The sequence below is a fragment of the Gadus morhua genome, chromosome 3 (assembly GCF_902167405.1).
Source record: "Gadus morhua chromosome 3, gadMor3.0, whole genome shotgun sequence".
Classification (NCBI taxonomy): Eukaryota; Metazoa; Chordata; class Actinopteri; order Gadiformes; family Gadidae; genus Gadus; species Gadus morhua.
In genome coordinates, this window is record NC_044050.1 from 26,571,219 (window position 1) to 26,696,760 (window position 125,542).

A 125,542-nucleotide genomic window follows, 5' to 3' on the forward strand; every position below is an offset into this window, starting at 1 on the left:
GGCACCCACAGGGGGCAGTATTTCAAACCAAATGAGGGCGGGAGTTGCGCTTGCTCAGGACGATAGTATTTATCACCCTTGAGCGTTTCCACATTTTGTTGTGTAACCATTTAATTATCTTCCATTTAATGGCCATGTAAATGTTAATGATTTATTTATAACAATAAAACATTGAATCTGATGGCGGAGATTGTGTGTGGATGAGGGCTGGTTCAAGCAGCTTCACCTGGCCGAGTCTGATTGGACTCTAGGCTTGGTGGGGCAGCACACCTGTTGCGCATTGAGTAATCAATGTGCACAAGTTAAACCAGCCATTTGTGGCTGTTATCAGCATCTACAAACCATACTCTAAACCGGCTTTCAACACCACCTATTCCTGTGTGTGGAGGAGTCGATCTCTCCCTGAGTGTGTGTGGTGAAGGCTGGTTTAACCTGTGCACACTGATTACTCAATGCCCACCAGGAGTGCAGCCTCACCCAAGCCCCAGAGTCCAATCAGAATCGGCCAGGTGAGGCTGATTAAACCAACCAGCAATCACACACTCCATACTAATCTAATCTTAAAAATAATTTCCATAAAAGTATCCCCCCTAGTCAGAACAACCGTTGGCTGTAATTATAGCTGTGCATTTTTTCAGACAAGTCACTACCAGTATTTGCATTTAAATGTAATTTTTTCTTTCCTGAGGAATGAAGTCGGGTTGGATGCTGTCTACGGCTATTTTGAAGTGTTGCCACATACTCTCAATTTTATTGAGGTCCAGGCCTGAGCTGGGCCATTCCACAGCATTCAGGTTTTTAAACTACTCCAGTGAAGCATTGGCTGTACGTGAAGGGATCAGTTGACATGCTATCCCTACCACAACGCCATGCTCCCATCAATATTGTCTCATTATCCATGATGCTGTTTGCAGCCTTTTAGAAAAAGGTGTATTTGTTTTGTGATTATTTCAGGAAAATTGGCTTCTTTATTAACCTCAACAGTGAGTTGCACAAGGGCGGGTACGTTTATTTTAATTACGTAGGATATTGAACTGCAATTGCTACACAATGCAAATTCAATCCATTTGAATCCATGCCAAATGTTGTAATCAACCACCACATGTTTGCAAATATTTACAAAGGTTATGGCAGTTTAACCTTGGGTCATTCTGTGTAGCTTTGCATGTGTTTGTTCAATGTTTATAAACATTAATGTTCAATGTTAATTAACATTTACCTTCAATGGTAATTAACATTGAACAAACATATCAAGTAAACGTGCAACACATGCAAAGTAACATACACACATACAAGTAAATTAAGTTGATTTCAGGAGAATTTCACTTATTTTTCTGCAAAGCAGAATGACCGGTGAAATGAGCACACAGGTTTAACAACACCTTAAGCCTAATGGCTCAGAGTTGTTTGAGGGGGTGTGTGGTCCCTTTCATTGTGGCTGAGAGACAATAGTACCAGCATTTGCTAAATCAAAGCATGTAATCTTTTCAGCTTACCCTGACTTGACCCTTTGGGTCAAGTCAAGAACATGCACATCCTGGTTGAGACTTTACTTCAGTAGTTCTCAGACAGAGAGGCTGTTTGGGGTACTCGGTGTGGATGCACACCGAGAACACACAGGGGACTAAGCGTAGTCCCGACACGTCAGCCTAAGACTTTGTGACCAAGTAGATGCAGACTAGCAGGTTTGAAAGCGCGATGATGTGGCACTTATCAACTGGCTTATCGCAGTGGTCCGTGTGCACACACACAAATGAGTCAACACACCTTGCACAACTTGAAACGTGATTCAGAGACTGATATGATTGTAACGAAAGAAATTGATATCCTAAAGATCCTCAAAGCACCACACTTACTGAGCGTGAAAGTGCTTCAAGGTCTACTGAACATTCATGTTGAATTCAGCTTTTGAACCAATTCATTATGTTGACAATGCAGGAGACGTATTGTTTTTAGCGTATTGTTTTTAAACGGAGAACACCCACTCATTATTACTCAGTGCTTGATATAGAGAGCATGGACAGAGAACATGTGCCGTTCTGCCATTGGCAGATGAATCTGTTCTCTTTATTAACCTCAAGTACTGCACAGGTCCCTGCTTCACAGTTGGCATGGCAACAGCATGTGGAACCTATTTGACCAATTTAAATGGACAAGAAGGATGTACATAATTCTCTTTCTCACACACACACACACACACACACACACACACACACACACACACGCACACACACACACACACACACACACACACACACACACACACACACACCCCCTCACTCTTAAATACAAATTTGTCTAATAACCAGATTGACCATAACCGGATGAGAGCAGCAAATTAAATTTGTCTTGTTGCCAAGGCGTTTAGGCTACGTGTAACTAAAGGACTCTGCCATCTCAAACGAGATAGGAACTAGTTCCTCGTGACCGCTGAGCGTCAGCGCTAAGGGTAGCATTCTTGAAATGTACATTTAGAACATGCCCAGCATTAGTGTTGCTGTCACTGTTTTAATGGCAAGAGAACTGGCAGTTGGCTCTATGGCTAATTTAAACATTCCTCTCCTTAAAGGTCAGTTGGAAGAAGGTTGTGTTGGTAAGGCAGTATATACATAAGTATACACTGGGTGTGATAAATAGTACCATTTACTTGGGCATCAACCCAACAAATGGCAGTTTCAATAAAGGGCAATGTCATGCATGCATGACATTGCCCTTTATTGAAACTGCCATGTGTTGCGTTGATGCCCAAGTTCTCCTTTTCTTCTTCCCTTTCTTGGTATTTTATTATCTTCTCTCGGTTCATGACCACCAACTCCAACTGATAATGGGTTTGGACCATTAGATGGACATCAACCTCAAAAAAATAAATAGATAAATGTATTGAATTATAAAAATTATAATTTAACAAGAAGAAAATAGTATGCAAAATGTACCTATACGTACGTAGAGTGTGATTGAGTCCTGCATGGGCTTTTCTTAACCAGGTTGTAATAATTTATTCATTTAGATTCATTCATTCGTTCCAGTACAACATAGTCCGACATTCTTTAAAGATGTTGGTCCCATTTACTCTTGCCAGAGATTCTTATTATATCATATTTTACAAGATTTGATGTAAATCAAAGGCGTACCTTTTAAATGTTTTGCTTTATTTTAATCTATAAATCTATGCTCTGGGTGATCCCACTTTCCTTGGAAGGAAAGCCAATCCCAATTATTGCACATATTAAATAATACATTTCGTTGATGTCGTATCAAAGTACGTTTTTTTGTCAAATTATTATCTTTTGCAAGACCCAGCTCAATCCTGGGTAAAATCCGACATGGATATGAAGGAAAAACAAAAGAAGAGAGCGTCACTGATTCACTTCCAGGTACACTTCGCCGCGATCCAGTCACATTTCAACACGAACAGCTTGCGACCTGATAAATGCGCATGCGCACCACAGCTGACCCCTCCGGTTCATGCGCGTAATGCCACGTTAGTAGCGGCAGACACAAGACACTAGCTTCACTTGTAACTAAAAGAAGGGGAAAACACCGACCAAGTGGAATTCCAAGTCCAAGCACTCGCTGTCTTTTGTTCATTTTTTCCTACTATAGCTTCTCGCCAGCAACTATGTTCAAGCTTTTTCTACTGTGCGCCCTGGCTGTGGCCGTCAGATCCGAAGTCCCCGAGGAAGATGACGTCCTGGTGCTAAAGAAAAGTAACTTCGAGGAGGCATTGCAAGCGCACCCCAACATCCTCGTTGAATTCTGTAAGTGATGCATATACATATACATTCATTGTTTACCCAGTGCTTAGTCGATGGATCTACTGCTTGGCTGAACGTGCGTAAATGGGTTAGTGGGTGCTGAGAACTTGGAGTGTGACAAGTTGCAGCCGTCGCAACGCCGAGTGACGCGTTGTTCATTGAGCCACAAAGTTGCCTCAGGATGTTTTGGGCACAATATGTTGAGATGTAGGGGCTGATCCTTCAAGCTAACGGCTGATCTTCCCGGAACACGGCGGGTAGGACCCTCGCTGGTTCAGCATAGCCGGCTAGCGGTAGCCTTCACATAGGCGCAGCTCCCCGCTGGAGGCGATGCTTTTTACGGCCTGTGAAGCTGCTCATTTTTGAGTCTTTTCATGTGTCGCTTCGTTGTGCATAAAATTGAACTCTTTGCGCATCATTGCGAGAACGCAAAACCAAACAGGCTATCGGTTCACCATCCGTAATGCTTGGAGGATTTTGCGCGAATGTTAATACGACATTATTCCATTGGGGAGTTTCGTTTCACTGCTGACTGGTACAGGCAGTGTGTTTTGTTGCGATTCAGAGTGTGTGAGCGCTGCCACTTGTATTTTTTTCCACGACGTGAAGTGTCGAGTGTTCAATGCTTCTTAACTGTGACGTTGTCTCAATATAAAATTTATGTTAACGGTTTACTGTCGAACTGCACTTTAACTCTAGCGTCTGTGTACAGCTTTCACTCATGGAATGCGCGTTTGCGGGAGGCCCGATCCATAGCACGACAGTGTAGTGTCACTGTTGACCAGCTCTTCCAGGCCTTGCGCCGATACTGACCATTTGAACTTTAGGGGAGGGGTGCACTTTGGATCCGACTCTGTGTTGCACAGGCGGGCGGGCCCTCGGGAAGGGGGTGGGGTGGTTGCGAACTAAGATGACGTGTACTTTGCAAAACTTCCCATGTTGATTGCATTTCAAGCAGGTTTAGTTGCTGACGTGTTGCAAACAATTTGAAGTTCTCCCGGGCATGTAGGCCCTAAAATACCGTGTACAGAAATTCCTGTTCATGTGTGTGAAAAACATTGTGTTTTGACTTGACATGGCTCTTAGTGTCGTTTCACTGAATAAGCATGCAGTGTGCATTATTTCACTTCATCAGAGCATTACCATTCACTGTGTTGCATTTTGAATCACTTTTGATTAGGCCTATATGAAGGAGAATGTTAATCGCCTCAGATTGCAGTAATGCATTTTCTATACTTGGAAATATAGTTGTCAGGGTGATAGTAATTTCTGAGCTGGAAAGACATACTACCTCTTTATAAGAAAAACATTTAATCTATTACACGGCTGGTACTAAAATAAAGTAGAACTATTATACCGTCATTAAACAAAAACAAATTTGAATAAATAAAACATAAATGCATTTATCCTGTTCTTCTACGTTTAAATTGAGATACCATCACCCTCTAGACCTCAACGTCGGGCCTAAAGATGCCATGACGCCCTACATCGTGCCCGGTGCTGAAGCGGCCCTTTCTCTGGTGCTCTGTGACTGACTCCTCTTGTCCCCCGTCCCCCCAGACGCCCCATGGTGCGGCCACTGCAAGGCCCTGGTGCCGGAGTACGCCAAGGCCGCCGGCATGCTGAAGGCCGAGGGCTCGGCCATCCGCCTGGGGAAGGTGGACGCCACGGAGGAGACGGAGCTCGCCCAGGAGTACGGAGTGCGGGGGTACCCCACCATCAAGTTCTTCAAGGGCGGGGACAAGGAGGCGCCAAAGGAGTACTCAGGTAGGCCCTCACCCCAACCCTTGAATTATATCCGGTACATTTAGAGCATTTAGCAGACGCTTTTATCCAAAGCGACTTCCAATAAGTACATTTGTCAGAAGAAAGCAGAGCAACAATATATATAACTGTCGGTACAGTAAGGATGTTCATAGAACCGAGTGGCCAGCACTAACAACCGCTAGCTTAACCCATCCACCGAATCCACCATCCAACAAAGATAGCTAGGATAAGATGCTACACAATGCTAAATAAAAAATTGTGAAAGGACGTGCAGCATACAATAAGTGAGTATATTAAGTGCCAGGACCTACAACGCACAATAAGTGCGTACATTAAGTGACAGGACGTACAACATACAATAAGTGCGTACTTTAAGTGCGAGGACGTAGAACATATATTAAGTGCGTACACTAAGTGCCAGGACGTAGAACATATAATAAATGCGTAAGGGGAGGTTGCAGGGTTGCGGGGGGGAAGCTATACAGAGTCCAAGTGAACGGGTGAGCTACACTTAGGACAGCTGTGACTGTCATCTCTGCGGACAGATGTGATTTGGATATCTCCCAGTTTATGCTTATGTGGGACAAGCACTGCAAAGCGTGACTAGGGACACCTCTGCAGGTTTATTCTCGGATGCGATTTATTTTATTATGGTCTTGTAGCTCACGCGAAAGAGTGATGCATGTGTCGGCCAATCTCTGGAGGAGCCCCGCCAGTCAGGAATGCAGCTAGAGCCCCTCCCCCCTCCCCACCCATGCGCGGGGCTTGCCCTACGATGAGATGTGCAGTTCCTCACGTCGTCGCCTCTCCACTCGCCCACATGGCTCAGGGATTGTGGTTTAAGGGGCGGGAGGGGAATACTCTGGGAACGCTGGGCTGTGGAGGACTTCCCTGACTCCCAGCCCGCCTCTAGCACTTTCTACACGTTTTGCTGAGTTGGCCCCCCCCCCTAGACGAGTGGCCACCATGTGGTTCGGTTTTTATTTTTGGGAGCAGCTCTGTGTCAAACCGTCATGGCTACATTACAGTCACGCGTTAATTTGTTTATTTTTATCTGTAGTGCGATTTGTTGTTTTGCCTCCAAAGCCCATTTGGGGCTCGCCCCTTCTGCAATAAAACTTTAGTTTGTATATACCTACATTTGCTTTGATTTATTCTCCCTGGGTTATTTGTTTAGGTGCTCACTTTTTTTTTTTTTTTTTTCTTCTATTATAAGTTTGCTATAATCTGTATCCAACTGTTTCCGATGACTGACTTTCTTTTGTGTTTCTTTGTTGGCGTGCAGCGGGCAGGCAGGCCGACGACATCGTCAACTGGCTGAAGAAGCGCACAGGTCCAGCCGTGACCTCCCTGACCGAGGTCACAGAGGCCGAGGCCATGATCGCCAACAACGAGGTCGCCATCATCGGCTTCTTCAAGGTAAGCCCCCTCAGAGTTGCTGTCACCCTACCGGTTTTGTAAACAGGTAGGGTTAGATGTTGTGGGCGGAATGTGGCTCAGGAGGTAGAGCGGATTGGCTGGTAACCGGAAGGTTGCTAGTTCGATCCCCGGCTCCTCCAAGCGGAGTGTCGAGGTGTCCCTGAGCAAGACGCCTCACCCTGACTGCTCCCGGCGAGCTGGCTGTCGCCTTGCAGGGTTGACGACGCCGTCGGTGGGTGAATGTGTGCGTGAAAGGGTGAATGTTCGGCAATATTGGGACGCGCTTTGAGTGGCCATGTGTTAAAAAAGCGCTATATAAATGCAGGCAATTTATCATTTGTGCTTTGTTCAGTTTAAATGCAAATTTTCTATCTCTCTGAAAGCTTTTGCGATGTTTTGATGGCTACCTGCATGCATTAGATGTTCTGTCCTTGGAGTGAAAAATAAATGTATTCTTTGAAAAGCAGCATTGTGTTTATCAGCTGCCTCTGTGTTGTAGGAAGCCGAGTCTGAGGACGCCAAGGCCTTTGAGCGGGCTGCAGAGTCCATTGATGAAATCCCCTTCGCTGTGACCTCTGATGAAGCCATCTTCTCCAAGTTCGAGGTGTCCAAGGACGGGATTGTTCTCTTCAAGAAGGTAGGTCATTAAAGAAAATGTCTGCGTTATACCAATTGTAGATCAACTAATGTTTATCTACAGACCAAAGAATTACCAGTTTCATTTTTATGTAGTATACAATTTTGACATCCACTTGTCCATTGCATACCTCAAACCCAAGAGGCTCTTTGACACCTCATAAAACGCCTTCCCTATCTGAAGCAGGGGGCTCTCCCTTAAAAGGAAATGCAGTTCCTTTCCTGGTTGACTGTGAATCGCATTCCCCACATTGATTACCAACGACGTGATTCAGTCAAATGATCCACCGGTCAAACAAGAAGCATGGCTTTTAATATCTTGACGTATGGTCTTCCTCTGTAGACGGCATTTTGTTTTATGGCTTTTGGACTTGTTGTCAAGGCTGGTCATGCGATCCTGTTGACCTCGTATCGGTGACCACTACATCCCACTGGTGCTAATCTGAGCAGCCACTTCTCTTGTGGGCTCTGCCACTTATGTATTGACTTGCCGGTAACATGATTAATTGCACTTTCACAAGTGTCAACATGTTTGGCCATTTTAGTTATGAATTACAATGTTGTTTATAGATCTCTACTCAATGTTGGTGTCTCCTGGCCAGGAAATAGTTAACTGATGATGTACTGCTTGTATAATTTGTTTTTGCCTTGCATCAGGCTCACCCACGATGGCAGAAGAAAAATGGCCTTCCCCTAATTTATGTTTAGTGAGTAGGTCGCAGAGGTTCTGTATTAAGGGTCCGAAGAGTCAATCTAGACCGTCATCACAAGTTCCCCATTGAAAGTCAATCTTATTTGACTTTCCTGTAATGTGTTTTATATAAACCACCCAGGACCAAGGCCTGTCTGTTAATTTGCATTTGTTCCAGCCAGGTCTAGTGATGGCCTTGCCACGGATACAATTATTCATCCCAGTTACCTAGTGACCACTTTGTGTTTAGCTTTTCGGTAATTCTATGTTGGGTTCTGGAAACTGCTGACATAATTGACACAAGCTTAAAGCTGGCTTAAAGTTGTTTATTTTTGATTAATATTTTTTTGTATTTATTGCAGTACTCTTCCTACATCCCAAGAGCAACCAATTAATCAAATGCTCTGACAAAAATAGGAGAAAATCTGATCTGTGGCGCTTACAGGCCCTGCAATAAGCTTGTCCAATCATTCCATTCGGCCTGAATGAAATGATGGCTTACATGTCAGTCTACGCTTGTCTGGCTACCTTCGCACACTGCTCTCATTGCGAATGCCCCTAGTCTTCAACAAGGCTAGGCAGACATATTGCTAAAACCAAGATTTGGGGAAGTGGACTGATATTTCTTTGGTTGAATTATTAAAAAACCTAGTTTACTTAAAAAACTGAACTTTCTCTTTGGAGGCGGGTTCCTCCAAACGACCAACCCTAACTTTAATGTATCATTTAATAATTTTGGTTTCTAACCTAAAGTGTCCCACTGTGTTTCTCCAGTTCGACGAGGGCCGCAACACCTTTGACGGAGAGATGACCAAGGAGAACATCCTGGCCTTCATCAAGACCAACCAGCTGCCCCTGGTCATCGAGTTCACCGAGCAGGTAACGGTTTGGTCCAGCCCTGAAAATGAACTGCAAAAAAATAAACACTTCTTAAAAAAAAAAGTCTTTTGTTGAGTCCATTTAGGATTAAAGATGGGTCCATGCGTCTGCCTAATGGCCAGGGGGAGTGTTGAATTAAGGTTTATTTTGTTTCTTTGTTGCAGACCGCCCCCAAAATCTTCGGAGGAGAAATCAAGTCCCACATCCTGATGTTTGTGCCCAAGACGGCTGCTGACTTCGAGGACAAAATGACCGAGTTCAAGAAGGCCGCAGAGGGCTTCAAGGGCAAGGTAATGAGCCTTACAATTACATTACATTTGCATCGGAACACAATGCCTCTTCTCATTGCTGGGCTATTGGTCTAGACTTTTTTTTAATTCCAGTTCTCGCTCAAGTCTCTGCTCCACCATCTTTGCTGTTTTATAGTGGGAGCGGTCAATGAAAATTCTTCTTCTTCAAAAATAATTCTTTGAATACTGCTTTTCCGTGTTCGGTTGACTGTCTCTTCATGGACACGTTAGAATGCAAACTGTTACTAGTGACCGAATCTTTGATTGTCGTGCGCAAGTGAGGTCGACAGAATGAATCTCTCCCAACCTTAATCTCGCTCTCTACCTCAACTCCAAAAACAAACGGGTGAAGGCAGTAACACATGACCTATGACCCTAAACCCGGTGAACACGCCCCCCCACCCAAAGCGCAGCGAGCAGTGTACAAAAAAAAACTAAGACCCACCTCCCGGCTCTCTCTCCCCCCCCCCCCCCCCACCCCCCCCCCCCAGATCCTGTTCATCTTCATCGACAGCGAGGTGGAGGACAACCAGCGCATCCTGGAGTTCTTCGGGCTGAAGAAGGAGGAGTGCCCGGCCATCCGCCTCATCACCCTGGAGGACGAGATGACCAAGTTCAAGCCCGACAGCGAGCTCATCAACGCCGAGAGCATCACCGCCTTCTGCACGCGCTTCACCGAGGGAAAGCTCCGGGTGAGACCACGTTCCCTCTCCACCCACCCTCCCCGTCCGTCCGCCTCGCTCGTAGATCTCTGAACGCCCCTGGCCAAACCTCCCTGTGGTGTTCGCTGGGCGTAAGTCGAAGGAAAGGTGTACCGGTAGTTCTTCCCATAAGACGTAATATTTTATTTATTTATATCTACCACTGGCACTGATTTCAGTTATGTGCACTATTGCTCACATTTTATTTGCTTATTTGGTTGACTTTTACTGTCTGTCCATTTTGTTTGTCAATTTTACCATCTGTTGACTTTGTGAGCTACTGGATACCTGAATATCTCCCAAGGGGATGAAAAAAGTATCCATTTATCGATGCAAGACGTCCTATTCCCGGGAGACAGGCGACTCAAACGTGGGCTTCTGAAAGGGTTGTTAATTGTATAGTAATTGATAATTGTTCTTGTACTAACGGTTCTGTACCGCTCTCTCTCCCCCCCCCCCCCCCCTCAGCCCCACCTCATGAGCCAGGACATCCCCGAAGACTGGAACAAAACCCCCGTCAGCGTGCTGGTGGGCAAGAACTTCGAGGAGGTCGTCTTCGACCCCACCAAGAACGTCTTCGTGGAGTTCTGTAAGTAGTGGTGCAATTTAGTCTTTGTGAATGTTTAAATAGGCAGCCGATATAGATAGATGGATGGATAGATAAAAATAACCCTGACCTTCTTCTCGAGTCTAGCCTATGACAGACCAGTAGTTCCTGGAGCACTCGGGTTGATCACCGGTTATAAGGTGGCCCGTAGCGGGGAAATCTTAGCCTTGATTATGCAACCGGTACCTCATAGACCCGTCTCCAACAACACCCACACACAAATATGTAATGCGACACTGCAAAACAAAGGTTTGCTTGTGTTGTCAGTGCTATACTTGTATATTTTCTTCATTGAAAGAACTATTAAAAGCCTTTTTATACGGCTGTTTAGTGCTTACCGTCAGACGGGCATGGCGGGGGCTGGCTGTATAGCCTGGCCAATAAGGGGGGGGAACTCTTAGTCCTCCCCCCCTTATTGTCCATGCTATACAGCCAGCTAAAGGATAAGGTGGGTGTTAGGCAGAGGGCATGTGCCAGGGGTGTGCATGTGGCCATCGGCAGAAAGGGGCATGATATGGCATCTCATTTGAATTTTTGAATTCTTAATCTCCTGTTGCATTGTTGCATCGCTCGATATCGAATTAAAGATTTGAGTGATTTTGCCTAACTGGGTTACTACCCTTTTCTTGGGATGAAATTCTTAAAAGGTATAAGGATTGTGAACGTCAATTAACTCATAGCATGGTTTGATTTTGTTCCTCCTGTTAAACCCGTTTTCCATGTACAATTACAACATTTTCATTGTTCTCGCGTCATGCAGTCTCGCGTCATTACAACATTTTCCATGTCATGGTACCTTGGGCGTGGCCGTGTTGATTCTGTTGGATGCGTGCGGCTTTGGATTGACTCTCTTTCTCCTCCCTGGGTCTTCAGACGCGCCATGGTGCGGACACTGCAAACAGCTGGCCCCCATCTGGGACCAACTTGGAGAGAAGTACCCCGAGGGCTCCGACACCATCATCGCCAAGATGGACTCCACGGCCAACGAGATCGAGAGCGTCAAAGTGCATAGCTTCCCAACACTCAAGTACTTCCCTGCGGGAGACGAGCGCAAGGTCAGTGCTTCCACCCCGCCTCGGGGACGGGCCTCTGCCTTCACTCAATTTTCACACAATTAAAAAAAAAATACATTTTGGAGTTTTCATAGTTGAGGAATTGGACACGGGGACAATTTCCAAAACGTCCATATTCCAGGTCCTTCAATAATGAGCCAGAGGCATCAAATGAAATCCATTCTGACAATTTGAAGTCTTTCTGGAGGCTGTTCCGAGCAGAGTGGGCAGCGTTTCGAAAGATATACTGCTAGACACCCTGATAATCGCGTCTATAGTTCCCCTCTCCAGAGCACTGTAATTCGGAGCGTGAATATCTGTTGAGTAGCCAATATCTTTCCACCTTAAATAGTATACACAACCTCACAGCATCATTATATCGCTGTAAGTTTCACTTTCAGTTCCGACCTCGTTCCCGTCTAGCGGTAAACATTGTTAAACCGGTCGAACAAAGGGTAGGCTCCCATCCAGGCCAGCCGGTAAACCATGGCGAGCTAACCTATCCTAGTTTCAACCACAATGGAACTGGGAAGACGATCACAACAATGAAAGCCCACATTTATCAGAACCGCCAAAACACGACTACCTTACTGCTGCAAACCTCGGCCTGCTAGGAGCTCTGTCGTTAATTAGTGGACTATGAGGGGTCAGCTCTAGTCCTTAAGCGGAACCCCTTCAGGGGCGACTCCTAACACGTGTTAACAGCTGAGCTCCCCGGCCTCGTGGTGTAACTCTGTACGTCGAGATGCCCGAGCCGTGACATCCCTCTCATAGGGCCGTTCATTTGGTACCCCCCCGCGTCGCGGCGTGTCTCGGTGCTCCGAGTCGACGCAGTCTCCCGTCTGCCCCTTTCCTTCTGTCTCGCTGCAGTGCTTATTAACACTGGACCCTGAGTGTGGGGGTGGAGCGGGCCACACGGCCTCAGACATGCAGAGGGAACTGGGTGAGGGCCAGGCCTGAATCTGGGGACTCTGCAGTCCACGGATGGGACTTGCAGACCCACTGTTTGGGGTCCGGTTCGCTGAGGACGATTGAATGCAATCGAAGGGCGAGTGGACCCAAAAATGAACGTATTCTATGATCTTCAACATGGTGGTCACTAGGGCTGTAACGATACACAAACTCACGATTCGGTTTGTATCACGATTTTTGACCCACGGTTCGATACATCCCACGATTTTTTGAAATTTAAAAAGCATTTTATTTAAACAACACTTATATACCAATTAACTTAATGTAACATTTAATAACAAATAATTTGGAACACTGAACAGATTTGAACAGAAAGAATACTATTAAAGTATAGCTAAATGAATAAAGAAATAACGTGTGGGAGGATGCTTTTTTCAACTGTTTGGTTGGTTTAGTCAAATATCCTTATTATCACTTCTTATTAGGCTATGTAGCTTAAATAATGACATAATCAGGCAGTATAGAATGCAACATGCTTAATAGCCTAACTTTCAATAAATGGAGAAAAACCTGAATGTCATGAACGTCGCAATAACGAGGCGTTACGAGTAGCATATGTGTAGTAGCATCTGTTGATGAAATGAATGGTGTCATTCAGAAAAAACCGAGTGTACCATCCTTGGTTTTTCAATGGCAACGGCAACCAGTTTGTGAACGTCCACAGGGCAGTTCTCTCACTGCAACGCTCATATTTAACGATTTATAGTACAAAGGCTTAACAATTCATAGCTATATTTAGAAGGGTTGTGGTGCGTTGGATACACCTGCTTTAAGTTCCCATCCCGTGGCTGATTCATAAACGTGTATTATAGCTTTAAGTTTCACTTATTGTATTACACTTTACCTGGAAATGCACTCCAATGCGACCAGAAATAGAACGATGCCCCCACACTGCCCAAAAACAACCAACTATAGAACGTTGCCCCAACACCGGCCTAAGTCCCGTCAACAGTCTTGTTTGCCATAAACAGATCTGCCAAACACCAACGGGAACCACCCACTAGCCCCATGCTCAAGCGGTGCAGTGGGCGAGTCGTAACGGGGGATTCGCTTACACTCGAGGTCTCTGATTAAATCTTTTAACTGCACAAACAGAATAACCCCAAGTAACAGAATACGATTAACCTTCCTGTCTGCCAGAGATTCTCTTGATCTCCTCGATATAAAAAAAAAGAATGACCCTGTTTGAGTGATTAGCGTGCCGTTTGTGGAGTCTGACCCATGTTCGCCGCGTCGTCCCCCCCCCACAGGTGATCGACTACAACGGGGAGCGGACGATGGAGGGCTTCACCAAGTTCTTGGAGAGCGGAGGCAAGGATGGCGGTGCGCCAGCGGGAGAGGAGGAGGAGGAGGAGGGGGACTTGGATTTGGACGTAAGTGAATCTCCAGCGTCTATGTTTGGAGTTGGGCGCCGGTGCTGGCTGACCGGCACAGATGGTCGTAGTAGTCATAGTAGTCATGGTAGTGAATTCCAAAACATCAGAAATTGTATCATAGCAATAAAGCCATCGTACAAATATCCAGAACTCGACGGCCCCATCGTAAACGTCTACCCCGCCCACTGCGGTGAGCTGATTGGCTGACTGAGTGTCGCTCGGAGCCTGGCTGCCCGGTTCCACCGGTTCCCCGCTTATATCCCGAGGCCGAACCGGAGACGGCCCTGTCACGAGGTTTAAGCTGCCGTCGCCCGGTTCGCGAGGGTAGGACGAACCCTCAAAAGAATGCAGCTGGAGCGCTTTACATGGACCAAACAATAGTTCGTTCCCTCCTTGCTGAAAAAACCAAGATCATTTTATTTTTTTAATTGGAGGTCTTCGTCTCGTGGTGGCTTAGCCGAAAGCATACTCTCGGGCAGGGTGAAGTCTCCTAGCTTTACGCTCGCCCACCATTACTTCTCACCATTCCCAACACCAGCCCCCCCCTCCCGCTCCTTCCCAGAGGTCTAATTGGGGACCGGCAGACGGATGCTGGTCCCCCCCCCCCCCCCCCACCAACAACAGCTGCACTACTGCAGCTGTCGCTGGCGGTGGAGTGTGAGCCATCTCCGCAGACTGGGGGACTTTAGGGTAGAGGCACAGCCCGCCTTCACACTAGCTTTGTAATAAACATGACTACGACCTAGTCCCCCACCTGTCTGTCTGTCTGTCTGTCAGTCCGCGGTTCAGCGTCCTCGTTGCTCAGGCCATGCAGACATGAGTGACAGGTGGCCATGATGGAGCGTGGTGTTGTCTCGTTACGTCATGTTATGATGGTGGTGCAGAATTGGTTCTCCATTAACGGCTTAGCGCTACACACGTTTATCACAGCTGTCCATAGAAGGGGTTGTGGCTTAATGGTTCCACCTACTTAAGTTTCGCAGCACGCGGGTGTATTTGTAAGGCGTACGTTCGAAACCCCCCCCCCCCCCAAAAAAAAACGTAAGAATTGTTTTTCAACTGACGTTTGTATTTTGCCGCCTTTTCTAGGAGGAAGGCGAGCAGGAGGAGGACTCGGATGGCGAGGGCGGTCACGACCACGACGAGTTTTAAGCGGTGGCCTGAGGAGAGACGAGTCCTGTGCCCCCCCCCCACCCACCCCCCCCTCACCCCTCCGCCCGATCAACACCACCAACCTCACCTCCCCGTGGGACTCCCCCCGTCCCGTCCCGTCCCGTCCCGGGAACTCTGAAACACTTGCCCCCCCCCCCCCCTTCAAACTTCCCCCTCGCCAGCCCTCACATCTGTTCACCAGCTGCGTGGGAGGGCCTGCGCTCAACCCCCCCCCCCCCCACCCCCACCCACCACGACCACCACCACCACCTCCACCCCTAACTACTGGACGGGATGGTCCAGTCCTGCTACGGTGGGGGCCCCCACCCCGAGACCTCGATGTCTTCTGTACCGAGTTATATGTTAGCAGTTTGCCGTGTATATTTTGAATCAAATGTAAAGAGAAAAACTGGCATTGTGTTCCAACTGCAGAGGGTTTAGTGTCACTTTCTGTCCCTCCATTTCCTCATCCCTCTGAAAGACGCCGCCATCACCCGTCATCAGTCCATTTTAAGCATGGGAGGGGCTGCCAATGTTCTCTCGCCTCTGGTGTAGACGAGGACCGGGGTTTGTGGAATGGGTCTCCAGAAGACCTGTCTCTGGAGACCCAGACTTGTCTCTGGAGACCCAGACTTGTCTCTGGAGGGGGGGGGGGGGGGGGGGGGGGGTGAGGCCCCCTCCTTTTTGTACGTGTAAACCTTTTTATTTGTAAAGCGATCACTACGATGAAAGCAAACCGTTTAGCACAACGATTCCCCTCCAAAGCAATACTGGGCCCCTGTAGTCCTGGCCTGTGAGGATTTTGTTTTCATCCATTCCTTCGACGTGCTTTTTTTTTATTATTATTATTATTTGGTTTGTTTTAATGATTTCAGCACGGCTATCTTTTTAAAGCGGGGAGCGAGGCTTAGCTCAGAAGGGGGAGGGAGGGGGAAGAGGGGTGGGGCAACAACAACAACAACAACAACAACATATTTTTATTTAATTATATTTTCTTAAATTTGTATTTTTTTTGGCTCATCATTGATTGCTTTGTGGCCAACGGGCCCCAGAGGAGCCCCCATTGGCCCCGCTGGGCGGCAGGGCTGGCCTGACCTGAGGGGGTACAGAGGCCCTTGAGGACCACACCCTCAGAACCTCACCGGGGTGGAGGCCCAACCCCTAAGCAGCCCGGGTTAGGTAGCACTGAGTTACCGCCAGTCAGAGATTCATTACGGTTACTGAAAGGGTCTCTGCTTTAGGAGGACCGCGGCCGGCGGGGGGGGGGGGGGGGGGGGGATAGGCCGGTCCGAGGGGGGGGGCGTCCACGGGGGCAGCCTCTGGCCAGGGAACAGTTGAACAGCCCCGATCCACACCCTTACTGAACCCAAACCCATCCCTCTTGACTCTAACACCCCATTCTCTACTGAGGCGTGTGACTGTGTGTGTGCGTGTGCGTGTGCGTGTGGTATGAAGCCTGCCTTGCGGTCATGTGTATCCATGAGATGACTTGAATGACAACTCTTGTAATGTCTTTTCTGGTCGGCCAGGCTTATTAAGAATGTTTTCTGTTTGTCTTATTTTCTGTTTGTCAGTGTGGGATGGGCTGAGTGGAGTAGGGTGGTGGGTTTTTGAACGCTATACAGGGGTGGGGATAAGTTTGACAAAGCATTCCAACTTGTTCAGTTTATGTGGAAAATTGAAAATGGTGGCCAAATAAAAAAAGTTGAACTTACCCGTGTCTTGAGGCTTTAGTTGATCTACTCTTTTTTTTTTTTTCTCCCATTGAAAGCAAAATATCATAAAATTGAGTAAATCAAGAAAAAAGTAAGCATATTTTAAAAGTTCACCTTGAACTTATGGTGCAACAAACTTCCTTCATTTATTTTACGTTAAATATGTGCAAATGTAGGAAACCAAGGACATCATGAAACCATTTTTCAGAACCCTAATTCAGTGTTCCAGGTCACGGTGCAATACTTTCGATATGCTTAAAATGGCAATTTTGAAAACAATTTAAATTGGTAATATTAGTATCCAATGCGGGGGTAAAGCTAAATTAAACCATTTCCAACATTTGTGATTAGTCATATTTCTCGGAGATGGGACATGACTAAAGGCAACATGTGGTTGTTGCTCACATGGCTACGTGCGCTCTGGCATGGACAACATCTGGGGGTGGGAGTTGCCATGTGGGTTTTGTGTTGTCATGAATCCAGATTTGATCTGTGTCGGGTTCAGTCAGAAGGGCCAATAAAAGTGCCCGCTCCTCTTTCAACCCCAGACACTCAATCAGTGGCATGCCAGGGTTTAAAAATAGCCCAGAAACGGTATATAGGGGTCTAGACAACGACCTTGGTCTTCAGACGGCTTCAGTGGATGTACAGAGCGCACACTGACCAGCAACAGAACTAAAGGAGTTGGATATCAGGAGGGAAAAGCAGAAAAAAAGGCTTCTGCAGTTCATTCAATAGGATACAAAGCTGACTACAAAAACGGCAAGGATACTTCCGCCGGGTACAAAGGACCTCCCGACGAGGAAGTACCACCAACGTCCGTCTTTATCTCAAACCATGGGGATTAAGAGTTGTTCCAAGGAGTGTGCGGTACCAAAGACCAGCCCGGCGGAGGAGTCCCTCAAATCCGCCCCCCGCAATGTGCACTTCCCCAACGACGTGGTGTTCCAGGACTGTGTGAGGCACGGGGAGCTGGAGAGAATCGGCCCCTTCATCCGAGGCAGGAGGGTCAGCCTGGACACCATCTACCACTCTGGTAGGGCTCAAATGCAGCTGTTAAAATATAATAATTATCATAAAAAATGCATACATTACCCTGTCTTTACATTTGTAACAAATACATTTTAATCAATTGAGCCTTTCTGCTGATAAGCGAGAATAATCACCAAAAATTTTAAAGTTCTTTTGGTATTAAGCGGGTCAACGGACTTAGTTCCCATTTTTACCCATTCCTAGGCATGGCCGCCATCCATGAGGCAGTGCTGTCCGGTAACCTGGACTGTGTGATGCTTCTGATGAAGCACGGAGCAGACCTTCATCACAGGGACGAGGAGGGTTGGACCCCGCTCCACATGGCCTGCAGCGACGGCTTCCCTGAAATCGCCCGGTAAGCATTTTACAATTATGGAATTTAGCAGATCACACTTTTATCCGGAGCGACTCACATCGGTTAATACACACAGACATACCGACGGCAGAGTCAACCATGCAAGGCGACCAGGCAACACTCAGCTAGGAGGAGCTGGGGAACGAACTAGCAACCTTTCGGTTACAAGGCAACTGCTCTACCTCCTGAGCTAAGCCGACCCTCGTTTTCTCCAATTATGCACAAGAAAAAGAGAAAGGCAGGCCAAAGGAATTCAAAAACACAGACAGAGATATTACTTGTATTGCCTGTGTTGTCAAAGAACCTGTTAGTGCTCTGAGATTGAGGCCCATACTGGCATGTGTGTCCCTTGAGAAGGCACGTATATGGTGAATGCATGGGAAGGGGACACACCATTGGTTGGTACAGCCTCTTACGCCAGAGGTGAGCGAAGCTGAAATATCAGCTGCATTCTTGCATTCTGTTGACCTGCCCTGGGGTTTAAAGTAGGCCGTGTCACAAACCTAGACAACCGTCGTCGCTGCGGCGTGTAGAACCCGATCTCACCGTCCTCTTTTGCTTAGTGACGTCGCTCCTGTTCCCTTCTAGGTATCTCCTCTCGCTGGGTGCTGACCGGGAGATTCTGAACGAAAGTGGAGAGAAACCGGCGGACCTTATCGACGCAGCAAACAAGGAGTTGCTGGAGCTGTTTGGGTTGGTAGCGGGGGACTAAACCCCTGCTTTCATATGTACACCCAAGTCCTCGAATCAAGAGAAGACTGCTTCTATGTTCTGTTGACAGCCCTGCTTCAATAGACAGAGGTGGTGGGGCCCGGAGTGCCTTCATGCCTGCTGCTTCAGGCCTTCAGCCCTGATGGGCGTAGATTCAGCGATGTCATCGTATGAAAATAAAACCAGCATGACTTGGAACCCTAAGTGGTGGGAACTTTTGCTGGTACAAACATCAACCATTACCAGGTCCATCTAGTTACGTCTATTTGACAGATTTTTAACGTTTGAAACAGGAGAAGCCCCTTTTAGCTGGACTGCGTGTAATGACACGACACCTTTTGAACACTAAGGCTAGCAGAGGAATGGAATGCAAGGTCCTATTACAGCAAAGCATGTTACTGGTTTCGATGTAATGAATAAGTATCCTAATCCTCAAAACCTGCAGAGTGCTCTTGGTAAAAGGCGATGTTTAGCTGTTCTTATTCACAAAGCTTTGTTTACTGAATTTTTTTTAAACTTTTTTTAATAAAGTTGCCTGAAAACAAGTGAATACTGTATGATTATCTTCTACTTAAAATACACCATTTATTAAGCAACTTCATAACTGTAAATATACAACAAAAAACGACTCAAATTGTTCAAGTACTAATTTATGGGAGAGTTGCACCCAGACAATCTGACCCACCGACAGTAAGACTGGTGATGACCATGGAGACCTGACTTCTTCATATCCTCCAGGACCAAGACAACTATGGAGGCAAGGAGCCGTGGTCCCCAGTATACTAGACGTCCACCCGGCACATCACTTTACACCCCAACAGCTCCACCTAGAGTCAGGATTCTTTCATTTGCAGAGGACACCATGTTCCGAACTGCATTGAATTTGTTGGCAGCCTAACCAACTCATTTTACTTCATAGGACTTGGGTGGACTTCAGCTAAGTGAGTTTACTACAGTATATCTATTTAATCTGAGATATTAAATCCACCATCATTGAATTTTACAGATTATTTAATAGCACTTGCAGATGTTTTGTTTTACTGCAGTGCTCACTATTAATAGTTGGTTTAGTATTTTATCGTATTGAATTTGAGTAACATTATTTCCAAACCATTCTCAAAGTCTGCCGTTTATAAATGTTACATTATAAATGTACGTTGTATATAGGGGAGTCAGAGAACTGGAACCTGGCTTTTAAAACTGAGATGGGTTCTTCTGAGTTTTGTTCCAACTTTGTTTGGGTAATGTTGACAAACGCCTAAATGCGGCATTTCTACTTTTATTTTAGTTGCTATTGTGCAGGCTTGCATAATATATATACCAAAAGGATGATATGGGCCATTTATTTAAACATTTTTATTAAATCTATTTTCACCTTCAGTTTGCTTGCAGATGTTTTGTTTTACTGCAGTGCTCACTGTTAATAGTTGGTTTAGTATTTTATCGTATTGAATTTGAGTAACATTATTTCCAAACCATTCTCAAAGTCTGCCGTTTATAAATGTTACATTATAAATATACGTTGTATATAGGGGAGTCATAATTTCCAGTTGAGGTTAATGAAAACGTCAAAATCGAATTGTGAATCAGGATAACTCAAGGGCTGGAATGTCACGGACCACCGGTTAGGAGCCTTGAGCCGGATGCCTTTCCCCCCTACCTGCTCCTTAATTTAAGGCCCATTGGAAAACCTGGCTGCTAAATACTGTAGCTAGTGTGAGACAAACCCCTTATGTAAACATGTAAATCATGGCACAAGCATTTCATAGAAAATAAAGTATTTAATAACCAATTCAATTGGCCAGCATGATGCAAAGGCATGACCAATGCAAACCACAGGGATATAAAAACATACACATTTCTTTATACAATTCACTTGCAAAAGTGTCACACTTCAGCTGAAGGCATCCTGTTCTCGGCAAGGCACTGCCACAGTGATGCTTGGGCACAGTCATTCCTTAAACTTCCATTCTTGCCGGCACATTGGACACTGTTGTTGGACCTGCTGAGAGTTGAGCCATTTGAGGATGCAATGCATATGGAAACAGTGGGAGCACTGGCCCCAGACCAGTGGACAATCGTCCCCAGGAACCTTACCTGCAACATATTAGAACCAGCATTTTATATACATTTTACAGCGCTATAGTGGAGCCTTTATGGACAATAATACGATTCAATAGGCTGTTTTAGAGTGCGAATGTTCAATTCATACAATACACAAACATGTGCATTTCATCCAACGTTACGCAGATCGACACAAAGATAACTGTTACTCCTTAAAACGGCTAGATATGTGCTGAACAATTCAATATGTGTGAAATTTAAAAAGGAGTAATGTTCACTTACAGTCTGGACAGCATCCATTGAATGACATCCTGCAGATCCCACAGTTCTCGTCGTTGGCCACCCACAACCAGGACGCCACGCCGTTCCACTGCTTGACTTTCACCTTCATCTCCCGTTTTGCTGACAAGATAAGGCGAACGGTAGCAGAAGAAAAACACAACTTGAGATATTCCCCAAGCTAGCATGCTAAGCCATGTAAACTGCTAACGTTATTGTCACTCTCATGAAGCACAATGATCCGGAAAGTGACTGGAATCTACCATGAGGTAGTCAGATGTATTACCTTATAATGGCAGCCACTGTTAGAACCGATACCTTTGTTAACAGTCAAACCTTCATGACGATTTTTTTAATTTTTTTAATGAAACATAACATGCAGTTTGGAGAACCGTAGAAGAAGAACCGAGCGCTGGCAGTGAACCGGTGAGGCTGGCCCGACGCCTAGCGGTGACTCCGGGAAGTGAACCCGACGGTTACAACTGAAAATACTTCAGTGAAATAACTCTGATTCAGATTGTTAAAATCACTTTTTATCAAACAACGACCGTTTTTTCTCATATTCGTCTTGTTTTATACCGTTTGTCATTCACTTTGTTTTTGATTCACTTCAACGGACGCTTACACCGGAAGTAGTCGCACATATTTGTTTCGTCAATTCCGCGCCCTATTTAATACACTTCCGCTTCCATCACCGTCGCCGGATCCCGCCTTCATAACCCCTAGCTTCCCCACAGTTTGTCTAGAACCATGACAGACAACAGCAAGATGGACATGTCCCTTGATGAAATCATCAAGCTGAACAAGAAGGGAGGTGGCGGTGGCGGTCGAGAGGGCCGAGGCCGTGGCGGCGGTGGAGGCAGAGGATCGGGTCGCAGCACTAACTCAGGCCGAGGCGGATCGGGGCCTACCCGTAGCCGAGGCAGCTTCAACCGCGACAAAAACAGACCGGCGCCCTACACACGGGTATGATAACGATGAGAAAGAAGCCCTAGGAGTTGATTTAACCTGTTGCATTGCCGGCGAGTCGAGGAACGTGGTCGTTTTACGTTGAGGTTTGTTTGAAAATGGAGTAGGGTTGGGGGTGGAAGTGTGGCGAGTCCCTCCGCTGTGGCACGACGAGTTGCTCTCAAACGAGCGGGCCCGGGAGTCGTAAATGTTATGGGATTATTGTTTGACCCCAAAGTCTGTGCCTCGGTGGTCGGCCCTAAATATACAAGGCTACCTCAAGTATCGACGTCTGGCTGAATTGTGTGGATGGACAACAGAAGATTGGTCTCCCACAGAGTGCACGTTTTCTTTGTCAACACGCCGCCGGAACGAGTTTCCCGAGGCGGACATGCCGCTGGATAATTCGTTCCCTGGGTCGATGGTTCCATGACGTTTTCTTCGTGATTTCTGAGCTGTCGTGTGTTGAAAATCATCGAAACGTATCTTTTATTTTCGTTGAACTTCGTACAAAATGCTAAAATTGGGAGCTGTTACGCAACTTTTCGGAAACAAAATGGCGATTCGTTAAATGAGCGCATGGGCCTTTTGTCCCTTTCGGTTTTCACCCCTGAACTGGTTCAAACCTGGTCCTGCTTCAACGTACGGACAATCCATAAACATGTTTTAACAGAAGAGAAATTTGGTGTCTGCGACAGAAGAAGCCCCCCCCCCCAGAGAACTGGAACCTGGCTTTTAAAACTGAGATGGGTTCTTCTGAGTTTTGTTCCAACTTTGTTTGGGTAATGTTGACAAACGCCTAAATGCGGCATTTCTACTTTTATTTAGTTGCTATTGTGCAGGCTTGCATAATGTATATACCAAAAGGATGATATGGGCCATTTATTTAAACATTTTTATTAAATCTATTTTCACCTTCAGTTTGCTGCCCCAGTATGTATCATGTATGACTACTTGAATATATACTAACTTACGCCACGTTTTCCTCTTTCTGTCCAGCCCAGAGAATTACCCGACAAATGGCAGCATGACATGTTTGAGGATGGTTCCGCCTCAGCTTCCCGCACATCGAGAAGTACAGGAACAGCGAGGAGCGGGGCCGAAGACGGCGGAAAACTGCTGGTGTCAAACCTTGAATTTGGCGTGTCCGACAAAGACATCAAGGTAGAGGCCCCACTTCAAAACAGCACTCCGTGCCTTCGCTTTGCCTGGACCTCAGACACTGATTTTAGTTGTGTTGTTGCGTTTCAGGAGCTTTTCGCAGACTTTGGAGCGTTGAAGAAAGCGGCGGTGCACTACGACCGCTCCGGGCGCAGTCAGGGAACGGCAGACGTCCATTTTGAGACTTCAGCCGATGCACTTAAAGCCATGAAGCAGTACAACGGCGTGCCCCTCGATGGTGAGGCTCTTCACGCAGCTTTTTCTTTTCTTGTTTTCTTCTCTTGGATTCAGGCCAAACATTTAGTTTAGTTTTATTAGTACAAGTTAATGGATCAGGATGTGATCAGGTATTCCTTCCTATGATAAACCCTCACCCATTCGTTCCTTTGTGTACGTGTGGCTTTTTCTACTTACAATTGTAGTTCATCTTTTAATGTCATTTTTTCTTTTCTAGGTCGCCCAATGAAAATCCAGCAAGTTACCTCAGACCGTGAAGCGACAAGAAAGCCATCCCCACAAAGGTGATTAATGGTGCTTTCAGGGTTTTTGTGTGCCGCCTGGACAGTTTACATCCACTGTGGCAATAACAATGCCCTCCATTTTGCAATTCTCATCCGTTTTCCTCTCCTGCCTCCTACAGTCCAAGCGGTGGTTTTGACAAGGAGAGACTCGGCCGGCCCGCCAAGTACGAAGAGAGGGAACCTAGGGAACCCAGACAAGGTGGTCGCCGTGGAAGTTTCAAAGGTGGCCGCGGCCGTGGTGGCGGCGGTGGTGGAGGGGGCGGGCGTGGCGGTGGAAACCGGCCGCAGCTGTCAGCGGAGGAGCTCGACGCACAGTTGGACGCCTACAATGCCAAGGTATGGACATGATGCGGGCCATGCCACGGTGTGTTAATGATGCATGCATACACTAGTCTATATGACTAGTGGGACTAGGACTAGAGCTGGAAATTAGCCAAATAGGCTAAAGCTGCTCCTTCTCAAAAAAACTAGCAACAAATAAACTAAAACTACTGTATGCCTTAGTACGTTGGTTTCATATAATCGCTCAACTGGCTAATTGTTCAACCTGTTTCTTAAAAATATCAATGTGCTGAATGTCTCAGTCCATCGACTGGGGCATGGTTTCAAATGCCCCAGTACCATTGTTTCAAATAATGTGTTGACTAATTGTGTTTAAAGAAATGGTTTCTTCTCAAATGCATTATTAACGGTGGTCCTGACCTTCTTCTTTCAGATGGAAACAAGTTGAATGGACTTTACAACGTGAAGATGGGGCGATCATGATCCCTTCAGTGGAAAATGTCAAATCAAATGGAACCCAAATTCTCCAGATATTACGAAGCCATTTTAGTTTTTGGATCTTATTCCTTTTTGTACTATTTAAAAACTTGTTCGTAGTTTAGTTGTATGATCTTCATCTTTATATTTTTATCCCCTGCTCCATCTTCCCATAGGCTCTTTATTTGAAGAGACGACTGTAATGAACTATGTGCTGCTTTTCAACTCTGTAATAAGGGCCGGACGGCGAAATACAGCGACGCATACCGTTTTATGTAAATTGAATCGTGCGTGTCAGTTTTTTTATGAGGGGCATTGTACAGTTAGCTGTTGTGCACATTCCTTGATCTGTATAAAATTCTTTGTTTTATTACAACGCATTTGAGTCTCTTTTAATATGCTTCTCATGTAGCATGTCTTGTATACTCACATTTCACCTATAAGGCCTTAAAGACAGGTCATGTGTAATACAAATTATTAATAAGTCAACCATTTACAGAAGTTATGCAATAATGATTCTCTTAATAGAATCAGCACCAGAAGTTAACTTTTGATTTTTACTAGTTATCTTGCCACTGCATTCCAAAACGATTGCTGAAGTCTTGCATGTGTCTACTCGACTAATGATGCTTCACATGGAACACTGGGAACAAACGGTGTACATCGCTTGGTATTAAAGCATCAGGCACTTCAGCGATGAATGTCACGGGCATTAATGTGTAGGGAGCCCTAGGCGTTGAGGTGTGGAACAGAGCAAAGGCTGTCAAATCAAGCTTGCGCAGCCCCGCCTCGCGTCATTCGCCGGCGGCGCGCGCAGAGCAGACCCGGAAGCTTGAAGCGCGGGCGTCGCCTATCTGCTCTTCGCCATACTCGCAGAGTGCAGCGCAACTCAAGCACTTACCGCTCACAGCCACCGAAAGCTATCCCCATCATAAGGTAGGTCGGTGCTCCTTTGACGAAGATCAAACTTGGATTACTTACTGGGTGTAGTTGTGTAATAGTTGACGATTAAACCGATATATTTGCTGCTTGTCTGCCCGGAATGTGAAGGAATAAAGCTAGCGGTGCAGAGCTGGCTGTTAGCTCGGTGGATGCTAACGTGTTCCTGTCCCACCCCTCTCGGTAGAATTTACAAGTTGCTCGCAAAAATAACGAATAGGTATTTGGGTCTGGAATTAAAAACTACCATCCTTCGGTACATTTGTCGACTCGGTAGAACCGGTTTTTCGGGGACGGTCGCGTCGTTTAAGCGTAGTCTGGTCGCTGTCTGCTGAACGTCTAGGAAGGTGCTCGACGTCTGGCGTCTCCAGACCAGGTCTTCACGTTACATGTAACGTTAGTGCTTCTAGAACCGTGGAGGTAACGTTACATATAACGGTACCACTTCGGTTCTAGATGCACCAACGTTACATATAAACCTACCTCTTCGGTTCTAGATGCACTAATCAAAAAACAAAGGGGTAACGTTAACCCCCTCGGTCTTTTGGATGCCCTAACGTTACATGTCACGTTGGTGCATTTCATAGTGCATTACATGGAACGTTCGTGCATCTTGAACCGAAGAGGTAAGCGGGTTCATCCACCTCGCTTCCTATGGAGACATCGATGCAGTTTCACAAACCCTTTAATGAGCTGATGTCAACCTAACGTTTCACTCTGAGATTTATTTTGCGCATGATCATTATTCAATTTAAGATATGTGTAATTCGCATAAAGATGTCTGATTCCTATCTGGATCTTGGATTGGAAGTTTGCGTCTCTTCTGGGTCTACTACATGTCTTTTTAAATCATTGTCTGCGTCAATGTACAACTAATCGTGCGCATTGGTTTACATGCTCTGGGGATATGATATCGATTGGAACATTCTCGTGACTTTCAATCTGGCTTTTTCAGTCCAATTGTGTCGTACTTCCTCTTTGAATCTGAAGTCACTGGTTTCCTGTCATGCCCGTCGGGCGGCAGGCCTGCTGAATGTCTTCCCCGCGAGATGGGTGGGGTAGCGCTTACAAACGGTAACCTTTCGAAATCTATTTGACGCAGATCCTGCCTACTTGACCCTATTGCTAAATCATATTCATTTGGGAAATAGTTTACTTTAAAAGTGTATATATGGTGTAATCCGACCATTGTGTAATCACACACTTCGAATACTTTTCGAAGCGGTATTTGGCTACAGTACCGTTGTGGAGAAAGTAGTATTTGTCGTTGGCATGGAAAGAGGAACTCTTGATCAGATGCAGAGGTTCATAGCCGCTTGTGACCTATACATATGTCTCCTGCAGCATATTAAATTTATTCAGCCCCCCCCCCTAGAAAATATTAAACTCGGACAAATATTATCAAATGATCATGGTACCTGATCAGTAAATCCATCAATGATAATTACCCTATATTAAACCGTTGCCTATACCACTGGGTCTATACTGCCTGATGGCATAAAATCGTGCCATTTACAGGAGAGTTGAGCATGGTTGACCGTTTAGATTAATTATTAATCATTAACAGTAAATTGCCTTAGATTCCAACAGATAACGATCATGCAGATGGTTTCTTACTCTACATGGAGCTTGAGATCTCTATGGGCCTCACAGTAAATTGGTTACATTCTTCAAGACGATTCTGTGTTTAGGGCTTCAGTGCAAATAGCCAAATCTCCCTGTTTAGGCATGCTAATGACTGCTGACCACTGTGTGCAGGTCTGCAGAGAGTGCAATCCTTACAGCGAGCTGGAATTCCACCAGCGCTAGTGCTAGTTCGGGCAGGTCACAAGAGCAGCTCAACAGGAAGAATGCTAAGAAAAGCTTGTGTTTTTCTCAAGGAAGAGGAAGCCCATTATTCTCCTTATTGTTTATTATCATTGTTACTTTCCTGTGTCCTCCAACACAAATCTCTGCGTATGGTTGGCATGAAATGTTCCACTGCCAAGGTTCTGGCGCAGCTCCCGTTGAGGGAGAGAGATGTATATAATTGTTTATTATCGTTACAACCTCTGTTAGTACGGTAAATTGAACAGCAGTTGTGTGTTGGTTTGGCCCACTTCCTGCTTTTGTTACACTGCTTTTGAAACTATTATATTTTTTCTTGATGCTTTGACTCATTTGGAACCGAAAGGCTTATCTGGTTTGTAACCAACATAAGAATTAAGCATTTGAATCACAGATCAAACAAAGAGCTGGTGATACATACTCCTTTTATAGATCATATAGTCTATGTGGCCATGCCCTGTTTAAAGTCATGCCAGGATGTGATCTTGAGGGGTTTTCAATCTGAAAAACCCGGTGGTAGCTTTTTGCTGTTTGTGGTCTAACGTGACATCCTGTCTGCTGCGGGCGTTCAGGTATTTTAGTCCAAACAAAAGGCCTTCATTACATTACCCCCAGAGGCATACGTTTTGACATGGTCTCAGGAAATCGTTCCCGAGGCCATGTGGTACGTTAATGATTTGCATCTCTCTCCTCTAGCATACGTGGGGCGTGGGCTTGTGCATAAGGGGGGGGTCAAGCCCTAGCTTAGACGGCAGGGCCTCGTGTGTGTTTCCATGACATCATGGCTTCAAGTGTGTGTGTGTGTGTGTGTAGCGGTAGTATGTTGGCTTCCAGGAAGCCGGGGTTGATGATGTCACAACCACTGCTCCCAGAAGATCTGAACGGTGTGTAAGCTCAGCAGTTGGCCTTTACAGGAATAACGCGCTGTCATCTGTTCAGCCTCGACTGTCTTCTAGCACGGCGTTGGAGAACAGATGCTTCACCTGACCTGTCCAGGTTTGCAATAGTCATAACACAGCTGTTGTCGCTGCCGCTGTGTTATTCTGTCGTCCCCTGGACTGAATCAGGACGTTTATTTTACTCCTGCCTCCGCCAGAACTTTCCAGAGTGGCGGAGGCTGTTAGGTTATCGGCTAAGCATCACTCTTTATCTGGTTGTGGTTCAGTACAGATGTGATACAAAACCCAATTTACAAAAAAAAAAAAAAAAAACATTTCTGGGGATTTTGCCGACGCTTTTATCCAAAGAGACTTACAAGCGTTCATTCACATATTCACACACTGTCGGCGGTGTCAAGCACGCAGGGCGACCGCCAGCTCGTCAGGAGCAGTTAGGGTTAGGTGTCTTGCTCAGGGACACCTCGACACTCGAGCCAGGGATCGAACTAGCAACCTTCCGGTGACTAGTCTACCCCCTCCTCTACCTCCCTGAGTCACTGCCGCCCAAAACTCTTTTCATTGGCCTTGTTCCCGCCGGCCTACGTATTCACATTTGCTCAAATTACGAGTAGGTTGAACTGATGCTAAGACGACCCAGCCTCGGGTGTGCCGCTCATAAATTTGTGTTTGTGTCCCCCCCCCCCCCCCTCCATTGTGTCTCCTGTGTCCTCTTCGCCCCCCCCCGTCGCCCCCAGACATGGCTGAGGACAACGTGACTCCGGAGCAGCTCGCTGCCATCGCGGCGGAAAACGAGGAGGGCGAGAAGGTCAACTACAAGGCTCCGGCGCAGAAGTCCCTCCAGGAGATCACCGAGCTGGACAAGGATGACGAGAGCCTGCGCAAGTACAAGGAGACCCTGCTGGGGCCCGGTGCTGCTGTCGTGGGTAAGACCGGGGTTTCATCACGTGGACCTTTTTAGTCGTTAAGCAGCGCAACGCTCTCACCCTGAGACGCGTTCTAAAAAAGTGGACAAAGTGAGAAGCAGAAGAAGATGATGGCATTCAGGCGAAGTTAGTACCTAAAGAAAATAATCATATTGGTGCATAAAGGGTGACGGAGATGGTCCTTAAGAATTGTATTTGTAAGCGCTATATACTCCTTCAACACGAGTCAGGCGATCAGATGCTGCCGGAGGAACTGGGTCCCCAGCTTTGGTTTGATGCATGGTTCCTTTTTATGTTTCGTGATGATAAAGAGGCGATAGGGAGAGAGAGGGCAGGGAAAGTAGCCATGTAGCGTCCGTTCTCTCTGATGGGCGTTCAACCTGCAACCTGCATAAGTCCTACCTTCAGTGGCGGTGCGTTGGTTGACACAACAAGGAAGTCGGGGAAAGGACTGAGAATGAGGGGTAGGCACTCATCCAACCACTTGTATAAATGGGATGCGGTAAGCGTACTCCATGGACCGGCCGTTGTCTCCTGTCATGGGGAGGAGGGCTGGGCATGCATGGACTACAAAGCGGGCATTGGTCCCCTGTGCAAATCCGGGCTTTCACTGTGTTTAGTTAAAGCTACACGGCATTAGCCAGCCGACAATGCAGCCATCTTAAGATACTAATCTGGGTGCATTGTGGGAGCTTTACTTTCTCTTGAAGTGTCACCCGGGATAAATGTGTTTACACATTCAGACCACGTTGTTGCGCGTGCGCCGTGTCTGTTTGGTGCACGTACAGACAGACCATGTGACTGAAGTCTGGCATGTAAGCCAACACTCGCTGGATTCCATCTGAGGGAGGGCGCGACTTCCCTCTGCAAAATGTCTAAATGATATAGAGTGGGTCCGAGTGTAAGCTGCTCTTCCTGTTTCCCCTCGTGAAGAAAAGCGGTTACACCGCATCTGCTGTTGGCTGTCTTGCGCATGACCTTTTCAGTGTAGTTAATTTGTGGGTGTGTTTTGATTAGGGCTGCGAGATATATCGTTTTCGGAATGAAATCCTGGGAGGAATAGTGTTTTTAAATAACCTTCTAATTTTCCATGATTAATCTACAAGAAAGTAATCTGTCTGATATAATATAATTAACTCAGATTTAAGGGTTCTCTGATACAGTTTGTTGCTAGGGAGTGACATGCAGGCTCCGCATGAACAACAAACCACCAACCACTGATCATGTTGATCAGCTTAATGATCAGGAAACCGAAGCCGTCGCAGACAGGCCCTGCTAGTCATCGAACAAATCTTCAAAATTAAAGTTCCAAAGAGAACAACCACAACTTCAGTTGTTTGGAATTATTTTGGTTACAGAATAGACCAAAAACCGGTACTTTGGCCTTGCAATTGTTGCCACAACAAAAGACAATGTGTCTTATTTATTTCCCCATTTAATTTGACACCATAAAGCTCTGTGTAAGACCGCAGAGCCGAAGCAGAAAACAAGTCTCCTGCACCATGCGAGAGGGGTTCTTAACTGATCTATGCAGAGGCACTCCGCTACAAAATCGTCCAAATCATCAGACGATGATAAAAAAAAAAAAGCCAGTGCCCTTGACCAAGACACTAGTAGCCCTTTAGTTAGTCCCCGGGCGTTGCACTGGGGCTGCCCAGTGCTCCCAGTGATGGGTTAAATGCTCCCAGTGCGACTAGTGATGGTTAAATGCTCCCAGTGCGACTAGTGATGGTTAAATGCTCCCAGTGTGGCTAGTGATGGGTTAAGTGCTCCCATTGCGACTAGTGATGGTTAAGTGCTCCCAGTGCGACTAGTGATGGGTTAAGTGCTCCCATTGCGGCTGGTGCTGCCATCGACGGGTTGAATGCGTAGTCCTCAATTTCCTTCAGGATTAAAATAAAGTATTTAAAACAAAATGTAATAATGGTGCGCTACAGCGAAAGTAAACGTGCAGTTAATCTAGCGTCCCGAGGTTGATCCAGTACATTGCCATCGAGGCGTGCCATTGGTCCAACCAGAAGGGGGATTTTGTTAAACAACTGCTCCACAATGTCCTATCTTGTGGTGCACTCTCTGTAAAAATGCTGATCGTCTTGACAGCATTCCAGCGACGCTGTGTCTGTACACGTCGACTCTCTGCCTGTTTGAGCGGCGGTCTGGTTGGGAGGAAGTCAGTGGCTCACCTGCCTTTCAATTTCATGGCTTCAGGGTTCGAGGTTGTGTTTGTGGGGGAGGCGGTTGTGATTGTGGGGAAGGCGCTTGTGATTGTGGGGGAGGGGTTTCTGATTGTGCGGGAGGGTGTTGTGATTGTGGGGGAGGGGTTTGGGATTGTTGTGCAGTACATTGAAGACAGTGGTGCAATAATAAAACATCCCAGATTGATTCCCAGATGGATCAAACTTTAACCAAGTTAAACAACGCCTTCGTACCAGCAGTCGCTGGTACGAAGGCGTTCCTTGGTTAAAGTTTGATCAATTCCCAGGCCTGTTATTGGTCGCCATAAGCCCACACTAGCTCAAACCATTGGACTTTGGGTTTCATTGAGCTCCTCGACCAAGTACCGCTGTGTTAGATTTAGCTTTTCGTTTAATCGTTTTATGTTGTCCCGAAATAAAACCATTGCGTCACGCTTCATCCTATTCTCAAGACTCGAGTCCAGTCTGTTAAACAATAATAAATCCTTTTTGATCCGACGTGTGGCTGGTTTCTGTTCCCCTTTCAGATCCTAAGGCCCCCAACGTGGTGGTTACCCGCCTGACTCTGATGTGCGAGACCGCCCCTGAACCCCTCACCCTGGACCTGACAGGTGGGTCCCGCAGAGCCGGCTCAGGCTCGCCGTGCACCTCCACAGAGACGCCAGGGGAGAGGGGACTGGTAACCTGAAGGTTGCTAGTTTGATCCCCGGCTCCTAGCTCGATTGTCGAGGTGTCCCTGAGCAAGGCACCTCGCCCTGACGAGCTGGCTGTCGCCCTGCGTGGTCGACACCGCCGTCGGTGTGTGAATGTGTGAATGAAGGGTTGTACGTCGCTTTGGATAAAGGCATCGGGAAAATCCCCTGAATGTAGTTGAGCGGTGGAAGACACGCATGTGGATCGGTTATGGGTTCACTCCCAGTGTAGGGCTGGGCGATTAATCTGATTTTGACCTCGATTTCAGCGTCAAACGATCACAAAACTAATATCTATTTATTTTATTTTTTTTATAAATTAAATATTTGATAGAAATTTTATAGAACAGCTGGATACATATCTGTACATTATTTTAGATATGAAGATTTTCTTTTTGACCATTTTGTGTATTTTTTTTTTTTAAGGCGAAATTTCAAAGTTTTCAGTTACAAAGTGTTTTTGGGAGAGACATGCAGAATAAATACATCATGTTTTCAAACTCAAAGATAATCGTTGGAATAACCGTGATCTCAACATTGACCAAATGAATCGTGATTAGGATTTTTTCTTTTCATAATCGAGCAGCCCAATCCCAGAGTGGGACTGGATTGCGACTCAGTTCTGTTGAGGGCCTCTAACCCTTCACTTGATATGTTTAGCTGCACAAGGGGGCCCATGAAGAAAGATTAATGCTTGGGCTCTATAAGGGTCTATAAGAGTCCCAACCATTATTGTAACAAGACGCCCATCTTAGTAATTGATAAATTCATTCTTCAATTAGTTCGACTCTGTGTATGGGTTCCGTCTTGAGGCTTATCAGCAGGCCTGTGGCCCCGTGTTATGTTGATTATCCCCAGGCTCTGTTTGGAGTCGTAAATCAATGCTATTCCATGTATGAATACATTTGTGTAGTGCGATGGACTCACAGAAAGACATTATCATTGCCCACGACGTTTGCCATCTCCTAAAATATCTTGGTGCTCGTGGTGAAGATGCGTTCCTGTCACCGGATGTGTGTGTTTACTCAAGCGTAGCGAAGCAAGCCTGAGAAAATAAACACATTCTTTAAAGAACCATCAGGGAATTAAAGAGAGCGGTTCATTTGAGGCGTCATTACTATGTTTGACTAATGGCGTTTAAGAGCAACAGGGTGTGAAATGGCTTGGGCTAACCGATGCCAAGGTGTGTGTGTGTGTGTGTGTGTGTGTGTGTGTGTGTGTGTGTGTGTGTGTGTGTGTGTGTGTGTGTGTGTGTGTGTGTGTGTGTGTGTGTGTGTGTGTGTGTGTGTGTGTGTGTGTGTGTCCCCGTCCGTTCCCAGGGTTGTGGGACAAAGAGTCACAGCTCTGACACCAACTCATTCACTGTGTGGCAGTCTGCCGGTGCCACTGCTAATTGGACCGCTGCAGTATGGCTCTGAGGGAATGTGTAACGTTTCTCGTTGTGTTCCCCCCCCCCCTCCCAACAGGTGACCTGGAGGCCTTCAAGAAACAGTCCTTCATCCTGAAGGAGGGAGTGGAGTACAAAATCAAGATCAGCTTCAAGGTACGCAGGTTAAAAAGCAGGAACTAGTGCGCGCGTGGTTCTCTCGGATACCACTTTGACTCGGCCTGTGAGGCCCTCGTTTCATCTAGGTTTGTTTTCATGATTTAGTAGTGGCCGACTCCCACTGGATTTAGCCGCAGGTATGGATATTAGCCGTAAAAGAGTAAAGAATGGCAGATATCGGATGATATTCATAATAAAGATGTTATAAGAAATATAAATGGTGTTATCCTGGGGGTGGAGACCGCTGCTTGGGATTGGCTGCTCACCCTCCAGCAATGCTTCGGGCCCCAGCAACATCCAATTAAAACCTAGAGCTAAAGCAACCAATTAACTGTAGGGGGAGGAGCTACCAACCGTCACACAGAACAGGATGTGAAACTGTAGGTGTTGGGAGTGTTTGTGTAGATGAACTGTGGTTCACAGGCCTGATAGAGTTCAGGCGTGGTGCCTGAATTCAGGCTTGAGCTTGGCCATTTTGTATGTTTGCACTGAGGATGGTCTGAATGGGACTGAAAACGTTTTGCATGCACTTTGGGTAGCACTTTACACTTTTATGCAATAAAAACGTATTGTTGCATCGGCTACATGGTGTTCGAGTTCCGCTCCTTTTATTGTTGTCAAGAAAGGCAATTCTCTATGGTGTCTTCGAATGTATTTGATAATTTCAGGCACAGATAACTTCACTTCCTATCAGCCCTGGGTTCAATAAACATGAATTGAATTGCATAAATGTATCGACGCTAAGTTGAGTTTTCTTATCGGCAAACGTAAACGCTGATTTGCAATATATTTGATCGGCCGGCAAAATATCCGATGTATATCGGTCGGGCTTGGCTTGTGTCCAATAATCCTTTTTAAGCCGTAAAACATTTACATTACATTTAGGGCATTTAGCAGACCCTTTTATCTTTTTGCGACTTACAAACAGTACATTTGTCAGAAGAAAGAGAAATAACAATACGCCGCTGTCGGTAGAGTAGCCATGTTCACAGACCCAAGTGCTGAGCAATAACAATCGCTAGGATAACCTATTCCCTGTACAGCTAGGATAAGAAGCTACACAGCCAAGTACTATAACTAAGTAGGACTTGATTAGTGCGTACATTAAGTACCAGGACGTACACCATTGGGAGGCAGTGGCTATGAGTCTAGACGAACCCTGAACCAGGTAATTGTCTCGTCATTAAGCGATGTCTGTGTTTCTTCAGGTGAACAAGGAGATCGTGTCCGGCCTCAAGTACGTCCAGGTGACCCAGAGGAAAGGCATCAAAAGTGAGTGACTGACACACACACACACACACACACACACACACACACACACACACACACACACACACACACACACACACACACACACACACACACACACACACACACACACACACACACACACACACACACACACACACACACACACACACACACACACACACACACACACACACACACACACACACAGAGGACTCGGTCTGACCCGCGCTGTGTCTCCCCTCTCTCCCCCACCGTCCAGTCGACAAGTCGGACTACATGGTGGGCAGCTACGGCCCCCGCCCGGATGAGTACGACTTCCTGACCCCCCTGGAGGAAGCGCCCAAGGGCATGCTGGCCCGCGGCACCTACAACCTCAAGTCCCGCTTCACGGACGACGACCAGCACGACCACCTCTCCTGGGAGTGGAACCTGAACATCAAGAAGGAGTGGAAGGACTAAGACCCCGGGAGGACGGAGAGAGGCCTTTCTGAGGAGGCGGGTGGTGCTGTGGTCCAGGGGGGAGGGGGGGGGGGTCCCGACACCCCCCTCTGTCCCCCCCCCCCACCCATCCCCCTGTGTCTGCCATTTCTGCCTTTTTTTTTTTTGTTTTTGTTGTTTTTTTTATTCCTCGTGCATTCCAGCTTCATGCCTTAGTTTCCACTTCCTCGCCGTCTCTCACGCTCACTCTGAACCCGTCACTCCATCGCAGCCCCTCCCCTCTGCTCCGTCCATCCCCATGGCAACTCTACAGCAGAGTTGCATCCCAGTTGCGTCTTCTTGGCGTCACCAACCCCTCCCCCCCATTAACCACGCCCCCTCCCTCCCCCCTCCCTCCCCCCCTCAGTGCCTCTACACCACCGCCATTCAATCACATGTTCTTTGCTGCTTCAAGAGATTAACCCCGCCTTCCATATCTCTCTTTTTTTATTTTCTTCTTCCAAAATGGTGTCTTCCTCTCTCAGTAAGTACATGTGTCGGTCCGGGGGGGGGGGGGGGAGGGGGGAGGGAGGGAGGGAGGGACGTGGGAGGGAAAAACAACAACTGTACAATCGACTTCTGTTTTGCCTTTTCTTTTTTATATGAATGTGTAAATGGCTGTGTCGTGGCTAGACGTCCATCACTGTTGATCATTAACCCGCTTACCGTGGACCCCCCGTGGGCCCCCGCCACGCCCGTGAGACCCCCGCAGCAGCGGCCTCAACAGCGTCGCTCGCTGGCTGTCTTTACGATATTTTACCAATACCTGCCTTGTGAACGATTTAAAAAGAACAAGAAAAAAAAACTGCTTTAGGCCCCTGACCCCCCCCCTCCTCCCTCATCCTCTCCTCTTCCACCCCCCAGGGATGAGTCGAATCGACCGTAATATTTACTCTTCTACGGTTAAGAGCTGTAAAGTGTGTGAAGGAAGGAGCTGTAAAAAAATAAATAAAAAAAATACTACAAAAAAAACAACTAACCAAACACTTGCATGCCTTTGGTGCCAGAAGCACAACTGCTGTCAATCAAGGGCTCACCTCTTGCCACACGATGAGCGAACCCCTCCTTCCCCATCCCTCGGGCTCAGCGCTCCTGCTGGTAGAGGTCCCACCCCCATGACGCTGCAGGACCCCCCGGTGGCGGCGGCACGGCGAGCAGGAGCACGCCGCGCCGTGGTCACCTCAACGCTCTTCACTCAGCCCCTCCGTAGCCTCTTAGCACGCCGTCGTCTCGGTCAGTATTGATATCTCTCGGCACTTGTGTTCCTCCTCCACGCCTTGAGGCCTTAACACCCACCCCCTGGTCAGGTGTGAAACTAAATTATGAATATGACCTTTTCCGTTTATTTCTTTGATTTTGTTTTTCGCTTTGCCTTTCATCATGCACATCGGCCCCCTTTTTCTTAACGATTTACAACGACAAAAAACTGCATTGAAAAAACGTCTTGACCTCAGCTGTCCAATCAGAAGGTCGGAGAGAGTGGCGTTGTGGGGGGGGGGGAAAGAGAGCCCTCTGAGCTGGACGCCGCATGCTTGCTGGAGACCCTGGCGGGGTCCGGTCTGGTCTTCGTCACCGGGTCCTTGTAGCAGAGAGGGAAGCAGACCGCTGTGGTCACCTCTGGCCAGGCCTCAGACACAGCGCCACCTAGGGCCTCGGCATAGCAACCCCTGATGAGACCAGACCAGGCCCGCATTCTGACGGCTTGGTGGGTGGGAGAATAGATCGGTTAGGACAAAGGAGTGGGTCTAAAAAAGATAAGTCCCCCTGCACCTCAGACATCAAATGTATGTATTGCTGTATCATGCATTCTTTTTCATTGTACAGTTTATATGAAACGCTGGCATGCTGGTGGGGTTGTATATTTGATCATTTGTGAGTGCTCTTCTCAGTCAATAAAACATTTGCTGAACTTTGCCTGCACTATTTTTGCTGCACTCATCTAAGGTCGCCTTCCAGTAGGGCGAGAGGTAGCCCTACCCTCTCACAGTTAGTTTATAGGTTAGGTGCAAAACATAAGATGCATTGCATTGACAGGGGCCCTGTTATACCACCAGGTGTGAGGGATTTGTCATCACAAGACGTGGGAACAATCTGCCCCTTCCTGGTTTTTTAGTGACATCCCTAGTGGGACTGTCCATCCATCTAATTATATAAGATGGATGGATAAGCAAAATGTTCTAATATCCACTGGGTAGATGGACACTCCCACTTGTGATGTCACTAATTGGTAGTGACTAATCATCACACATGTTTATTTCTAATCACTCAAACCTGATTTAATTGCGATTGTTTCGTAGGGACGCTAGGCATATTGTCGTTAAATATTTCACAATGAACTAAATCCTCCTTTAAAAAGCTAATTAAATCTGCCAAATCGGCAACTCCAAACCTCTGACATTAGTTGTACAGGTCTCTTCTACATTGCTTGATCCCCGATCCACACATTCTTGATCATGTAACTGCGTTGTAACTTCGATCATGCCATTTACACTTGGAGAAACCTGGTCACGCATTCTAAACTTAAGATTAATTGCGCCTCCACCTTGCTTATTACGGTAAAGCCCTTTTGTGCCGCCAGGGATCACGTATAGGCAGATATTTAATCAGAATAAAATTGGTTTGATTACTAATTGGTTTCTACAAACTACACCATTTTCTGTTGAGCATGTCCCTAGGTACCTATGCCCTAATATTTAAAGGGATTTAACTGCAGCAATTAATACCGTTCAAACGATTGGGGTCACTTAGAACTGTCATTTTTTTAAAGAAAAGCCTGTTTTTGTCAATGAAGATTACATTAAATTAATCAGAAATATAGTCTAGACATTGTTAATGTGAATGACTATTCTAGTTGGAAAAGGATGATTGTTTATTGAATATCTACATAGGTGTAGAGGCCTATTTCCAACAATCACTCCTGTGTTGTAATGGTACATTGTTACGCTAATCGTTTTAAAAGGCCAATTGATGATTAGAAAACACTTGTGCAATTATGTTAGCACAGCGCAACTGTTGAAAAAAGGTGTGAGTTTTCATGAAAACATCAAATTGTCTTGGTGACCCCAAACTTTTGAACAGTAGTGTAAATCAGCCGGAATCTATAGATTACTAAGTACGAGACGAAAAAACGGGAGAACAAGATGAAAATTACTTAGCTTGCGCTCCCATTAAGGACCTAGACGATCATGGTCTTTAACCATCATCCACCCAACAAATACCATACAGACCCCCCCACACACATCACATAAAAAACATGTTGCAACCATGTTTGTTAATGGCCATACTGTATTTATATTTTACATTTTTTACCCAAAGCAAAATAGAAATATTAATTACAAATTTAATAGAGAAAGGCACATCATCAAAATACAATTTGGCATGCACTTACGTTGTCCTTTTTTTAGAAACTGCAGTAAACATTCACAAGACTTGGCCCACTACTGTCTGCATGAAGCCCACCTTCTGGTGAACAGGTCCAGTCACTTTCTATTAAACCAATTCAAAGATGCACGACGTCATGTACAGTTGAGCTAGTGTATGTAAGGAAATGTAGGCATTTACAATATGTTGAATGTGGTGCTTGCTTTTTATTTTTTTTGTAAACAGGGGTTGTTGTATCCGGGCTGGAGTCCTGCCGACCGATGCTAGCAGAGAAAAAGAGCAAGAAAAAATCGAATCCCTGAATTGGTTGAATGGAAAATGAACCACGTCTGCTTCGCCAACACCCCCCCCCCCCTATCCATGTTTTTCCTGTTGTAGTACAAAAAGAGAGCACTGTTCCACTGGCTATGTGCGAGGAGGGACCCTATACATAAAAAATACAACATAGATACACATTCACAGGAGCAGAGAGGAGGTCAACATGCAAAAATACAGTTTGGTCCATCTTTACAGTAGTCAGCTCAAGTCCAGAGCACGTTCCCGACACTAGTCCTGAGAAGAAAGCACGCGCATCCCCCCCCCCCCCCCCCCTCCCTCCCTCCCTCCCCCCCCCCCCTCCCCCCTCTGCACCTAATAGCAACAACAAACTCAACAGGAAAAATAGGGTTTGTTTTTGGCACAATAAAATCATTTCTAAGTCATCCACACACACACCCGGTCCAACACGCACACCCCGAACCCGCACACACTTTCCGGAACGTTCCTTGAAGACGATCGCTTTCGAGAGACATCTCTGTACATGGCTTAAAGTAGGTCTTCTTTCTCTCTTTTTCAATGACTGTATATCTTAAAAATATAGCAACAAGAGCAAAGGGCACATCAAAATAGTCTTGTTTTTAAAATAATAATACAAAAAAAAAAACACAATTAAAAAAAGGGCGGTGGACTTGAAGCAGAACCACTGGTCAGCGCTCTGCCGGGTCGCAGGCGAGGAGGCGGCGCTCAGCTCGTCGTACAGTAGATATGCCAAAACAGTCCCAGCCACAGGCAACACAAACCAACCAAACACTGAAAGTATAGCGTCGACGGGCCGCCCCGCGAGGATCGCCCGCTCTCTACGTCTAACGTCACGCGCCGCCGGACGCCCCCCGGACCCCGTCCCTCTGCCCTGTGACGCGTGAGACGGGCGCGTGAGACGGGCGCGGGGGGGGGGGGCGCGGGGGAGAGGCCGGTTAACACTTTTTGTTTTTCCTGTTGGCCGCCGGGTTCCGCCCGGTTCTGCCGAGCCTCATTTGGAGAGCTTGCTGATGACCCGGATGAGAGCGGCGTTCTCGTCCTTCAGCCGCTGGTTGTCCGACCGGAGGTCCACCAGCACCTGGGAGAGGGGGGAGAGGGGGGAGAGGGGGGAGAGGGGCCAGGGTCAGTGCGGGTTACTATATCCTGTATTGTTGCTGCTATGTCGCTGTTGAGGAACCAAGACTAAGAATTGTACTCTTGTGTACTTGTACAACAAGATGTAACAAAAGTCATTCTGATTCTGATCCTGATTACGTGAAGACAAGGAGCCTTCGGTCAGGAGTCCATGGGACATGTTTCCCTGGACGGCATTGGACATGTTTCCCCATCAGTTGTAACAGGAATACTTTATCAGGAATAGGAATACTTTATATCCATTTGAGTGCCACTCTTTGGACACAGCGTACTTTTGCCGTGGCTCAAATGAAGTGGTCTTTGTGCACTTCTAAGTAGTCAAGGGCAAAGTAAGGCACTTCCCTCTCCCCCTTCCTTTACCTTCTCACTGAACAAAGTCTGGTATCAAAGTATAATGTTCCTTTAAAAACTGAAGCTTAGGACTAAGACATTAGTCCGAAAGAAATAGTGGATTTCATATTTGTACCTTGAGCTCATCTTCCAACTCCACTGCTTTCCTCTGAAGTGCCAACTTCTCCTGGAGAGGCAAAAAGAATGAATGAATAACACAAACGCATGAATAATAACTAATGTCTGAACTCTGGATTGACACCTCACAAGCAACATCAACAACGGTTCTCAGTGCAGGTTTCACTTCCTGTGTGTCCCTGACATCTCTCAATCTATTCTGTTCAGACTGAAGCGACCTTAAAAGACCTTCCGGAACAAAACTCGTGGTGTTCAGTTGCATGGACTATTAATATCCCTTAATCTTTAAATCTTTTTAATCTCGCTAGAGTTGAACACCATGAGGTTTTCTGAGCAATGAGACGACGCAAAAAACCAATGATCAACTGAATTGGTGATGAACTCTCTTCCACCAAGAGTAGATCCGCTATGAAACTAGTTGTTCTTGTGTTTCCTGGGAACAGTAAGAGCAGGAAGGGCAGACTCACGAAGCGCTCGAGCTCCAGCAGCGCGGGTCGCAGCATGCTGCTCTCTTGGCTCTGCAGGAAGAGGAAGTGAGCACAACACAAGGCCTTACAACAGGTCACAGCGACTTACAATGAGTAGTACATTTGTCCGAAGAAAGGGAAATGACAATATATCGCCGTCAGTACAGTAAGGATGTGCATGGAACCAAGCACTCACAATTGCTAGGTTAACCCATTGCCCGTATATAACAAAGATAGCGCGGACAAGATGATATGTGAAGCTAAGTACTATTTTTAAGTGAAAGGATGTTAAACATACAATAACTGCGTACATTAAGCGGCAGGACGTACGATTCATGAAGTAGACTTTACATTTTCATTTACATTAGGAAACAATAATGTGTAATTCGTATCTTATCATGAGAATTCCCCCTTAAGGGTCTAGCCATGATCAGGCATGTTGATGTTCTGTTACGATAAAGTGGATCTAGAAGGTTTCTGTTGGGTGCTCTTTGGCGACCCCTTGGGTGATAAGTGTTAATTCCCCCCCCCCGAGACACAAACAGGGTCTGACACCCGGTACACAACCTTCATGATACTGCAAACGCATGGACTTTCATCAGTGGGCTGTAGTCTTCATCACCATTGTGCTGCCTCATTCTGGCAGTAGATAGTGACTGAACCAAAGCCATTTTAAAAAAGGAATCGCATTTATGCTGCTAGGGGTTGCTGAACTAAAACATGACAAAAGTAGTAGTTTGAAGACGTTGTGAACTACGTGATATAATGTTATGGGCTTAGTTTACAGCTGTAGATAATTTCATTTCAACCGTTTCCCACAGAACTAGAGTCGACTTTTGGTGCTAGCTAAAGATATTGGATATTCAACACATATTCAACAGACATTAACGTTCTGAATTACAGTGTTTTTTATTTTAATTACAGTGAACCAAAGACTGGATCAGCTGTATTTTACACATTTCATCAAATAAATCGACAAGGGACCGGGTGTAAAGAATCGTAACCGTGAATAAAACTATGGATTTCTCTGGGTTTAACCCTAACCCTACGTTCCATTATTCTTGAGAAGGGGAATAAAGCGGCCATGTTGGGCTGACCTGTCGCAGTCTCTCCAGCTCCACTTTGTTCTGGCTCAGCAGCAGCTCCGTCTCCTGCAGCTTGTCTTTCAGCGTGACGTTCTCCCGCAGTACCCCCCGGTAAAGCTAGGGGGAGACAACCGCCGTAATCTCAAGAGCCAGTGAACTATAGGACAGGTCTGCAAACTAGTATCCCCAAACGGGAGTGTGAACCTTTGTGTGAACAAAACAATTACGTGTCATGGAAGTGATTAAAAAAAACCATATTATCTGAATACATTATGATTAAATGATTGTTCTCACCAACAATTTGGTGAGAAGCATGAAGAAACTTAAGCTTAACCTTTTGTGTTCAGTTTTACAAAGTAGATATTGTAAATGTGTTAAGCAATCCCTTAAACACAATAAACTCACACTCATTTAACCTATAACCCACAAAGCCTCAGGAAATCAGGAAATGCATCATAAATTCAAGTGTCAGCTAGATTTCAGTCTTTCCATCGCACAAACACGCTAGCCGTTCAGGTTATACCTGTTAACACCTTTCGGCGACACTAAACTAGGACACAGAAATGCTGCCTCTGCTTGTGGTTATTGGGGGATGTGTTTGTCTTTAGTTCAATACACACCAGTTTGTAGTCCAGTGAAGAGTTGTCTGGTTGAGGATCACTGCAGAAGAACACAAGAGTATATTTATATTGTGCAGAGAGAAAGTGAGCGAGAAAGAGGGAGAGAGAGCGAGAGAGGGGGAGAGCGAGAGAGAGTGAGAGAGAGGGGGAGAGCGAGAGAGACAGCGAGAGAGAGTGGGAGAGTGAGAGAGCGACACATCAAATCGTGCTAGGAAATAGAAACCGTCGCCTCTTACCTGGAGGTGCTGTTGCTGTGTGTCTCATCTGTCCTGGCTGTGCTTGCGTCATCATCCTCTTCGTCCTTAAAAAACAAAACATTAGACTTTACAATCTGTACAATCCAATTCTTTAGTCGATGTTAAAACTCATGGTGTATTTTTTTAGATGTATTTTTCATTTTATGAATGATTCACTTCACAAGTTATCTTTAAAAGCACGTCTTCAACCTCAGAGTGTTGTGTGATCAACCATGGTGAGTCACGATCACGTTTAAGGGCTGATTATGGCTCCACGTTCACCCAACGCAACGACCACGCAGACGCTTCTGACGCAGTCTTGAACCTGTTTTGGTTCTGCGTCGGGTTTAGTAAGCGGACCAATCACAGCCCTTGCTGCTGCGTCGCCTCGACGGAAGGTTAACATTTTTGAGAGGCGCACGTCCGGCCCTTGCGGTGGATGCAAGGAGGGGCCGCAAGGACGAAAGGGGTCCGTAACGCCCTTGCGTTGCGTGAACGTGGGATCATAATCAGCCCTTAACAGTGTGTGTTAAGGACACTTTGTTTGGTCCGGATGTCACAGAAAGGACCAACCCCCCCCCCCCCGATGGTAAGACACGGCCCCCCTGGGGTCTTACCTCCAGACCCAGACGCCCGATCCCGGTGGAGCGCCTCTCCCTCCTGGTTCTCCGCTTGTCCTTGACCCCCAGCCGGGACTCGCCCTCCACGTCCCTCGGTGGGTCCGTGTCTGCAGAGAGACGGGCATTAGAGAAGAAGAACCGGGACTGTCTCTACCCAGCCCTCACTGGGTCAGTGTCTGCAGAGAGACGGGCGTTAGAGAGGAGAACCAGGACTGTCTCTACCCAGCCCTCACTGGGTCAGTGTCTGCAGAGAGACGGGCGTTATAGAGGAGAACCAGGACTGTCTCTACCCAGCCCTCACTGGGTCAGTGTCTGCAGAGAGACGGGCGTTAGAGAGGAGTACCGGGACTGTCTCTACCCAGCCCTCACTGGGTCAGTGTCTGGAGTATAACGGGCGTTAAGGAAGGACAATCGGGCCGTCTCTACACAGCCTACACCTGCACTCGTGTCAGGGTAACATCTGACTTCCTCTCACTAACACACGGTTGGTAAATCAATGGTTAATAGACAGCATATATATAGTGCTTTTCTAACTCAAAACACTTGACAATATGGCTAACATTCAAAGTCAACCATGCAAGGCAACAGCCAGCTCCATACATGACTCTCTCTACTGTTCACACTGCACCATCTATATTATTCCATTACAAGTACATTCTCTGCCCCGTACTGCTTTTCTGCACTTCTGGTTAGACGCTTACTGCATTTCCTTGTCTGTACTTGTACTATGAATAACGACCATAAAGTTCTATGGAAATCTCATCTAAAAATCCACAACACATACTACCCTGTGAACAGCCCGTGTGAAAAACACCAGCACAATAAACCATCTGCAGGTTTATTTAGGTAAACCAAATATACACTTTCATAATTGGCTGATATATATTCACAGGCCGTTGTGGATTGTGTTTGGTGGCCCGTAAAAGCACATTTCAACACCTGATTGCACGCTTGAACTTCATGTCAACCCACTGGCTCTTCTTATTACTCATCCAGGCCACAGAGACTCCCTTGTTCAGCCAAGCTCTGCGCTGAGAGAACCACCGAGAGAACGGCTGTGCAGGCAGAGAACGAGGCATAGCTAGAGCTAGAGGTATCCACGGTGTGAGGGGGGAGAGAAGCACATCCGCCCGCAGGAGGTGTTGCACTGCAGCTCCTCAGCTGGGCGGTGTGAGACCACACGCCACACGCACACGCACACGCGCACACACACACACACACACACACACACCAACCCATCCGACAAGCACCGTGATACTGTTTCCAACTAAATCCAATGTCATCGAATTCAAAAACAATAAAAAAGTAGAAAAATTAAATAAACAATTTATTATTTAAATAATCTAAATAAAATATAAATATATATGACATAAATAATATACATCAAATAAAAAAAATTACCAATATAAAAATAAAAATATATATATATTTGAAAGAAAGTAAAATATAGAAAGAGCAGACGTGGGTGATCCGGATGAGTGCGGGGGGTGGGGTCTCTCACCTCTCTCTGCGGGGGTGAGGGTGACGATGGGGCTGACGGGGAGCACGCTGCGGGCGGAGGGGGGGGGGGCATCGGGGGCCTTGCCCGAGCTCTTCTCGGCCTCCTTCAGGTCGGTGAGCGTCACTCCCTGTCAACAGGATGCACAGAGCCCCGCGTGAACACGATGAACAAAACCCAGCCGAGGGGGGGGGGGGGGGGGGGGGGGGAAGGAAGGCCGGGTTTCTGATAACAAGTCTGATGTTGGGCGGGAGGATGCGGCGGTGAGAACGCGCCGAGGAGGAAGTGGTTTGGACCTGCTTCAAAATGGAACAGACTGTTGTGTTTTTTTAAACCGTGAGGACACATTTGATCTGCTACACAATGACGTTTCCATCTACAAAAGGTTCATAAAACAGTTCGTACACACGGTCACACACCGACGGCGCTGTCACCCATGCAGGGCGACAGCCGGCTCGTCGGCAGCAGTGAGGATCGGTGCCTAGCTCAGGGACACCTCGACACACTCAGCTAGGAGGAGCCGGGGATCGGACCAGCAACCTTTTCCATTGCGAGGCAACCCCCTCCCCCTCCTGATCTCAACGGGGGCTCTACATCGATCTTTGCGCTGCACCGGGAGGGCGAGGCGGACTCGTACCTGCGTGGAGCGTCGCGACTGCCGCATGAGGCGCGAGCGCGCCTTCCTCTGGGACTCGGACTCCTCGTCCCGGACCGGCGCCTGGAACCTGAGAGAGGACCGAACACACGTCTTCAGCGCGTGACTTACACCCGTCTGGCCCACCGACAGGAAGGGCCGACTCGGAATCTGTTCCCGCCCGTACAACTCTGGTGCAGAGCAGCCTGGCCTTCTGCCTGTCGTTTGGTTGTGTTATGATTCAACTGAAGTACTTGGACAACGAAATGCAGTTTAGCTTATTACCAGACATGCAAAAAGCAGTCAAGTGGCTCCACGTATGTGTAATGGCATACATCGATAAATATATAAGCGAAGATAATAAGATAATACTATTCATTTTTTCCGCATTAATTTTTCTGACCAATGTAGTTCCTGCCCTAAATGTTAACATGCATATAAATGTAAGATACATCGCATAATGAACGATATTGAGCCATTTCCTGGGCTCTCCTTCAAACGTATGTGGTTGGCTTTGAAGGCGGCCATTTTCTTTTTTGTGCGCGTGTGCCGGTTCTTACTTGCGCCGGTCGGCGCTCAGAGTGGAGGGGCTGTTGTCGGCACCGCCGCCGCCGCCGCCACCGCCGCCGCCGCCGCCGCCGTCACGCCACTGGGAGGTGGGGGCCACCCGGGCCGTGCGGAGGGCCTTGTCGTCCTCCTCGTCCTCCTTGTCCTCCACGCTCTGTTTGTGGGAGACACCGGACAGCAGGGCTTTGACTTATGCCCAAAAATCATATTCAAAGTTCGTTTGTTTATTGATATTAATATTTGAATATTTATTAATAATATTTTGACCGTTAAATTCCTTCAGTAAGACCTGGATTGGGCTTCGCGAGGTTTGTTTACCGGCGTTGCTATGGTTACCGGTCTTGCGTGTTCCAACGGTTTATTAGGTTTCAAATAAACCGCTGTCTAATCAATACTTCGTTCACCGCCTCTTCCGTGGTCATTACAATATTATGAATAGACTGTGTCGGGTTCTCCGACGTCTCTCCCTCTTGGCCTGCCCACAACAGGTTCGAATATTAAGGGCTGCCTAATATTCTTTCGAATTTTGATTTATTTTTTGATAGTCTAATTATATTCGAATAACGAAGTTCGGAGTCAAAGCCCTACCAGACAGCGTGTTGGGACATCGTGAATCACACCGCAGTGGGACTCCACTCAGTGTGAGTGAATCAGTTCAATGAAATGACACAACCCATGTCCAGACGATGGGCTCATTCGTATGGGAGAAGTTCACAAATGAGACGATATTTCCTATACGTTTTTTTTCCGGGCAAGGATCCTTCCACACTTGAATTGAGATCTTTAAAGCGTGACGCCCACAGCAAAGGCTGCGGCGAATGCTTTCAAGCGGCTCCTGGACAAACTGTGGCCTCTCCATCTGACCGTCTGAAGAGGGGGACACTGAAGAGGAGGACGCTGAACACACCATTCATAAGCTTCCTCCACCACAAAGACACTCCAGTCCGTCCATGACCTCACCAAGCATTGCTTGGATGTGAAAGGTCGCGGGGTCAGGATCTTTGCCGTTTCACTCTTCCGATAGGAAAACATGAGCAGGCCGATGATGACAAAGACCCAATTCAAGTGGGAGCCTCGGGGTACATTTTTTTTTGTGGTCGCCTTTTTGTTGTTGCAGCTACTGTACATGCAACGATTCCCGCAGCATGAACGCATGAACACAAACTAATGTAGACGTGAACAATACCATAGACAGTATTAGTTTCAGCATTATATAAATGAATACAACTCTGTATGATATGAATAACACAGTCCAACCCCACGCCACCCACCAGCAGTGAGAAGAACTGAACAACATGAACATAATGCAAGTTACTAGGTCTACAACATCACAGCGCCACAACAGGGCTCCCCACTGTGAGACTCACCCTATCTCCAGGGCTGACCGTGGACTCTGTGACGCTCTCGCTGTCCGGAGTGGGCACAGGGGAGCTCTCTGAGGGGGGGGGGGACAGACAGGGAGACGTGCTCTCAGATCAGACCAATGGGAAAACACAACCAGAATAAAGCTGTGATGGTGTCCTTGAGGCTTCTGTTTACCGGGGCTGCTTTCGCGCTCCTCGCTGAGTTCGTGACCCCCGGAGATGCCCCTCTCCTTGGACTGGTCGGCTACTATGATCTTGTCCTTGCTGCTCATTCGGCACACGGAGCTCCTGGGGTTTTTGGGGCGGACGGCAAAAACACGGGATAGTTAGTTTGGTTCATTTGTATGCTTTTTATTACAGAGTGAGATAGAGAGGAAGGTATGTGAGGGAGGAAGGGAGGACATGCAGCAGATGACCACGGGAAGGATTCAATCCCGGGTCGTTGCGTTCCAGACTGAGGCTAGATGGTACCCACCCTACCCGGGCACCCCCAGAGAAGCACAGGATTTGACCCCTTTCCTCTCGGAATTGGGAGCTTATTTTAGGCACAGTGATGGAAAAACGCATCAATGACTCTATGGTGGCCGTGACATGGCGGCGGTTAAAACAGAAACATAACGGTTAGGTTAGGGTTAGGGTCTTTAAGGGCGCAGGTGGTTCCTGAGGGCCACGGCACTGACCTGCGGCGTTTGTTGTTGGCGTTGACCGGGTTCGTTCCCGGTGGGTTCTGTCTCTCCAGGAGCGACCGCTCACTGCGCCACTACACACACACACACACAAACACACACACAGGCGCAGACACACAACACACACACACGTGCGCGCAAACACACACAGGAGCGCAGACACACACACACACACACCACAAACACACAGGCGCAGACACACACACACACACACACACACACACACACACACACACACACACACACACACGTTACTAAGTGTACACATTGCATGGGCCACCATGTTAGGGTCAGGCTGAACGCGTCTCCACGGAGCGGGTCTTACGTTGGCCTGTTTCTGGGACAGCTCCGTCAGGAGGGCCTCCACGCTCTCGTCCGCCACGTCGAACGGCGTCTGGCCCTTTAAGAAGGAAATAACGTGATTATAAAAAAATGGAGACTAAACCACCAACATGCCTCTGTCTTCACCTCCTTTTATCAATTACCACTAACTTGGTAGTACTACTTCTGTACTCGGTACTACCCAGTTAGTTTCATCGATACTACCATCATGGTACCATACCAGTCTCTTCGTTCACCGTTACACAATGAAACACTGAACAAGGCACTTCTTCAGCGGTCAAGAGGTCGACAGCGAGCTATTTCAATCCTTCAGCACATGAGCCGGTTCCCCATTTCTGCTCTCCATCACCGGAACGCTCACGGCAAACATCCGACCTCCTGCCGGTTTGAAACCAGGACAGGCACGTGTGGGCACTTCACGTGACCCCATTGCTATGGGCGTCCACGTTCCCCGTACCTCGTGGCTATGGTCGTCCACAGTGCTGCACGAATCATCAAATCGCAATCGCGACTAACCCTAACCCTTATTTAGTTGACCTATTGAGAAAACCAAACAAATTTCCGAACTGCAGCAGTGTATTTTTTGGAATAATATATATTTTTATTATTTATTTAATTTTGTAAAATATTGTTATTTTGAAAACAGTACTGTACACATTTTTTAGTTTTGTATTTTTTATGCTAGCTTAAGTTTGTATGTTTGAGTAGAGAAATAAACATTTTAAAATTATCAGCAATCTGTGTGCATTTTCCTTGATAACCAAGCAAGTAGACTCATGACACCATTTGTTTTTTTAAATCGCAAATCGCAATATTGTCCACAATAATCGCAATATAAATTTTCACCAAATCGTGCGGTCCCCGTTGCTATGGGCCTTCCCCCGTTGCCATGGCGCTTCCCCCGTTGCCATGGCGCTTCCCCCGTTGCCATGGGCCTTCCCCGTTGCCGTGGGCCTTACCCCGTTGCCGTGGGCATTACCCCGTTGCCGTGGGCCCTACCCCGTTGCCATGGGCCTTACCCCGTTGCCATGGCGCTTCCCCCGTTGCCGTGGGCCCTACCTCGATGCCATGGGCCTAACCCCGTTGCCATGGGCCTTACCCCGTTGCCATGGGCCTTACCCCGTTGCCATAGGCCTTACCCCGTTGCCATGGGCCTTACCCCGTTGCCCTTACCCCGTTGCCGTGGGCCTTACCCCGTTGCCGTGGGCCCTACCCCGTTGCCGTGGGCCTTACCCCGTTGCTATGGGCGTCCATGTTGCAGAGTTGCTCGGCCAGGATGCAGCAGGCCTCGGCCTGGCCCCAGTGCGCCGCCGCGTGGAGCGGCGTCCAGCCGTCGCAGTCGATGGCCGACACGTCCAGACCGCACTGGCACAGCAGCCTGGAACCGGGGGGGGGGGGGGGGGGGGGGGGGTGAGTCACATGACACCGGGCGCCGGGACAATGGCAGCGTCAACAGGCCGCTGGTATTGAATGGTTCACCGATGGACTCGGACATGTTTGTTGCTAGCGAGCGGAGAGGAACGGGGCTCAAGGACGGCTGGCTTCACACGTCGATACGTTTACATTCAGGGCATGTGACGCTTTTATCAACCCCCACCCCCCACCCTGCACTTTGAACCCTTTAACCCTAGCCATATTGCACAATACTTTTTGCACAGCACTCAGTCTACCGAGTTTTTAATTGTACATATAAAAATCGTTGTTTCTATTTGATTGTATCACACTAACATTTCACTACATATAAAAGTAAATGGACTGCATCTATACAGCGCTTTTCTAACCAGTGGCCACTCCAAGCGCTTTAAAATACTGCCCAACATTCGCCACTCATACACACATTCACACACCGACAGCGGAGTCAGCCACGCAGGGCGACAGCCAGCTCGTCAGGGGCAGTCAGGGTGAGGCGGCTCGCTCAGGGTCACCTCGGCACTCGGCTAGGAGGAGCCGGGGATCAAACCATCAACCTCCAGGTTACGGGCCAACCCGCTCTGCCCTCCTGAGCTACTGCCGCCCCTCAACATATCCTGACAAACAAAAACCCTTGACCCTTGACTCTTACTTGATGGCCTCCAGGTAGCCCTTGGCGGCGGCCACGTGGAGGGGCGTGGCCCCGGTGCGGGGGTGGCGGGTGTCCCGGGGCAGCCCCTCCGTCAGCCAGCTGCGGGCGTCCAGCATGATCTGCTCCTCCTCCAGCCGCTTGGCCGCCTCCAGGTCCACGCCTGGAGGACGCCCCACAGACAGACAGACAGACAGAGGGACGGACAGACAGACAGACAGAGGGACGGACAGACAGACAGACAGACAGAGGGACGGACAGAGGGACAGACAGAGGGAAAGACAGAGGGACAGACAGAGGGACAGACAGACAGACAGAGGGACGGACAGACAGAGGGACGGACAGAGGGACAGACAGACAGAGGGACGGACCGAGGGACGGACAGAGGGACAGACAGACAGACAGACAGACAGAGAGAGGGACAGACAGACAGACGGACAGACAGACAGACAGACAGACAGACAGACGGACGGACAGAGGGACGGACAGAGGGACAGACAGACAGACAGACAGACAGACAGAGGGACGGACAGACTTTTAATCAAACAGAATCGACTAAGAAAAACAATACGGCAGCGTTTAACCAGAACGTCCTCAAAGAGGAAGGGAAGCCAAAACGTGGCCATTTATCTTGTATGATCGTCAACGTAGAAAAATTGATGCCATTTTATCACTGCTACTGAAATAAGTCCCTAATTTGGAGGGAAAAAGGGGGTAAATCCCGGGTGCCGCGTTCACTATGTGACCATTCCACGTCTTAGGGTCTTCTCCGAGGCCCTCAAGGTGAGGGTTAGGCTTTCTGGACACCTAAAGTATGATACTACAGTGGGATTAATACCACACGCATTCTGCACTAACAAAGTTGGCGTGTGTCGTAACCACGGGGATAAAACGCACCCCTCCCACCTAGACACACAAACCACATTTTTACCCTCATAGTGTTTGAATTCTGCCCCGTGGATCAATGCCGGGGGTTTTACTTGGGTAAGACAGAAAAGAGGAAGCTCGGGTCTACTTCTCTGTTCCTCATGTGAACCGGCCGATACGCCCCACTTCCCCTTAGAGCAGGACCTGCACTTTGTTCTACAATCCTGGGCTGTGTTTACAACACCTTTAGCTTTCTCAACAACAACAACAACAACAACAACACAAGGTTGTATGCGTGTATGCGTTGTAATGAGAAAATTATATTTTCCCCATTCTGTTTCTCTTACTTCCATTTGTTTATTATGTCTTTTCCCTGACCCCCTTTGGGTGGTCAAAGGTCAAAGGATCCAACTGAGAGCTCACCGCTACGTCTCCCCACATCGTAATTGTCAATGATCAAATTAAATAATTTCAGAGTTTCCTGTGATCTCATCAAGTAGACGAATACATAAGGGGATCTCTGCTTCCTCGAGACCGTTGTACCCCAGGCACAAAGGATAACGTGAGATAACGCTAGGAAGGAACAGGTAGGGTGGCTAGGCTGCGCAAGGAATGGGAGGGGCGATGAAGGGGAAACAACATGACGGATTGTTCCCTCATACATCGTGTGGGGAGCAGAGCTGTCGCACAGAGACCTGTGCCCCTGTATAAGAAGTCCTAGCTTTTGCCAAAGCATTCGACTTCTCCTTGCGGAGCTCTTAAGGGCTCAAAAACTTGAGGCGAAGCAGCAGCCGCAGCAAGGGCTGTGATTGGTCCGCTTACTAAAACCCGACGCAGAACCATAAAGGTTCAGGATTGCGTCGAGGCGTCTGCGTGGTCATTGTGGTGCGTGAACGTGGAACCACGTTCGCGCACCACTAATCAGCCCCTTTAGAGAGACGCAGGGCCACCTCCCATCCGAGGCCTGACATTTTTGTGAGGCCTCGGATTGTTTTATGTTTGTTACATGTTATTATATTGTTTATTAATCAAATAAATTTGCCTAATTTTTATAAGTCCGGATGACTCTTAAACAGTTTATTCTGAAACGATTCAGATTCAAAATTCCACCACTGTTTCTATGTTTCTCCAAGTGCGCGTGTGTATTTATTTGTCTGTGCGCGTTACGTGTGTTTGCGTGTGTGTGCGATTGAGACACTCACCCTGACTGCGAGTGTGTTCCTGGAGGAGGGACTCGGTCGCCTCGTCCACGGCGATGTCCAGAGGGACGTCCCCGTCACAGTTGACAGCAGACAAAGACGCGCCTCTCTGCAAGAGAAAACTGAGCCACCAGAGAGGGAGAAACTTAGCCGTCTATACGCCGCGACACCGGAGCTGGAGAGAACAGCACAACCCATTTGATTATGCGTTCAAGAGGGGGCACTGTTCTTCACTTAACCACTTCACAATCTGTTGCAGGGTTTGCCGACCCTTTCCCTCAAGCCTAGCTCAGCTCAAAGATTAGCGTTGAAACTCACACAACAGCGTGCGAAAGAAACTGGAAACTGGACCGAGAATGTCTGGGGCTACTGCAGCCGCCGAGACCGCGGGCTCACGCTGATGTTATGCCAGGAGCTGCAGGCTGGTGATGGTAAATGGACTGCATTTATAGAGCGCTTTTCTAACCAGTGGCCCCTCAAAGCTTTACAATATTGCCCAACATTCACCCATTCATGCACACATTCACCCACCGACGACGGCGTCAACCATGCCAAGGCGGCGAGCAGCTCCCCAGGAGAAGTCAGGGCGAGGGGGTCTTGCTCAGGGACACCTCGACACTCAGCTAGGAGGAGCCGGGGATCGAACTAGCAACCTGCCGGTTACGAGCCGACACGCTCTACCATTAACCTCAGGGACGGACTGTCCCTGAGGTTTGAATACACTAACAGTTTGAATGGATGAGAACGCTGCTCTTCTTGTCCACCGGTGAGAATCTACCCTCGACGAGGAGTACATTCCACTTATTACTTTAGGTGCGTCACCTACTTTTTAACTGACGCACACAAGCCACCGTGTAATCAGGGTTGATGATCATGATCGCCATGATAAAATGCCAGGGTAGATGCATTTACATTCAGGGCATTTAGCGGACGCTTTTAAGATTTGTCAGAAGAAGGAGAACCAATATATCGCTGTCGGTGCAGTAAGGATGTTCACAGAACCGAGTGGCCAGCACTAACAATCGCTAGGTGAACCCATTCCCTGTACACAACAAAGCTAGCTAGGATAAGACGCTACAGTACAATACAGTACTATTTTTAAGTGCCAGGACGTACAAACATACAATAAGTGCGTACATTACGTGCCAGGACGTACAAACATATAATAAGTGCGTACATTACGTGCCAGGACGTACAAACATACAATAAGTGCGTACATTAAGTGCGCGTCTAGGTGAACGAGTGAGTTTTGAGTCTTTTGGGGAGGCTACGCCCCCTCAATACGTTCATAAACCTCATTCTGCGACGATAACACCAGGCACCACACGCCTTAGGAACCTCAACCAGCAACCGGGTAACTCCACCAAAGATCTCACTGCAACGCACTGAGAACGCTGTGTCTCCTGGCAGGTCTTGGTGTCTCCTCAGTCAGGTTCAGGTGCCCCTCCATAAACACCAAACCAACCAGAAATGCTTTTCCTTTGAACTAAACACACACTATCTTCAACTAGCTTCCTTATCAACAATGACACAGCCAAGTCGTTTCACAGTGAAGGAAGTCGAGGCATACTTCTATTTCTGGTCATCGTCAACGATCATGATTTAACAAAATTCAACAAATACTAATCATTCACGTCCTTGTTTATGTTTGTAGGCATAACAAGGCAGAATCATCTTCGCAAGTACACCCCGGAACGTGGAAACTCAACCTGTTTGGGAATCACGGTTCTGTCTAGAGGCTAGGTAGGCGCAGGCTTTTCTAGAAGCTATGGTGGACTCGCAATCAAAAGGTTCTGGGTTTAATGGCTAATTATCTCAGCCTCTCTGTAAGCAATTCCCCATTTCCTAAACCTTCCTTTTAGCATTCTTGGGCACGATGCCTAATCCATCCCTACCTGCACCTTAACAGCACAGATCTGTAACTTACAAGTGGTTTCCGATAAAAAACGTTTGCTGGATGCTTCAATAATAATAAACAGTATGACATTTCAGATTCCACAACCGAATGGTAAAATGCAAATAAAATCCAGCGGACCAATCATCTGTGAATGCCTCAGTGTGGCCAAGTGTGTCGCAGTCCAGTGGTACTTGAGCTGACTGTGGTGTTGCCAAACGAGCCAAACAATGTTAGCATTGTTCAAATAAAAAAAAGGCAGCAATAGTCTGGCTCCCACACTGTGTATTCACGTCCCCCAACAGAACACCACATTACACAGTTGTTACATTGTCGTGGTGCTCCGGCTTACTCGGTTATCTCTATGTGCTCCCCGGACGCGGCGACGTGCAGCGGGGTCCAGCCCTCGCTGTCCACCTGGTCCACGTGTGCGCCTTGGGCCAGCAGGAACGACACCATCTCCATACTGCCGTCGATACAAGCCTGTGTGAGGGCCGGGGACGAAAACAAAGCAGCATGAACCCAACCTCTCCCACTAAACACCTGACACACATACATTTACATTTAGGGCGTATGGCAGACGTCTATATCCAAAGCGACTCTCAAACATTCACACGCGCGTTCCCACACCGACGCCGGAGTCTACCATGCAACAGGCGACTGCCAGTTCTTCGGGAGCAGTCAGGGTGAGACGTCTCGCTCAGGGACACCTCGACACTCAGCGAGGAGGAGCCGGGGATCGAACTAGGAACCTTTCGGTCACCAGTCAACCCCTGCTCTACCTCCTGAGCCCACTGCTGCCCGTTTTTCGCAGCCCAGCACCACGTCAGGGTCGTACCTGATGGAGCGCGGTGATGCCGTCTGCGTTGGAGCAGTTGATGATGGCCGCTAGGTCTTCCGCGTCCTTGCCGGTCGTCTCCCCGGCCTCCTTCAGCATCTCCCGGGCCTCGTCCGTGTCCCCGCTTGCACACGCCGCCAGGAACTCCGCCGCCCGGTCGAACCTCACCCGACCCCTGATCAATTGACAGTTGGAACCGCATCAGCCATAATTCAATTCAGTTAAATTTGTATAGCCCTTAATCACCGGTACAGTCTCAAAGGGCTTAACAGGACATATATGTATGCACTCCCTGACCGACGGCCCAAAGAGGGCAAGAAAAAACTCCCTTAATTATCAAGGGAGAAATCTTAAGGATGAACGCATAGTGGGGGATCCATCCTTCCAGGGATGATCAGGAGTGCATTGGAGGCCATAATCGATATACAAACACATGTATGCAAAACATTTTAAATCAGTGATGGGGTGCTGGCCGGTTAACCATAAGGAGAGTCCAGGCATCCAGTCGCAGTCACCGCAACACGCTAGAACCAGGCTCACACCGACCGGTTGTTCTCTCCACGGCCGCGGCGCAGCGTAGGTGGAGAGGCGGTGTGTTCCGCAACATAGCATCACTAGCAGCAGGACTTCGCCATAGCTGATCTAAATCATCGACCACAGAACCAACGGGACACGTCCGGCATTCAAATACTAACCTTCGTTTAAGTAGAGGACCGGTTCCTTGGTCGAGGATCTCCCCTTTGGTCGTGCAATTTCCATCATCTCCATCTCCATCGCGGGATGGGTCCCTCGGCTGGTCGTTGTTTACGGCCTCTGGGTCGACGTTCCCCCGCCACCTCCTCCGGGGCACCGCGGGCTCCTTGTCCGTGCAGGAACCGGCCCAGCGCTTCAGCTGTTCCCGTCGTTTATCCTTCGCAGAGTCCCCCATTATTTATCCATCCACAGAGGACTTTTTTTTTCAAATAAAAGAATTAGAGGTAGGAAAAGACACACCCTCCATGTGTACACTTCCACTTCCTAGTTCTCGCACTGGGTGTGAAGCCCCGGCGTGTGTTGGAGGGGGTGCGGGATGCGCACGAGATGCGCAGTCGCCTTCCGTCACAGCTTTCGGGACATGAATAGCGAAATAAAAGAAACTGGGCCCTTTCCGTCCGTGAAATAACGCGTTAAAACCCTTAAAAATAGTGAATATAAATAATGATATATAATATGGGTCATAATTAATATGTCACACACGTACACACACACACACACACACACACACACACACACACACACACACACACACACACACACACACACACACACACGCACACATATTTCTAACGCATCAGTGTTATCATCGCGCATACAACATAGATCAATCGCAGAATGCAGATGAATGCAGAACTTACATTTACAACATACACTCAATATGCACGGAAGACGACGAACATAACAACAGCCCGATGGAGGGGGCCCCAAGGCCATTTGCTGAGAGCCCATCACGGGTCAAACTCCAAGAACTCAGAGCATCAATCCACTACCTGCGGTCGGTGTCAGTGCTGCTTATTAGACCTTCATTTTTGACCAAAACGAGACGTGGAGGAGATGATGCAAGCCACTGAAGCATCGACTGCTAGGCCTAAAGTTGAACCCATGAGTAAGTAGACGTTAAACTTAAAATGTTGGGTTCTGCACAACAATAAGGTCATACAATAGGCTACTTTAGACCACCTGGGAATGTACAAAGAAACAGAGAGGGGAAACCTTTGGCCTTGATCGTTCAACTTGAATTGCGTTTTATAACGTTTTAATTAAGTCGGCTGTGCGTGGGAAATTATGTCCCTACTGATAGTTTAATGGTAAAACAAAGGAAAGAAAAGTGATGTAAGGCTGGTGTTGGATTGCACATATGGGGTAAGGTCAAAGCGTGTCACCTAGACTTTGGTTAATATACAACGACCACGACTCCCGCATCACGTCTGCATCATGTTCGCTTTCAGGATGGTCCTTTCACTTAGATTAATAATTCATCATGTTACATTGTCTTTCCTCTTCTTTTGGGTCTTAATGTGTTTTTGAAAACTAGAACATGGCAAATAATACTTTTGATACCAGGACAATTATAAAAGAGTCCCTCATCCCTCACGTACAGTTCTTAATTATACACATAACATAAAGTCATGAAATTAATGTTAGCTGTTATTGCACATTGTGTTGACACAGTCCAACATCCTGTTGCACGGCCTCGCCGGTCCGCTCAGCAGGGGATACCGGGACGATTTGATTGGTCGGTAGCCCCTCTAATTCCTCCAATCAAGAGCGCCCCTGGAGGTCAGGTGGTCACGTATGCTGCAGGACAAAAACAGAGCGATTCCGTAAGCAATATAACCAGTTATAGACACTTTTGAGTGTCTAGCTTCTTCTTTTTTTCTGTATAAAACAGTTGATGTACGTCAACAATGATAGAGCTTATATCAGGATAATAGGCTTCCTGCTGTAGAAGGGATGCTTATTATAATAATAATGGATTGAATTTATATAGCGCTTTTCTAGACACACAAAGACGCTTTTACAGGGAAAGGGGAACCTCACCAACCACCACCAGTGTGTAGCACCCACTTGGGTGATGCTCGGCAGCCAATCTGTGCCAGAACGCTCACCACACACCAGTTTGAGGTGTAGAGTGAGGGAATTAAGGAGTCAGCCAATTATACAGGAGGTTGATTAGGGGGCCAGATTGAATGAGCCTGGTTGGGCCAGGACACCAGGGAAACCACTACTCTTTGCCCTGGGATCTTTTATGACCTCAGTGAGTCAGGCCCTCGGTTTTACATCTCCTCCGAAGGACGGCACCTTCCACAGCACAGCTGAATGGCTGGTTGCCATAGGGTCGGGGACAGTTGTAACACACATGTTACAATTGACCCCATTCGAAAATAACATGTGTGAATTTAAATATGGTCAGGGATAGTTGTAACACACATGTTACAAATGACACCATTGGGGAAAGAAACAAGTGTGCATTTAAATGAATCTTATTTTATTTACAGCAATGCCAAGGGGATGGCATTGCAGATGAGCAGGAGGTGAAAGTCGCAGTTTCTGCAGGAAGCAGCAGATGTTAGATGTGGACTGTCCCTGTTTGATGCGAGTGGTGGGACTGATATATATGGGGGGGGGGAGGGGGGGGGGGGGCACACAATAATGGAAACAAATGTTCACAGGTTAAAAGATTTTGCGTTCCAGCTGGCGGTACCAACAACGCTGTACCCCATCATGGGACAGACAGTCAATGGCCGCAGCCAACTGGTTCACTGCTTTTGTTAAGAGACACCCAACTCTCTACATCAGGAAGCATGTGATCCATCTAATATGTTTTATATAGGGATCTTACATACCATCAAAATGGACTCTGGCCCATTGACTAAAAGCTATACTGAATCCATTCTAAAATATCAATGTTAAAAGTAAACATCAAGATCATCAGGTCAATCTCATCAATATCCAGTCCTTGCTCTTCTAATCTTTCTCGAAAGCCTCCATCTCGTGTAACTATACAGAGTCTCGTGTGACACGTGTCCAAAGCGTTCAATGTTTTGGCAACACCACAATTTGGCAGAATACAATCTCTGTATTGAGTTCAACTCAGTATTTGTTTAGTTTAGGGCTGTCAAAAAAACCCACAGCTGAGACTTGCAGGAGCAGATTCGAGCAGTTGTAAAATGGATTTGTGCTCGCTCATTAAAATGCTGCTGAATTAACATAGCGTTCTATATCATTTTATTTGTGAGGACATTTTTCACAGATGCGCAACTTCTGATGCATTAGTTCAAATTTGGGTTTACGAATGCACACCTTTTGGGCATGTTCTCAGATTATGAAACACGGGTGTGCGAATGTGTTTTACACCAACTGCGCTGCAATAATTGTAGCAAAAGGATTTGTGCACCTGTAACACAGATTTTCGTACTCGTAGACTCTATTTTGTGTTTACAATGGTATAAAAAATATTTACGACTACAAATTTACTGTTACACATTTGTGACTTGAGTACACATGCAAAATAAATATAGACGACTTCAAATTTACTGTGACTTTAGTGTGCGCATTCAAATTCTGCAGTTACAGGTGCTAAAGACTTTTGCTACAATAATACCTTCATAGTTCTGGGAGTGTCCATGCTCCATGCTAGGTAGGTAGAAACCTATATAACCCGGAGTCTCGGGTCTCGCGAAGTAACAAATTGCTTTATGGCACAGACCCCCAAACACGGAACCGGCTCGATGTAAACATATAAACACAAGTAACTAAGGGGATTGTTACATTCATCATAGATCAGCCGACTAAAAAGAGACAGAGAAACCCAATGTCGGAGGAACAGAAGAAGAGAAAAGGGAGACTGACCGACAGAGAGGCCAGACACGAGTAAACGTTGGGCAAGCTTTTCAGGAATAGCGTGAACTGAAAGAAAAAGACTGCAAATCAGACGCTGACCTGGCCGTGTTGCTTTTGAAATTGAAAGTACCCTTTGGTGAACTTTGTCTTCGTGGTATTCTTGATGTTGATAGTCTCTGTACAAATGTGTTTGCTCAACCATTTTGTTGTGAGCCCTGTAAAAATATGTTTTCTCGACCGTTTTGTTGTGAGCCCTGTATGTTTCCTTTCCTTTGTTTCCACGGGTGTTTGGCTGTTCGTCCGTCTCGTCCCCCAGATACAGGCTGAATCCCCGAATCCAGGTTCTTGTTTATTTAGATTATTATGTTGGCCAACACTCTTACACTGATTGTTCTGTTCAACCTAAAATAAAACAATTATAATCTAGGATATAAATTCTCCCAGTCAACTATAAAAAAGGATGGATTTATGTTTATTGCAATACAAATACACAGTTTTAAAAATGTATAACCTTGTCTACACTTCATGATCATCTACTTTGGACATGGCTCCACGCATTCGCCGGCTTCTTTGAAAACAAATGCACATGGCTAGCGTAGAAGTGCATGGGGAAGGGTCGTCAACGATTTGTTATGACAGTGTTGTAAAATATCTACTACGAAGCTGTAGGGGGCGCTGTGTAGAGAAAAGTGCGTGCCAAACCAAGAAAACAGCGAAGAAATGCCCGATCTTGCATAGTGGGCCTTTAAAGGTTCATTTAAAAAGGTTCTCACCAGTCATTTGTCGCCTGGTCGCGATGTCGAGTTTTTTTTAAAGTAGTTCACTAGCGTGCAATAATTTCATGTCAGAATTCTGAGAATTTAGTCACCATTCAGATTTCTCAGAATTCTCTGACACTGCAAATTAAAGCGCTACTAGTTTGGTTCTCTTTCATGGAAGCCGGAAGTGGGAGATTCCTGGGGCTTGCCCCAGGAATCTAGGAGAAATTACCAGGATAGCGCCCACCAATTTGGGCCGCTATTTAACAGTGTTACAGGTAGGAATCAAATGTGTTTCCCGTACGTAGGGTAACGTCCTCTTTTGCCCTGACATGCCCTCTTTTTGAGACGCTTTTAAAAAATGTTTTGCGGGATTTCAAAATCGTCCAGGATTTTATTAAAGCCTCATACATGTTCACATTGAATTTGTGTTGCGTTTCTCTGGGTCGTTCACAAACTAGTTAGGCTACGCCCTCCCCCATTGCGTTTTATTATCCATCCGTCTCGGAGGTCCGAGGACGTTGCCTAGCGACATGCACAAACATGCCCCTTTTCCTCGGACGGCAAACTCGCCATCTCGGTTGAACTCAGTGACCGAGCAAAATTCCGTGACAGAATTCAAGATGGCTGCGCCCAGTGTGACTTGAAGTATGAACTGTTTTCATTGTGATTGGACCACTTTGGTGGCACGCGATTGGCTGAGGGAGGACACGCTGAACTTCGACCCTGCCGGGGTGTGCGTGGGCTCCGGGGACGTGGAGGCTCGCCTGTTCTGTAAGATGGCGGGCAGCATCCTGGCCGGCGGGCCCTTCTTCACGGCCGTGTTCACCGAGCTGGCAATTTCAATCATTCATATTACAGCAATACCTTACTGCGTCCGTATCTCTGCCTATGGCCTATAGCAGGGCTATTCAACCTCCTTAACAAGTGGGCCGAAAAGGAAAACCACTGGGGTTCATGGGCCACAAAGAGTAAAACTACGTGAATGAATCGCTGCAAATCAATCGTACTTAAAGTAGTGTTAACTTAATATATATAGTACTACTACATGGAATAAACTTGTCAGACGCATTCCTTCCTTCTTCACTTTTAATCGTATCATTATAAAAGATTTTGTTCTCACATATTTTGGACACGTATTTAGAATTCAACAATGTTGTTTGAATCATCACAAAACAGAACTACTGTACAGATGAGACCTTTTGAGCCAGTGAGTCAGTAAGAAAGGTTGCACTGCCTTGTTTGCCTAGTTTGGCTCATCCTGAGACTCTTATGCTGCTTCTCATAGGTCATGGAGCAACGTGCCCTTGTTCTGATGGCATTCATATGAGAAAAGCTAGACTCACATGTATCGGTTGAGCCAAACATTGTCAGAATAAGTGATGCCAGTTCCTGATTGTGGGGTACTGATACTGGCTAGTATCACCGGCTACACACAGAAACCTGATTTGCATGCAACTATGTTTCTCCTTTTATTAAATTTATTTTTTGCATGCAACCTCTTGCGGGCCATAAAAAAATGAAGAGGGGCCGCATTTGGCCCACGGGCCGCTAGTTGAATAGGCCTGGCCTATAGCCTACTTATTTTGGAGCGCTTGGTCCTCTGCCAATGCTACCGCGACAACAGCTTTCCGGGTGGCTTCCATGTTTTCCTCCAACGACCGAGCGACATAATAAAACGCTTGACGTGTGGGCGTGGTGTCAGATCCGAGTCGGTTCGCAGAGAATACTCTCACGCAGAATCAGTTCGGTTCGCTTTGCATTGGTGGAAATGAGTAGGGGGAGTGGTTAAGTAGAGCCTTCAGATTGGACGGTTTGACTTACTCAGTTACCGTCGTGTTTTGTATTTATTTTTTTACCATTATTGTTTTATAGAGACAAACATTAACACATTTCTCCTACATGGGATTGATAAAGTTCTATCTAGACTATTGAACAGAAAGAAACACTTCATGCGTCATACTTTACACACTTTACCACAGCATTGGCCTAATGCCACAGATATATTTTCAGCATTGGACTGAATGCCACATAAATATATAATTATGTTTTTGCACGATTGCAACGTTTAAAAGTTCAGGGTATAAAGTTCAAGTATATGCCTCTACTTGTATTGCTTAAGCCAATAGCCTTTGGAGGCAGTGTTTTTTCTGAATATTAGTGTTAAGGGCCAATAATGCTTACTATCAAACGTTAGTTACCAGGTCTGTGGACACATTTGTATGCAGTCACATGTAAATAACATGTTATGATGGTGTAGCCATGCATGTTGTTTTATTGTTAATGTCAATTTGTTTTTTATTGAAAATACTTTGTATAGATGAATTATCCCCAAACTTGTCATCGTAACCCCTTTGAAATAAACATGACTTAACATGGCAGATACCTGTGTATTGTTTATCTTATGCGTTAAGAGTGCAACGTTTTCAACTCAGTTCCTTGGTAGAACCTACTTACAGTAAAAATCACTTCTGATGGAAAAAAAGATCTGTATGAAAAACACTTGTCTTATCTGTTGTTACTATTATATTGTTTAAAAATTACGCACATATTAAAAAAATATGTAGCGTAGAAAAAGTGGCTGGTTAAAAAGATGAGTGGCTGGTGGGCGAAAAAAGTTAATTACCATCTCTGGCCCTTTGACCCGGTGCGTCATTTGCGTTGAAACAACATGGAGAGAGACGAGAAGAAGCTGCACGGCCCCGTGAACGGGAAATTTAGGTTTAAACAACTCCCAAACGGAACTGTAGATAAGAGCATCGTTATCTGCACTATCTGTAGCAAGGAATTTTCCTATCACCGGAGTTCATCAAGCCTTAAATATCATCTAAACGCGAAACATTTGGTGGCAAGCTCGCAGGTACGAGCTGCCTCAGACCCTGAAGCTGGCGCTAGCAGCCAGCCTCGTCAAACCACACTCGACCAGGCGTTCAAGCACGAAATGAGTAAGTCTACCTGTGACCGGCCAACTAATTCGCTTGCAAAATGGATTGCGATGGACTGCAGACCAGTTTCCGTTGTAGAATACAGAGATTTATTAGAGACTTTACAGATGGTATCGTCTCCTGACGCCAGAAAGAAAGGATAACAAAAGAAAATGTTGTGGCGGGAGCTAAATATATTGCCTTGACTGGGGATCATTGGACTTCAGTTAGCAATCACAATTATCTTGGTGTTACTGCACACGTCATTCACAGTGAGTGGAAACGACTCATTTGCATTAGCCATGCTAAAAACTGAAACAAGACACTACGCCTATGCCGAACAGTTTATGTCGGTGGCGGAGGCATGGGATGTACAACAAAAGGTCACCACAGTTGGCACAGACGGCGCCCATGATCTCCCGTCTCTTGAAGAACCAAGAGGCTACTCTAGCCGACAAAAGCACAAGCTAGCCATGTCGACTTCATCTGAGTTGGACAAACTCCAACGGCTGGAAACTCTCCATGAACCATGCAGGTAAAAGCGTTTTCACACAGACACAGGGAGCAGTTGTTTTATTAAAATTAGATTTATTTGTCCTCGTCTTTATTTTGTATATGTTTTTCTAATGGATGCAAACATGTTCAAAAATTCATTTGTTTTTTTCTTAAATTAAATTTACTGTTATGACACTGATGTAATTACTGTTCTGTATGCATTTCTTATCACTCTCTGCAGATATGTGCCTGAGCTACTCGGAGGTGAGCCTTATGTCTCATGCTCTTTTGTGTTGCCAGCTCTGCCACCTGCATCGCTCAAGGCTGCAAGGTTCAAGGCTGCCTTTAAGAAAGACCTGTCCGAACGACAAGCCGATATCAACAACAGTTGGCTCAAGATTGCTTCAGCACTGGACCCACGTTTCAAGGACGTAAAGTTTCTACCAAGAGGAGAGAGAGATGAACTGTGGGACAGCCTTCAGGGACTGCTGCAGAAAGAACCCAGTGGAGCTACCCCACAGCCCGTAGAAGAGCCAGCAAAAAAGAGGAGGAACCTCCTGCTTTTTGCCTCAGAATCGGACTCTGATGCTGACATGGAGGGGCCGAACAGGGCTCTGAACTGCTACAGAGCAGCGCACAGCATCAGCATGGACGACTGCCCGCTGCTGTGGTGGTCAGGTGTCGGTCGGCTTAGCTCAGGAGGTAGAGCAGTTGTCTCGTAACCGAAAGGTTTTTAGTTCGATCCTCAGCTCCTCCTAGCTGAGTGTTGTTGTGTCCCTGAGCAAGACACTTGACTCTTAACTGCTCCTGACGAGCTGGCTGTCGCCTTGCATGGTTGACTCCGCCGTCGATGTGTCGATGTGTCAATGTGTGTATCAACCGATGTAAGTCGCTTTGGATAAAAGCGTCAGCCAAATGCACTAATTGTAATTGTAATTGGTCAGCTCATGCAGGGACCCATAAACAGTTGTCTGACCTGGCTCAAAAATATCTGGCCGTTGCTGCTACTTCTGTCCCATGTGCGAGACTTTTCTCACTTGCAGGTAACATGGTACAAAAGAAGGGGGCGGGCTTGAGCACGGAGGATGTAGAAAAGTTGGTTTCTCTTAGCAACTGGCTGAGGGAGAACTAAGGAGTGAAGCAAATGATTCCACTACACAAGTTGCTAGTTTGAATGCATCATTCCTGTCATTCAGGATATTTCAGAAATAAGTGGAAGGGAGGTCAAATGTTAAGCCCTGGAATATAAATTGCACTATATTTGTAACTATTGGTTTCTGCTGCATGAGTTTAAAACATGGTTTAAAATGACGATGTTAAGCCCTGGAATATAAATTGCACTATATTTTAAACTGTTGGTTTCTGCTGTATAAGTTTAAAACATGGTTTAAAATGACAATGTTAAGCCCTGGAATAGAAATTGCAATATGAAACATGTTTTAAATAAAAGAGACATTGTACTTTAAATTCTATTATGTCTATTATTCATTGAATCACTCATCTGCCATAATTAGCTTGAATTAAATTATTTAGAAATACTTTCTCGCAAAAATTTAAGTATGCGATTAATTTAGATTAATTAATCACAGATCCTGCCATTTTTTTAATTGCATGACCGCCCTAGTTTAGTTTTCAAGATGTCCGACGAATGAGACCGAACTGAGAGGCTTACTATCAACACACCTTTTCACAATCCCTACAGCTGACCTCTCCCCCGAAACCCGCGACCAGGAGTCGATGGTTCCACTCCTGCACGCCGTGGCGGCGCACGCCATCCCGCCGCAGGCGCTCACCCAGCTGGCGCGCGATTGGCTGAGGGAGGACACGCCGAACTTCGACCCTGCCGGGGTGTGCGTGGGCTCCGGGAACGTGGAGGCTCGCCTGTTCTGTAAGATGGCGGGCAGCATCCTGGCCGGCGGGCCCTTCTTCACGGCCGTGTTCGCCGAGCTGGGCTGCACGGTGAACTGGCTCTTCCCAGAGGCAGCTGAGATGGGTGAGCGTACTCTGGAGGAGGGGTGTGTCGTTACTGTCGACAGACGTGTGGTACAGCAGCGGCTAGGACTGAAGTACGGTTGAATGACTTCAGGAGCAGGGAGTCTTAAATTCGTTACAAATGTCCTATGCTGGTCTTAAATACTGTAACTCAAGGTCTTATATTTGTCGGGGGAGGACTATCTATTTTTTTTATTTTCCTCGTAGGACTTATCAGGAAGGACATGTAGAGAGTAGGGCCCGACCGATATCGATTTTTGAGTGCTGATGTCGATGCCGATTATTTTCAGAGAAAAATTACGATTACGATTTAATCGGCCGATTAAAATAAATAAATAAATAAGCATATAAAACGTAGCTTTTGATACCTTAAATATACTTTAAACACTTTTGACGAATATGTGAATTGAACGCAGAACCTTTGAGTGTTTTAGAATACATTTACAGTCAAAAATTAGTGTAATTTAAAATGTAAAATAAATAACTAACTCCCAATGTGCTGCGCTCGTGAGCAGTGACTAACACGTGCGTGCTGAGCAGTATGGTCTCACCGTTAGAGTCTACAGTATAACAAATGAACGTGGCCTGGGACCTAAAGAAAAACAGGCACAACATGCTCAAACAACGCGTCTTGTGTACATTGGTGAGGTGAGCGCGCAGCTGCCTGAGCGAGCGTGCTTTCATTTTGTACGGTAAAATTCAATGTCCTCTTTTTTACTCCAGCTAAAGTTGTTGGTTAGCTAGGCGACTAGGAGCGCAATCTGCAGGATACTAAGCGCAATAACATTTCTAAAAAATAAAAAATAAATAAATAAAATCGGTTGTAATCGGCGTCTTTTTGGCAGTCGCGATTATTTTCAAAAAGGCTATAATCGGCCGATTAAATCGGCAGGCCGATTAATCGGTCGGGCCCTCGTAGAGAGGCTTCTTTCTTGCTAGCTGCATATATAAACGATTACCTGCGTGCTTGCTAGCTAGTCTGCGACAATGGCTAGGTGCAAATTCAAGGACAGTTGGCTGGAAGACGTCCGTTTCCGAAGTTGGCTCTCGTCTGTTGCCAACCCCCACCATCACGTGTTTTAGGTCTTAAATTTCATTGAAGGTGGTATTAAAAATTCTTAAATTTGACATGCTGAAACCTGCAGGAGAGAATATTGGGTCAGCGTGTTCCACTCAAAAGATGCCATTCGCACGGGCTACCAGTCGGCCTCTTTGAGGGAGGTGCCCTACCTCCTCCTCCTCCTCCCTTGAGTTTGCTTTACATACCTTTTTCCCATGTACACGCGTTTTTGTTGTTTCCTAGCTAGCTTAGTTGTATACGGGGAATAGGGGTGTGCCAAATAATCGTCATGACGATGCATCCGATTCTAATTTTCACGATCTACTGCATCGATTGTTGACGCCAAGAATCGATTAATTTAAAAAAATGAATAATTAAATATATATTTTTTTTTAATATAGTTTTATAAAGCCTATTCACTTTTTGTGGCATCAGTTTGTCCTCTTATGTTTATGAAATGATATTGTTGTTATAATGGCAGCTACTTCCAAAAGGGGACATGTTTGAATGTTTTCATTTCATTGGTTTAAAGGACCACTGAGGCCATGTAAACGGCACTGATTATCCTTATTTTGTTATTTTAAGTTTTATAGATCCTTAGCACTTCTTGTCAGTGTATCCAGTAATAGTCGTTTCAATAAATACAGCTATGTATGAATTGAGTTGCTTTGAGTTGTCAATTGAACACACTATCCAGATCATACATCGGCCAGTCAGCCACTGGTAATGGCTTAATTTTTTTTTAACAGTGTAGAGTGAAAATTTGCAATGCATCGCAATAATTCAAGTATCGCGATGCATCGTGATAGAATCGCATCGTGGCATGTGAATCGTGATACGAATCGAATCGTGACTTCTTTGGCAATACCCACCCCTAACGGGGAATGGGTTAACCCAACAATTGTAAGTGCTTGGCACTTGTCTCTTTGAACATCCTTACTCTACCGTGATATTTTGTTTCTCTTTCTTCTGACAAATGTACTTGTCAGTTGCTTTGGATAAAAGCGTCTGCTAAATGCCCCGAATGTAAAGGTCAACGGATCAGGTGTTTCAGTGGAAGAGGACGGGTTCATGCTCTAAATGCAAACGTAGTTGTTCCTGTGTTACTCTTGGAGAAGGCCGAACTCAATCATGGGCGGCATTCACCCCAACCGTTGGCTGTGGATCCACTGACCCGTGGGCCCCGGTCCCCCTGCCTGCAGGTCCTGACGGTATCACCCTGGTGGCTGAGGTGCGGGGCCCGGCCAGGTGTCTCCTCCTGGGGGAGAGGCCGGCCCTCAACTGCCTGGCCCGCGCCTCGGGCATCGCCACCCGCTGCGTCCGGCTCCGGGCGATGGCGGCGGCCGCGGGCTGGCACGGGGAGGTGGCCGGCACGCGCAAGACCACGCCGGGCTTCCGCCTGGTGGAGAAGTACGCCATGTTGGTGGGCGGGGCCTCCATGCACCGGCAGGACCTGAGTGGCATGGCCATGCTGAAGGACAACCACGTGTGGGCGTCGGGCGGCATCACCAAGGTGGGACCAGCTGATTTAAGAAAACGATCGCTATGGAAACGACCAACCGACAACTCAAAGAGAACGCAGTGGTACATAAATCCCCGGAAGGGCCAAACAGATAAGAGTCGGTTGAGTGTCACCTTGTTTGGGTACGTCCCTCATTACACGCGTTTCTCTGTCGTCAAGCCTTGTATCTAGCGTAAACAGGTGTAGCTACCTCGTATGATACGTCACTGTCGTGCACATTATAAATAATAATAATAATACATTTAATTTCGAGGCGCCTTTCAAGACACCCAAGGTCACCTTGGTATACATAAACAGGCGAGAAGACGATGACCACAGAGTTTGTACCGTTTGGCGGTTAACAGTCTGCTTATCTCGGCATCCGGTTCCCCTTTAGACCGCATTTAGCTCAGGAGATAGAGCCGGTTGGCTGGTCACCAGAAGTTGGGCAGTTCGTACCCGGCTCCTCCTAGAGTGTCAAGGTGTCCTCGAGCAAGACATCACACCCTTACTGGCACTTGACGAGCTGGCTGTCGCCCTGCGACATTGCACACATTCACATTGGGGTGTGAATGTGTGCAATCATGGTTGAATGTTAGGAAATATTGTAAAGCGCTTTGAGTGGCCGCTGGATAGGAAAACGCGACATAAATGCAGTCCATTTATTTACCATTCGCCCATGTTTGTCCTTCGACCAGATGACCAGCAGTGTGCACGTAATCCCAGGCCCACTGTGACACTGTGTCAACAATAAGGGCTTTGAGGGCCAGTATTGGCAATATTGTAAAGCGCTTCGAGCGGCCACAGGTTAGAAAAGCGCTCTATAAATGCTAATCCATATGTTTTATTTTTTTTCTCTTTTTTTGAGCACTTTGAGTCTGCCGTGTGTATGAAAAGTGCGCTATAACTAAAGGTGCCTTGCCTAATTGATATGAACCGTCCAGGCGGTGCAGGCCACGCGGACGGTGTGCGGCCTGACCAGTAAGATCGAGGTGGAGTGCGGCTCCACGGAAGAGGCCTGCGAGGCAGCCGCCGCCGGCGCCGACATCGTCATGCTGGACAATCTGCCGCCCAGGGTAAGACCGCAGTAGACACTGTTTAGTTTTACTTCTGCTTTTCCGCCAATGGGCAGGGATAGTTGGGATGTTTGTAACACGAAAAAGAAAAAGCGGACTTCCCCATTCTCTGAAGCGTCCGTTTATTACTGAAGGCATCCTGTGGTGAGAACCTGCCGATGTCCGAACGGGCCTGTGACGGACGTGCATGCATAACAAAATCACTTTATTCCTCCTCCCCGGCTTTCCCTCGTTCAGATCCTTAATTTGTAAATGTAACTTGTAAATGTTTTAACTCTATAATGAGATAGTATTATGAATGTCACAATCTGGGGGTCGGTGGCGCCACTATTTGTGTCCCTTGATTATGTAAGGTCTCATTGACTCTTTAGTGAAGCGCTGTACAGTGAACGTATCACTGTTCTTATTCTACCGGGTGTCTCCACGCCCGCCCCAGGAGCTCCACGCCGCGGCCCTGCTCCTGAAGCAGCAGTTCCCGGCGCTGCTGGTGGAGGCCAGCGGGGGGGTCTCCCCGGAGAACCTGCCGCAGTACTTCGGCCCCCACGTGGACATCATCTCCCTAGGCTGCATCACCCAGGGGTGCCCCGTGGTGGACTTCTCCCTCAAGGTGCAGAAGCCCTCGTGTGACCCCAGAGGACCGGCCCGGGGTGCTGTAGCAGCAGCCGACCGGGGACTGCCCTAGGGAGGCCGAGTCATGAGAGGGGGGGGCTGGGACGACGCTCCCCTCAGCTGGAGGCTTAACCCGCTCACAAGTGGGGCGTTGGGAAAGACGGTGACCATTGTGGTTCATATGGGAGTGGAATTAGTAATCAGTCACTGTATTTAAGAAGAACAGATGAAAGTGGTCTTCTTTTAAATGCAATGGTCTTAATTGAGACTAATCTTTATTAAAAATGGGATGATTATTGTTCCCTGTTGATTTAATTTATAACTGTTCATATGTTAAAAAGGACTGTTTAGTTGCAGTGTTTCCCCTTCCCTTCGATTTCTCCTTATACCTCATGCATTTATTCTGAAGCCATTCATGAGCAAATGTCAGCTTAGGTCTGCATTTGTTTATTCTTCCATAGCAAAACACTACTTTGTTGTCAGTATTTTTTCCACAATGTAACAATTGATGTTGGTCTAGTAGAGGGCACCTATGATATGCTTTCAAGTAAAGCAAATGGCCTTCAGGGTGCCAGAAACCCAGATACGGTGCTGTCCTCGCGGCTGGATGCGTGTAGGGTAAACACTGGGTGGCATTGTTCAGATTTACGCACAAATAAAATCATGTTTATCCAGATGATGGATCCTGTCTTACTTTTTGCTCTCTCACTCCTTCCCAAAATAATATTTCAGCTACTAGCGACGTAAGACCAGGTGAAATAGCATTCAGAGCACACATGCTTATAAGGTCTAGAGCAGATAATACAATTTAGTAATTTAGTTAGGAATGACCACGTGGAGGGTTGTGATTTAAGTGACAACAGGCTGGCTGTGTTGTCAATTTGTTGCAGGTATTATATGATTGGGGGGATCACAATATTGCTGGAAAGTTAAGCAGGAATCTTGCATATCAAAATGTTCAAATTAAATGTAAAATGCAGCTGTTGAGAAACTTAAGTTGAAATGTAAAAGTGAAAACTAGCCAAAAATATGGAAAAGTCCTCTTTTTCTGTGTCTTAACTTGTAGACTTGTTTAGAAACAATTGCTTAATATCCGTCCAACTTGAAGGCTCAAGAACAGAAACCACGATTCAATCTGTGACGGAAACACCCTTTTTTGCAGAAATTGCAGGAAGTAAGACACCCTCGGTAAGGTGCAACCTTCCATTTCCTCTTTAGTGATGAGAACTGCTGTGGGAAACATGTACGACCGCACTGGCTCCCATCTGCTGTCCTTTTTCGGGCTGATTGGTAAGATTAAGCTTTGTAAACCTTCAAAATTATAGCAATCGCATGGAAATATTGGGTGTTTGTGATTTGACCTCTGTCTTAATAGTGTTCAATATGGCCTTGGGGTTCATAGTGGTTCAAAGTTTTATTGGTCACATGTTTGCAAAAATAACTGAGATGTTACTATGTTACTATGAGAAACTAATTGGGTTGTATCACAGACAAACATCTATAAGCGTCTGCATTATTGAGTGATTGCTGTTTTGGAGCATCAACATTTTAACTTATAGGTTACTTAGAATCAGTGGAGGAAAGTTCAGCTGAACCACTTAACCTAAACCACACCACAACTAAGCTCCACCACTTTGACTGAATACAGTCTGAAACCTTGGTTGGTTTGCGACGTCAGCCAAAAAACATGAACCTCCTCAAAAGCAACCACATTTCTTTTTGTTATAGAGTAAGACCATTATTATTTCTGGGGGGATTTTGAAACATCTTTCCAAACCTTTTCAGCGTTGTTGCAGCCTTTCTGCCTGGCCTTTAACATTGACACGGCTGACCCCAGCATCTACTATGGAGATGAAAATGGTTTCTTTGGACACAAGGTGCTGCAGGTCACCGCTGGCGAAGACAAAGGGTATGTACATCAGAGCAGTTTCTGATGAAACTCACATCGTTTAAAGAGTTGATGCCAAAATTAATGTGATTTATCAGAGGAGTTCCACAATCTCCATTGGCTTTCGATTTCATCAATAACTGAGCCTACTAGGTTGTTAGGACTCCAGCTCTTAATCACATTTTAGTAGGGGTTGTTGTTCTGAATGTTTGATGAGGTTGTCTTAATGTGTCTATATTGTATAGATGATATTACACCAGCTCTGGTTTTAAAATGTGGAGAAGCCGACTGCAAATATCTGGTAGTAATAGTTATGTTATACCTTGTCCCTAAGCCAACTGCAAATAATTTGTAGTAATGGTACTGTTATACCTTGTCCATGTCTTGTCCGTGCAGGATTTTGGTCACTACTCCCTTGCAGCAAAATGGTTCAGGAACAGTCTGCAGATACATGAAACACACTAACAGCTGCTTCACCCCTCAAGGTAGTAAACTAAATAGAAGATATAGCAGCGATGAGGCCTTAACAGTAACCACAATTACTTGAATTAATTCAAGAATATGTATCTGATTATTGTAACAGGTAAACCTCCTTTCTGAACTGTATTCCCACTGCCGTCTTGCTCGTCTGAAGACATTAACAGTCACCATAATCACTTGAATTAATTCAAGAATATGAGTGTGATCATTGTTACGGGTAAACCTTCTTTCTGACTGTAACTTCCCTGCTGTCTTCCTCATCTCTTCCAGAGGCCATGCCAGGCAGGCTGTTCGGATGGTCAATCGCTGAGGAACCAACTCGGTCGAGATTCACGGTAAGAAAGCAGACCCACTGATGAGTTGATTATCACATATCACGTGATCTTACGTTATAACGGATCATCTGTGTATCTGACCTCCTCGTGTAGATCTGCAGTCCGAGTGTGGCTCATGAATGCTATGATAACTCCTATCTGAGTGGACAGTGCTACCAACTCGATGCAAAACTTGAGTCTGTGTTGCCGAGTTTCAAACCTGCTTTTCAAGGTAATAATTTAAGAGAAACGCTTGCAGGAATTTGAGTGCAAATACTGTTCTTGGGGTGATAAGCTACTAGGGAAACAGATGGTCCTGTACGCCCTTATTTACCAACCACCACAACCTTCATTTCTACTTTTACAAATGCTGAATTTACAATATTTTTCACAAAACACCAATATAATCCAACCATCTCTTGAATCAATTAATTATTAATTAATTAAGGTTTTTGCAGTTTATAGGCTCAGGTTGGACAGACAAGTAGTAATCGACCAAAGAAATTCAGGGAAAATATTTATAGTTATAATAGTTCAATAGTTATAGATAGTTGTAACTTGAATGTCAATGAACACTTTTGGTTTAACGTTATAGATTCATTCCCATTGGGAAAAACAAGTGTTCACTGAAAAGTGACAAGGTATACTTAAAAAATAGTGTGTCCCTACTAAAATCTTATCAGTTGGGTTTTTTAATACTCAAATATATATTTTAATATCTAGGGGATAACGCTATTATATTTGTCCTTATACACAGTTGCATAGTCAAGATTTACATGAATTTAAATTCTTATTTCATCCCTTAAACATGTATAATTAATGACGTATCTCATTGTTTGTCGTGCATTCACAGATTGTACAAAGAAAACAGTGGACCTCGTCTTTCTATTTGACGGCTCTGCAAGTATGACCAGGGATGAATTCAACAAGAACAAAGACTTCATTGTGGATATCATGAACAGCATCAAGAACACCTCCATCAAAGTAACAAAACGCATCACAAATCGCATCATATCACAGTGATCTTGTGCTATTGTTTGTCACGCTTACTAACACTAATATCATTGTATTATCCTGAATCCTACTTTCAGTTTGCTGCAGTCCAGTTTTTCGTTCACAGCCTAGGAAAGTGTTCGACTTCAACGATTACCACAGCGGGGAGGCCACGAAGCTACTGAGGAACGAGCGGTTCATGCAGTCTCTCACCAACACGTACCAGGCGCTGGACTACACTCTGTGGGTTGAGACAAACCTCTTTCTGCCTTTGCATGAAATTGCCTTGTTTCAGGGATATTCAAGGATTTACATTAACATTTACATGAAGGGCATTTAGCAGTCGCTTTTATCCAAAGCGACTTACAATCAGTACATTTTTCAGAAGAAAGAGAAACAATATGTCGCTGTTGGTAGAATAAGGATGTTCATAGAACCAAGTGCCAAGCACCAATAATCGCTGGGTTAACCTATACCTCAAAGATAGCTAGGATAAGATGGCACATACTATTTTTTAAGTGTAAGGACGTACAACATACAATAAGTGCGTACATTAAGTGCAAGATCTTGAATAGGAAATAAGACAGTCTGTGAATATAGTTTGTGCTTGTTACCCCAAATCACTGGCCCTCACCACTCTGATTGTTGACCCAGTGAAAGTGTCACAGTGGACCTGCGTTTACGTGCACACTGCTGGTCACGTGGTTGAAGACCCAAGATGAGCCTACTCTTCGTCACTAATAAACAGGTTCATTGTGCGTTGATTTCAGGGACAAACTCTTTGAGAACCAGGCTGCGGGGGCCTCTCCCGACGCCACCAAGGTCCTGGTGATCATCACAGACGGGGACCCCAGCGACAGAGACAGGAATGGGATTGTGAAGAAATATAATGACAAAGAAATCATACGCCTTGTGATTGGGGTGAGTTGGAAACATGAAACCTCCTCTCGGGGGGGGTGTCAGCATTAACCCGCTGAACGCGGGCTGGGGTCAGTCAGGCTCCTTTTCAGGTTGGGGGAAGGCTTCTGGAAACGCTTGTGGTTGAATTTTGGTCAATTATTGGTAAACCTGAAACCTGGGTCTATACATTGAACTCTCTTTCACCCTGCATTCTACTTCACCTGATCGTGTTGTATGAATAAGATGTTAATCCATTCTATCCTGAATCCTAATAAATGAAGTACAACTGTTGGTTTAGACTTACATGTGAAACCTTTTTTTGCATGCTAAATCTAAAGATGCCCTATTTACTTACTTAAGTTTTACAATTTGGTTAATATTAACTACTACACACTCCAGAATATACATATATATATACATATATATATATCCACACACATAGACACATATGTGTATACATATTATGTATATATATATATATATATATATATATATATATATATATATATATATATATATATATATATACATATATATATATATAAATAGATACATATATATATATATATCGTGTCTAATGCATAACCAGCAGTAGCTTGTTTGCAGTTACCAGAACCAACGTTGTGGTGCCTTTCCTCAGACATCAGGCTGCCAATGACTTTATTCTTTATCTGGATAGGTCAAACAGGTGAAGCTGGACAACCTTTACGCCATCGCCTCAGAGCCCAAGACCGTGAACACTTTTCACATCAATAACTACAATGGACTCTCGCCGGAATCCTGAAGAACTTGAAGAAAGATCTTAACATAGAAGGTACTGTGGTGTTTTCCCTCTGTATCAACGTCTTTGAATTCTCCTATCTTAATTCTATATTTTAATACAATTTTGTTTTTTAGATTCTCGAACGGCACTTTCTGAAAAACTTCAGTATGAAATGTCTCAGAGTGGGTTTAGTAGTGTCTACCACCAGGTAAAGGAATTTTATTTTCCCTTAATATTTCAGTTTTTGAGTTAAATCACACAGTATTTTCTTAAGATGTAATGGTGATCTTAAGTCCCTCCCCTCCTACTTGTTGTATGTTGTACGTCCTTGCACTTAATGTACACACTTATTGAATGTCGTATTTAGTTATAGTACTTAGTTATGTAGCATCTTATCATAGCTATCTATGTTGAACACGGGAATGGGTTAACCTAGCGATTGTTGGTGCTTTGCACTTGGTTCTATGAACATCCTTATTGTACCGACAGTGATATATTGTTTCACTTTCTTATGACAAATGTACTTATTGTAAGTCGCTTTGGATAAAAGGGTCTGCTGAATGTAAATGTAAAGTAAATGATCTTCTGTTTGATCTACAGGGTGCCTTGGTGCTGGGTTCGGTGGGGTCTAAAGACTGGCGTGGCTCGCTGTATGAACGGAACGGGGCAGAACCAGGGATACACATTGAGGACCCTGACATGAAGCACAGCTCCTACATGGGTAATAATCAAAACGAAAATACGTTGAATCTACATATGTTTTAAAAATGCTTAATTAAAGGGCTGGGTATCGCCACTGATTTCCCAAAACGATTCAATTTCGATTCACAAGGTCCGGAATCGAAATAATCGATTCAGTTAGGGATATTTCAGTTGCAATACCAATTTTGTTTGAATGTGAAATAGATTCAGTAAAATGTACAAGTAACCATCTAACCTGGTGCATTATTAAAAATATGAATGTCCACATTAAGAATTGACCCCAAAGCAGTAACAAGAATGTACTTTTAATTACTAATAGACATAATAGGATGGCAGCTGCTCTTTATCTTAATGAGAGATTTGACAAAAAGGTGGGGAAAGAATCCTATTGACTCCTTAACAGAGAGAGAGAAGTGTGAGCCATTATTAAAGTACTACAATTCAGAATCTGTGTGTGACGCCCCGCTGAGCGATGAGCTATAAATCAAAGTATTGATCAGTGACGGTGGTATAGTCACGTGTCATTAAACACAGTGTGTGCCATCACGCAGGCTACTCTGTGGCTGCTGGAGAAAAGGATTCGGTGTCTCTGTACTTCACCGGGGCACCGCGGTACAAACACACAGGAGAGGTGGTGGTCTTCAGAAAGACGGACAACACCTGGAACGTGCTGCAAAGAGTGACCGGAGAACAGGTGGGGCCTCATTTCTTAATTATGATCTATACAGCTAGAATAATAAATGTAAATGGACTGCATTTATACAGCGTTTTTCTAACCAGTGGCCACCCAAAGCGCTGTACAATATTGCCTCACATTCACCATTCACACACCGACGGCGGAGTCAGCCATGCAGGGCGACAGCCAGCTGGTCGGGAGCAGTTAGGGTTAGGTGCCTTGCTCAAGGACACCTCGGAGCCAGGGATCGAACCAACAACCTTCAGGTTACCAGCCGACCCGCTCTACCTCCTGAGCTACTGCCGCTCAGAAGACCTGTCCAGGGCGCAAGTTGATGTCGAGTCGCCTAGGGCGCCGAAACGGCCAGCGCTCGCTCTGGCCCCTAATAAACCAACAAGAGCGCTATCCATTTAGTCCTCTGTCATTTTAAAGCCCCTTTCCCACTGGCAGACTGGAAAAGTCCCACTAACAACCACTAGCATCTGGCTTTTTTGGTGGAAAGGTTACAATCGTCGTTCATTCCCGGGACGATTGACTGCAGTAGTGGCTTTGGCCTCTGAGGGCTGAAGCCGATAGAGGGCATGTGGTCGAGTCATTTTGAATTCCAGAGCACCGTCTATCTGGTCCCTCGACGCGGCCCAATGGAGAATATTCTCTGAGCGGGCTGGAGGATCCAGAGTATTCTTAGGTTGCGCCCAAAGAAATGCGCTTCTTGCAGTCGAAAGAAATCGGTTCCCCTCCATTAGCTGCCGAAACCTGCTTTGGAACTCCTGCTACGGCCTCTCGTGGTCAGTGAGAAGGAAATAGAACGAGATTTACGCTTGTGACCAGGGTTCTATGAATTCTGAAGGACCACCAGTGTTGTTTTTCACTCAGAAGTTCGGTTGGAAGATACTATAGGAATCAACGCCCAAAGTCCAGAGCTCTGACTCTGACATCCAAAATCCAGAGAACTCTAATTACATACGTTACTCTCTGTAATATGCTTCCAAGGGCCCAAGGTTCGATTCTGACCAGCTGCGGTCCTATTCCACATGATATTCTCTCTCAACCCACTTTCTAGTCTGTGAACACACAGAAACCTACAATCAGATGTATTCAGAATACCATCGATATTGTTAAATATTATAAATATATTAGAATAAATAGCAGAGGAATGGACGTTTTCATCCAGAAACAAAATGTACTGTAGTTTCGTGTATACGTACCATCGCTCCAATAGTCCAAACCAACAATCACTTTTCCACCCTATTGTAACTTTATACCTTCAAATGTACCTTTCTATTTGAATGCCCCGCCTGCCCAGATTGGCTCATACTTTGGGGCGGAGCTGTGCCTGGTAGACGTCCAATCAGACGGCCACGTTGACTTCCTCCTGGTGGGTGCGCCCATGTTCCACTGCCCTCAGGAGAAGAGAGAGGGGCAGATATACATCTACAAACTGACCAAGAAGGTGAGGCCTCCTCAATGGTAGAGTGTCCTGGCCAAGGGCTCATCTGTGGAGCTCTTGTTCATCTGCGAATGTGAATAATCTTCACATTCTGCAAAATTACTAAGCCGTTAGCCTCATAGCATAATTGCTTTGGCCATATTTTGGCCAAATTGTGATATCTTACCTAACTCTACTATCCTTAACGCTGCTGATTCACTGTGCCTCATTGGCTGTATCCCAAGCCAATCAGAGTGCTTTTTACACTCCATAATCACTATCTGCCTCCATTTGACTGAGGGCGTTCATTCCGCGCCATTCATCAATTCGCATCGCAGGTTTTATCGGGTGACAAATTTGCGTCTCAATGCGTCTTTGCATTGACTTTGTATGGAGTCGCGCCGCCCATCTATTTTGGTGTGAATTTTGACACTAAAGCCAAGATAAACCTTAAAATATGACTAAAGACAATTATGCTAAGAGGCTAACGAAATGCTAACGTTCTGGCAGCTGGAGCTGGAGAGCGTGCTGAACGTGACGGTGCCGTCGCGGGGCCGCTTCGGCACCACGGTCTCATCCCTGGCCGACCTCAACGGGGACGGGCTCAGGGACGTGGCCGTGGGGGCCCCCTGGAGGACGACCTCAGGGGGCCGTGTACATCTACCTCGGTCACCAACACACCGGGATCCGCCCCGCCTTCAGCCAGGTCAGTAAGGCACCGCTGTTAAACGATAAGTACACCGAGGTGACTTGTCTGTGCTTGTTTCATTGATGTCGTTTCTGCATTCATTGACCAAACACCCGTAGTGACCTCGGCCTTGGAGAGATGCTGGGGCCAACAGTCCAGTCTTCTTTGCTTAAAAGCAGTTCATCATGGTTGACATGTAGCTGAATAACAGATGTAAAAATAAGTTTAAGTTTATGAACTGCATTTTTAATATGAAGTGAATTCCATATTAAAACAACATACTTATTGGTCGTTTTGGTAATCATTGAAAATGTGATACAGGATAATACGATAATATTAGTATCAATGTGTGTGACCAACACATTGCTATTTGTTATATCTATATGCTATTCGTTATATCCAAAATAAACTCGCTGACAGTCATACTTGCAGATCCATAAAAGTATCTGAAGTCACTCAAAAGTGACTCCAAAGTGACTCCAAAGCCACGTCAGATACAGGCCCTTAAGTAGGTACGAGGAGGCCATCTTGCTCCAGGATGCCTAAGCTGCGTACTTGGGGGACAGAGCCCTGTACCGTTCGGCTCGGGGGTCGAACCCTGCGGCCCCTGGGTGACCCTGCCGTCTGCCGTGTTTCAGAGGATCACAGCCGATCCAGCGAACGCCCGTATCCGTTTCTTCGGCCAGTCGGTGGACGGCAGCGCCGACCTGGGGGAGGACGGGCTGGCTGACCTGGTGGTCGGCTCGCGTGGCGCTGTCGTCGTCTTGAGGTACGTGTCCCGTTACTTCACCGCCGTGGAAACGTTTAAGGGCTGACCACGGCCCAACGTTCACGCAACGCAAGGGGGTTACGGACCCCTTACGTCCTTGCGGCCCCTCCTTGCGTCCACCCCAAGGGCCGGACGTGCGCCTCCCAAAAATGTTAACCTTCCGTCGAGGGCGACGCAGCAGCAAGGGCTGTGATTGGTCCGCTTACTAAAACCCGACGCAGAACCATCAAGGTTCACGACTGCGTCGAAGCGTCTGCGTGGTCATTGCGTTGCGTGAACGTGGAACCATAATCAGCACTTCAGCGACAGGCTAATGTTCACCTTTAGAAAGATCGGCAAAGGACAGACTTTTAAATGAATTGCATTTTGTGACATTAAGTCTACAACGTTAAGTTGATTTTAGATGGGCATTTTCATGCTTTATTCATGAAGATACAGTGGGGTTTGGGGGAGAGAGGGGAGGACATGCAGAGAAGGACCACGGGCAGGAATCGAACCCGGGTCGCTGCCGTAAGGACTGAGCCTTAATGGTACGCGCACCACCTGGTGGGGGCTGAATCTCTTTCCTAGTACAATCATGATGGTGTACGGTAGTTCTTGCATTCCTAAATCCCACTTTAGCACTTTTGAAGGCCCCATCTCATGAATGACATTCTGAACGAGAGCAGAGAATGTACTGGGGTCCCACTGAACTAGATACAACTCTTAAGTGATGTACTGAAGAAACCAGGGCTTTAACAAATTAAACCACTAAATAAGTCTCAGTTGTCTTAACTCAATGACATGGACAGAAGCAATCAGAACAAATTAAAGGACTGATATCATCCTACTAGCTGTGAGTGAATTAGCCATTAGAAGCTGTCATGCCAAATTTGTACCGGCTGCCAAATTTGTACCGGGCGCGTCATCCATACGTATCCATTCCAAACCTGCCTGGCAACAGATGATCGCGTCGTCAAATATAAAGTAAAAACACTTGTTTTTACTTTATATTTGTATTGTATTTAATTGTTTAATCAAATTTAGCTAGTAAACTGAGTGTTTAAAGCGGGTTTCAAAAAACATTCGCGCTCATGTTGCCAAAGACGAAATAACATAATACAGAAAACGGATCGCTAGATAACACTTGTTTTTACTTTATATTTGTATTGTATTTAATTGTTTAATGTAGGTTTAAATGTGTTTAAAGCTGGTCAAGGACGAAAAAGCACAATACAGATAACGGATCGCTAGATAGAAGGTTCGCGAATGTCCGTGAACCTTTCACGTCGTTCGACGCGACGCGATCATCTGTTGCCTGGCAGGTTTGGAATGGATTACGTATGGATGACGCGCCCGGTACAAATTTGGCAGCCGGTACAAATTTGGCATGACAAAGCCATTTGAAGTCTGCCTTTCCCTGTTCCCTTCCCTACTAGTGACATCCCTAGTGTCCACCTTGATGTATGCTGGACCGATCAGTCTACCAGCCTACCCAGTGGAATGGGGCAAATGTTGCTGATCTATTCATCATACATCTAAGTGGACACGCCCACTAGTGATGTCACCAGGGCCCAGGGGGAAATGGCTTGTGATGGCTAATCACACTGACACCTGGTGGCATGATAGCACCCCTTTAACGCGATCCTCTGGTGTCATCCAGGTCCAAGCCAGTGGTGAACGTCAAGGCGCGTCTGCACTTTGAACCTGCAGAGATAAGCACTGCCAGCATCCAGTGTCCGAATACCAAGACTGGGGCTGCTCTGCCCATGGTCGTCCTCACCGTGTGCTTCGACTTGGCTGAAGTGACACGCAGTAAGACTGGTAAGCGACGGCATGAAGCATAACCCTGCCTGATGCTTGGGATCGACCCAAACATGTTTGTAAGTGAGCATTATGGTTCAGCTAGACTCCGCCCACTCGACTATTGAGGAAGATATGGGTGAGCCAATCACATGAAGGCCAAACAATTCTACAGTTGAACACACCGACCACACTCCTTACACCACGCCCATCTACCCCCAGAAAGCTAGTCTGACATCTTGTAAAGAGCCGATAAACGATTTACCACAAATGTAAATGGTTATATGCTTTATATTGCGCTTTTCTAACCAGTGGCTACTCAAAGCGCTTTACAATATTGCCTAACATTCAGCCATTTATGCACACATTCACACACCGACGGCGACGGCGATGTCAACCATGCGAGGAGACAGCCAGCTCGTCGGGAGCAGTTAGGTCGAGGTGTGTTGCTCAGGGACACCTCGACACTCCAGGGATCGAACTAGCAACCTCCCGGTTACCGGCCAACCCGCTCTGCCTCCTGAGCCACACGCCGCCCCCATGTGGGAAAATATACTAATAGATTAATATGTTTAAGTTTATAGAAGAAGACTAAATAGCCTAATAGTCTAATACCCATGCCTTAAGGGCGTGGACAAGCTGAAGCACTAAAATACAATTCACCTTAAACGTGTGCCTAGGAACTACGACCACGGGGCTGAACATCTCCTACAGCCTGGATGTGGATCCTCTGAACACTGTAGTCCGTGGGTTCTTCAGTGAAACAGGCAAACGAGATCTTCATCAGACCGTGGAGCTGGCGACCAAACACTGCTTCAATCACTCCGTCAGCATGCCGGTGCGCTGACCCCACTAATGATTCACTCCTTGTTTCACTTTTAGAAAAGTTGGTTGATAATGCCTCATTTAAAAAAATACAAATTTACATTTGGTTATTTAGCAATTTGAAAATGTTTTGTCCAATGCGACTTACAATAGGTACATTTGTCAGAAGAGAAACAATATAGATCTGTCGGTACAGTAAGGATGTTCATAGAACCAAGTGCAAAGCACTATGAATTGTAAGGTTAACCAATTCCCCAATTACAACAAAGATAGCTAGGATAAGACGCTACACAATGCTAAGTACACATTTTAAAGCGCAAGGACGTACAACATACAACAAGGGTGTACATTAAGAGCCATTAAGTGGCATGTGATGCTAGTGGTTGGATTTTAGAATGAAAACATTTTTTTGGGGTAATTTTTACTAGAGAAAGTAATCGAAATAAATAGAAAGATGTCGTGTACCACTGACACTTTTCTCTTTGTAGTTCTGTGTGTACGATACGTTATCATCCGTCGTCATCAGACTGAACTATACTCAACATGAAAGCGAGAAAGCCGCCAACATCCTGAATGCAGACAGCGCCACACAGACTGCCACTGAGGTATGGTGATAACTAAATGGTGGAAGGACAGATCTCTATGCATACAGATCTCTATGCATCTCAATGCATCTGGATGCATCAAACTATATCTCTAAAACATAGATCTGGAGGACATGCCTATTATGCCTTTGCAGATTTGCATGCCTTTGTAGATCATTTTTAGAAGATACAATATTATCATTTGCAATAATACCTCTTTGAATTACCGCAAAGGAAAACTTTGGGATTTCTTTGCACCTAGACCCTATTTTCCAATAATTTTGTCTGTTATGTTATTTTGATATATATCCTTATCTAATTCATGTTTCTCTTACCAGTAGATTGTGTGTGTGTGTGTGTGTGTGTGTGTGTGTGTGTGTGTGTGTGTGTGTGTGTGTGTGTGTGTGTGTGTGTGTGTGTGTGTGTGTGTGTGTGTGTGTGAATAGTTTTTCCCATCTGTTTTGTGAATTGTAAAGTGTTCCAAGGCCTAATCTATCACATGATGATCTGTCCCGAAACACTGCATATTTAGTCAACTCAAAGCCTTATCACTTTTACACAAGGCTTTCCACCTCATTTAAACTCTTGCACACAGGCCACAATCTACCGTGATTCAATACATCATTCTCATGTGCTCCATTTCACCTCAGCATTTGGGGACATCTTTGTTACTCAATGACTCACAATCTGTTATTCTATTGCATCCCAGAAGAAGGTCTAAACGTCTCTGTGTTTCAGGTCCCCTTCGAGAAGAACTGCAGAACCAACGACACCTGCATAGCAGAACTGGAGGTGGACTTCACCTTCAAGTACGTCCAGCACACATCCAACACATAACCGTTGATCACTGTACGACACACGAGACTGTGACTAACGGGAACTCGGTCTTGCAGCGCCCCGACGTTAGTGGTCGTCAACCACAACAACTTCAACGTGACCCTGAGACTGACCAACAAGGGAGACGACTCCTACAACACCAAACTCTACCTCTTCTACCCTCCCGGCCTCTCCTTCTCCATGTTGAATCGGTTAACGGTGACGGAACACAACAAGCAGCGTCTCTCCTCTATATAACGCGTTAACAGATCGGCAGTTTGAACCGTTTTTTTCCGTTCTCAACAGTCGAGCCGGCCGACGCTGCCGTCCTGTAAGGACCTGGAGGGGGTTCTCGACGAGACCATCTGTGGGGTCAACCTCCCCGTGTACCACAGTGGGACCAACGTGAGTTCATAGATAGCCGATATTCACAGATATTCACATAAAGGGGTTGCTTCAACAGTGCATATCAAACAGCCAAGTTGTGTTTGAAATGCAGTGTTATGTTATGTAGTGGGTGGTGGGTGAGGCCTGGTGCGGAAGATGCCCACAGCAAGGCTATTGTAACAAGGAGCCATTGTGTTTAAATTACCTTCTTACTAAACTACTTTTGGGTTGAATTGTTGTTGCTGAATCCCACGTCCTCAAACTGTTGTTACTCTGACATTGGCCTCCTCACATCTTGACCATCTGGCCCGTGCAGTGGCTAAATATTTCCATCTAATAAAGATCCCAAGTTACTACAAAATTGAGCTAATCAAGCATTTTTGTGTATGTTTATGCAATGTTTAGTGAGTTTCGAAAATGTAACCTGTGAAGTATTCTAAAAGATGGGTGTGAATAACATGTAAACATTTTTTGTTTCTGTCTTTTACATTTCAAGGCCACATTTCAAGCCTTGTTCCGCGTTATAGACTCGTATGACTGGGACAGCGAAATATCAATGACCATTACAGGAAAGAGGTACATTTCTATTAGTGTGTACCGGTATTTGATTATTATTCATAATTGATTTGTTGTTAATGTGTTTGATTAATCATTGTCATGGGCTCTGTTGTACAGTGATAATAACAACTCAACCATGAGCTCAATGACCAAATTCATCCCTGTACAATATCAAGTGGTCTTAACAGTAGCAGTGTAAGTATACTTTTTGAATAGGAATTGCATCAATACTGTGTTAAATTAATGCAATTATCAGTTTAACTACTGAAATATATCCAGTATTTAGTATTTGATCCCCTTCACTTTTTGCAGGCATGAAGACACAATAACCTACCTTAAATTCACTCTAGAAGATCAGGCACCAAAGGAAGTGGTTGTCATATACGAGGTAGAAAATAAGCGCTATAACTGAAAAACGATTGATATTTGTCATATTCATAATGGAATGTTAGCACCAACACAAACATCTTTCGAACTGATTTTGAATAGCTAATGATATTCTTGTTTCAACCCTCAGGTGAACAACCTTGGTTTAAAAGAGTTGCCTGTTAATGTGTCCATCACCATCCCTACAAAAATGGAGTATGACTTTGAAATCAACAACTATCGAGTGTATGTTGAACAGGTAATCAGGGGGCATTCATAACAGTAGAAACTTTCAAAAATGATAACTGTTGGACAATATTTGCACATACTCTAACTCGCTCCTTTTTTAGGGAAAACCATGTGTGGAAACAAACATGACTGATGCTTCAGAAGTAAGTGAACACAACACAACCAAAACGATCATAACAATATCCACAAAAAATATGCTACGATAACGTTATCGTACTCAACTAACCCTTTTTTTACAACAGAACTGCTTGTCTAACACAACCTGCACGACCATGGTGTGTGAGCCGTTCTCTCTGGCCAGGTACTCCACCACTAGGATCGTTCTGTCCGGGAACGTATCATTCAAGAACCTGGAGCAACTTGCAAAGGTTTGTGCGCGCATGCCCCCACGATAGCGCTGATCGCTCGGTTACAGTTTCCACGGTTACAGTTTCTACTGTTGCATTATTTTGTGATAAATAAATCCAATGTTTTTCCCATCTCAGGGCCGGTCACTGCTCAAACTATTCAGTGGCGAAACACAAGATGTGATGTGGAGAAGCGCTGTAGAGGTGACCTATGACAAACGCCGCTATGTGCAAGAATCGGTGAGGGTTTATGCACTAACAATGACTGCGTTGTCGTTTTGTACAAAAATTGTGTATTGATTATAATCTGAATTTTTTTCATATAACTCTCATATTCTCGATTTCAGAACGAAGCCAGCTTTCCCAGAGCACGGGTATGCATTCACTTTTCTAAAGAAACGTAAGACCCAATGTGAAAAACGCAAGGGCCCTTTCATAACTTCTATCTCCTTGTTATCTCTGTAGCCTCTTATCCGAGTTGAACTGATCATGGCTCCTGATATGATACTCATCGTTGCCGTGGGATGCAGTGCAGGCCTGCTTCTTCTACTCCTCTTTGCTTTGCTCATGTACAAAGTGAGTTGGACTTCACACATGATGTTTCCCACTGCAAAACACACATACGCAGACCTGTCCGAGAGCCTTGTCTCCTCGATTATGACAGAAAGCCCTTTAACACATACATTCTGGAACGGAAATATTATTCAGAGTTGGGAAATAAAATAAAATACAAACTGAGCAGAAAACAAAGATGTCTGATGCCATTTTGAAAAAGAATCAAAGCTCGAAAGGTTTGACGCATGCATCAATTCGAAGGACCCGACTGTGAAATAAGTCGTCCATCATTACTGCCCGCCAAGGCCTGACGTCTCTTCACACAACCGTTTGATGGTTATTTAACGTTTTTAGATCCCATAATTGAAATGAAGTACTTAGTACTTAGTACTTAGGTTAGTGACTGGTCAGTACGTCAATAGCTCATTTAAAGATACCTTCAATTAGTCAAAATTAACCAATTAACCCAATTCACCTCAATGTAACCATGTGTTTCTGTCAATCCCAGATGGGGTTCTTCAAGAGGAAAACAATGGAATATTACCAAGAGCAAGATGAGACGAATGACAGTTCATCGCTGTTGGAGGACCCTGCAGGCCAGACGCCCGGAGCCCCTGCTGAATCGGTCACTAAGGAAACCCTGGAGGAGAAGGCACTTCTCCAGGGTGCTGATATCCAGGAGCAGACTGCAAACGGGAGCCATCTTGGTTCCAGTGAAGGCCCAGGAGAAGACGCTGTCACAGAAGAGCCCCTCCTGGTTGGTTAGGATTGGTCAAATTTAGACGTCCCATTCATCAATTGGACCAATTAGGTCTACATTAATTTAAACTTTTACCCCATCTTAAGCGGACAGCTTTGGGCTTTTCAAAAAATAAATGAATTATTTATTTTTTGAACTTTATTTAATTCAATAAATTGAATTAAATCGGTGTGGTTAAATGTGTATGAACCGTTGTAAGTTGCTTTGAATAAAAGCGTCTGCTAAATGCTGTAAATGTAAATTGTAAATGTAAATCTTTGTTGAATCCAAAATTCAAGGTATCACAAACCTCAAATGCTTTGTTTATATTTAATTTAGCAGAATAGTGATTATGCACATATATTATATTATTAAATAAAGACCACAAAGCCACTCCCTGACTTTAAGGTCCTTAAGGTAAGCAGTGGCACTTTGTCTCCGTGTGCAGGTTTGTGAGCGAGACCTTGCTAGAACCTATGTATTGTGGTCAGAGTTGGTTTCTGTAGCTTTAGTCTTCTCCTTCCGGTTTATATCTAGAGACTGACAGAAGGAAGTGGTCTCAGAAGAACAGGATGTGAAAAACGTGTGCACATATTCATAGCATAACACATGGAGGCCCATGAGTTTTTGTTCTCTTTCCTTGATTAAACTGCTTCAATGTAATGGCAACAAATATATATACTGTATATGGGATTTGTACTCATCATTTGTGTATTATGATTCACAACAAAACACCTTTTTATTAAATAAATACCTTTGGGATTTAAATATTACTTACATGTTGGTGTTTATTCATTATTCTTCTGGCCTGGTCCATCAAGGTTTGGTCCTGTGGCAAACAGCTATTTGCCGCCAATTCTAACCATACGATGCATGACAAATGACGGTAATTGTATTACAACTATCCTTGTATTACCCTTCCTTAGCCAGACTTATTAGTTATTTCTATAATATGACATGGTTAGGTAAAATAACTTGAATTGGTCTAAACGTTCAATTACATTGTTTTGTGCAAACTACCAAAAGAGATTTCCGAATTTAGCTCGCTAGCTACCTAGCCTAGCCTGAGCTACTACCGAATTTCAAGTTTCATTATATTTTCACATGTACATAAACATACTAATGAAGCAGCATTTGTTATTCAGTCGATATTCACTTGAATTAAAAGAAAAACGCATAACTCAAGCGGATAACTTTTGGATCCTAATGCATTCTAAGTCCAAGGTATGTGTGTCTCATACAACAAACGCTTGATTTAAATTAATGATAGAAGAGATTTGCATTCTAGTGTTGGCGCATACTTCTTTATTATATGTGAATAAAGACGGTGCGAAATAGACTTCTCAGCTGAATAGTGGTGAAGAGGACTGTAACGCAAGCATCAAATTATGATCGGTTACGACACATTTCACATAAAAAATAAATATTTATATAAATATAATTATAATCATTTTTGTATGATTATATAATTATATTTATAAAATATAATTATATTGATAAAATAAGCAGATCAATAAGATCTTAATAAGCAGAATATTAATTTCTTACCAGAAAAAAAACGTTTTAATAACAAAAAAGCAACAACTTTCCCTCTGTTTAAGGAAACATTAGGACCCTAATTTCCAAAGGGAGAGGCAGCAGGGTCCAGAGTCTTGAAGAGGCTCGACAGCAGCCCCTTCATGGAGGTCAGAGGCGGTCGGCTCTGAGGCCGGGTCAGGGGCCCGTTTGATCCGATCGGAGGCTGTTCAGCGCCGTGGGATAGGAGCTGGACTGGGTCCAAACGGCCTGCCGGACGCACAGCAGAGGGCCTTGGAGAGCGGCTGTGGGGGTTCTTCTCCAGGGACCGGTGATGAGCTGGAGCTGGTGGCTGACTGGGAGGTTCACCGGAGCCCTGGAGCGGAGGGACGGAGAGAGAGCTGGCGTCAGCTGAATTCTGGACCGCGGCTGTCCCGTCGAAGTGAGGACAACCAGTGAATCGACCAGGACAACAAGCGTTCGGCCACACAGACGGTCAAAAGTTTAAAAACTCAATCAAAAAAGATCAGTTGAGATACATAATTTGTTTCTTCGATTTATAATAAATGAATATTTTAGTGGGGATATGATTCTGTGCGTCTGTTGTGCATTATTTGTTAGTGTTTTTTTTGTCATTATGCAACACCAAAACTACCCAAAATATTACTTCCCTCCAGTCTCGCAGTCGGAGTAAGGGAAAAAATGGAAACGCCCACAGGTTATTTTGTACTTGTAATGATATCCACTCAATCCATCCATTCGTTCTGGAGTATAATGGTGAACGATTAAATGTGTGTAAAAAAAGCCTTCAGGCCCTCATACGTTTTCTTGCTGTTGAAAGTTCAAACCCACACACTGTGACTGAATACATTGGCTGTATGAAAAGTGAAACGCCACCTGGTGGTCAGGATGCACATGACACCCTGCTGGCTCAACTCCTCCCAACATCTCTGTGCTCCTCATCGCCTTCCTTCTGGCCTCCTCCTCCTCCTCCTCTTTTTCTTCTTCTTCTTCTTCCTCCTCCTCTTCCTCCTCCTCCTCCTCTTTTTCTTCTTCTTCTTCCTCCTCCTCCTCCTCTCCTGTCGTTTGTGGTTCTTTGGAGATGGCCCTGTGGTTTATCTCATCTTTGTCTCCACTTTCTGAAAGAGATATGATGAAGGAAATTAAATGAGTTGGAGGCTTTGTGGGAATGAGATTTGGCTTTGCCTGATGCGGCACTGAGAGTTTAATATTGTTGATAAAGTGACTTAAGAAGTAGTACGCACTGCTGTGGGTAACACGTTGTTCTTCCTGGTTGTAGGGTCTCAAGTTTAGGAAGAGGCTCTTGAGAACTGAATTACTAGTGTTAGTGGCTGCATGGGAAGGGGCTGGGAAAAAAATACATGCAGAGAAGTGTCAATTTCTGAACAGAAAAACAGAAAAGAAATATCACAGAATAAATATTCTGAGCTCTTACCTTTCTCCGAAGAAATTTCGGGCATGTGCAAATTCTTCCGAACGGAATGAGCTGGCGGCGGCGGAGGGCCGGTTGTTCGGGATTCCTGCTCTTTTTCCTTCGGATGTTTTGGACCCGGACGAGACGCAGGTGAGCCTGCAGCACCAGGTGTCCGGGTGTGGTGTGCACCGCTGCCCCCTGCAGGGCAAGGCTCCCAAGGACCCCGGTGCCCCGGGGTCGAGGGAGGCGGCGCAATAGCAGTAGTCTGGTGGATGGGGGTCGCAAACAGACCGCGCAGCACTCCCCCGCTGGCCTTGACCGGCGGCTCCCCGTCGCTCGGCTCTGGGGAATCGGAAGAACCGACCATCGGGTCCATCGCGATCTGTAAGGGAGGCAGATCCTCATCGGTGTCAGTACCTGAGCTCGCCATGCTGCTGTGGTAGGGCCGCTTCACAGGCTTACTACGTCCCAGTACAGATCGATCACAGTGAGCCGGTGCGCTCGCTCGGCAAGCCGTCTTGGCTTGGGGAGAGGGGCCGGGTGACTCTGTGCTCCGGGACTTTGAGCCAGAAGGCACTGCTGGCTTAGCGACCTTAAAGGCCGCACTTGGTCCGTGTTCAGGTTTGAGAGCGAGAGGCCTTGCTGGAACATGTGTACTGTGGCCAGCGTTAGCGTCAGCAGAAGCGGTCTTCTCCTTCCTGTTTGTTGAAGGTGTAGCGCGTGTAGGTGACGGTGCAGAGTGTCTGGGGTTTGACGGTGCAGAGTGTCTGGGGGTTGACGGTGCAGCAGCAGGAAGTGGTGTGAGACGGGGAGGGTTGAAGACGTTCTGATTAAGAGGGTTTGCGAAAAGGCTGTGGAAGGCTTTCCTCGTTTCCTCAGCTGGTCGGGTTTCCGGTTGAACGGGTGGAACACGGACATCCGTCGAACTGTTTGAGTTGATAACTACTCCAATGCCCTCTGTAGAGCTCTGATAGTACGGAGGGACACATTTATTCACAGGCAGACAGCGTTTGGCTTGTTTATGACCCTGATTCGAGGATGGAACATCTTGATTTCCGTTCGGCCTTGCTTCGGCGTCAATTGCTTCCCCGGTGTTGTGTTCCAAACGCGAATCCTTTCCACGGAACGGCCCCGAGAACCGGGAAGCTTTTGGGAACTCCTTGGAAAGGTCCGAACCGTAATAGGTCCACGGAGGATTGGCGGATGGAGGCGGTTCCCTGGCGGGGGTCAAGTTAGAACTTCCGACGGACTTGACCGACCTGAGGACGGCCTCCACGGAGTACGGCGCCTCTACCCGGTGGGCCGGGACCGACAGCGGAGCAAAAGAACGCGGTGGGGAAGACGAGGAGGCAGAGTCCCCGTTTGACCCAAAAAGCGACGGAAAAGGTTTGGAAATCCCGGGTGCGAGCACCGCTTCCACCGAATAGGGAACCGCTTTGGAATTTGGGGGCCCGCAGGACGGGGAAGCACTCCCACTGCGATCGGGACCACGATCCGGCTCAACACCGATCAGCTCCTCTAGCTCGGCGGCTGGTTCCTCGGGACATGAACTGTTGTAAAACTGTGGCCTGTGAAAAAATAAAAACATCCCCAAAAGGTTACACATCAACCATAATGGGACCATAATGGACATAAGCCCATGGGCTTTTTTGTGTCATCCTTTTGACCTGATGTACATTTGTACACTTACAATCTTACAATCAATCAACCAACTGAGAATAAAAAAAAAGTGTCGATAATGTCAGAATTAATCCGGGACATTTGTGAACCCAGACCTGATGGGATGCAGCAGTATGTCCTGTTTAGGGTCGCAGGCCCCCCCGGCAGCGCCCCCCCTGGTCTGCCGCCGCTGGGGGAGCGAGGCTCTCCCGCTCCTTGTTCCGCGCCGTCTCACTGAGATCCTTTTCCCGCTGTATGGCCTGCAGAGATTCACCGTCAAAGGAAAGCCTTCAGTAAACCGCGCAGAGGGAAACAAGGGAAACTTGCTGGGGAAGAAAACCAACACGCACGCACGCACGCACGCACGCACGCACGCACGCACACGCACGCACACACGCACACGCACACGCCTTAATAGAGGGAGTACGGAGTTGCGGAGTCTTTGTTCTATATTTATATTACGCGAGTGATTGGCGGGCTGGTTAGTTTAAATTTGCTTCTTAATTTTGGGTTGAATTGATTCCATAATATAATGTTAATATTGGCTTAACATTAGCTTATATTAAACAATCAAGCTTTATGCCCAGTGCGGTCAGTTAAGTGCAAAAAAAGTGGAATTGACGGAAGAAAAAACATTTGTGATTACACACACACACACACACACACACACACACACACACAAACGTAGACGCACTAACACACACACACGCACACACACACACACAAACGTAGACGCACTAACACACACACACGCACACCTGATCCAGCAGTTGTTTGGTCAGTTCGGTGAGGGGCTCATGGGAAAACCGGCACTCGCCTTCTTTGGCGCACTTCCCCCATTGGTGGAAATACTTACAGGGGAAGGAGCGTGGAAATAACCTTGATAAGGAAATCATGTGTTGTCAAATACATTTCGACCCCAAAAGACCGTCCGTGGCTACCAACAGCAAACGTGATGACATCACTTAACAAACCAATCATTAAAAGGTGACATGTCACACCACCAGGTGCGAGTCTGATTAGTCCTTACATGCCGTTGTGAAAATTCTTCTTCTTCTGACGTCACAAGTGGACATGTCAACCTAGATGAATGCTGGATAGACCAGTCTACCAGCCTACCCAGTGGACTGTAGCAAACATTTGCTAATCTATCCGTCATACATCTAGCTGGACACGCTCACCTATGACGTCAGAAGAGGCGGATCTTCCAAATGGCTCGTGACGGCTAATCACACTCACACCCTGGGGGTATAACATGTCCCCTTTAACAATATCACATGTACAGAATATAGACCAAAGGATATTGTGCATGTATGCGCAGCTCTCTCCTTTGGAACAGGAACCTTGGATGTAGAATTTACACACGTCTTTGATCAGATCATTTTTGGTGATGGCATGCACCAGCTGACACTCCGCGCCCTGAAGACAAAAGGGAACCGCAATGAGACTGGAGGGCGGAGCGGCCACATCGAGACCGGCTCAGACCGTCACGTGAAGCGTGAAGCGTGAAGCGCGAAGCGTCTCCCCCAACCTTGGTGCATCTGCCCATCAGGAAGTGTTTACACAATAACTGCCCGTCGACCTGCAGCGCGTTCTGGTCCTTGAACTCCTGGGTCATGTGCCGGACTGCTGAACCCTAAAGGGAATACAGAGTCAAGACAAATATCCAGACCAGAGCCATTTGTAACTTGTGGAGAAGTCATGATGGGCTAATGTTTAGAACCTTTAATGACTCTCCGTCAAATTGCAGAGGGTTTGAAACCCAAGCTCTGAACCTGTAGGCATCTTTGAGCAAGAGGCCTACCTACCATACACGCTCATAAATGAGAAAGGGCAACAATGAGATTCTTTGTTATTGTATAAAGGTGTTGCCAATCTCATCACAGCCGGTATGATACGACCACGGAAGCAGGCCAGAATTGCTTACCCGTTTGTTTTGATGCGTTTGACTGTGTCCTCTTCCTCTAGGAAACCATCCTCTACGGTCACCCTGATGAAATTGTCGTCCACGGGGAAACCCACCCCTGTAGCTCTGACTATTTGCGTTTTCCTGCCAGTTGTTGTGGTGGTTATTTTTCTGGGAGAAGGCACCTCTGTGGTGGAACTGGCCTTTTCCTCTGTGATTAAAGGGGACGCCAACTGGCTTGTCATAGTCATAGAACCGTGGAGGTCCGTGAGTCTTTGCGGCCACGGCTTGATTCAACTGAAATGAAAAAAATATAAAGAAATAAATAATAATATGTGTATATAATCTTGATTGAAGAATAACCCCTTCGAGGTTGCTATCTTGTTTCCAATGTGGTCCTTAAGAAAACTCAAACACAAGAAACACGCTTGTACTATAATATTCACTAGCATACTCTCATGCCCAAACACACACATACTATTGGTGAAAGCACAGCATTCACAACAAACATAAAACAATAAAAATGTGTACTGGTTGAATGTATTTTACATGTTGGCGCTTCTTTTTCTTCTTCTGACCAGTCTGCTGTCCGCAAGGGGTTGGTCTTTGTGTGGCACACACCTCTTGGACCCCATTTCTATCCATATGGTGGATAACAGATTAATGACCCAATTTAACACTTACAAGTATAATGCATTTTTTGGTAAAAGCTCACAATCAAACTTGCTTACTTGTGTGGTTGAGTTGATTGACATGGGATGGCATGATGTCCTTCAGCAGGAGACAGAGTTTTAAAGAGGTTCGCAAATGCCATTTTTAAGTTTGATCATTAGTAATTTGATTTCTACACTTGCACATGTTCACAATGAAGTCATAAGTTAGTTAGCTTCGTTTATTCCCATTCAATATAACGTGAAGCTAAACAATCTTGACAATGAACTATCCTTCTTGTCACGTCAACGAAACACCTTTACCCTCCAATTAATAAAAAAACATAAATAAAGAATTGATGGGTTTCATTAACTGTTTAAAAGCTGTACACATCTCTCATATCACAGCGCGTCGCGTTTTCGGAAGCATGTTTTTAATTGCTTCCTCATACGTCATGTCACATGACAGCGTGCTAGTTTCGAGAGTTCTGCTGGTGACGTCACCGCGCTATACCCCCCTGCTGGTAGTGGTACGCTATAGAAAAAAATAGAATAGAAAGCCTTTTATTGTCATTGCACGAGTCAAGTACAACGACATTTTTAGTAAGCTTACCCAATTGGTGCATTCGAGAAAATAAATAGATATATAAATATAACAAACGTGTAAACCAAATAGAATTGTAAATAATGTAAAATAAATAATACGCATCCGTATTAAATAATAATCACTAGATTAGCATTTAGGAAATACTTAGTGCAATAAAAATAATTAATCTTTAATATTTTGTATGTTACGTCGATAATTGATTTTATATTGAATTACGACGGGTGGGAGGGTAGGGTACTTGCCATAACCCAGAGTGTGTGATTCATTCCCTTAAGTTATATTGTTGTAATATAAAAAAATGTAACGTGTTATCATCAGGAACCAAGCTTTCCTTTTGGGTGGGTAGGCCTATAAAAGCCCTGATAGCACTCCTCCGATTACACGTGGGCACCAGCAATGACACCCTAACCACCTGTAGATTTAACACCACAGGCTTTCACCTCTAATATGGACAGCGTCAGGAGTAATGTCTGCCAACGAGATTAAACTCAAATGTGTTGTCCTTTTTTTTTTTTCTTGCTTAATAACGCAAGAATAGATATGCGAAATCATGATAAACGCTGAACTTTGTTCCTCCACAGTGGAGGACGACTGATGCCTGGCTCAAAGTCCAGGTCAGGATGATATGCAACCGTTTCAGCCCTCTATCCAGTTACTTACTCGTATCTCTCCTTTAGGTGCACACTTGCATCTAGTTATTGTCCCTGGGCTCTTTTGATTTTAATTCAACAACACTACCAAAAATGTTAGCTAGGGTGCCGCTCGCAGCATGGGGTCTCTTGGTGTTGGTGCTGTCCCTCCAGGGCATCCAGGGTCAGGACACCGAGGCGCCCCCAGCAGAGCCCGGCCAGGCTCCGGGCAGCCCGCCGGGGGAGGAGGACGGCGACTGGGGAATGGAGAGTCTGAGGGGAGGCTTCGAGGCGGTTAATACCTATTTCGACTCCATGCTTGAGTTGATGGGCGGTCGTGATGGAGTGTGTCAGTACCGTTGTCGATATGGTGAGTAGATGCTTGATACTTTATACTTCAATTTTATTTGTATAGCCCTCACAGGTAGTCTCAAAGGGCTTGAGAGGCCATATATTTATGACAACCCCCTGAACCTAGCCCTTCAGAGGGCAAAAACTCAAGCAAGAAATCTTGAGGAGGAACGCAGAGTTGGGGATCCCGCCTTTCAGGGATGATCAGGGAAGCAATGGGTGCCATAACGTCAACATTTATGTTGATCCTTAATACTGTATGCAATATAATTGAATTGAATATAGCTAAGTTTGTTTTCCTATAGGCACTTCAGTCCCACATTCATTATGTAAACCTTAGCCCGGATTTGAGATAGACTTGTTATCTATCTTGTCATCAAATTGATAGCGCCTTGGCCATGGACAATGGCCTCTATGATTGATTAGATCTAAAATAACAGCAGCGTCCTTATTCTCAGATATACCTTCAGTTGGAAAAATTGTCATAGTCTACTTTGTTGCCTTTTTGAGCATCTTACAGTAAAAGCATGAGCCATAAAGATTGACATTGATATTTAGGGCATTTAGCAGATGCTTTTATCCAAAGAGAATACAATAAGTACCTTTGTCAGAAGAAAGAGAAAAAAGATGCTGATAGTTATTCACCAGCATACTCTCATGCCCAAACAATACAATTAACAAATCTAATTCTAACCAATGTAATTAACTAATCGAATTAACCCTCCAGGTAAAGCCCCTCTACCACGCCCGGATTTCCAGATGCCAGAACCAGACGGCTGCAGCTCCTACTTCCTGGGCATTCCCGTTCCCGAAGGGGTACGTCTATAAAGCATGGCTATTATTACACAAACACCTGGAACATTCACATTAATATTACGTTAAAATACTGATCAGCACAAGGTCGGTTCCATTTTAACACGCATACTTGTTTGGCTTTATCAGATGGACGGCATCCCAGCCATGACCAAGTGCTGCAACCAGCTGGACTTGTGCTACGACACTTGCGGCTCCAACAAGTACCGCTGCGACTCCAAGTTCCGCTGGTGTCTGCACAGCATCTGCTCCGACCTCAAGAAGAGCCTCGGCCTCATGTCCAAGGTCGAAGGTCAGTGGGCTTATGGTACCCGGTTCAGAATTGTGTTGCATGTTATTGTACAAATAAATCATTAGAGGTCCCGTGACATGCCACCAGGTGTGAGTGTGATTAGCCTTACAAGCCGTTTTGAAAATCTGCCCCTTATGACATCACAAGTGGGCGTGTCCACCTAGATGTGTGACGGATAGATGAGCAACGTTTGCTACAGTCCACTGGGGAGGCTGGTAGACTGATCTATCCAGCACACATCTAGGTGGACACGCCCACTTGTGATGTCATAAGAGCCTGATTTTCAAAACAGCTTGTAAGGCTAATCACAATCACACCTGGTGGAATGTCATAGGAACTTTAAATGCCTGATGCAATAAAATGTCCCATTAGACAAACCAAGGAAAGATGTTTGTCTTGAACCCCCTCCCAACCCTCTTGCACACTTATTCTATGTTGTACGATCCTGACACTTAATGTACGCACTTATTGTATGTTGTACCCCCTTGACCTTAAAAATAGTACGTAGCATTGTGCATCTTATCCTAGCTATCTTTGTTGTGTACGTGGAATTGGTTAAGCTAACAATTGTAAGTGCTTGGCACTTGTTTTCATGAACATCCTTATTGCACCGACAGCGATATATATTGTTTCTCCTTCTTCTGAAAAATTTACTTATTGTAAGTTGCTTTTGATAAGAGCGTCTGCTAAATGCCCTGAATGTAAATGCGTGTGTGTTCCCTTTTGCCCTCAGCATGCGAGGCAGTGGCGGACACCATGTTCAACACTGTGTGGACCCTGGGCTGCAGGCCCTACATGAACAGCCAGAGAGCCGCCTGCATTTGCGAAGGAGAGGACAAGGACGAGCTGTGAAACCGACCGACAGCCCATCACCCAACCTTAGTTTACAGAAGATAACTGGGCGAGCATTTGAACCGATGCCGCGAGGAACGGGGGCGTGAAGCGACCCTGAGAAGGCACTGTGTGTGTAATTTATTTAAGTTTTTGCTGCGGTGGGTCAAAGCAAGTGGTTTGAGATGTTGGTGTTGTTTTATTTGGTGCCGTTGCCCAATTGCATGCTGGGATGTCTTGGCCGTCCAGTGCTAGTTTAGTTCATTTTATTACGTGCTTTCCAGAACTTTTTCTTTCAACATTAAATATTGCTTCATTATTCATTAATTTGCAATATATGTTTATTCAATACAATTTCTATAATTAGCAAATTAACAAAAATGTACATATTGAAGTATGATGAAAAGTTCCACAGTGTGTGCACTTGAAATTCAAAGTCATCGTTAACGCAATCATCAGCATTTTTGAACTACAGCACAAAAAAATACCTTACATGTTACCGTTTAAAAAACTGTCCGTAGAAATCTAAAGACCTCTGACATAATATTATGGGTAAACTGAAGCGATGCTTCCGTAAAGGTCCTCTGTTTGAAGGTGACGGAGATTTTTCCCGGTCTAACAAGTTCGGTAGCTCCAGAAGATGTCTTTTAAAATAAAAACCAACACCAACCTGGCATAACAAGGCTATGTCAGGTCCGAATACGTGCAACTAGACACTGGCGCTGGCATGAAGGGACTCTGCTTCATCTTCTGGTTGAATGCCAGAAGCTAAAAGATTGTTGGGGTGGGGGGGGGGGGAAGAAAGCAAATCAATTAGTATTATTGAACAATGATTGTTATTGTGTCAATTGATAATGAATAATATGTGGAGTAAAGAAAAGTACCTTTTCCTTCAGTACTGCCTTCCTTTCTTCTTCTGTCTGCGTTTTTCTTTGTTTTCTCCCCCGGATAACGACTACCTCCTGCTTTTGGACTTTAAGTACCTCCTGCTTTTGGACTTTAAGTACCTCCTGCTTTTGGACTGTAAGTACCTCCTGCTTTTGGACTGTAAGTACCTCCTGCTTTTGGACTGTAACTCTCTCCTGCCGCTGAGGAGGCTTGGTAGCCAACTGAGCAGCTGGCTTAGGTAAAGCTGGCTCCATTTCAGTCCAAGTGCTTGAATGGATCTCTCCTTGTATCCCGGCTGTTATCATTTCAGGACTTGTTGGTGCAGAGGTGTTCTTCAGTATGGTCAGGCAGCGCCTTTTCGTTGCAGGCCATATGTTGATAACCTGCAGACAGCGCTGAGCAGACCAATGCTGGCCCTCGCTCTTTGACAGGTCTGGGTTAAGGATGTATTCTAGCTGCAAGCCATCAGTAGGCTTAGGTCGAGGAGTGGTGGTAGCAGGTGAGGAGGCGGAGCCAGGGAGGGGATAGGAGGAGGCGGAGCCAGGGAGGGGATAGGGGGAGGCTTTCTCAGGGAGGGGATATGAGGAGGCGGAGCCAGGAAGGGGATAGGAGGAGCCGTCAGGGGGGGGATAGGAGGAGGCGGAGCTAGGAAGGGGATAGGAGGAGGCGGAGCCAGGGAGGGGATAGGGGGAGGCGGAGCTAGGAAGGGGATAGGAGGAGGCGGAGCCAGGGAGGGGATAGGGGGAGGCGGAGCCAGGGAGGGGATAGGAGGAGGCGGAGCCTGGGAGGGGATAGGAGGAGGCGGAGCCAGGGAGGGGATAGGAGGAGGCGGAGCCAGGGAGGGGATAGGAGGAGGCGGAGCCAGGGAGGGGATAGGAGGAGGCGGAGCCAGGGAGGGGATAGGAGGAGGCGGAGCCAGGGAGGGGATAGGGGGGGTTGTGTGCCCCGGTAGAAGCAGAGAGATGGGGGTAGGGGGTTGCATCTCCAGGAGTGTTCACGTGGGAGGAACCTTTGATGGCGTTACCATGGTAATTAGCGTTTTCATAGTACTCGGTTGAAGTGGTTCCTGGCAACGTTAAGGCAGAGTTGGAGTCCGGGTTTGCCAGACGAGCTTGGGGACTGCGGGAGCTTACCTTAACTCTGTCGCCCCTGTGAACTCTTTTCCCATATGTCTTGGGGTTTCCATGGTGATCTCCATCCTGTCTCCTGCATGTTGCCGAGTCTCCATGGCGATCTTCATCATTCCTCCTGTATGTCTCCGGGTCTCCATGGCGATCTCCATCCCGCCTCCTGTATGTCTCCGAGTCTCCATGGCGATCTCCATCCTGTCTCCTGTATGTCTCGGGGTCTCCATGGCGATCTCCATCCCGCCTCCTGTATGTCTCAGAGTCTCCATGGCGATCTCCATCCCGTCTCCTGTATTTCTCTGGGTCTCCATGGCGATTCATCCTGCCTGCTGTATGTCTTGGGGTTTCCATGGTGATCTCCATCCTGTCTCCTGCATGTTTCCGAGTCTCCATGGCGATCTCCATCCTGTCTCCTGTATGTCTCCGGGTCTCCATGGCGATCTTCGTCCTGCCTGCTGTATGTCTCTGGGTCTCCATGGCGATCTCCCTCCTGCCTCCTGTATGTCTCGGGGTCTCCATTGCGATCTCCCTCCTGCCTCCTGTATGTCTCGGGGTCTCCATGGCGATCTCCATCCTGTCTCCTGTATGTCACGGGGTCTCCATGGCGATCTCCATCCTTCCTCCTGTATGTCACGGGGTCTCCATGGCGATCTCCATCCTGCCTGCTGTATGTCTCGGGGTTTCCATGGCGATCTTCATCCTGCCTCATGTATGTCTCCGAGTCTCCATGGCGATCTCCATCCCGCTTCCTGTATGTCTCAGAGTCTCCATGGCGATCTCCATCCCGTCTCCTGTATGTCTCTGGGTCTCCATGGCGATCTTCATCCTGCCTGCTGTATGTCTTGGGGTTTTCATGGTGATCTCCATCCTGTCTCCTGCATGTTTCCGAGTCTCCATGGCGATCTCCATCCCGCCTCCTGTATGTCTCCGGGACTCCATGGCGATCTCCATCCTTTCTCCTGTATGTCTCGGGGTCTCCATCCTTCCTCCTGTGTGTCTCCGAGTCTCCATGGCGATCTCCATCCCGCCTCCTGTATGTCTCTGAGTCTCCATGGCGATCTCCCTCCTGCCTGCTGTATGTCTCGGGGTCTCCATGGCGACCTCTCTTCTGCCTCTTCTCTGCCCCTGAGGCTCCACTGGGCTCTCCGTCCCGCGTCGGGTCCGTCCCCGCGTCTCCGCAGCTGTCCGTCTCCCGCCTCTTGTGGCCATCGGTTCTTCTCCCTCTTTGTCCGCTGTCCCCAGAGCTTCTGTCCACTGATTGGCTGCAGGGAGAGAGCCGCCTCCTCTTCCTGCCCTCCACGATGCCCTCTCCCTTTCTGTGCTGGGGGGGAGGGCGGCCGGCAGGACGGGACTGGGGAGGAGCGGAGGTAGAAGTACCGTCACAGGGTTCAGGAGCCGGCTCAAAGGGCATCTCACTGCCTGACGGGTTGTGGAACCCCTGTCCGTTGTCCTTCCTCTTCCCGTTGAGCCTCTCGTCAGTGCGGCTTGTGAGTCCACTCATCTCCTCCTTGTCCAGGCTCAAACCCAGGGTCTTCAGAATGTTCTGGAGCTGTAACTGCATTGGATTCTCTTCTTCCGCCCGCGGGCCACTGGATGCACTGCTTAAAGGACAATGTCTGCTGCTGCTGATGATGGCAGAGATGCCTCTGCCATCATCATTAGCGGAGTTGCTCCTCTCTTTGGGAGACCCTTCAGTGTCGGGGAGCTCAGTGCTCCATCGACTACGGCTCCGGGGCTCAGACTGACTCGGATGGCTGTCCTTCGGATGAGGTTCGGCCCGATCGTTCTCCGACCTGGAAGGCTCTCTCCGCGGGGGCTGGTTTAGCGGGAGCACCACATCCGAGGTGACGGACTTGCTGTCGTCGTTGACGATACTGGTGAACAAATCCATGTCCACCCCTTTGTTAAGCAAGTTGAGAAACCGCTGCATGCCGCGGGCTATGGCGGGTCTCTGTGGGGGCGCAGGGGATGGCGAGGCCGGGCGTGGAGTCTGTGATCTCCCGTGAGGCTAGAAAGGGGACGGTGAAATAAAACATTACTTACTGGTTGCAATTTTCTGGATCAATCCTAATCTGTACGCTAGCGCACAATTGTACAAGTATGACAAGATCAGAATCAGAATCTCTTTATTGTCATTGCACAAAGTGCAACGAAATTGGGGTAGAGGCTCTCAAAATAAGTGCTTTTTAAAACAAAAACTAAATGAGCAAAGTTTTTAAAAAATATACATAGAATGTTAAAGAACTACTAGATAAATCATAGAATAAAGTTTGGATCTTTTATTAAAAAGTTAACTCAAATCTATGACAAATCCAAGCTTATTATGTCTAAGTATGACACTGATTGGACATAACTGTTTAGCTAACAATAGCAAGGGAAAGACATTTGCTAATCCCATAAAACTGAGGTTTTAGCATTTTGTATGTGCCTTGTTTAAGTTCCTGAATACTCATCCCTGTTAAGCCGGTTTCCCACCACCGCGCGGCAACTCGCCGCCTCCGTTCATTTCAATGAGGGAAGGTCGGCAGAGGGGAGGAGTTTACAAAAGCGGCTGTTGACCAAGAAGCGGTGGGCACCCACGTGAACGCACACAGATATTGCCCTACCGCTCAGCTTTCCCCGTGTTTAAACTTTCGGCGGCGGCCAGCCGCTTTTGAAAACGCCTGGCCCTTCACACCGCCGCGCTGAACCGGCAGTGAGGCGGTTATCAGGGCAGTTGCCGCGTGGCAGTGTGCAAGCACCTTTATTGTTTATTTTGCCATTCAGGGTTGGATGTCGACTGCTCAGCCAATAACCTACTCGGACTGAATCTGATGAGAACCTCATCGGCTAAGCCCAGAGACCCAGATACATTGAGCAAGCAGCCTGATGGTGTACCTGGACGTGCTGGAAGCCTGCAGATAATCCAGGCATCGGCCCAGGTCCAGGGTCTTGGCTTGGAGACTCCTTAGCTCTCTCCTTAGGAGACTGACAGTCAACATGTGGTCTGGCCTACGGTATGACTATTCCATTACATTTGGCATAAGATGATTTATGACACAAATTGTAAGTGATTTCAGCACTTACAACTAATACCACATATACGCTTACCATGGGTGGGTAGGGGTCCACCTGCATCGTCTGACCGCCCTCTGTAGGCCACGGCTCATAAACTGTGCTGGATTCAGGTTGGCTCCGGCTCTGTTTTGGGAGGGGGTGTTAATGCAGGTCCACCATTATCCAGCAAGGAAGCTCAGCGACTACAATCAGAGGCCATTAAAAAAAGGCATGATGAACGTCCTTATGGGAGGTAGAGAAAACAAACACCTTAGAGAAGCCTGAGGATAGTTGACACATTGCAAATAACTATGATTAGCAATATTACACATACTGTTAAATAGTCCCTGGAATATATTGAACAGCAATGTTAAGACTATGTCAAAGCGTTATGACAATCTCAAAGAAGAACATGTTTCCTCAAAGTAAATAGTTTTACCAAAGGGTTGAGCTGCATCTTCGGACCATCAACTGCATGCCACATCCTAGAATCCAGGGTGGCAGTCGGTGGTGGAAAACTAGGATTCTAGCAAGGGCAAGACAAAATAAAACCATGAGGGACTACCAATGGCATCTGGAGAATCACTGGAGTCATTACTAGATTCATTCATTGAAGATGTAGGATATTTTCAGGATTACATTAGTAGTAAGTGTGTAATTACTATGGAATTGTCACATCGCCAATTCCCAATTCCGACCACTTCATACCTCTCGGAGTGTTCTCGATCTGTTGTCCATCAGTGTCTTCACACGAAGCTTCAGGGGATGATCTTCCTGCCGGCCGACCCCATATGTTGTGGAGCTCTTTGGGTCTCTGCTGTGCATCTGCAGGGAAAATCAGACAAGGCTGAACCTAAGATGTACAACACCCATATGCATAGTGATGAAACCTGATTTTAATCCTCTGTGGTATCGTTGTTTCGGGCTAGGTATGTCTCGAGAGTGGTAAATGTTCAACACGTGGTTTGTTCCGAGACACAAGGTAAACAAGCTTGCACTCTGGAGGTGTTTCATAAAGCATCTCTCGAACACAGGTCAAAATATCTGTTTATATTTAAAATGGGCAGAATGGCAAGTAAGCCACAGCTACAGGTTCTAATTGACCCGGGTTGACCTTCAGTCTGTCGTTGCCTGCAGGATGGAATGGCAAAGAGGCCATGCTTGTAGGGTCTGACTGATTTCAAACCCTTTCGACTGTATATGTGGTAGGGCTTTGACTCCGAACTTCGTTATTCGAATATCAAAAAATAAATCAAAATTCGAACGAATGTTAGGCAGCCCTTAATATTTGAACCTGTTATGGGCAGGCCAAGAGGGAGAGACGTCGGAGAACCCGACGCAGTCTATTCATAATATTGTAATGACCACGGAAGAGGCAGTGAATGAAGTATTGATTAGACAGCGATTTATTAGAAACCTAATAAACCGTTGGAACACGCAAGACCGCAACGCCGGTAAACAAACCTCGCTAAACCCAATCCAGGTCTTACTGAAGGCATTTAATGGTCATATTCGAATATTAATATTAATAAACAAACAAACTTTGAATATGATTTTTGGGCAAAAGTCAAAGCCCTAATACCTGCCTGTTGAATAAGCTCAGGACTGGTGTTAGCACTACAAATGTGTGGTCCAATGAGGAACTGATGTGAGCTTGAAACATGTGGTCTAAATAAAGCATAACAGAATAATTAATGCACATCAATGGAAAGACCTTTCGTTCCAGAGTACGGCAAATCAGCCAATTCACTGCTCACCTTTGGAAAGCCGAGAGACTTCCTTAGCTGCAAAATGGAGTTCACCCTCTCCTTCAGAGAAGATTCATTAGTAGTAGTTAAACAACTCTCTACTAAGTCTTTCTGGTCGTCTAATGGATTGTCAGATAGCTCATCGGTTTTTCTCAAATAGGGCAAGATTTTCTTCAAGGCAATTGCAGCTTTCTTCCGAATAATCCTATTCTCGATTTCTTCAAGTTTTTTCTTCTTTCTCTCCAGCTCATTGTCTATCTCAGCTAATTCCACTGATGGTCCGTCTGGGATAACGGTCCTGTCTGATCCAAGATCTACTGATGGTTCTCTGCAACTAATAAGACCAGGAGATGGAGAAGGAGAAGGAATGCTGTGCTGTCCATAGTCCATCCTCCTGGTTGGTCTTTGTGGTTCTCTTTGATGGTATCTATAGTGGTCCTGGTGATAATGTTGATCATTGTAGTTGAATGTGTATTGCCCCATGTCTTGTTCTGTTCCAGGACATTGAGGTCGGTCATGATCGTACCTGGCCCTTGGAAGCCTGTCCCAGTAAGGGGGATTCATCACGTCTTTCCTAGAACATATGTAAACATCATCATAAAATAAATACTAGGAAGATAACAGCATTATCATCTGTTATGGATCTAAATGGTGGTCGACAATAATAATAGAAAACGTCAGCTGTTGAATTAAAGAATCAACATGTAGGATAGCACTGCAAACAACGCTGATAATCAAAGGTTTATCATTCAACCTCTCTTAATGTTTCCCTGACATCCCAACGTTGAAAAGGAAAACAGGAATACAACCTGGGATTTGTTAGTGTCTACAACTAGCGGAGCCAGCTAACGTCCACACACACATACTTCCACACAAAACCACTGATAAAACGTCAATTTTACCGATTAGAGAACAATAGAAACATGCACGGTCGCATACCTTATCGCCTTAATGATTAAAGAACAGCATTGCACTCTTTCTTCATAGCTTTTGTTTGTGCTAAACGAGTGAGGTAAACACACACCGACATCAGGGAGGGGGGGCGCTCTCCTTCTCGATCGTTGGTAGACGCGGGGGCACGAGCTGCTCTAGGAGGCCATCGTCTGGTCGGGAGCGCCCGGGTTCCAGGTCGGTTGATGGAAGTGGGTCCGACATGGGGGTTGTTGGCTGGACCATACAGACCAGCAATATCATATATTAGACAGACTCGAAAGACAGTCTGGGAACCAAAGTTACCCTCAAACACAGGTTTGTGTTGTCAGTGTTATTTCCATCTCTCCTAAATCGACCCTCCCTCACCGGAGATGTCTTTTCTTTTGAGGTGTATATCAACCAGCTCTTGCCTCTTAAAACATTACCAGAGCTTTGTCGGACTTAATTAATATAATTTAGTAATGAACCAAAAATATGGTTTACACAGACCTGTATTGATTTGTATTAGATTTATAAGACGTCCTATTAATTGTATGAAGAATTACATTTAAATGCTGAATAAAGAGGCATAAACTAAATTGCATAAACACGTAGAAGAGGGACTCAAACATTTGCACACAGTATCTCAGCCACAACCATGGGTCACGAAGAGTAATTAAAGATTTATTTTGCCTTCCGCTATCATCCTGAGGTATACAGGTCCTTCTCAAAAAATTAGCATATTGTGATAAAGTTCATTCTTTTCCATAATGTAATGATAAAAATTAAACTTTCATATATTTTAGATTCATTGCACACCAACTGAAATATTTCAGGTCTTTTATTATTTTAATACTGATGATTTTGGCATACAGCTCATGAAAACCCCAAATTCCTATCTCAAAAATTTAGCATATCATGACAAGGTTCTCTAAACGAGCTATTAACCTAATCATCTGAATCAACAAATTAACTCTAAACACCTGCAAAAGATTCCTGAGGCTTTTAAAAACTCCCAGCCTGGTTCATTACTCAAAACCGCAATCATGGGTAAGAATGCTGACCTGACTGCTGTCCAGAAGGCCATCATTGACACCCTCAAGCAAGAGGGTAAGACACAGAAAGAAATTTCTGAACGAATAGGCTGTTCCCAGAGTGCCGTATCAAGGCACCTCAGTGGGAAGTCTGTGGGAAGGAAAAAGTGTGGCAGAAAACGCTGCACGACGAGAAGAGGTGACCGGACCCTGAGGAAGATTGTGGAGAAAGGCCGATTCCAGACCTTGGGGGACCTTCGGAAGCAGTGGACTGAGTCTGGAGTAGAAACATCCAGAGCCACCGTGCACAGGCGTGTGCAGGAAATGGGCTACAGGTGCCGCATTCCCCAGGTCAAGCCACTTTTGAACCAGAAACAGCGGCAGAAGCGCCTGACCTGGGCTACAGAGAAGCAGCACTGGACTGTTGCTCAGTGGTCCAAAGTACTTTTTTCGGATGAAAGCAAATTTTGCATGTCATTCGGAAATCAAGGTGCCAGAGTCTGGAGGAAGACTGGGGAGAAGGAAATGCCAAAATGCATGAAGTCCAGTGTCAAGTACCCACAGTCAGTGATGGTCTGGGGTGCCATGTCAGCTGCTGGTGTTGGTCCACTGTGTTATCAAGGGCAGGGTCAATGCAGCTAGCTACCAGGAGATTTTGGAGCACTTCATGCTTCCATCTGCTGAAAAGCTTTATGGAGATGAAGATTTCATTTTTCAGCACGACCTGGCACCTGCTCACAGTGCCAAAACCACTGGTAAATGGTTTACTGACCATGGTATTACTGTGCTCAATTGGCCTGCCAACTCTCCTGACCTGAACCCCATAGAGAATCTGTGGGATATTGTGAAGAGAAAGTTGAGAGACGCAAGACCCAACACTCTGGATGAGTTTAAGGCCGCTATCGAAGCATCCTGGGCCTCCATAACACCTCAGCAGTGCCACAGGCTGATTGCCTCCATGCCACGCCGCATTGAAGCAGTCATTTCTGCAAAAGGATTCCCTACCAAGTATTGAGTGCATAACTGAACATAATTATTTGAAGGTTGACTTTTTTTGTATTAAAAACACTTTTCTTTTATTGGTCGAATGAAATATGCCAATTTTTTGAGATAGGGATTTTTGGTTTTTGACTTTGCCAAAATCATCAATATTTAAAAAGAAAAAGGCTTGAACTACTTCAGTTGCGTGTAATGAATCTAAAATAGATGAAAGTCTAATGTTTATCAGTACATTACAGAAAACAATGAACTTCATCACAATATGCTAATTTTTTGAGAAGGACCTGTAGATATAATGACAGGTCAGAATCATCTAAGCACCATCCTGAAGGATAGGGCTGTGACGTTGACAGAATCATCTCTTCTTTTAAAGGCTTTTAAATCTCTCCTCAGAGCCCATTTCCGACTGGGTTGCAATTGATGCGGCCCCGTCCGTTTTCCATACGTGTTTTGCATTTATTGCGAATCATTATTCTGTTGAAAATGGCCAGTTCGTTTGTAGTAAGCGATTTGTAAGCCTTGTTATAAGAAAGCCCCAGAAGGTTATAATCATTGACGCAGAATCAGCAGCAAAAAACATACATAGAATATAGACAAAATATCGACAAATTATAGGCGTTTAATATAACCAATCAACTTTTGGAACAAATGTACAATCCAAGTTCCTACAGTTTTCAGGGAAAAGGTGTAAGGCAGTAGTATGCATATAGTCTAAAAGATTTTGTTTATTTAACGTGGAATAGTGAATTGGACAATTGTGGCACATTGCTAAAATAAATTTGATAGCACATTTGAATTATACATGTATTATTCTTATCAACCATGTTGTTCTCACAATATGTTTTGAGTCAGAACAGACAGGTACTTAAACAAGAAGTGATCCTACAGTGTAACAAACACAAGCCAATTCATAAGGAATGGATATATTTGCAATCTGCAAAATATTGAAGTCAAATATCTGTATCGTTTGCCCTTTGAATGATTATTTGGTTTGGCCATCGAAATCAAAAACCTATTACTTGAGCTTCCACTACGAAAGCCAGTGTATTTAATAATTTTCATGTCCCAGCCTTAGAAAGCCAATCAGATTAAAGGGTGAATCGGTCTTCCTATTCTTGTAACGTTCATTGTCCTTTAACGTTTTACAAGCGCAATTTAATCAAGCTTCAATCGAAAGCCGGATAGGAAGATTCAGTTGCTCCTGGAAGAGTTAGAACCAAATGTTATCTGTTGAATGTGAAACCTTGTCTAGCAAAATATCTCTTATGTTTGCTTAGCTCGGTTTGTGTTTATAACCTGCAAATAGCGGGGCCTTGAAGTCGATTTGATTGGATTTGAATGATTGTGATAGTTTGTAAACGACGGCACGGCGGGGGATTGCACGGGCACGGGGGGGGGTAACTCGGGGGGTACGGGGGGAAAGGCATAGTTCCAGTGGAGACTCCCACGGAGGGGGCACGTTGTAGGCAGCCGGTGGATAGAGGTGTGGTGAGAACGGGGCTGGTGCCGAGAAGGGGATGGGAGGTGCGAAGGGGGTGGGGGGTGAGAAGGGGGTGGAGGGGTAACTTGGCGTCAGAGCTTGTGGTTGAGGTAAGTGATAGGAGTTGTTCGGTGCAAACGACTGAAGTGCGGCAATGCTCTGCGGGCCCGCTCTGTCGTCGTCATAGTTTCTAACGGGGGCTATGTTGCACACACTGGCCGCCGGGGTGGTCTCAGGGGCGTTCACCGGAGCCGCTAACGAGTCGATCTTCAGAGAGTTGTGTTTTGTGACAGGAGGTCCAAAGCTAGATCTGCTCGACGAGGAGGATCTGCTGTTGCCTCCGGGAGAGAACATCTGCCTCGTCTCTCTCCTCGTCTCCTTTTCGGACTCCCTTCTCTCTCGGTCCTCCTTGTTGCCGTACAACCGCAGCTGGATCCGGTTGGACATTTTCCCCAGCTCGTCCAGTCCCAGGTCCATCCCGATAGTCTGAAACAAATGCTGCATCTCTTTGCACTTCTGCTCCTCCTCCTGCGTCACTTTCCCCTCGACCACTGCTTGCGTTGGGGTCAATCTAGTGCCAGCCTTGCCATGAGGGACGCCAGACGTTTCAATAGATATTAGAGTGTTTTCACTGGGTTGCTTACTCTGCTGTTGTTGGGGTTCATGGTTCTTATTCCAGTACACTGCGTTTTGGTGCGTGTCCTGCTTCCCAGGGCCTCTGTGAGATCCAAGTAGATCTGCAGCGTTCCGAAGATCGGCAGCGTTCCGAAGATCGGCAGCGTTCCGATGATCGGCAGCGTTCCGATGATCGGCAGCGTTCCGATGATCGGCAGCGTTCCGATGATCGACAGCGTTCCGATGATCTGCAGTGTTCCGAGGATCAGGAGCGTTCCGAAGATCAGCAGCATTCCGGGGATCGGCAGCGTTCCGAAGATCGGCAGCGTTCCGGGGATCGGCAGCGTTCCGGGGATCGGCAACGTTCCGAAGATCAGGAGCGTTCCGAAGATCAGGTGCGTTCCGAAGATCAGGAGCGTTCCGAAGATCAGGAGCGTTCCGAAGATCAGCGACGTTCCGAAGGTCAGCAACGTTCCGTAGATCTGCAGTGTTCCGAAGAACGGCAGCGTTCCGAAGACCGGCAGTGTTCCTGGGATCAGCAGCGTTCCGTGGATCAGGAAAACTGGGAGCCTGACTGACTATCTTGTTGAGCATGTTGACGTCCACCCCTTTGTTGAGCACACTGAGGAAACGCTGGAAGCCATTGCTCCTGGGTGACTGCTCAGGAACACTTTTAACAGGAGCAGGGCTGTGATTGGTGGAGTTAGGTTCCGCCTTTGAGAAAGAAAGCAATACAAATTTGCATGAGTTGCAACACGTATCTTTCATAAATATCCACTGGGCTTCATGTGCAAGTGTGTCTCGTATGCAGTACCAATATAATGTTGTGCATAGAAAGTAATGCGAAACAATTTGGAGAATTTCAAGGATAAGATCTCGCATCATTCAAACTTGCACAAAAGGCCTACCCTTTTGCCGACGTCAGTCACTGGGAAGCCACTGCTGGGCTGCCAAGGATTATAGTTCAGAGGGGAAGTGGATTCATTTTGGTCTCGTGTTGCATCATACACCTGGTCAGAAGGAGGACAAAAAATAGATTATTTGTAAAAAAAATCAAACTGAAGTATGAGTCATCCTAAATAATCAACCATCTAAGCAGTCTCTTCTTAAAGGCCTAAAGTATTGGATTGGAATAAATTGGATTTATCATGTTGTGAAAATGTAGCACTTGCAGTAGATGGCTTATCTGATGAACTGCATGTAGCCACATGATTATTAGCATTTCCGGGTTGCATCTTTACTGTTGAATCCCCTTAATACAAGTCGTTTTGGATACAAGCATCTGCCTAATAAATGTAATGCAACAAATATTTCCATACCTTTGAAGAAGATTCTGGCAATCGTTTTACATCACGTGTCTCGCTCCTGTCTTGCGTCTGTCTGTTCATGGCATAGTCAGATTGATGCCTGTACGCAAAATCTTCAGGAGATGCTCTGCGTTTTTTGGACTCTACCGGCCTTTTACCATAGTCTGAATCCTCTTTGGTTGGTGGCCAAGATCTGAAGTCACTGTTGAGCCTCCTGTGTTGAAAATGGTCGTCCACGTTGCCGGTGAGACTTTTCCTCCTCTCAGAGACTCTGTGCTCTTGTGATGTACTGGTCTCCGGGGATGTGTACCTAAACCTTGTATAATCCCCATCCCCGCCGCCACCACCACCACCGCCGCCGCCGCCGCCGCCTTGGTCAGGGACAGCAGATCGCCGTTCCGGGCTCCTTTGGGTTCGATTCCGATGAGATGGCTCCTTACTGTAGGCCCTCTGCAGTGAATCACTGTACTGGTGCTTGTCCTTGGTCCCAGTAGAGTCTTTGGGGTTCTCTCCGTAGTAGGAGCGGTGGGAGTCCCGTGATGCGGCACTGCTGCGACCTCCTTGGGGTTCTCTCCATCTGTCATCCTGGTCGCCCCTTTCCCTCGGGCTTCGCTCTCTGAACTGCCGCCTCGGGGTGCATTCCAATTTCTTTGAGTTCATTCTCGGGGCCCGTTGTTGGTTACTGGGTGAATATCAGGGCTGTGTCGGAAGAAAAACGTAGACTTTAAAAAAACTATGTCCACAACATACGTACAAACGCATAAAATATGACATTTCAAATAAGTTATTTAAATCACCCTATATAAACAGATTGTAAAAAAGTACATAGCCATCTTTAAAATAATACAGGCGTAAAATACACCCTACGATCATAGTATTATAAGAGCATCCCTTATTCAAGTATCAAATGTCAGTATTCAACCAACTCTACCACAACCAAACAGGACATGTGTCCTTAAGACCTGAATCACAATGTAAACACATGCATCCTTACACGACCTACACTGGGAAACCCATGTTCAGCCTCACACCTCTCACACACACACATGGACCTGATGCTAACGGAAACAAGGCTAGTTAGCAACTGCAGCTAGTCGATTCCCCAGTTCGACACCATACACATTTCCACACCGTAAACAGAATCCACACAGCATATTATGGTATACGTGTGGCAAGCTGTAGATGGTGGATACGATATTCGACCAACTGTAACATACACTCATGGAGGGAGCAGCTGCTGGCTGTGTGTTGCTATCTGAAATGGTCGCTAGCTCTCCTATGGTGACGGTCGGAGCGGGCCTGCAGATACCGTGTCCGCCGGATGCGCTCTTCATCACGGGCACCGATGTCCCGGGTGTGAGTCTGGTTGAACTCGCAGTCCGGTTGGATGGATTGTTAACTGTTGGCAAAATCTCTCATGTCGTATTTACCCGAAGAACGTTCTACCTCTCTCTCTCTCTCTCTCTCTCTCTCTCTCACCTTTTTCTTTTTCGTTTCTATTGACGTCGTGACGCGCAAGTGCTTGGGCTACACTGTCCTCTACTGGTAGAAACTTGAAATAAAATAATAATAATAATAAAAAAGATGTATATGTAATAAATATAATAAAATAAATATTTATTTATCTATATATACTGTATATATAACATAAAGAAACGTCTGCTTGTGACCCCTGTCTCATGGTTATCCGTACCATACTCATGAATAATATTAATAACTGCAAAGATCATGTGTCAGTTTGGATTTTAATCGTAAATCAATGTACCAACCGTTTTTTGATAAAACGTTAATTTCATAAAATGTCATGGATTATTGTCAATTCAAAGCCCTATAGTGATATCTTAAAAGCTTTGACAGCCAATAATATAGAAAAATATAGAAACAACTCAATTATGTAGCTTGTATATTCACAAATTAAACTAATAAAGGACTGAGTAATAATACGTTTATATATGTGTATGCAGATCGTGATAGACTACAATTTAAATATATATATTTTTAATTAAAAAGACAAGACACAAATAAAGCACAGACAGTACACATTCTTTATTGGATCTTTACATATCAAGACTGCCACCATGAGACGCCCTAGTCACTCACAGTAACGAACAACATCAAACAAATGCTGTACTTGAATCAACAATTTGCGCAAAGTCAGGTACCTTTATCACATAAACATGGCTGTGCATTAGCCTACATCATTATACTCACTAACGAAGTTCACTCATCATTACCCCCTTGGTTGGAAAGCGGTGACAGCCCAAACGCATGATAAGTGAAGGGTAGTTATTATGTCTGCTTGGGGAGGTGGAATCACGTCAGAGAGGTGTTTAGAGTAAGCCAAACGGAAGCAGATCAGACTGTAATATTCCCTGGGCCAGCTCCTGGGGATCAGCAAGCACTAGGACTCTCCACTGGAGGGCGCTGCAACAGAGAGCAATGTCATCTTGTAGGGTTTCATGGTGACTTACAGCTGAATTACTGTATATGTCTGAGTCTAACAGCCAGTTGGGTGTACATCGAATAGGGATGCGCAGCTAAGGTAGTTTCACCTGCCCCTTGTACTGATCATTTCCCCTAAGGCTTAGATAAACTAGGTTAATCACTACTATTAATCTAAACTAAGGCTTCACCAGAATGTGAAACAAAGGTAATGAAATGGGCAAACTGTATGCATATTATGCTAATATTAGGCTTTTATATTATCAGTTGAGATGCAAGCGCAAGTTGAGGCTGTGTTTCTGCATCGTGTGTCCAGCGGTAAAGTACTTGTTTTGTTTTTTTGTCATTGAATTTCGTATGAAGCAGATTTGCGGAAAACCGTGTCCAGAGGATTGGGCATACTTCTTGCCAACCTTTTGAGCATGCACACACATGCACAGTATGCACTTGAGTGTAGCCTATTTCTAATGCATCGATGTGGACTTCATAGCAGGCTTTCTTTATTTAGGCAAAATTATCAAACGGAAAACTTAAGTATTTAGAATTTAAAAGCTGATTTTAACCAACCTGCCTGCAAAAGACCTGCATATTACAGGCCTTGGATATCGAAGAAGGCGGTTCTGGGAACACCTACAACCGGGATAATATTCGGATCAAGCATGTCAATCACTCAATCTGTGCATCCCTATCCCTACAAGCTACTGTTTGGATTTATGAAGACGATGTGTTGTACCAAATAAAATATCTGGGAACCTCCCACAACTAGTCTATACTCGATGCTCTTGGATGTTTTTTTGGATGTCGGCATCAATGAACCGGAAAACGTAGCAGGGAAGATGTCGCAGACGGAGCTGTCGCCGCCGGTTACGTCTTTAGGAGGGAAGCCCTGGCGATGACCTCTGACCCTATAAGGGCACGACTCCTTCTCTGTACCGCTTTGGCGCTTCAACACAGAAGTATGAATCACCCTATTTGTGGAGTACGAGACAAAGCACACACAGGGGGGGGGGGGGGCAAGACTGTCTCTCACCTTCTTATTGGTAGAACTTAATCTCTGCGTCGACACAGTCGAAGAACAGATCCCCCAGCTCCTCTCCAGGCAGCTCTCCGCTCAGCATGGCCAGGATGTCAACCAGACACTGGGACTCCAGGTCCCGGAGGATCTCGTAGACGGCCAACCCCTCATTCTGAAGGATACGTGGTACTTGTATGAGCGTAAATAGGGGGCAGACAGACAGACGGACTCCAGACCAGGCTGGCAGGTTTATTGCCTGCTAATTCTATTGTGTAACAGGGAGGACATGTAATTTTTCTTAATTTGTAAAGAATTAAATTCTATTTTAAATTTGTGTTTGAGGCCAACAGGTGGTAGTTTAACTCTCCCACAAACATGTAATCCAGACACACGATGTACCACGTACATCCAATTGATTTTTTACTGATTTCAAATCACAAAAATGTAACTGCACTAGTAAAACCACTTCTCTTACCACTACTTAAAATCCACTTATTCACAAAGAAAATAATAAAATCGGTCTCGGGAAATATATAGTTATATTGCGGTGAATGTATATATATGGGCAGCTTTATTTCTACTCCCATCTATTCAACCTTTTTCCTAAAAAACAACTATTGTTGTAACTATTGTGCCAAGATAACCATCAGATGAACATCGTGTACATTCAGCGGGCCGTTGGTGTCGCAGCGCTACCGCTAGCTTAGCTCAGCCCACAGCACCCACCTGGCTGGCGTCCATGTTGGACAGGGCGCCCTGGTGGGCCTTGTAGAGGTCGTGCCGCCGGTCCACCTGGCTCTGGAAGCGGGGCTGCCTCCTGGCGGGGTCGTCGGGGCCGTACTGCGGCGAGGCCACGCGCTGCATCGGGCCGATGCGCTCGGAGAACACAAAGGGCTTGAAGATGGACCTGGTGGCGCGGCGGAGAAAGGGGGTCCCAGACCAGGGGAGGGGGAGAGGGAGACACAGGGACACACGTGCCCCGAAACAAAGCGACGGAGAGAGAGGGAGACAGACAGACAGACAGAAGGAGAGATCGCCGTCAACCCAGAGAGCAGTCTGAGGTGAAATGTAGACGTGAGGAATAGACGTGATAAAAGGGGAAGGGGAGGAGTAGATTCTCATGTCATTTTTTATTTATTTTTTTAAATCAGCACTGCGCTCGTCGAGATGAACGGTGTGCTGTGTGAGGACACCGTGGGGCGGGCGGGCGGGCGGCGTACCTGGAGGGATCGGGGGTTGCAGTGAAGAAGTGAATGCAGGGCAGGCCGGGGTCGCGGGGCAGGACAGACACCATGCTGCCCGTGGTGCAGAAGCCGCCAGAGTCCATGCAGATGCCACTGGGCTTGTCTCTCAGAATGGACATCATCACCTCAGCCGTCACCGACCCTTGGGTCAAATAAATAAGGGAACGAGTGCTGTGTGAATGAGTGGGAATCTGCTCGGGCTAAGTTGGGCTACACTACAATGTTAACATTTGCTGGCCGTCATACCAATTTTATGCCTTCACAGAACATACCTTTTGAACCAGGCACACACACACACACGCGTATGAATACACACACACACACACACGCACGCGCACGCACGCACACGCACACGCACACGCACACGCACACACACACACAAAGACACATTGCTGTATCGACTGCGGATCACTCTTTTCTCTATATTTATATTAAGTGTGTGATTTACGGGATGGTTAGTTAAAATTTGCTTAATTGTTGGTGCAATTGATATCATTATGTCATATTAATATTGGGATACATTAGACCTATATAGACGACGCATATATATTTCAATTATGTAAAAACAATTGTAAAAGTAAAAACAATTGTGATTACAAATTCGTAAAACTCAATTCATTAATCCAAATGCACTACCCATAATAGGCTGCTCTCACAAGCATGCAGAAAAATGGACAAAATTGGGCAAATACGCAGATTATAAAATAGCTTCAAATTATGGCCAGACACACAATGTAGAGGGCCTAAATTTATTCGGCCATCTCAACTTATAATATCGTATCCTAATATTACTTTAATAGTTATTCAGTTTGCTAATTTCATTACTTTCATTTGAGTTTAGAGATTGATGAACGAATACGTTTCTTTTAGCCTTAGACAAAAAACGTAAATGGCCAGCAGGGGGAGGAAACCCCATTTTATAATAACGGGGTGTAGTGTATTTATCTTCAGTTTAGAAACGGCGGTTTGAGAAGCAAACAGGTGCAGCTACAGCAATATGGGGATCTGTGTTAGAAACTATCCGTGCATCACTGACACGGACTCTCACACACACACACACACACACACACACACACACACACACACACCACACACACACACACACACCCACACCACACACACACACACACACACACACACACACACACACACACACGGCTCCTCACCGTCGTGTTGCTTCATCAGGGCCGTGCCTCCTCTGTATCGTTGCTTGGCCAGTTCCATCCGGGCGGGGGGGTTCTCCGGACTGAACACCTGGGAGAAGTTGAACTCCCCCTCCCCATCCCACCAGCCCTGGGACCGGGCCACGCTGCGAAGCTCAGGGTGCTCGGCCGAGATCTCCGTACCGATGGTCAGCTGGTTGGAGATGTTCTTCACCCCCGCTGAGAGAAACACAGGCAGTGGAGACCAAGACGTCACCCTCTGAACGAAGATGAGCTCTCCCACCCAGAGACGCCCGTACAAGGCGCGACTGATTCAGGATTCATCACCGGCCTTCCACCGGGAATGTTGAGTGGCTTCAAAGGGGAAATTGTGTTCTATATATCAGTAATAAAGTAGTACTGATAGGGGTCACGTTCTTATTACATTATTACATTTACTGAGCTGACGCTGTGATCCAAAGTGACTCACACAAGTGCATTGTTAGTGCGTTCAACTATGAAGATACAAGCCACAAAGTGCAGGAATCATGCCAGTACATACAATTGGTCAGACTGGCAAACTGCCACAAGTGCTACAGTTTAGGAACAAGAAGTAGTAATTGCAGAACTCTTTCTTTCTGCTAGTCGACACAAACGAGCCACATCAAACTACCCAGGGTTCAACTAGGGGAAAACCATTATACGTAGGTGATGACGTTTTTAAAAAATACCAAAATGTTAAGCAAATAATGAAATAGATCTTATAAGCAGCATCTAGCTTAAATCGGCCTCCTCCTTCATAAGAAAGCAGCAAGGATGAGTTACTTTCTTTCATGTGGGACTTCATAAGGCAACCTTTCAACACAACGTTTTAAAGAGTGCGGCTTCACTCTCAAAGAGATCCAAATTGCACAAAGGATATAAATACTGTTGATTATGAAAGTGAGTAAAATGATACCAGTCCGAAGGTGATTTACAAGAGTGCTCTCTTCTGTACCAAACGCAAACTTTAATGAGTTATTAAATTATTATATATAACAGATCATTGACTTGTGCTGACTTATAATATTTAGTAATATAATTGTATGCGTCAGTTTCAAACAGTGTAGCACAGGAGATGAGTGTGTGTGTGTTTGAGCTTGGTCCTAGCGATCAGTAAAGAACAGTGGGGAGCAAAGATCAAAAGTGTATTTTTGTTATTATGCAAGAGAAAGCCTAACTTAAGTAAATATTATTACATTTGTGTCACACGCTATTCAATGTTATGCACACAAAAAGTGCACACATGTACAACACAACCAACATACTTTCAAAATAAACTTTTTGAAAAATAAGGGAAAAAGATAAGCATATTTATCCCACTTTCTTTACACTTGAAAATGTGATATTTGGAATGTTGATTAATAATTTTCATCCATTTAATGTTTATCCTCATTATTGTATACCCTACCTCTTGAATGTTTGTTTCAATTATATAACTGCAAATAACACGGTAGCACAAGAAAATGATCAGTATAATGTTGCTTGATACATTGATTAAAGGTTGCGAATGGACTCTGTCAACCACCAATCAGACTGTCGTTTTACTAACTCAACTTACTTTAATCAATCAACAAAAAGTTAGATTCTTTCGAGAAAGTTTGGCAAATTAATTCACCAAACTCTGAAAAAAACACGAAGCTCTTCCACTGTTAAATGTTCCACACTGGAAATCTTATTCACGCCTCTTCCTTAACTTCCGGTAATGTAAGTATGGTGCCGGGAAGGAGGCCTATTGAACCGCAGCCATCTGACATATTGAGAGTTTATGCCTCAACACCTGCTCAGGTGAGCGGGCCGGCTGGCACAACACCTGGTGGTGACTGGGGCGGCAGTGATGAAATGGATACACCACAAGCGTGTCAAAATGTCCTGTTGGAGGCGAGACTACCCGCAGCCCAGAACTCACTCTTGGATTTGTATTTCCGTTTTGTTAAAGCTGAGAATTAACTTCTAACAATATCTTTATATTGTATACTTTATCTTGTATTGTTGCTAGCCTATTCGACTTTTGAGGAACCAAGCCTTATCGTTTTACTATTGTGTACTTGTACAATAACATGTGATAAATAAACTCTGAATATGAATTGTAGTTTCTACCTCTAATCGAAAAACATATCTATTTTTTGAATTCATACTACTGTCCTGAACTTTCTGCTATGACACCAGAATCCACCGGCTGGGTTCCACAACCAATCATCTTAGCGACGTGTTTACCTGTGACCTTCTGGGCGACCCACAGCCGGCCGGCGGTCTCCAGGACCCAGGCCTCGGTGCGGGTCCACCAGCAGGTAGGTGTTGGGTAGCTGAAGGGCTCCTGGGCCTCCCTGCAGGGGCCCCCCTGCCCGTGATCCTCCATGAGCCCAGTGATTCACCTCCAGCGCTGCCCAGGCGCTGGCACCTCGCTCCAGCCCCAACCTGCCAACGCAAACACCCTCTGCTTCAGCTGAGACACCCCTACCTCACAGTACCGGATGGTATAGTCCAAGCTGGGAGCAGAACGAACCAAGGCGGGATTGCATAGAGAGTAGAACTGTATAAACACGCAACATCTGGTCGAGTATGGACCCATCTGGCTAATATTACCAATAACTAATGTCAAGACCGATATTATCATCACTAATTCAAACACACATAACAGCTGGCCAAACTGTATGTTTTTTATTTTCTTTATATTACAAACTAATATCTTAACAGACATTATCATAACTCATTCAAACTTAAACACATGACAGCAGGCCAACTGTATGATTTTTCCTTGGTATATATTACAACCTAATGTTTAGAATATTATTGTAACTAATTCAAACTTAAACACATGACAGAAGGCCAACTGTATGATTTTTCCTTGGTATATATTACAAACTAATGTTTAGAATATTATCGTAACTAATTGAAACTTAAAAACGTGACAGCAGGCCAACTGTATGTTTTTTCTTTACCTTCTATCACAAACTAATGTCAAAACCAATATTATCATAAGTAATTCACACTTAAACACATGACAGCTCACCAACTAGATTTTTTTTCTTTTCTTTATATCGTAAACTAGTCAAAATAATTAAAACTTGAAACACATGACAGGAGGCCAACTACATGTTTTCTCTTTTCTTTACATTACAAGCTATTGTCAACAAGACAGAAATAATCATAGCTATCATAAACACATCATCACAGCAACTCAATAAAAGAAGGTGTGTATAACATTGCCTACTGACATTCTTCATTTATATACCTCGACAACTTAAGTTGCACATACCTGTAAATGTATTTGAATCTGATGACTAGATAAGTATGGCAGTTTTTTTTATTTGTAGTAGCCTGTGTTTGTCTCTTTGTTGTGTGTCCTTGTGTATATTGTGCTTTTTCTGTGTACCTGACTGCAAGACAAGTTTCCCTTTTGGGACAATAAAGTTAAACTGAACCGAACTGAACTGAACATGCCTGTTTCCTGACCACACATGTATATGTATATGTATATATATATATATATATATATATATATATATATATACATATATATATATATATATATATATATATATAACTGGACCGCTTACCGGACCAGGTCCATGCCCAGCAGGGCCTCTCCGTCGGAGACCGGCTCGCGGGTCCAGACGGCCTCGTTCCCCACACACACACCCTGGTCGTTGGCCCCCATCTCAGCCCCCCAGAGCCAGGCCGGTCGGCTCAGGACCACCGCATGGGTGTGCTCTGCCTGGGGGATCTGAATGTATGTGCACTACAGGGAGAGAGAGAGAGAGAGAGAGAGAGAGAGAGAGAGAGAGAGAGAGGAGAGAGAGAGAGAGAGAGAGAAGAGATGAGAAGGAGAGAGAGAGAGAGAGAGGAGAGAGAGAGAGAGCAACACAAGACAGACAGGCAGACAGACAGACAGACAGACAGGGACAGACAGACAGGACGACAGACAGACAGACAGAGACAGAGACAGAGAGACAGAGAAAGAGAGAGACATTGGACATAGACAGACATTATTATCAGTGGACAATTTTCTTTTAAAGGATTTATGCGATAATGTGAGCCCATAGTTCAAGTTGAATAAATTTGAATTTCAACATGAATGAAAAAATCTAAGCCTGACTGCCATTAATATCATAATAAATTTACATTACAATACTAAAAACCTAAAGCCATGAAAATGTAATCTGTTGTTACACCAAACAATATGAGTAATAACAACCATCACACTGAACCTGAATTCCTATTCGAAATAAATGGCCCAAACATAATAGTCCCTTTCAGGGGCCCTACCTCCACCGAGGACCCGGGTGGGTGCGCGGCCGCAGGGTAGAAGACCACCTCCTGCACCTCATCCCGTGGACGGTCCGAGTTCTTCCCGAAGATCACATGATCATCGCGAGAACCCGGAGGCAGGGATACAAAACAGTCACATGACAACGGGGGTTCTGCCATCCTGAGAACAGAAATGATGAGGCAGATTGTTACTGGGGCGGTCATAGCTGAGTAGGGATTATTTCGTCTCAGTTTTAGAATTAGCATTTAAAATTGATTTGGACGGCACATCTGTGTCACGGAGGAAATTAAATCACAAATTGATAGGAATAACCCCTCACACTCTTCTTAGAAATCTATCTAGGAAATCTGCCCATCCTTCTCGCTGGAGGATTAGGAAGCCTTCTGCTGAGCACTTTATTCACTTATAAGCTTCACAAATCCGACCGGAAGATTGTTGCATATGGGTACACTACACTTCCTCTCAGCATTGCTAAATTGAATCGAACCTGATACATGAACTAATGAGTCAAAGTGGATCAGATTGTCGTCTGGTCGTGTTGATCTGATCAGCAGCTCAAAGCGGTGTTTATTGTGACAGCGGGCCTTGACGGTGACCGTCTGTCACACACACAGACAACACACAGACACACGCACACAGACACACAACCACACACACTGTGCAGGGGAGGGGGGGAACGACAGCCAGCGAGCCACGACGCCGTCACAACATGCCAATGCGAGAGATGTCAACCGCTAGGCGAGGTTTATAAGGTATAAGGCTACCGTAACTACTGCTTTGCTCTAATTCCCGCAGAGAAAAATGTTACCTTTCCGACCGCAGGACCGGACAGCTAGCGGGGAAGTGTCTGCAGGTTGGAGTGCTCTGCTGCACCACGTGACCGGCAGTCCACAGGTCTACTTAAAGGTCTAGTAGTGGCTCCTCTCGACGCGTCACTGTGCGACTCGACCTCATCACTGTTAGATCTAATGTACATTCTTAAATAATGCATGTGAATGTGAATGTGCCTTCTTAATGTAGATCCTAACTGTACTGACAGTGTTATATTATTGTCTCTTTTTCTTCTCGACAAATGTACTGTGTCGTGTTGGATGAAAGCGTCTGCTAAATGCCCCAACTGTAAATGTAAATTACTATGTATTATTTTAAAGGTTTTTATTTGTCTATTTGTTGAAGTGCTGGTTGTTGAAGAATTAAAGCAGCAATATAACATAATCTTACACTTGATTCTGATCCTGGGCCTCAGTAGGATATCACTCTCACTCAACACGCCTGGCTCCTGTAAATACAATATTTACTGCGGCAATATCACAAATGTGTGCGTGCAAACCATCGCTTTTAAAATAAGAAAACCAAACCAAAGTAGGATTTTGTCTTCTGTATAAAAAAAATCATAATCTTTATAATCTGATTATAATCCATGTACACCAATCAGACGACAACACAAATATCAAAGACGGGAGACATAAACTGCAAGCAGCCAGCATGCCTTCCATGACCTTAAGGCGTCTGCCTGGTTCAGGGAGTGGCGGATCATGTAGTTTAACTTTATCAACAAGCATTTCAGTTGAGCTATCCTTTGTGCGTCGTTTGGTATACAAGTTACACTGCTTTAGACACCAGATATTCCTGTACATGTTCCATGCCACAGAGCAATAACGTGCAAACATTGCATTCCATCTCTTCAACACAAGGAGCAATTACACCGGCATACACCTTTTACAGGGCAAGTAACCGACGTTGACATACATCCCTCGCCGACATTGTGTCTAGGGGCCACACCTAATTGCGCAGATGTAGTGTATGACAGAGGAATGGGAACACCTTGCAAACGGAAAGACATACGCCCATAACCGCTGGGACGGATTTAGAATGAGGCATGATGTACGTCCCAACGTCAGATCTCGATGACGGCCTCCGTTTCGGAAGGATAGGATTGTCAGAATGGGATTGGTATCAATGGTATTTTAGTAATTCATCGTGGAATTATTTGTCATTATGGGATGACGTTGTTGCGTTGTGATCAGCGCTTCTCATGTGAGGCTTGGAGAAACTAAGCTTTGATGAGCCTATGGTTGTAGGCCTACTGTGAATTTAGGTTTATTGAGGATTTTACGATTCTACAATTCTTGTGATCACAAAATGGCGGAGAATTCTATAATAATTTATAACTGTAGGTGTCTGTAACTGTAGGTCTGCATGTAACTCGTATAACACGGAGACTTTCAAACACAAGGACAGCTTCATGACTCCTCAAAGTCCTGCTGAAGAAACGTCCAAAAGTTCCTGATGTTCTCTCCCCATAGCTCTAATGTGTGTTCCTGATGTTTTGCAACGGATGATGCTGTTAATTCTTTGATGAACTTGGACCCAGCGATCCTATGATGTTATGGCAGACTTTCTTGGCGGAAACAGTACAGAACCTCGGCAGGAATCCAACAACATTGAGGGGCAGAGCTACACCACGTTTCCTGTTGCTAAAGCAATATTATACAGAGGAAAAACACATTTTTCAAGAGTGGATGAATGGTCCAAAAAGTGATTTTAACATGGGTATGTTAGTGCAGCGTTGTACCGTGGCCACTGGCCAGTCTACATTGTGTTAATTCAAAACTTTGACACATTTTTAACAGTTTACTAACGCTTGCTGAGTTTGTGTTCGCCAATTACCCGCCTATAAATCCCTGCCACCAGCAGAAGGATGGATTGAAACAGACACAAGCGAGAGAAAGGGAAACGCCCTGATCACTCAGATCTGGGCTCAACTCGTCAGACTTTAGAAATTAATTGGATTAATTTGATGACAGAAACATCTGTCTAGGAATATCTGATTCGACAGGTTATCATTATCATTACTCATTAATCCGTTGTAAATTAAGCTTCACTTATCTGTGTTTTTGAATTGAATATAGAGATTTTACTGGCATTTTATGTATACCATATTCTATACATCAATATGATAAATTATTTAAAATATTTGTAATAACAATAATAATACACACATACTGTAATACTCACATAATAACATAAAATAACAAAATAGTACAGCAATAAATGTGCCATGCTACATGCTACAACATTATCCAATCCCTTCAGTTTATTCTGGGACTCCAGAGGCTGTTAAACCTGGACCCACCAACACACACCCTACCAGTGCTACGATGGGTGTCGAGGTTACGGGTGAGAGTTTGATTCTCTGCGGTGCGGCGCAGTAAATGGCGTGCCTCTGTGGCCTCGGCCGGCGGAATGCTGCGGGGGGAAAACCTTCTAGATTCTTAGGAAACGTGTGAGTCGACGGCCGGAGCACTTGGCTGACTGCACGCGCCCTCAGTCCTTTCATCTCCAAGAGTGTGCTGACAACAGTGGCACATCCTGTCTGCCCTGACACCCAAACAACACGAGAAACACCTTGTGCAGTAAACACCTACCTGAGACCGAGACAGGCGCACCCAACGTTAGGCGGTGAACACGTTCTTGTAAACACATAGTGCACACACGCACACTCACTCACACACAAACACATGAGTGTGGATGCACAGTGCGCACGCAGATAAATCATTTACATACAACAACATATGTGCACCCATATAAGCTCTCAGTGGTACAAACACACACATACACACACACAAACATTCACACACAGAAGTAAAACAACAATGTAAACAGTTTTGAACAGGTGAGTACAAGCAAGTACAGTGAGCATAATGGAAAGAGCAATATAACATTTGACAAAAAACAATTCATAAACAATAATTTTTTTTTGTTTTATCTGCACCTTGTGAAACTTTGAGCGTCTTTGCGTTATTTCCTCAAGAACTTACCAGTATATTCAATTATTTTGAGTCACCTGCTCATTGTATGTCATCTGCTGTCAAATAGTTTTTTAAATTGTGATTAATTTCTTGTGATTAAAAGGTGTGACTCTTATATAGGTATTTTACTCTAATTCATGCATTTGATCACTAAACATGATTTTCATCCTAGTGGTTAACAAAATAAATGTAGGGTGGGAATAAGGAGTTTATACTTGTATACAAACCCTTCAATCTAAATGGCCTAAAGGGAGACTGTTCTGAAAAACGATTCTCCTTCTTTATTTGC

General features: G+C 45.8%; 13 protein-coding genes across 20 annotated transcripts; 7 read left to right on the forward strand and 6 right to left on the reverse strand.

Annotated features, from left to right (window-relative positions):
• The first annotated feature begins 716 nt into the window (after positions 1–716).
• On the forward strand, positions 717–19,660 carry ppp1r27b (protein phosphatase 1, regulatory subunit 27b). 2 transcript variants are annotated; one of them, XM_030351738.1, is made up of 5 exons: positions 717–728; positions 10,939–10,942; positions 17,573–18,048; positions 18,249–18,399; positions 18,988–19,660. In XM_030351738.1, exons 3-5 carry the CDS (start codon positions 17,850–17,852, stop codon positions 19,109–19,111), a joined length of 474 nt encoding a protein of 157 aa, XP_030207598.1. In that variant the 5' UTR covers positions 717–728; positions 10,939–10,942; positions 17,573–17,849; the 3' UTR covers positions 19,112–19,660. The 2 variants fall into 2 exon arrangements, with proteins under 2 accessions (XP_030207598.1, XP_030207597.1); XM_030351737.1 differs by lacking the exons at positions 717–728; positions 10,939–10,942 and having other exon boundaries at positions 17,493–18,048.
• On the forward strand, positions 3,365–17,011 carry p4hb (prolyl 4-hydroxylase, beta polypeptide). Its single transcript, XM_030351731.1, has 11 exons — positions 3,365–3,758; positions 5,316–5,522; positions 6,808–6,941; positions 7,441–7,578; positions 9,043–9,147; positions 9,312–9,437; positions 9,929–10,129; positions 10,607–10,727; positions 11,619–11,800; positions 14,020–14,142; positions 15,235–17,011. Exons 1-11 carry the CDS (start codon positions 3,620–3,622, stop codon positions 15,295–15,297), a joined length of 1,539 nt encoding a protein of 512 aa, XP_030207591.1. The 5' UTR covers positions 3,365–3,619; the 3' UTR covers positions 15,298–17,011.
• Positions 19,661–20,871: 1,211 nt separating the features above from the next.
• Positions 20,872–21,896, reverse strand: anapc11 (APC11 anaphase promoting complex subunit 11 homolog (yeast)). The gene is made up of 3 exons (XM_030351739.1): positions 21,740–21,896; positions 21,457–21,576; positions 20,872–21,207 (listed from the first exon to the last, which is right to left on the reverse strand). Exons 2-3 carry the CDS (start codon positions 21,563–21,565, stop codon positions 21,062–21,064), a joined length of 255 nt encoding a protein of 84 aa, XP_030207599.1. The 5' UTR covers positions 21,566–21,576; positions 21,740–21,896; the 3' UTR covers positions 20,872–21,061.
• Positions 21,897–22,117: 221 nt separating this feature from the next.
• On the forward strand, positions 22,118–25,222 carry LOC115540441 (THO complex subunit 4). The gene is made up of 6 exons (XM_030351735.1): positions 22,118–22,419; positions 23,401–23,565; positions 23,653–23,800; positions 24,017–24,083; positions 24,203–24,419; positions 24,799–25,222. Exons 1-6 carry the CDS (start codon positions 22,204–22,206, stop codon positions 24,811–24,813), a joined length of 828 nt encoding a protein of 275 aa, XP_030207595.1. The 5' UTR covers positions 22,118–22,203; the 3' UTR covers positions 24,814–25,222.
• A 416-nt stretch (positions 25,223–25,638) lies between these two features.
• LOC115540443 (rho GDP-dissociation inhibitor 1) lies at positions 25,639–37,500 on the forward strand. The gene is made up of 6 exons (XM_030351736.1): positions 25,639–25,778; positions 29,242–29,430; positions 32,153–32,236; positions 33,784–33,860; positions 35,072–35,135; positions 35,374–37,500. Exons 2-6 carry the CDS (start codon positions 29,244–29,246, stop codon positions 35,571–35,573), a joined length of 612 nt encoding a protein of 203 aa, XP_030207596.1. The 5' UTR covers positions 25,639–25,778; positions 29,242–29,243; the 3' UTR covers positions 35,574–37,500.
• Positions 37,501–38,858: 1,358 nt separating this feature from the next.
• ppp1r12c (protein phosphatase 1, regulatory subunit 12C) lies at positions 38,859–56,891 on the reverse strand. The gene is made up of 20 exons (XM_030351730.1): positions 56,543–56,891; positions 55,848–56,022; positions 55,362–55,492; positions 53,119–53,237; positions 51,053–51,212; positions 50,224–50,368; positions 48,974–49,048; positions 48,643–48,722; positions 48,138–48,250; positions 47,966–48,033; positions 46,592–46,752; positions 46,035–46,122; positions 45,401–45,527; positions 43,897–44,006; positions 43,280–43,344; positions 43,044–43,083; positions 42,436–42,540; positions 41,339–41,389; positions 40,870–40,920; positions 38,859–40,347 (listed from the first exon to the last, which is right to left on the reverse strand). The coding sequence occupies exons 1-20, from the start codon at positions 56,773–56,775 to the stop codon at positions 40,261–40,263; spliced, it is 2,184 nt and encodes a 727-aa protein (XP_030207590.1). The 5' UTR covers positions 56,776–56,891; the 3' UTR covers positions 38,859–40,260.
• Positions 56,892–57,121: 230 nt separating this feature from the next.
• LOC115540440 (nicotinate-nucleotide pyrophosphorylase [carboxylating]) lies at positions 57,122–71,318 on the forward strand. 4 transcript variants are annotated; one of them, XM_030351734.1, is made up of 6 exons: positions 57,122–57,489; positions 58,056–58,207; positions 66,107–66,397; positions 68,659–68,969; positions 69,902–70,033; positions 70,470–71,318. In XM_030351734.1, exons 3-6 carry the CDS (start codon positions 66,142–66,144, stop codon positions 70,713–70,715), a joined length of 945 nt encoding a protein of 314 aa, XP_030207594.1. In that variant the 5' UTR covers positions 57,122–57,489; positions 58,056–58,207; positions 66,107–66,141; the 3' UTR covers positions 70,716–71,318. The 4 variants fall into 4 exon arrangements, 3 of the variants coding, with proteins under 3 accessions (XP_030207594.1, XP_030207593.1, XP_030207592.1); XM_030351733.1 differs by lacking the exon at positions 58,056–58,207 and having other exon boundaries at positions 57,124–57,489; XR_003976196.1 differs by lacking the exons at positions 57,122–57,489; positions 58,056–58,207 and adding an exon at positions 63,500–63,930 and having other exon boundaries at positions 68,659–69,100; positions 70,470–70,725.
• A 489-nt stretch (positions 71,319–71,807) lies between these two features.
• Positions 71,808–88,225, forward strand: LOC115540807 (integrin alpha-X). Its single transcript, XM_030352383.1, is given in 34 exon segments — positions 71,808–71,932; positions 72,428–72,551; positions 72,927–73,015; positions 73,281–73,345; positions 73,439–73,556; positions 74,178–74,308; positions 74,416–74,430; positions 74,433–74,560; positions 75,088–75,238; positions 75,897–75,989; positions 75,992–76,031; positions 76,115–76,188; positions 76,581–76,701; positions 77,234–77,376; positions 78,665–78,811; positions 79,298–79,422; positions 79,424–79,493; positions 80,114–80,244; positions 81,887–82,047; positions 82,707–82,864; positions 83,340–83,456; positions 84,174–84,244; positions 84,329–84,470; positions 84,558–84,656; positions 85,135–85,214; positions 85,314–85,391; positions 85,509–85,584; positions 85,714–85,821; positions 85,913–85,954; positions 86,054–86,179; positions 86,297–86,398; positions 86,506–86,532; positions 86,624–86,734; positions 87,222–88,225. Coding segments are annotated over 34 exon segments (3,591 nt in total). The 5' UTR covers positions 71,808–71,862; the 3' UTR covers positions 87,480–88,225.
• Positions 88,226–88,856: 631 nt separating this feature from the next.
• LOC115540808 (SH3 domain-containing protein C23A1.17) lies at positions 88,857–95,072 on the reverse strand. Its single transcript, XM_030352384.1, has 11 exons — positions 94,699–95,072; positions 94,517–94,604; positions 93,989–94,264; positions 93,593–93,697; positions 93,366–93,480; positions 92,820–92,929; positions 92,215–92,321; positions 90,424–91,970; positions 90,233–90,334; positions 89,865–90,106; positions 88,857–89,343 (listed from the first exon to the last, which is right to left on the reverse strand). The coding sequence occupies exons 1-11, from the start codon at positions 94,779–94,781 to the stop codon at positions 89,068–89,070; spliced, it is 3,051 nt and encodes a 1,016-aa protein (XP_030208244.1). The 5' UTR covers positions 94,782–95,072; the 3' UTR covers positions 88,857–89,067.
• Positions 95,073–95,801: 729 nt separating this feature from the next.
• LOC115540553 (group XIIB secretory phospholipase A2-like protein) lies at positions 95,802–98,467 on the forward strand. Its single transcript, XM_030351963.1, has 4 exons — positions 95,802–96,223; positions 96,932–97,020; positions 97,147–97,309; positions 98,043–98,467. Exons 1-4 carry the CDS (start codon positions 95,968–95,970, stop codon positions 98,159–98,161), a joined length of 627 nt encoding a protein of 208 aa, XP_030207823.1. The 5' UTR covers positions 95,802–95,967; the 3' UTR covers positions 98,162–98,467.
• A 1,734-nt stretch (positions 98,468–100,201) lies between these two features.
• Positions 100,202–106,046, reverse strand: LOC115540521 (serine/arginine repetitive matrix protein 2). 3 transcript variants are annotated; one of them, XM_030351910.1, is made up of 7 exons: positions 105,879–106,046; positions 104,949–105,513; positions 103,900–104,016; positions 103,631–103,717; positions 103,246–103,335; positions 103,033–103,146; positions 100,202–102,163 (listed from the first exon to the last, which is right to left on the reverse strand). In XM_030351910.1, the coding sequence occupies exons 2-7, from the start codon at positions 105,501–105,503 to the stop codon at positions 100,412–100,414; spliced, it is 2,715 nt and encodes a 904-aa protein (XP_030207770.1). In that variant the 5' UTR covers positions 105,504–105,513; positions 105,879–106,046; the 3' UTR covers positions 100,202–100,411. The 3 variants fall into 3 exon arrangements, with proteins under 3 accessions (XP_030207770.1, XP_030207771.1, XP_030207773.1); XM_030351911.1 differs by having other exon boundaries at positions 103,033–103,122; positions 105,879–106,045; XM_030351913.1 differs by having other exon boundaries at positions 103,033–103,113; positions 105,879–106,042.
• Positions 106,047–108,483: 2,437 nt separating this feature from the next.
• LOC115540523 (uncharacterized) lies at positions 108,484–112,818 on the reverse strand. 2 transcript variants are annotated; one of them, XM_030351916.1, is made up of 4 exons: positions 112,596–112,818; positions 111,299–111,985; positions 110,888–110,989; positions 108,484–110,693 (listed from the first exon to the last, which is right to left on the reverse strand). In XM_030351916.1, the coding sequence occupies exons 2-4, from the start codon at positions 111,944–111,946 to the stop codon at positions 109,158–109,160; spliced, it is 2,286 nt and encodes a 761-aa protein (XP_030207776.1). In that variant the 5' UTR covers positions 111,947–111,985; positions 112,596–112,818; the 3' UTR covers positions 108,484–109,157. The 2 variants fall into 2 exon arrangements, with proteins under 2 accessions (XP_030207776.1, XP_030207775.1); XM_030351915.1 differs by having other exon boundaries at positions 112,504–112,783.
• A 490-nt stretch (positions 112,819–113,308) lies between these two features.
• On the reverse strand, positions 113,309–121,599 carry scrn2 (secernin 2). Its single transcript, XM_030351942.1, is given in 9 exon segments — positions 113,309–113,710; positions 114,759–114,915; positions 115,470–115,650; positions 115,964–116,129; positions 117,154–117,369; positions 119,386–119,539; positions 119,541–119,586; positions 120,729–120,910; positions 121,438–121,599. Coding segments are annotated over 8 exon segments (1,260 nt in total). The 3' UTR covers positions 113,309–113,710; positions 114,759–114,762.
• Positions 121,600–125,542: the final 3,943 nt, after the last annotated feature.

Excerpts from the sequence above, each read along its gene's own strand:
- p4hb (XM_030351731.1), top strand. The coding sequence starts at position 3,620 with ATGTTCAAGCTTTTTCTACTGTGCGCCCTGGCTGTGGCCGTCAGATCC. Across the intron at positions 5,523-6,807 it reads GGCGCCAAAGGAGTACTCAG|CGGGCAGGCAGGCCGACGAC; the intron begins GTAGGCCCTCAC and ends GTTGGCGTGCAG. Across the intron at positions 14,143-15,234 it reads AGGGGGACTTGGATTTGGAC|GAGGAAGGCGAGCAGGAGGA; the intron begins GTAAGTGAATCT and ends CGCCTTTTCTAG.
- ppp1r27b (XM_030351738.1), top strand. The coding sequence starts at position 17,850 with ATGGGGATTAAGAGTTGTTCCAAGGAGTGTGCGGTACCAAAGACCAGC. Across the intron at positions 18,049-18,248 it reads GGACACCATCTACCACTCTG|GCATGGCCGCCATCCATGAG; the intron begins GTAGGGCTCAAA and ends ACCCATTCCTAG. Across the intron at positions 18,400-18,987 it reads GGCTTCCCTGAAATCGCCCG|GTATCTCCTCTCGCTGGGTG; the intron begins GTAAGCATTTTA and ends GTTCCCTTCTAG.
- anapc11 (XM_030351739.1), bottom strand. The coding sequence starts at position 21,565 with ATGAAGGTGAAAGTCAAGCAGTGGAACGGCGTGGCGTCCTGGTTGTGG. Across the intron at positions 21,208-21,456 it reads CAATGGATGCTGTCCAGACT|GTAAGGTTCCTGGGGACGAT; the intron begins GTAAGTGAACAT and ends AATATGTTGCAG.
- LOC115540441 (XM_030351735.1), top strand. The coding sequence starts at position 22,204 with ATGACAGACAACAGCAAGATGGACATGTCCCTTGATGAAATCATCAAG. Across the intron at positions 23,801-24,016 it reads CAACGGCGTGCCCCTCGATG|GTCGCCCAATGAAAATCCAG; the intron begins GTGAGGCTCTTC and ends TTTCTTTTCTAG. Across the intron at positions 24,084-24,202 it reads AGAAAGCCATCCCCACAAAG|TCCAAGCGGTGGTTTTGACA; the intron begins GTGATTAATGGT and ends TGCCTCCTACAG.
- LOC115540443 (XM_030351736.1), top strand. The coding sequence starts at position 29,244 with ATGGCTGAGGACAACGTGACTCCGGAGCAGCTCGCTGCCATCGCGGCG. Across the intron at positions 29,431-32,152 it reads GCCCGGTGCTGCTGTCGTGG|ATCCTAAGGCCCCCAACGTG; the intron begins GTAAGACCGGGG and ends TTCCCCTTTCAG. Across the intron at positions 35,136-35,373 it reads CCAGAGGAAAGGCATCAAAA|TCGACAAGTCGGACTACATG; the intron begins GTGAGTGACTGA and ends CCCACCGTCCAG.
- ppp1r12c (XM_030351730.1), bottom strand. The coding sequence starts at position 56,775 with ATGGGGGACTCTGCGAAGGATAAACGACGGGAACAGCTGAAGCGCTGG. Across the intron at positions 51,213-53,118 it reads GGAACACACTCGCAGTCAGG|GCGTGGACCTGGAGGCGGCC; the intron begins GTGAGTGTCTCA and ends GGCGTCCTCCAG. Across the intron at positions 49,049-50,223 it reads TGGACGCCCATAGCAACGGG|GGCCAGACGCCGTTCGACGT; the intron begins GTAAGGCCCACG and ends TCCTTCTTAAAG.
- LOC115540440 (XM_030351732.1), top strand. The coding sequence starts at position 63,657 with ATGGAGAGAGACGAGAAGAAGCTGCACGGCCCCGTGAACGGGAAATTT. Across the intron at positions 63,931-66,106 it reads GGCGTTCAAGCACGAAATGA|CTGACCTCTCCCCCGAAACC; the intron begins GTAAGTCTACCT and ends CAATCCCTACAG. Across the intron at positions 66,398-68,658 it reads CCCAGAGGCAGCTGAGATGG|GTCCTGACGGTATCACCCTG; the intron begins GTGAGCGTACTC and ends CCCTGCCTGCAG.
- LOC115540808 (XM_030352384.1), bottom strand. The coding sequence starts at position 94,781 with ATGGCATTTGCGAACCTCTTTAAAACTCTGTCTCCTGCTGAAGGACAT. Across the intron at positions 93,481-93,592 it reads TGATGGGCAGATGCACCAAG|GGCGCGGAGTGTCAGCTGGT; the intron begins GTTGGGGGAGAC and ends TTTTGTCTTCAG. Across the intron at positions 92,930-93,365 it reads GAGCTGCGCATACATGCACA|GCTCCTTCCCCTGTAAGTAT; the intron begins ATATCCTTTGGT and ends GGTTATTTCCAC.
- LOC115540553 (XM_030351963.1), top strand. The coding sequence starts at position 95,968 with ATGTTAGCTAGGGTGCCGCTCGCAGCATGGGGTCTCTTGGTGTTGGTG. Across the intron at positions 97,021-97,146 it reads GCATTCCCGTTCCCGAAGGG|ATGGACGGCATCCCAGCCAT; the intron begins GTACGTCTATAA and ends TGGCTTTATCAG. Across the intron at positions 97,310-98,042 it reads CCTCATGTCCAAGGTCGAAG|CATGCGAGGCAGTGGCGGAC; the intron begins GTCAGTGGGCTT and ends TTTTGCCCTCAG.
- LOC115540521 (XM_030351910.1), bottom strand. The coding sequence starts at position 105,503 with ATGAATCCCCCTTACTGGGACAGGCTTCCAAGGGCCAGGTACGATCAT. Across the intron at positions 104,017-104,948 it reads AGTCTCTCGGCTTTCCAAAG|ATGCACAGCAGAGACCCAAA; the intron begins GTGAGCAGTGAA and ends TTTTCCCTGCAG. Across the intron at positions 103,336-103,630 it reads AGATGCAGCTCAACCCTTTG|AGCCGGAGCCAACCTGAATC; the intron begins GTAAAACTATTT and ends CTCCCAAAACAG.
- LOC115540523 (XM_030351916.1), bottom strand. The coding sequence starts at position 111,946 with ATGAACTCAAAGAAATTGGAATGCACCCCGAGGCGGCAGTTCAGAGAG. Across the intron at positions 110,990-111,298 it reads TGCCAGAATCTTCTTCAAAG|GTGTATGATGCAACACGAGA; the intron begins GTATGGAAATAT and ends CCTTCTGACCAG. Across the intron at positions 110,694-110,887 it reads TGACTGACGTCGGCAAAAGG|GCGGAACCTAACTCCACCAA; the intron begins GTAGGCCTTTTG and ends TCTTTCTCAAAG.